Raw genomic sequence first — 143,778 nt, 5'->3', positions numbered from 1 at the left:
TATCCTGTTTCAGCCTTCCAAGCGCGGGGATTACAGGTATGCACCGCCACACTCGGCTCAAATGCATGTTTTTCTAGAGAGAAGGTTTATAATTTTCTTAAGAATTTCATGGCCGGGCGTGGTGGCGCACGCTTGTAATCCCCGCGCTTGGGAGGCAGAGACAGGAGGATGGCGCAGGTTCGAAGCCAGCCGCGCGCGCTGGCTTAGGAGACCCTGTTTCCAAATAAAAATGTAAAAATAGGTCTGGGAGTGTAGCCCGGAGGTAGAAGGGCTTCCAGGAACCCCAGTACCACCAAAAAAATAAAAAAAAAATTCAAAGGAACTCACAGCCCAAAAACTGCACGGGATAAGAACCAGTGGCTAAGGCTGTGGTGCCATGGAATGGCCTGGGAGTCTACCAATGGATGAAAGAAAAAAGAAAATGTGGTTTAAGTGGAGGTGTATGCCTATAATTCCAGTACTTGGGAGGCTGAGACAAGAGGATCACAGATTTGAGGACAGCCTCAGCAATTTGGTGAGACCCCATTTCAAAACAAAAATATAGAAAGATCTGGGGTTATAGCTCAAAGGTAGAATGCACCTGAGTTAAGTCCCCAGTATGGGGGAAAAACTGATATATATATATATATATATATATATATATACACAGAGTGAAATACTATTCACTCATAAAGAACAAAATCATGCCATTTGTAGAAAAATGGATGGAGCTGGAGGGCATTATGCCAAGCAAATAAGCCAGACCCAAACAATTATTGCATGCTTTCCTTTGTATGTGGAATCTAAGTAGGGTAAGGTGGAAACAACATGAAAGCAATAGGGAGACTATTAGAAAGAAAGAAGGGCCAGGGATCCCCTCACCCCTTTGGGAGGCTAAGGGGAGGAAAGGAGGGGTGCATGTAGTCAAAGCATGCTATTTAAATACGAGTACGCCACAATGAAACTTGTCATTCTGTATAATTAAAATGCACTGAAAATAAAGAGCTTGTTCTACCACTGTCTATTCCATTTTCTCATGGTTTACTTCAAGAAACGAGGTAAGGGGATCCTAATTTTTTTTTAGTGAGCAGAGCATTGGTCAGGGAACAGACTATAGTTCTGGTCAATGAGATAAAAGCAGCAACCCTGTATGACACTTCCAGGTAGATTTTGTTTGTTTTGTTTTCAGTGGTACTGGGGATGGAACCCTTCTACCTCCAGGCTACACTCCCAGACCTATTTTTATACTTTTTTATTTGGAAACAGGGTCTCTTAAGCCACCTGAGCAATCCTCCTGTCTCTGCCTCCCAAGCGCGGGGATTACAAGTATGCGCCACCACGCCCACCTGCGTTCTTCCTTCTTACTGCCTAGAATAAGAAAGTAGCTGGTGCTCCAGAAGCCATTTTGGAGCAGTAGATGATCTAGGGAAAGGAATCTATGCACAGCAAATTGACAGTACAGAGACTGTATCTTAAACACCACTGAGTCAATATATCAAATCAAAATTACTTGCCAGTGCACTTATTTTATATGTGAAGTAAACCCTCACATGTCAAAAGAAAATTTTTTGTGGTATTGGGGGTTGAACCCAGGGTCATTCTACTTCTGAGTTACACCCCCAGCCCTATTTTTTATTCTTTATTTTGATACGGGGTCTCACTAAGTTGCAGAGGGCCTTACCAAGTAGCTGAGGTTGGCTGCAAACCTGCAATACTGTCTTAGCCTCCCAGGTACACATATCAAAATTTAATATAGGCTTAAACTTCTGATTTGATGTCTTGGTAGTCGGAACAGTTTACAGTATGCAAATAGCCACAACAATAGAGTATAGCTGATTTTAATTAATTTATTCATCTTGGGGATCTATCCATATTGTTGTCTTATTTTTTATAAACATGGTATATTCTTTTATATATAGTTTGAGGAGTTTGAACTCATTTAGTCTAGCCTTCAACCAAGGCTAGATTCTCTTATTTGTCCCTTTCTGAGAAATGCACTAGCATATATATATATATATATATATATATATATATATATATATATATATGGAGAGAGGCCAGTCACAAGGTTGTTCACTGTTTATGATAGCTAGGCAGGCACTGGAAATAACCTTAAAATGGTTATCAGTAGGGGAAAGACTAAATAAATGGACAGTCATGTTTTACAGCAATTACAAGGAGTGATTTATTGTAAGGCAAGGTCACCAAAACAATCATTAACTATATAAAAGCAAGCTGCAGGACACTACGCACCCAGCATAAAACCATTACACAGAACACAAACAGAAGCAAAACGATGCACATGTTTATTTCTCTGTAAGGCCTCACCAAATGAACTGTAGTAGTTCCCTCTGAGGGGAGGACTGGGATTACGAAGAGAATGAGTATTAAAGAGGTGTCCCACCGGGGTGATGGCGCACGCTTGTAATCCCAGCATCCGGGAGGCTGAGACTGGAGGATCGCAGTTCACGGAAAGCCTCAGCTACTTAGTGAGGCCCTTTGTAACCCAGTGAGACCCTGTTTAAAAATAAAGAATAAAAAGTCGGGCTGGGGTGTGTAGCTCAGAGGTAGAATGCCCCTGGGTTCCATCCCAGTATTGTTAAAAAAAAAGGGGGGGGGTGTCCCTTTGTTGCACAGCTTGAATTTTCTTTTCTATTTTTTTTTTTTTTTTTTTTGCAGTACTGGAGATTGAACACATGGCCTCACACATGCTAGGCAAGCACTCTACCAATGAACTATAGTCCCAGTCCTTTTTTATTTTGAGACGGGGTTGTCTAAGTTGCCCAGGCTTGCCTGTAACTCATGATTCTCCTTTCTCAGTCTCCAAAGTAGCTGGAATTACAGGTGTGTGCCCCATACCCAGCTTGTTTTAACCTTTCATGATGAATATATTCGTGTCTTACTTATACAATTGAGATTATTTTTACAGGATTATAAATCTAAATAAGGGCAAGGAGAGGAAAGAAGTGAATTTGTTGGGAGGCAGAGGAGAGACTCAAAATAGTGCTTTTCTATGCTATATTCTGACAGGGTTATGACCCCTGGCAAAGGGGATTTTCCCAGACTATCTATTAACCCACATCTCTCTGCAAGTAACTCATTAATGTGTAATTTATTCTTTCTTGCCACCCATATTAATAGTTTTAAATGAAAGCACACACACATACACACATTGTTAAATAGGCAAAACATTTTCTAAATTAGAAACAAAATATACCCATGTCATATTTAGGGAGAGACCTTGTATGCTGTAGTCTGCTTGGGCTGCTATAACAGAAGACCACAACGTTTCTCCTAGTTCTGGAGGGGAGAAGTTGAAGACCAAGGCACCACCAGCCGACTTAATGTCTGGGAAAGGCCACTTCCTGGGTCACAGATGGCTGTCTTTCTCTGTGTGCTTACAAGTGGTAGAAAGGCAAAGGAATCTGGGTGTGCTGTTTTCCTAAGTTAATCACCCCTACCGAAGGCCCCACCTCAAATACCATCACATTGGGGATTAGTCCCCATGTGAACCTAGAGGGCACAGAAACATCACCTACAGCCTTCTGTTCAAATTTCTTCCCTCTGTGGAGGTGAGGATGAAAATATCTAGAACACTTTGGTGTAAATGCAGAGGCCAAAGTTTAATGGAACCTTAAGAAAATGGGGCTCATCTTTGGCTACAATGAACTGATCTAGAAATTTGAGAAATCCTAAAACATCTTTAGATACTTAAAAAATAAATCTTATTTTTATTTAAAAATAAATAAATTAAAAAATAAATATTATTTATTTATTTATTATTTTTGCAATACTGGGGACTGAAGCCAGGGGCATTCTACCTCCAACCTACATCCCCAGCCCTATTTTTCATTCTTTATTTTGAAACAGAGTCTCACTGATTGCAAAGGGCCTAAGTCGCTGAGGCTGTCTGCAAACTGTCATCCTCCTGTCTCAGCCTCCCAAATGCTGGGATTACAAGCACGTCCCACCATGCCCAAGTGCAAAACAAATGTTTATTAAACTACTACATTTATGAGGAGCTGGGCTAGTTCATATAAGATGCATCTTAAATATCCCTTGATCTCAAGCAACTTCCAGTCTAGTCTAGCAAATATACACAAACAACTATAGAGCTGCCTTAGTAGTAGGGGAAACCCATAGAAGCTCCATAAAATGTGGTCTGAGGACCAGAAATATTTGTATCTCCTGGAGCTATCTGAGACCCCATCCCTAAATTCCTGAATCTGTATTTTAACAAGATCCCTAAGTGATCTGGATGTTTATTACTAGAAAGATGAACTGTGGGGTTATAGAAGGGACTGCTAATGTGGGAAGTGGTCAGAGCCACGATTGTGGTAATAAGAAAGAAGGGCACTAGAATGAGAGTTTTAGTCCAAGAGCTATATGAACCCTTTGAAGAGGCAGGACACACAGTGGAGAGGTCTGTTGAGGCTAGAGGCAGAAGGGCCAGACTGACTGGCTGATGATTCTGGAGGAAGCCACAAAAATCCTAAGCAGGAAAGTCACAGATCAAATTCCTATGTTTGGACATAACTGGTGGCAGAGTGGGGGATGATTTGCAGAAGTGAGAGGCTGGAGCAGGCGGACATGTATCCTTAAATGAGCAGGATTCAATACCGGACTAGAAAGGAAGTCTTAAAGGAGGGCCATTGGATTCTTGGTTCACAGAAAAAGGGTCAGCAGCAGGAGCATCCTTAGCAAAGTGCAGGCCTGCAAATTCTCAGGTCTCATCCTCCGTGTCAGAAACTCACAAATATGACTTGGAACAAGCTCACCGGGTAATTCCAGTGCCACTGATCTAGGCTGCCAAAACTCCTGTAGCAAGTGGGAAAGGGTTAACATTGCCATAACTTGCTTATTGTCTTAAAAGCTAGGAGAAATGAACAGAATAAAAGCCACACACACATAGGTTTTATATAACACCCAGGGAGAAAAAAAAAATACTGCCCATTTTGTCCAAAAGCCTAGTATTTGGAAAATTAATATAGTTTTGATATAGACCATGCTGTTCTTGGTAGCCTACTTTAAGTAAAACTTTAATCATCCCGGTTGTAAATTCTTCCTGTTCTCTTTATTCCGCCACAAAACACCTTCAGTGGTGGTGGTGGTAGTGGTGGTGGGGTGAAAGCTGGGATTTCTTCTGTTTTTCTAAAAACTGTGTTTCTGATGCAACCACCCGTTAGCAAAACACAATCCCAAATTAAAAATACCCAAAACGAGGCAGTAGGCCCGGAGCCATCACCCCAAAGCAACGCTGCCTTTTCCCAGCCACACCCCTGCGGGCCGTCGGGCCTCCTTCCCTCGGCTGTTCTCAAAGTTAAATAAATCACTCCCTGTTTTCCAGACCTGAAATTAGCGGTGAGTCACACAGCACTCTGAACGGCCACCGTGGCCTCGGGAAGCAGGAAAAATGTGCAGATTTTCCTCTCACGCGAGCGCCCGACGTGCCGGGCTGGCCAATCAGAGGAGGGTGGCTGAGAACCACACCAAAGTAGGTAAAAAATGCTGGATCCCCCCCCCCCCCCGCCGCGCCGCCGGCCCCCTCCTCCCTCGTCCCCGCGGGCCCGCCCCTCCTGCGCCGCGCCCCGCCCCGCGCCCGCGCACACCTGGCCAGGTGGCTACTTCTATGTAAGGGCAAAGGCGGAGCGGTGGGCGGGGCGCCTCGAGGCCACGCCCCTGGCCCCAGGAGACCAGAGCCTCCCCACCCCGGTCCCCGGCGCCCGGCCCTCGCCGGCAGGTGTCAGGACGGACTCCTCGCCCCTCGCAGGGCAGGGGGGACCCGTCTACACCCCCGAAGGCCCACGCCCGCGAGGGCCCGCGGTCCGGCCCCCGGGCACAGGTGACTCGGGTCCGCCCGCGGTCTGAGCGCGGGGGCGGGGCGCGGTTGCCGGGCAACGGCGGGCGGCGCGTGACGTCGCAGGCGCGTTCCGCCGGGCGCGCGCCCGCCCCCTGCTAGACTCGGCGCCGCGTCGGCCGTGCGCTCGGTCTCTCCGCCTCGCAGTCGCTGAGAGGACGCTCCGCAGCCTCGGCGCCCGCCAGCTCCTCTCCGAGTCCCCGAGACCCCCGCCGCGGAGATGGTGAGCTGCGGGGGCGGGGCGGGGCCGAGGGGGAGCCGCGCGCTCCGGCGGAGGGAGGCCCGGCCCGGCTGCCGCCTCCCGGCCGAGGAGGGTCCCGCGCCCGCCGCCGGGCCCGGCCCTGCCGCCCCGGAGCGCCGCCTCCCGCCCTCCTGGGCGCCGCCGGCCGCCGCCTCGGCGCAGAGGCCCGCGGAGACCGGCTCGGACGGGCGGCGGTCCTCGAGAGCGCGGCCCCAGGCCCGCTCCCCGGCCGCGTGCGCACATCGGTCCTGCGGGCTCTCCAGCGATAAGGAAAATGAGCCCGTTATCGAACAAGCCCGGAGGGCAGGACGATCGCCGCGAGCGCGACCCTGGCGTGACTGGGAACGCGACCCTGGCGTGACTGGGAACGGCTGGCCTCACGGCCGCTTTGTCTGTCCTATCTGGCAATCAGCTTCCAGCAGCACTCTCGTTGTGCTTGTCGAGCTTGGCACTGTCCCTCTTAACCCTTCCCTGCCGGATCCGTCCGTGTGGGGGTTGAAATTTTATTTGTAAACACTTTAACTCTTCCATAACGCGGTGTGCAAGGTTTGGGCATGATGCTAAGGATGCTAAAAAAAGAAAATTTAAAAGCTTTTGACAAGTCTGTTAAAAGACTTTTAAACCATTAAAATGTAAACAGATGTTCTTAGATGATGGGAATTTTTACTTAATTTTCATATTATTTTTTTCCTCCAAACTGTCACTATAATCTGACTTTCAAACCGGACGATGAGGAAGAACATTTTTGTCATTTTCGGTAGTCTGCATACAGTTACCATTTTTGGTCAATGATTTGCAGGCAAAGTCTTAACCAGACTTAGCTAGAAATATTACACTGTTATTGCATCTATCTGCCTGGAAGCAGTTGGTACCAGTTTATCTGCATACAAATTGTTTTTGCTGAACAGTTTGGATTCTCTTAAGGTATCACAACTTCCATGACTGTTTTATTACTGGCCATTTCTTGATGACTGAGGATAGGGTTTTGATATTTAGCCTTTGGTGCTTGGTTTAATGCCATAAGTCACAGGATCACCATCCGAAATCATTTCAATCTCTAGGATTTTGCATGTATATGCTACTTTATATTCTGTACTAAAAGGCTTTTAAACTAAGGATGTTGCGCTGTGATAAATTTAAGACCATTTTGATGTAAGTGCTTTGGAGCTGCTCGAAGGTCCTTCGGTTTAACACTTTTATTTTTAGTTGCTCATACAGATTTTATTTTCCCAATTAAAAATAGGACAAAACATTTTTAACTTTGGTTAAGTGCATAACATTAAAGCTTAATTTCCACACATTCAAATAAAATGGAGGAAGAGTTTGTTTTGTATCCTGGTATTTATGGGGAGAAGAAGAAATACAAAATTAAATATGATTGGATTCTAAATAAGTTTCTTAATTGTTGGCCTAGAGGAGGAGGTTAAGAAGTCCTTACAAGCTGCTTTTGTGTGGATGCTTGCAAAGAATAAAAAGTTCAGAATACAGAATGACCAGTTTTAAACGTTTTAAAGATTACTCTTATTACTCTTATGTTTGGTCCTGTGAACACAAAGTATCTCCAATTCAGCTATTAGAGAATATTGTGAAGGTGGAGAGTTCCTTTATTGTTCTAGATTCTATTCTAGTACCTTCTGTATTTGGAACTGTTTAAATTTGTTAGTTAAGTTCTTAGTTCTAAAGTTTTTGTTTTTTGTTTTTTTTGTTTTTGTTTTAAGACTAAGTTTTAACTGCTGATGGATTTGTTCTAAATTAGCAGAATTGCTTCCTGGCACTTAACAACCTTCTAGAAGAAGCACTTGGAATAAAACAATTTGAAACCAACTTAAAAAATCATCTTGTACTCAGATATCTCACTTTATAGTGTCACCCCAACCCCTAAAAAAAACTTACCTCCAAACGATCCATATTTACACACCCCAAATAAAACTTTTAAAAATGTGAATACTAGATGTGCCAGCTTCCTTATATGTGCAGAGATTATCAGCCTAGGTCAAGTTCCTAGGACTATTTGCTTAGTAGTTCTATTGGATATGGATTGAAGTGTTGCAAGTAGATTTGCCTACCTGTAATCATTTGGCTGTGGCTGTCTGGGAAGTTGGAGTGTAGTCTTGCCCCTGAAATAGTTAAGGTCTACATGATAATTTAACCCTTAACTCTACCCTAACCAGAATTCTGCTCTGTATGGGCATGGTGACACACACCTGTAATCCAGATACTTGAGGCTGAGGCAGAAGGATGGTAAATTTGAGGCCAACCTGGGTGATTTATTAAGATCCTATCTCAATATAAAAAATAAAAAAAGCTGGGGATGTAGTTTAGTGGTAGAGCACCCCTAGGCCTAGGTTCAAATCCTACCTCCTCCCCAAAAACCTCCTGATCTAATTGGTTTAAACTGAATTAGAAATGCATTCTACTGCTTGTTGACTTTCACTTGTAATGACCCCAGAGGTTGGGCATATGTTCATGTGCCTATTTAACATATGAGAAACAGACTGTAAAGGATTAATTGACTTGTAACAAATTAATTTGTCTCCTCATGAAGCTTTAAAATGATTTAAGACTTAATTTTAAAACAAAACAAAGTACACAGAATAAAAATTCCTTTGTATGAAAAGGGATATTGGTCATATTTCAGGTTTTTTATGCTACCATTACAGCTAAATATGCATCTTCTTCCCATTCCCTTTCTTCCCCAGAGATAAACACTCCTGTGCCAAAGACATAATGTACTGGCCCATTAAGGAGATGATTTTATTCAGGCTATTGCAAATAAGGAGAACATTCATTAAGGAGAAACTTCTCAAAGAAAAAGAAAGGGCAGGTAAACCCAAGAGTCTTGAGGAAGGATGAGAATGGCTCTTATTTCAGAACATACCACAGGCCTGTTCTTTTCAGTTCCCTGTTTTCCAGAGTACAAGATGTTAGGGGTAAAATTCTTTACCATCACTGCTTTCCAGGAGTGTAGGGCTTAGTAAGTTTTAATACATTCACCTAAAATTGGTATGTTCAATTCATATTGATAATTCCGTGCTTTTAGATTATATATATATATATATATATATATGCATCTTTAATAATATGTATTATATTGATGTGTTTTTAAAATTTATGTAAATATTATGCTTTCTGTATTTCTGTAGCCTTTTGCCTCCCCCTTTAATTTATGGATTTTTTTTTGGTGGGGAGAGTTGTTGGTTTCAGCTCTAGCTCTGGTTCCTTTTTTTTGGGAACTGCTGAATAGTATTCTATTATATGACTGTATAAGGTTATCCATTTTCCTACTAAAGGACCTTTGGGAACTTCTCTCTTTTTTTTTGTCTATTTAAACTTTTTTTTTTTTCTTTTCTTTTCTTTTCTTTTTTTTTTTTTTTTTTTTTTTTGTAGTACTGGGATGGAACCCAGAGGTTTTCTACCTCCAGGCTATACTCCCAGACCCGTGGTATATTTTATTTGAAAACAGGGTCTCACTAAGTTGCTGAGAACCTCACTTAGTAGCTGAGGCTGGCGCAATCCTGTCTCAGCCTCCTTAAGTGCTGGGATTACAAGCATGTGCCACCATGCCCGGCTTATTTAAACTTTTTAAAGTAGGCATTTTCTACATAACATATTGCAATACATTACTCTCAAATCCCAGTGTGTATCTCTTCTTGGTATATCTGTAAATCGAAGCGCTGGGCTGGAGGGCATGCATATGTATTTTCAACTCTGCCAGTTTGCAATTTGTGTCATCCCATCATCTACAGCCTATTTCTTCATGTCTTGTTACCTGGCATTATGAGACTTAAAACATTTGCCATCTGATGGGTGTGAGATGGTTGATGCTTGCTGTGAACCTGACTTTATGAAGCTTATTCGTAGAACTATAAAGTAAATCCAGCATTTAAAAAATACTTAAAAACAGGATTGGCATATTTATTTCCTCTAGCACATGTTTCTTTCCAGGTCACTTAAGATGCTAAGTCATAGAAGTTTAATACTCTCTTGATTCTAGTCACCTGCTGTTCTCAGGCTCCTGGTGGTGGTAGACTGCAGAATGATTCAGGATAGAGTTCATTTTTAGCCAAGGGCCATGGGATTAACCCATTCTACTTTGTCCTTATGCCTCTCTTTTCCTAAGCAATTCATTATCAATCATCCGGTAACACCCTGGACACACTTATTCCATTCATCAGAATCAGCTGTGTCAGGACACCATTGAATTCAGTAGATTTTATTTAATTTTTTTTTTCCTGTGGAGGGATTGAACCCAGGGTCACTCTGCCTCCAAGCTACACCCGGAGCCCTTTTTACATTTTATTTTGAAACAGAGTCTTGCTAAGTTGCTGAGGCCGGCCTCAAGCCTATGATCCTCTTGTCTCAGTCTCCCAAGTACTGGGATTATAAGTGTGTTCCACCATGCCCAGCTCAATAAATATTTTTCAAAAAGTAATTGGTTTAAGTAAAAATGCAATTAAAACTTAAGAATTTAATTTCTAGCTGAGGCTGTGAAAAGTCCGAGAACTCGTTCTGTTGCACGTAGGTGTGAGCATTTGCAAGGTAGAAACCTTAGTGGATATTCAAGTGGGGTCATTTGTTACTGTATTTTGCTTCTTGGATCACATCAAAGGAAGATTTTGCAATGCCTTTCAGCATTTTAACATTACAAATTGTTACTGCTGCTTATCTTACCACAAAAAAGCTAGGATGAATTTTCTGTCCTTAATCCTATTTTAGATTGAGGATGTAAGTAGTGTTTATTTCAGAATGTTTCTCATATTTTTCTTGGTGTTAATTTCGTGTATTAGAGCTACAGCCAAATACAGGCAAGACTCTTCTAACTTGCTCTGGAGCAGTCTTTTAAGTTACTTACTAAGTTAAGGAGCTTTGAGGAATTTTCGAATTGCTGAAGCTTTGTTATGAGAGTGCTTATTATACCAGTGTTGTAAAATTGAAATAAAATGCAAGTTATGTATATACTTTTAAATATTTTAGGAGCCTCATGTAAAAAAGTAAAAAGAAAAGGTGAACTTTAAGTAAGCTATATCAGAACACTATATCAGCATTTAATCAATATAAAAATTAATGAGAAACTTTACATTTTCCTTCAAATTGTTTGAAATTATATATTTTACACTTAAAGCATATCTCAATTCAAACACTTAAATTTTCTTTCTTTTTTTTTTTTGGTGGTACTGGGGTTCCTGGAAGCCCTTCTACCTTCGGACTACACTCCCAGACCTATTTTATATTTTTGAAACAGGGTCTCTTATGCCAGCGCGGCTGGCTTCGAACCTGCGCGATCCTCCTGTCTCCGCCTCCCAAGTGCGGGGATTACAAGCGTGCGCCACCACGCCCGGCTTAAACACTTAAATTTTCATTTGACATATTTAGATATCATAAAATTTACAGTTAGAAAAGTAGATTCACATACTCCAAATATGTTACTCCAGGTTCACTTAGGTTTTCTAGTAATTTGAGAATTTTAAAATTTAAGTTATTTAAGTCACACTAGCCACATTTGAAGGACACTATATTACATATGGTTCGAGGCCGTGTTATACTTTGTGTATTTCCCTGTTTAATTTGTATTGGGAAGTTAGTGTGAGTACTAACACTTAACTCTGCAGTTTAGCACTTGTTTAAGAAACCGCCAAAAAAAAAAAAACAGTGCCAAGAGAGCATATGAACTACTTTCATAGCACTTACTAAGATATTTTGTGAAACCAGATTGTTTTAAGGTAGTCTGTACATGGCAATAGTGAGGTGCCGCTCTCAAAGTAGACCTGCAGAAATGTTAATGAACATGACAGAAGATTTTCGTGTCTGTGAGTGTGTGTGTATGGGTGGTTCTGGGGCATTTAGCTCAAAAGCATTCTACCTCTGAGCCATACCCCCAGCCCTATTTTAATTCTTATTTTGAAACAGTTTCACTAGGATGATGAGAGTCTCACTACTTACTGAGGAATCTGCAATCCTCCTGTCTCAGACTCCCAAGTACTGGAATTACAAGCATGTGCCACTATGCCCAGTTCAAAGATTATTTCAGTCATGATAAAGGATAGGTTCTCAAAGAGTTGGAATGACTTTTAATTTTCATACCTTCTTTTCTCACATAGTTTTTAAAAAAAACACAGCAGAAATTGAGGTTGAAGTACTCAACTAATTGAATAGGACCACCACTTTGTATATGCATAGATCCCCAAACATACAGGGTCTCACTAAGTTACAGAGGGCTGCTACCCTTAGGTGTGTGTGTGTGTGTGTGTGTGTGTGTGTGTGTGTGTATTCTGAAGTAATTTTAGGACAATCAAGCACAGTCTTACAGTGCCCTCAATATTTAGAATATACCTGGGAAGCTGAGACAGGAGGATTTCAGGTTCGAGGATAGCCTAAGCAACTTAGTGAGATCCTGTTTCAAATTTAAAATAAAATAAGGCCAAGAAGTAGATGCCTCTGGGTTCAGCCCCTAAAACCACAAACACACACAAAATTAGAATAGCAGTCATTCATCCAACAAATATTTGAGAGATTGTTTTATGCCAAGAAATAATTCAGGTACTAGGAACATAATACTAAAAACAAAGTTCTTTTTCCTCATTGAAGTTATTCTAAAAGTGGTTAAATGAAGCGAGGCGTGGTGGTGCATGCTTGTAATCCCAGCATTTGGGAGGCTGAGACAGGAGGATTGTGGTTTGCAGACAGCCTCAGCTACTTACTGAAGTCCTTTGCAACTCAGTGAGACCCTGTTTTCAAAATAAAAAATAAATAATAGGGCTGGGGGTATAGCTCAGAGGTAGAATGCCCCTTGGTTCCATCCCCAGTAGCTCAGGGGGGGAAAAAGTGGCTAAATGGTATGGAAAAAACAAGGTAGTCAACAGGGAATATTAGAGGAGTTGTCTTCTTCAGCTATGATTCTTACAGAAGGCCCCTTAGTAGTGGCATTTAAGGTAAAACTTGCATGGCAAGAAAGAGCTAGCCATCTGAAGAGCATTTGAGGCAGGAGGCATGCTTAAATAGAAAGAGGCCTTCAGAACAGAAGGAGCTTGACATGCCTGTGTGGCTAGAATTAAGTGAAGTCAGGAGAACAAGTAGGACGTCGGTTGTAGGCAGAAATTAGGCCAGGAAAGTTGCAAGGTCTAGGAATTTGAATTTTATTCTGATGGCATGAGGAAGCCATTGATATCTGGTAGTGGGGAAGAGTTAGTAATGGAGAGAGATAAGATTTATCTCCGTGGCAGCCCTGTGGATATCTATAAATGGGGACAAAGACAGTTAATTAGGAAGCTGTTCTTGATGTTCAGGCTGTAAATGGTGGTACCTTGGATTAGAATTTGTTAGTAGTGGAGTTAGAGATGATTGGGATGGACATATATATATTTTGGGGTAGACCTGACAGGACATAATTTTAATAACTTATGTGCTTCATAAGGGGAAAAATGTGGTTGGGGACATGTAAAAGAAGGGTGAACTAGTTTGGCAAAAATGGAGATTCTTAGAACTTTGAAGAAAAATAAATTAATCCAGATAAATCTTTACAAATCTTTAATACACAGTAATCTCATATCTCATTATAAAGTAATATATGTTCCCCGTAGAATATTAAGCAATTTGTAATGGCAATCCCAATGAAAGTGTTAACATTTGGCAGATTTTCTTCCAGGTCATTTCATATATATGCTTACTCTTTGAAGAATTCTTAGGTTTCTTCTCGAAATGTGATTTTGCAGGCTTTGTGGATTCAACAATATATAAAAACTGTCTTTGTGAAGTATATAGTCTAATAAGGAAAACAGTTAAGTATGTGAACACAAGCTGGGCGTGGTGGCACACAACTGGTATTCCCAGTACATGGGAGGCTGAGATAGGATCCTAGGTTCCAGGATAACCCCGGCAAGTAGCAAGACTCTCAGCAACCCAGCAAGATCCTGTTTCAAAATAGAAATAAGAAGGGCCAGGGTTCAATCCCCAGTACCACACCAAAAAGAAAAAAGCAAATGAATATGATAGAGATTTTAATGCAGCTCTAGAGGAGGTAAGGACATGAGAGTGATTGTGTGGAAACTGCCAGTAGAGATTGTTTTCCACCCAGTTGAATTCATCCATAACTGATACAACTTTATTTGATATCCCAGTGTGACAAGAGTGCTAAGGCAGTTCAGCAGACTGCTGGGACAACTGGATCTCTGCATGCATGAAGATGAATTTTGATGTTGGTTTCACACTAAATGCCAAATTTAACTCAAAATGGGTAATAGATCTAAATTTAAGAGCTAATGCTACAAAACTAGAGGTGAATATGGGCATAAATCTTTGTGAACTTGTATTAAGCAATTTTTGTTGGCAGTTTTCTTGGCAGGTCTAGGTGCCAGAATTAGAAAGCATAAATGACCAAAATAAACAAACAAAAAACTGAAAAAAAAATTTAGATTTCATTAGAATTGAAACCTTTTTGTGGATTGAGGGATACCATCAAGAAAATGAAAATACAACCCAGAGAATAAAGTATTTTCACATCATGCAAGTCTGATAAGGAACTTATATGTAGGAGTATATAAAGGGCTCTTAGAACTCGACAGTGAAAAGACAGTCTAATGTTATGTGCAAAAGTACTTGAGCTAATATTTCTAAAGATATACAAATGGCTGATAAGCACATGAAAAATGCTTGACATCATTAGCCATTAGGGAAATGCAAATGAAAACCACAGTGAGATATTGCTTCTTACCCTCTAGGATGGCTATAATAAAAGGACTAACAAAATGTTGGCAAGGCTCTGAAGTTGAAACCCTCATGCATTGCTGGTGGGGATGTAAAAGAATGCAGCCATTTGGGAAACAGTTGGGCAGTTGCTCAAAAAGTTAAACTTGGGAACTACCACATGACCCTGCAGATTTTACTCCTACTTATATATCCTAGTGAAATAAAAACTCATGTACACACAACAACGTGTTCACAACTGTTCACAGCAGCATTATTCATAATAATGCTAAAGTAGGAACAAACCAATGCTCATCAACTGATGGTTGGGTAAAATGAAATATATCTGTGTAATAGAGTGTTTTTTGGCAATAAAAAAAATTGAAGTACTTAGAAATGTTAGAACATGGATGAAACTTAAAAATATGCTGTGTTAACCGGGCGTGGTGGCGCACACTTGTAATTCTAGTACTTGGGAGCCCGAGGCAGGAGGATCGCAGGTTCACAGCCAGCCTCAGCTACTCAGTGAAGCCCTCCACAACTTAATGAGACCCTGTTTCAAAATAAAGAATAAAAAATAAAGCTGGGGTGTAGCTCGGAGGTAGAATGCCCCTGGGTTCCATCCCCAGTACTGGGGGGAAAAAAATGCTGCGTTAAAGAAGCCAGTCACAAAAGACTACATATTATATGGTTCCATTTATATGAAATGCCCAGAATAGAAAGATTCCTATGACAGAAAATAAATCAGTGGTTGGCTAGGGTTGGAGGGAGTGGGAGTGGGAAAGAGGGGCTGCTGCCTGGGTAAAAGATTTCTTTTTTTTTTTTTTTTTTTTTTTGTGGTACTGGGGAAGGAACCTTTGAGCTACATCCCCAGCCCTGTTTTTTAATTTAATTAATTTATATTATTATTATTATTATTATTATTATTATTATTATTAGTGGTACTGGGGATGGAACCCAGGGCCCTTCTACCTCTGGGTTATACTCCCAGACCTATTTTATATTTTATTTGGAAACAGGGTCTCTTAAGCCAGTTGAGGCTGGCTTCGAACCTGTGCGATCCTCCTGTCTCAGCCTACTAAGCCCAGGGATTTTCAGCGTGCGCCACCACGCCCAGCTCCCAGCCCTGTTTTTTAATTCTTTATTTTGAAACAGGGTCTCACTGAGTTGCAAAGGGCCTCACTAAATAGCTGAGGTTGTCTGCGAACCTGGATCCTCCTGTCTCACCCTCCCAAATGCTGGGATTACAAGTGTGCGCCACCATGCTCAGCTAAGAGGTTTCTTTTTATTTATTTATTTTTGTGGTACTGGGGATGGAACCCAGAGACTTTTCTACCTCTGGGCTATACTCCCAGACCTATTTTTATATTTTATTTGGAAACAGGGTCTCACTAATTTGCTGTGAGCCTCACTAAGTAGCTGAGGCTGGCTTCAAACTTGTGTGATCCTCCTGTCTCAGCCTCCCAGGCTCTGGGATTACAAGTGTGTACCACCATGCCTGGCTGAGGTTTCTTTTTAAGGGATAAAATATTCTAAAATTAGGTTGTGATAATGGATACACAATTTTGTGAGTATACTAAAACCTACTGAGCAGTTATACTTTAAATGGGTGGCTTTTATAGTGCATAAATATATCTGTAAAAACTATTTCAAGGTGAGCATTGTGTTATATGCCTGGACCCCAGGTACCTGGAAGGCTGAGACAGGAGGATTACAGATTTCAGGCCAGCCTCAGCTATTTAGCAAGACTCTCAACAACTTAGTGGGACCCAGTCTCAAAAAATAAAAGAGGTGGGGGTGTAGCTGGGAGGTAGAGTGTCCCTGGTTTCAATCTACAGTGCCAAAAACAAAAGGAAAAACTTAATTTCAATTGTATAATGATATCATGTATGTATTGTGATATTACATCATCCCAATATTAAGTTTGTCTAGTATAAGAAATACTGTGTCATCTTTCACAGAAATCTTTGTGTGCATTTGCACTGTTTCTTCAAAGTAGAGTTCTAGGTATGAAATCACTGAACAGCAGAAAGGAAAGTTGCATGTGTTCTGCACAAGCCAAAGCAGCAGCAGTGAAGACATAACCTGTAGAACAGGAGAAATTTTGCAATCTATTCATCCATCAAAGCTTTAATATCTAGAGCATATTGGGAATTCAAACAATAGCAAAGCACCAAGTTAGATGATTTAAAAATGAACAAATGAAACCGGGCGTGGTGGCGCATGCTTGTTATCCCAGCATTCGGGAGGCTGAGACCGGAGGATTGCAGTTTGCCGACAGCTTCAGCTACTTATTGAGGCCTTCTGCAACTTAGTGAGACCCTGTTTCAAAATAAAGAAAAAAAATAGGGCAGGGGGTATAGCTCTGAGGTTGAATGCCCCTGAGTTCCATCCCCAGACCTGCAAAATAAAAGAGAGAGAGAAAAAAAAAGAAACGATCTGAACAGACATTTCTCAAAAGAAGATTACCAATTATGTGAGAAAATGCTCATCATTACCAATCCTCAGGGAAATGTACATCAAAACCACAGTGAGATGTCATCTCACCCCCTGGAATGGATATGACCAAGAAGACAAGATAACAGGTACTGGTTAGGGTTTAAGGAAAGGAGACTAGAGAAGACAACTGCTCTACTTGTATTTCTACTCTGAGGGAGAACGGAAAAATTTCATTTTCTTGTACTGTTTTGTATAATTGAGATTACACTGTACTTCAGCTTTACAGCCTTGTTCACTTAAAATGAACCATAAATGCTTCCCCCGTGTCACTAAAAGTTTTCCATAAACATGATTTTAACAGCCATATCAAAAATCATCCTATGAATATACTAAAACTTACTTTGCAGTTCTCTTTTTTAAATTTATTTGTACTGTTTGCTTTTTAGTATTACTCAGATTATCCCATAGTAGATTCTTAAATGGATTTCTGCTAGAGGATCACAAGTTCCAGGCCAGCCCAAGCAACTTAGTGATTAAAAAAATTGGCTAGGGATATAGCCCAGTGGTAGAGTGCTTGCCTAGCACCATTTAATAAAAGTAAAAAAGGATTTCCTAAGTTAAAGGGTCAAAGAATATGAATTATTTCAACACTTTTCATAGAAATGGTCAGGTCATTTTCTAAAAGGTATTAGTGATAGGTACCTGTGGTGGGAGATGAATGTGAAAAAGTAGAGTTTGTTCAGAAAGTAAAGAGCTTTTTATACTGTTAATGAATATGGACTTTGTAGGTGCTTGGGAATTATTAACGGTTTTAGTGCTGGAGTAATCTGAGATCTTGAGAGTGGATGAGGGAATAGATCTGAAATACGCATTTAAGGAGGAATTGATAGGGCTTAGAAAGCAGATGTGGCCATGAAATAGAGGTAGGCCGGTTAACCAGCCTCAGATCTGTTTCCGGTCTTATATTCATTGAAAGCTAGCTAACCTCTCAGAAGCATTGAGACAAACTGTTAAACCAAGAGCGCCTCTTTTACCTTTAGCTTACTGTTTGTTCTATATGTTTTTTCTGAAAGAGAAGTAGAATATTTTCCATGTTGTTGCCTTTGAAGTAAGATTAGATATGTAATTTTTTTTCTTTTAGGATAATTTACATATAGTAAAGTTCACCCTTTTTAGTGTTTTGCAAGCTTTGGCAAATGTATATAGTTGTGTTAACTACTACTGTGATAAAAAATATAGAGTGGAAGCCGGGTGTGGTGGTACATGCTTGTAATCCCAGCATTTGGGAGGCTGAGACCAGAGGATTGAGGTTTGCGGACAGCCTCAGCTACTTAGTGAGTGAGGCCCACCACAACTTTGTGTGACCCTGTTTCAGAGAATAAAAAATAGGGCAGGGGATCAAATGCCTCTGGGCTCCATACACACACACACACACACACACACACACACACACACGCACACACTATATATATTTTTTAAATTTTTTAAATTTATTTTATTTTTTTTATTGGTGCACTGTATTCATACATCATAGTGGGATACAAACTTTTGTAGACATACATGCACACATCACCCAGTCAGCCCCCACCCGATCCCTACCCCATTCTCTCCCCATCCCTCCCTCCCATGCTTGGCTTAGTGGTTGACATCTAGTATTATAGCAATTTATCCAAAATTAAAAATGATAATCTCACATAACAGTTTCATTTGTCTGATACCAAGCTTTTGATGACTTAAAGATAACATTTCAATATTTCTTTTTTACTTTCTTTCTTACCAGAGAATATTTTTTTCTATTTTTTTTAGGTGACACTATCATATATTTATATACTTATTTTTCAGAAAAAAAATCTATCCTAATATGGAATATGGACTCTAGATACCCAAAACAGATCGATCTTGAAAAAGAACAAAGCTAGAAGATATATATTTTCTGATTTCAAACCATATAAAGCTACAATAATTGAAACAGTGTAGTATTGTTCTAAAGGCAGATATATAAACCATTGGAGTTAAATAAAAGCCTGGAGCTAAATTCTTCCCTATATTGTCAAGTTATTTTTGACAAGGTTTCCACGAACATTTGGTGGTAGAAATAATAATATTTTAACTAAATATTGTTGAAACATAATAATTACATGGAAAAGAATAAAGTTGGACCCTTACCTAATCCCATATACAAATATTAACTCAAAATAGATAAAAGACCTAAATATAAATCTTAAGACTATAAACTTTTAGAAGAAAATCTGGGTCATAAAACCTCACAACATTGAAATTGGCAGTGATTTCTTGGATATGATTTCAATGGCACAGGCAACAAAAGAGTATACAAACTCCCTTAAAAAAAAAAAAAAAAAATATATATATATATATATATATATATATATAAGTTGTATATCCAAAGACAATGTAAACAGAGTTAACAGTTACTAATAGAATTGGATAAAATATTTCCAAATGCTATATCTGAAGGTATATTAATATTCCAACTAGAAATCCTAAAAATTAACAACAATAAAGGCAAACAATACCATTTAGAGATAGGTAAAAGACTAACATAAATAATGAATCTCCAAAGATAACCAATCTTAGTTGTCTGTTGGATGGAAAATCTTGTTTCTCTGGTTCTGGTGAGTGTTACCTATTTCTTCTTTGTAGTTAATCTCTTTGAGTATTTTCTCTAGTGCTGGTTTTGAAGACATAAATTCCTTCAGTTTCTGTTTGTCATGGAAGCTTCTTATATCTCCATCTAATTTGATAGAAAGTTTTGCTGGGTAGGAAATTTTTGGCTGGAAGTTGTTTTCTTTCAGAGTTTGGAATATGTTACTCCAAGCCCTTCTGGCTCTCATGACTTGGTTTGGGAAGTCTGGAGTGATTCTAATTGGTTTGCCTCTGAATGTCAGTTGGCCCTTTGTTTTTGTTGCCTTTAAGATTCTCTGCTTGGCTTCCACATTGGTCATTTTGACAATTATGTGGCGTGAGGATCCTCTTCTCCGATCCTGTCTAAAGGGAGTTCTATAAGTTTCCTGGACCTGTGTATCAACCTCTTGCTCTATGTTTGGAAAATTTTCTGCTATTACTTCCTTGAAGAGATTGTTGATCCCTTTGGTTTCACTTTCTTTTCCCTCCTCTATTCCAAGTATTCTTAGGTTAGCTCTCTTAAAATGGGCCCATATTTCTTCAATATCAGATTCCTGCTGTCGGATATTTTTTCCTAGATTAGAAACTATGAGTTCATTTTTGGAATGATCATCTTCTAAGAGCGAGATTCTGTTCTCCATGTGTTCTAATCGGTTGTTTGTGCTTTGAATTGAGGCCTTTACTTCATTAATTGCATCCTTTATCTCTTTTTGGCTGTCTCTGAGTTCTTTTCGAAGCACCTCTATTATTTCTACAGTTATTTTCCTGATTTGATCTTCTAGAAATCTCTGATTTTCAGTTTTATCGGGTTCTGATGTGGAGTTGTGGGCATTCATTGCTCTAGTATTGTTCCTCTTTCCCATGATTTAGGAAGTTTGTGCCTCTCTGGGTTCTTCCCTTGGGTCACTATGACTTCACTTAAGGTGTTCTGGATCTCGAGTCAGTAGTATCTCAGACCCCGCTACTCCTTTACTGGGTTGTATCACAGAGTCTCCGACCCAGAGAGTCGATAGAGGCTGCTTTAGACTGTGGGGGGTGCCAGGTTGCACGTTCTCCTATGGTGTGATATCTCTGCCACTCCCCCACTGGGTCAAGTCCCAGGGATTACAGTACTGGGATTTCTCCTCTGTGGTCGCAATTTGACTCAGTGTTCTTGAGTACACAGATGTAGCTGTACTGGACTTGGTGAATTCGCTGCTGCTGCCGCCGGTGGCAATATGGCGCCACTGCTACGCCCTCGGCCGTGAGGCTGGTGTATTTCTTCTTGGTTTTGAGTTCCACTCTGAATCCCTGCAGCGTGTGCTGAGCTCAGCCACTGAGAGCTTTAGATGCTCCCTGCGCTGAGAAATCCTACCTGGTTGTTCCGCAGCGGCTCACCTCGGCTTGCTGTAGCCGTCCGGGGAAGTTGCTGCTGCTACCAGCAGTATGGCGCTGCTGCCGCGTCCTCGGGCGTGAAGCCGGTGTATCTCCTCTGTGGCTCTGAGCTCTGTTCTCAGTCCGCTTTCTCTCTGGAGCCTGGTGATTTTTTTGTTTCTCTGGTGATGGTGTTTTCTGGCTATGAAAGGCGCTGATTTTGTGGTAATGGAGATTGGTTGTTAGCGGGGCTCTTAAGCCCCGCTTTTCTCGGTCGCCATCTTCCCGGAAGTCCTCATATATATATATATTTTTTTTTCTTTCACTCCAAAACAATTTCCCATTAATCCTTTTACATATCCCTATATCTCTGGGGTTTTTTTCTTTTTTTTGTGTGTGTGTGTGCACATAGTTTAATCTTTGTAACAGTGTTATATAAGTGGAATCATATAGTCATTTGCCTTGGCTCTGGCATTTTTTTTACTGGCATAAAGCCTTTAATCTGTACTTTGTTACTTTTTGTTGCTAAACTGTATTCTCTTCCCTTTTTTTGTGTGTGTGTGGGTCTGGGGATGGAAACCAGGGGCATTTGACCTCCGAGCTACACCCCCTGCCCTATTTTTTATTCTTTATTTTGAAACCAGGTCTCACTGAGTTGCAGAGGGCCTCCTCACTAAGTAGCTGAGGCTGTCGGGGAACCGCGAACCTCCAGTCAGCCTCCCGTGATCTTCCAGTCAGCCTCCCGAATACTGGGATTACAAGTGTGCGCCACCATGCCTGGCCCCTAGTTTATGTTTTAATTTGTTGAAAAAATTGCGCTGGGTATGGTGGCGCACGTTTGTAATCTTCCCGCTTGGGAGTTGGAGATAGGCGCGCAGGTTCAAAGCCTGCTGCACTGGTTTAAGAGACCCTGTTTCCAAATAAAAATATAAAAAATAGGTCTGGGAGTGTAGCCCGAAGTTAGAAGGGTTTCCAGGAACCCCAGTACCACCAAAAAAAAAAAAAAAAAAAAAAAAAGAAAGACAGACAGACTTGAATTATTTATTGTGTGGTCTATAAACAGTATTTCTATGGATACACAGTAATAATTATTTGTTTTTAGGGTACAAAATATTAACTTGAAACATATATATAATCTAATGATCAAAATCAAGCTAATTAGCATTATTGTCTCCTGAAACATAATTTCTTCTTGTTGAGACCCTTCAGATTCTTCTCTTAAAGTTCTTCATAAAGTATATAATAATTTACTGTGAACTGTAATTGCAAATTTAATTATCCCTCCTCCTCGCTACCTGTTGGCCATTTGCATATCTTCTTTTGAGAAATATCTATTCAGATCTTTTGTTTCTTTTAAAAAGAGATTACTTTTTTCCTGTTGAGTTTTTTATATTTTTTTGAATTCTCTGTTGGATAAACAGACATTTTTTTCTCATTCTACAGGTTGTGTCTCACTGTTGTGCACACTTGGCTGTGCAGAGGTTTCTTAATTTGATACAGCTCTGTCTTATTTCTGCTTTAGTTGGTTTTGGGGTCTTATTCAGAAAAGTCACTGCCTATTTGATGTCTTGAAGTATTTCCTCTGCTATAATAGTTTCATAGTTTGGGTCTTACATAAAGGTCTTTGATCCATTCTGAGTTGCTTTTTGTATATAGTGAGAGATAGGGGTCTGGTTTTGTTCTTTTACAAAAGAATATTCAGTTTTCCTCATCACCATTTATTGAAGAAACCATCTTTGATGCATGTTTCTGGTGCCTTTACCAAAAATTAATTGGCTGTAGATTAATTTCTAGGTTCTCTATTCTGTTCCACTGGTCTGTGTGTCAGTTTGTTGTGTCAGTGCCATGCTGCTTTACTTGTTAAAGTTTTGTAGTATGTTTTGAGGTCAGTTATGGTGATGAATCCAACTTTGTTCTTTTTACTCAAGTTGCTCTGGCTACTCGGGATCCTTTTTGGCTCTGAATGAATTCTAGGATTTTCCCTGAATCTGTAAATTTCTTTTGGGTAGTGAGGACCTTTTAACAATATTCATTCTTCCAATCCATGAACCCGAGATGTCTTTCGTGTGTGTGTGTGTGTGTGTGTGTGTGTGTGTGCGTGCGTGTGTGTCCAGTTTCTTTCATCAATGTTTGTAATTCTTCCTGTAGTGATTGCTCACTTCCTTGACTAAATTTATTGCTAGGTTTATAAGTTCATTATTGGTATATAAGATGCAAGTGTTTTTTGTGTATTGATTTGCATCCTGCAAGTTACTGAATTCGTTTATCAGTTCTAAGAGTTGTTTGGTAGAGACTTGTAGAACCATGTTGTCTGCAAATAGAAATAGTGTTACCTCCTCCTTTCCTACTTGGATACCTGCTCCTCCTTTCTCTTGCTTACTTCCCTCGCTAAGACCTCCAATAAGATGTTGAGTAAGAGTACTGAAAGTACTATACTTCTTAATTTTAGAGGAAATAATTTCAGCTTTTCTCCATTCAGCATGTTAGCTCTGGGGTTTGTCATACATGGCCTTTATTGTGTTGAGGTATATTTCTCCTATACCTTATTTGTTGAGGGCAATTTATCACAAGGGAATGTTGAGTTTTTATTTTATTTTTTTTCCCCTGCATCTGTTAGGATGATCTTAAGGTTTTGGCCTTCATAATCTTTTTATGTGATATAGTTATTCATTTGCATTAAGTTGAAGCATCCTGCCATTCCTGGGAAAAATCCATGGTACCTAATCTTTTTGAAATGTTGTTAGATTCAGTTTGCTAGTATTCTGATGAGAGTTCTTGTATTTATGTTCACCAGGCAGGGATATGCTCCCATTTTTGTTGTTGTGTCCTTTTGTGTTTTTGGTATCAGAGTTATACCAGCCTCATAGAATGAGTCTGGAAGGTTTGGAGGGGCATATTTTAGTTGTTTCCTGCATTTGTGAAGGATATAAGGCTGACTGTTGTAAAAATGTTTTTTATTTAAAAAATATAAACAAATATTTGAAAAACTTATTCTCTATTTTGTATAAAACTACTAGTAGAGATACCTTTTTAATTAATTAATTAATCAATTTGTTTGTTTGTTTGTTTATTGCTGGTACTGGGTTCCTGGAAACCCTTCTACCTCCGGGCTACACTCCCAGACACCTATTTTTAATATAAAATTTATATTTATTTGGAAACAGGGTCTCTTAAGCCAGCAAGGCTGGCTTTGTGTGTGCCACCACGCCTGGCTTTAGAGACACCTTATTATTATTAAGTAGTGCCTTTTAAATTTTTTTCAATTGCAGAATCAAATGGCTATAACAAAAGGTTTTGAATTGCAGAAGTTTCTAAATGTGTCAATGTATTTTAGGAGATGCTGGTTTTTTTTTTTTTTTTTTTTTTTTTTTTATTGGTACTGGGGTTCCTGGAAGCCCTTCTACTTCCGGGCTACACTCCCAGACCTACCCACCCCCTCTGTGTGTGTGTGTGGGTGTGTGTGTGTGTGTGGGTGTAAATAATTTGGAAACAAGGTCTCTTAAGCCAGCACATCTGGCTTCGAACCTGCACGATCCTCCTGTCTCTACCTCCAAAGCGCAGGGATTACAAGTGTGCACCACCACGCCTGGCGAGATGTTGGTTTTTTAAAGGTCATGTCCTTTGCATATTGATTAATGTATTAATCAATTTCAATGTATTCATTGAAATTATGTAATATTTACACATTACATATTATTAGAAATAAAGCTGGGCGTGGTGGCGCACACTTGTAATCCCAGCATTCGGGAGGATGAAACCAGAGGATCACAGTTCGCCGCCAGCCTCAGCTACTTAATGAGGCCCTCTGCAACTCAGTGAGACCCTGTTTCAAAATAAAGAATAAAAATAGGGCAGGGGATGTGGCTCGGAAGTCAAATGCCTCTGGATTCCATCCCCAGACCCGCAAAAAAAAAGAAAGAAAGAAAGAAAGAAAGAGAAAAGAAAGAAAGAGAGAAAGAAAAAAGTACACACCCACAAGATTTAAGACAAGTAAGTTTTGAATTTTTATTGATTAAATGTTTAGTTGGCAGCTGTACAGTTCTGGGTGGTTGGAGGGTGGTATGTGTGTTGGGCAGAGAGATCGATGAAGACACTGGAGTTAGCTCTTGCTCCTCCTAAGGAGCATAATCAGGTGGGAGACACGGCCAGCACAGCACTAGGTAGTACCGCCATAGAAATAAGTGTGTTTTTGTTAGTACATGGGTCATGCAACTTAGATTAGAGATGGTGACTAGAGGGCCAAGTAAGAGTTGTCTTCACAGAATGGGTTATGTCTGAGTTGAACCCTGAAGGACCAATAAAGAGGACAAGTAAAGCATCACAAGACAGTGTGTGTGTTCAGGGAATCTCAGAGTTATACATGCCTGGAATTAAGGAGAACCTGCCCTAAAAAGGAAAAGGAGACTAGGAGGGTGGGGCAAAGGAGCTGGAACATTGTACGCTGAGGAGTCTAGATTTTATTCTGAAGGAAATCAGAAATCATTAAATGAAATAGTAATGACAGAGGACCGCTCTCCAGTGTGTTTAACACTCAGCACTGTCCCGTCCCGTCCCCTCCCAGTTTTCTGGTTTGTTCTTTATAGAGGAAGGGAGAAGTGGGGAATGCTCCTTATCAAGTTGGTAGTCCCTCCTTGTCCTTCTTACCCTTCCTTTGGTACTTCCTTCTTGTCACTTGGGGTAGGAAACCCAGGAACAAATTACATTAAGATTGCCCAAAATATAAGGTTGCATACAGTCTGAGTGAGATGTATGATGTTTTTTAGCACCTGGGCTTTATCATATCTAATCTACTATGCCTGATGAGATGATTGATGATTTTTCTGACTTGTTTTAAGTGTTTTTTTTTTTTTTTCTTTTCGGTGCTGGGGATTGAACCCAGGAGCATTCTACCTCCGAGCTACACCCCAGCCCTATTTTTTTTATTCTTAATTTTAAAACAGGGTCTCACTAAGTTGCAGAGGGCCTCATTATGTAGCTGAGGCTGGCTGCAAACCTGTAATCCTCCTGTCTCAGCCTCCCAGTTACTGGGATTACGAGTGTACACCACCAGTATGAAGAGTTTTATAATTGGAAATTGATGGTAAATTTAGCATGGTTCATGCTGGGTGTTTTGGAATGAACCAATGTATTAAGGCAGAGTTAACTTGGAACATTTTCTGGATCACTGATAGCTGATGTGGTGACTGCAGATTGGAGAGTAGAACTCCCTCTGGGTGGTGCAGCCGCAGGAGAGGAGCAGATGGCAGCTCTTAGGATAGCGGCAGCCCTGCCTGGGTATAGGACAACTGCTGGAGCGGGAGCTTGAGTTCCACTCTGGCTTGCTTACCCACTGACCAAGCGAGGAGTAATCTATAAAGCTGCACACAGTGCTCCTGGGCATCTTGAATATGTCAAGATTGAGGATTTATTGTGTGCTTGCTTGACTAATACATACCAGGGAGGGACAGAGTATAGGATAAAATGTATTGATTTATCCCATAAGCCCCAGCTCTCAGCATTGTAGGAGGTGCTGTCGGTAATCCAGTCTTACAACATTAAGAGAACTGTTGTTCTTCTTTTTGTAGTGTATGTCTTTGCCATTTAATCACTTAATAGTCATAGAAGAAAGAAGAGATATACATCAAATGTCACATGTTTATAGTTCATAGTTCTGGTAAACAGAGAACAAATAGATATTTCTGTTTCAAATGTCAGTTTTAAGGCATTTGGGTTTCTCTATCATAAAATCCTGTTACCCAAAGGCTTTAATAAAAATTGGCCACACTGACAACCAGAAAACGTTGAAGAAACTCACTAGATTTTCAGGTTAATAATAGTAATGAGTCTCTGCTTACTGAATGCTTCTGTTCCAGGTGCTGTGTTTGGGTGCTGTGTATTGTCTTTTCAGCCCTCTTGAATTAACAGTACTGTTAACAGTACTGTTGCTTTAGCAGTATTCGCATTTTATAGATTCTGAAGCTGAGATCAGAGAAGTCAGCTATAGCTTCCTTGAGTTATTAGATTTGAGTAAGTCTGCTTCAACCCCTGTAGTATGCTTTCTCTGGATAAAAAGGTCTTTTAAAATTACATATTCCAAATTATGTTTATGAGAAGGAGAATGTAGCTAGCTTTAAAAAAGCAGCATCTGATTATTTTAACATAGTAAAAAAAATATTTCCAGGTTAGCTGTTAAATTTATTTGAAATAGTCTTATAAATGATAGCACATAAAATGAAGTTGCCTTTGTTGCTATTATATTGTATTTTACATGTTAGTTTACTTTTTGCCTCATAACGAGTTTTTTTTTTCATGGAAAACAAAGTTGTTGTTATGCCATCTGTAACAATTTAAATTTTTGCATAAAGGTGAATCTCTTGTATAAAACTTTATACTCATTCTTTAGTTTGGTTGTTTGGACTCTTCCAAATTGACACTTAGAATATGTACTTAAAAAAAATAAAAGTTTATCTGAATTTTTCCCAAGGTTGCTTTCTCCTCTCCAGAAATGATCAACTTTATAATTATTATAGAAAACTAGAATTTAAAACCTTGCCGTTGGGGGTCATTCTTCTGTCATTTCATAGTGTAAAACTGAGGTTCCTAATAGTACAAGTCATCAATAAAGCTAAACAATATACTGTTTCCCATAGCAGAAAACTATGTAGCATGTTTTAGAATTTGTTACCACCAACATACTATTATAGTATTAAGAAAGTTAATTCTGTGTATGTTGCTTCTTGTTAATTATTTAAAATAAAATTTATAATTTAGCTCTTCAATTTATTAGCTACATTTCAAATTCTCATTAGTCATTTGTGGTTATGGCTACCATATTAGCTCAGAAGAGGAGCATCCATGCTATTGGAGTGTATGGCTCTCTAAAACTGTGAGGAAGGTCTCAGTAAGTAATGGTCAGGCTTCAAGGTGGTGGTCACTTTCCCCTTTTCAGTGTGATGAAGAGGACAGAAAGAACTACTGTTGACTCTTCAGGAGTGAGTTCCAGAGTTCCAGGGTCAGGGGGAGTGTGGCCGGTGAAGGTCAGAAGGTCACCTGGGGGTCTTAGTGCTTCCCAAGCTGATTTCACTTGTCTCCCATTTGGACTTTCATATTTCTTCTGTTCTTATCCTGATAGATCCCCCCACCCTTATTCTTAAAGTGGACTCTTGGTAAGTAGGGGCTGAATTAGATGTTAAGACATTACGTGTCTTAACATCGACCCTGTGAGGCCCTTGACATCGACCCTGTGAGGCCCTTGACACTTGAGTGTGGAAATGTTCCTCAAGTACTTGTTGCTCTCACTCGTAGTTGTCTCAACCTATGGCTCAGAGGCATTAGTAGTTGTAGCCCCAAACCCACATATTTTGTTGTTAGTCATTTTTCTGTTGGTTGGTCTTTGTGCAGGGCATAATAGAAATAAAAGGAATCATTAACGTAATTTTTTTTGTGTGTGTGGTACTGGGGTTCCTGGAAGCCCTTCTACCTCCGGGCTACACTCCCAGACCTATTTTATATTTTTGAAACAGTGTCTCTTACGCCAGCGTGGCTGGCTTCGATCCTGCGGGATCCTCCTGTCTCCGCCTCCCGAGCGCGAGGATTACAAGCGTGCGCCACCACGCCCGGCCTTAACGTAATTTTAAGAAATTGATTCGTTGAGAAAGGAGCCACTCACTGCTTTCTGCCAGTCATTTGAAAATTTGAAATTGTGTTTGTCTGCTGTACAGATTCCTACTTTCAAATATTTCAGATTCCCAAAGCTTAGAAAAATAGTTTTTCAAATATAATAATTTTCTTAAGTAGTTAAAATTACTTTTATTCTCATGTTTTACTTTTGGAGTTTGGTTTTAGTTAGGGAGCCAAGGTCAGATGTCCTACCTGAGTTTAGTAATGTGAGAAATAGTAATATAGAAATAGCCTACTATTTCTGATATTTTGGTCTGGAGTAAGTTGCTGTAAGTGACCAGTGCATTTAGTTTTTGGTCTGGTTCAATTATTTATAAAAATTGAACCTGAAAAACTTGAAGCTTTAGTTTCAAAGATTATTACTCTAATGCTAGAATGGAGAGAATTGATGCTTTAGGTTGTATTCTGTTATTTGCAACTTTAAAATACCCAGTGTTCCATATTCTGTGTAGTAGCCTTTTCCCTGTGTGAGTTACTAGTAAGGCCATTCAAAGAAGCATGCACTGAGTGAATCTTGAATATTGATTTAATCTCTAGATCAGTATTTTGTAAATGTTCTGCCAGAGGAATCTAAGTGTGAGATCCATTATACTTAATAAACAAGTTAAAGCTGGTAGTCAGGTGAGATAAAATGCAGAGAAATACTTAACAGCAACTATTTTGCGATGGGGGTGAGCTCCAAGAGCACTGTTTTTCTCCAGTGGTCACTGGTAGAGAACACAGGGAAAGCAGTTGTGAATAACATATCTTTTTAAGGTAATCACAAAGCTCTTGTGATAGCAATCTATTTTTGCTTTCAGATTTTCCTTCCCAACTGGTGCAGCAAATTGCAATGCTACTTCCAGAGTATTCTTTAATGGTTGTTATTGTTAAAACTATTTGGAGAAAAAAAAACTATTTGAAGAGCAGTAGCTTAGAAATAATACATTGAAAATCAAAATCAATCTTGCTTTTTAAAATAAAGTTTAGATTTCTTGACAGCTAATCAGTTAACTAACTTAAAACCTTACATTATACAGAAATACTGAAAATTGACACTGATGAGAGAGAACCTTCTCAATGAGGTAAAAGCACAGTGTAAAGACAAAAAGGATTCTGTTTGTCAGCATTCCAACCAATAGCACAGATACAAGATTTATCATGATGTTGCTTCGTGATAACAAATCCACCAGAATCGCTACAGGAATATCATCATAGATGAACTGTGTTTTATTGTAATTGCTTCTTTTGGAATCCTATGTATTTTGTTTTGTTTGAAGCATTATTTGAGAAGTGTTCTATATAGGCTTGGCCAGGAGACCATGTCACACAAAAACAAATGCTTGGACTTTGGGCCTACTAGTATTTGTGAAATGCTCCTAATCATTATAAGAAAACGACCTATAGGTAAAGTTAGTAGATAGAGCCATGATGTGAATGTTATTTTGTGAAATTTTAGAGCTAAATTGTAGTAATGACCACTTGGATCTTATTGTAAATGAAGACTCTTAGACTCTTCCCTGAGTATTGTGAATCAGAATCTACAAAATCTGCAAATGATTCCTGTGTGTGTTAACACTGTATTTGGCGCATGCCCCTAACTTAGAGTTGAAGCAACTCGTATATTCAGAGATGTCGAATACCAGCTGTAGGTAGTCGAAGACGTTGGATGGACCGTTGTTCCCATGCGTGTTGCTTTAATTTCACTTTGTCTTCTTTTGGTGTCCAAAATGTGAATAAACTAATGTGAGTAGTTAAATAAAGATCATTTTATCTTCTTTCCATCCCACTAGTAATATTTACCCCAGATCTCGAATCCACCCACCAGAATAAATGTAAATGCTCCCAGCTAGCTGAGCGTGTCACGGTGTGGGGTGGGGTGGGGTGGGAGGGAGTCAGCCGCCCTGGAGGCCAGGCCAGGCTGGAAGTGTGCAGTAAGCCTGCATAATTTTAGTTTTACTGTATAAAACATTGCAAAGAATCTAGGGACCAGTTGTTTAATCTTAATTTCTTGCATATATGAGTGCTGTTTCAAGGCTGCACTTGAAACAAGCTTTAACACTTTATTTATTGACTCTCACATTTTTATCTGGTGGTTATTTTATTATTTTCCCTGGCAAAATTTAGTATTATTATGTTAGGAGTCAAAAAGAACCATACTATTCTAAGATCAAAGCCTCTAGTCACCAGAGAGAAAGACTGGGGAAATTTGGCATTTCCAAATTTGGAAATAGCATTTGGCAGCGTTGAGCAGCATGACTCCTCCTTTCCATACCCTAAGTGTAGTGACTGCCAGGCATGCTTGGTCACTTCTGTGTAGTGTGGCACCTACCCCCTCCTGAATTCACACTGGTTAATAGCTGATTGGGTGCGTGCTCCTGAAGTACAGTTAAAGCAACTATAATATAATCCAGATGTGTTGAGTGCGGTGACCAAGGCAGCACACAGCCAAGTTAGTAGAGGAGTTAGAGGAACTGCTCCTTTCAGGCACTGCTTCCTCTGCTTAGGGACGCCTGTGCCAACTTCTTTGCTTGTGGAATTAGCTTTTAGCTGGTGTCCCTGCTACAGTTCTCTTCCCACTCCTAATTCTTTTATGCCTGGCTTCATATACTTTCCACAAGCATCACTCTGGTCATCTTACTTTTTTTTTTTTTTTTCTGGTATTGGGGATTGAACCAGGGGCATTCTACCTCCGAGTTACACCCCCAGCCCTATTTTTAATTTTTATTTTGAAATAGGATCTCACTAAGTTACAGAAGGCCTCACTAAGGAGCTGGTGCCGGTTGCAAATCTGAATCCTCCTGGCTTAGCCTCCCAAGTACTGGGATTGCAAGTGTGTGCTCCCATGCCTGGTTCTACTTTTTAACCATATTCAGTGTCTCCAGACTCCTGAGCCACTGTCGTAGGCCTCCATCCGAGTCTCATCTGAGCCCAGTTGCCGCCTCTCATGTTGCAGTCTCTGGTTCTCCTCGTCAGGAACTTCTTTTCATTTTTTGGTCAGGCCCCTAACTTTGGAACATTTTGTTAGCGTCCATGTTATCTTGTGAAAGCCCCCTTTGACCACCTGTGCCATGCTGTGTGTTCTTTAAGTTCAAGCTCTGACTTCTTTACACTCCCTTCCATTGGAGTTTATCAGTAGTAATGAATGTTTTAATAAGTATAGAAGCTTTTTAAATTTTGTGGTATTGAGGATTGAACCCAGGGGCATTTTACCTCTGAGGTACAACCCAGCCCTCTTTTTTCTGCTTTTTATTTGAAATGATCTCACTAAGTTGCAGAGAGCCTCACTAAGTAGCTGAGGCTGGCTGCAAACCTGCGATCCTCCTGTCTTAGCCTCCAAGTACTGGGATTAGAATTTAGAGTGTTGGAGATCTTAGATATGATACATGTATTGGTTGGTTAAATATTAGACTTCAGCCGGGTGTGGCGGCGCACACTTGTCATCCCCGCACTTGGGAGGCGGAGACAGAGGAGGATCGCGCAGGTTCGAAGCCAGCCTTGCTGGCTTAAGAGATCCTGTTTCCAAATAAAAAATATAAAATAGGTCTGGGAGTGTAGCCCAGAGTTAGAAGGGTTTCCAGGAACCCCAATACCATATATATATATATATATATATATATATATATATATATATATATATCCTCAGATGTCCCCTTTTAAACGTTGATTGTTGGTCAGATGAGATTTACAAATTAGCATTATGTACAGGAGTTGGAAGAATTGGAGTCTGTTTCTAGTTCTTCATTAAGTTTCATTTCATGAACATTCACTTTGCAAAATAAAAATTCTTAACTTGCTTTAACATTGTTAAATCTTAAAGATCAGAAAAATACTACTTATAAAGCAATAAAAGATTTGTGAAAATTCTTTTTAAAAATGTAACAAGAAGCCAGGCATGGTGGTGCACGCCTGTAATCCTAGCATTTGAGAGGCTGAGATAGGAGGGTTGCAGTTTGAGGCCAGCCTCAGCTATTTAGTGAGGGAGGCCCTTTGCACCTCGGGCTCTTTGAGACTCTGTTTCAAGGAAAAGAATAAAATATGGGGCTAGGGGTGTACCTCTGAGGTAGAATGCTCCCGGGTTCCATCCCCAGTACGGGAAAAAAAAAAAAAGTAACAAGAATGTACATGTAATAAGAATTTAATAGAAATGTAATGAGAGTGTATACTTTTTCTTAGTTTTCTAGTCTTAATTTTCTGAGCCCACCACTTCATTAAAATATAATGCTGCTGGGCTTAGTAGTGCATGCTTATAATCCTAGTACTTGGGAGGCAGAGACAGGATCATAGGTTCAAGACTGGCCTCAGCAATTTCTACTCTCAGCAGCCTAGTGAGAGACCCTGTTTCAATACAAAAAGTAAAAGGGATTGGGAGTATAGCTCAGAGATAGAATGCCTCTGGGTTCAATCTCCAGTACCACACATAAAAAAATGTAATGTTTATTTATAAACAATTTACGGATTCAGTTAGGTAGATTTGAAGTAGATTATGATTATATTTAAATTAGATTAGATGGAATTAAAGTATATTATATTTAGAGCTCCTTTAATGAATGATTAACTGGCCTAATAACCTTTATATTACGTAAATGCTAAGATCTCAGTGTATCATGCCCTCTTGCCAGAATCCTTAGTGCGTGTGCACACACGTGCAGGACTGGGGATTCCCTCCAGCCTCTCCTATATTGGGAAAGTGCTATGCCACTGGCTGCCCCCATATTTTTGTGATGCTGGGGATTGAACCCAAGGACATTCTGCCTATGAGCTAAACCCCCAGAGTGGTTGTATTATTTATTTGGAAATGGTCTTTCATTAAGTTAATAAGAGGCTTGCTAAGTGCGCAAGACTGGCTTCAAACCTGTGATCCTCTTGTCTCAGCCTCCCAAGCACTGAGATTACAGTCCTGTAACACCATATCCCGCTCTTGCCCCCCCCTCCCCTTTATTTTTAGACAGGGTTTCACTAAGTTGTCCAGGCTGGCTTTGAACTTGTAACAAACTTTTATCCTAAAATAAAAGTGTATTTAAGAGTGTATGTGTCCTTTATCCTAGCCAAACTCTAGAACTTGGACCCCAAACTTACTGTTTACTGCTCCTTTTTCAAAAAATATTCAGTGTCCCTCCCTCCTTCTCTTCTCTCTTCTTTTTCTCCTTCTTTCTTTCCTTCCTTCCTTCCTTCCTTCCTTCCTTCCTTCCTTCCTTCCTTCCTTACTTATTGGTCCTAGGGATAGTGAACCCAGGGACATCTGCCTTGGAGCTCTACCCCCAGCCTTCTGATTTTTCATTTGAAGTAAGTCTCACTAAGTTGCTGAGGCTGGCCTTGAATCTTGCGATCCTCCAGTCTCAGCTTCCCAAGTGCTGGGGTTGTAGGTGTTCACCACCACATTGGCTCCCCCCTGCTTTTTGTTCAGTGGGTTTGTACCACAGGCTACTACCACCTCCAGCATCTCCTGGGTGGGTGGGCAGTACCACTGCTTTTGGGACTCTATGCTCTAGAACATTTTCATCAATCTAAAAGCCCCTATCTGTTAGCAGTCATGGAAACACTAACCTTTCTATGTATTTCCTTTTGGAAGTGTTTTATGTAAATAGAGTCATGCTGTAGGCAGCCTTTTCTATTAGGCATATTTTACTTAGCATGTTTTCAAGTTGCATTTATATTGTGGCATGTATTGCTTCCTCATTTTTATTCCATTTTAGGGACATACTACTTTGTTTTTTGATTTTTGTTTTTTCTCAGTACTAGCAGTTGAACCCAGGGGCATTCTACCTCCGAGAGACACTTCAAGCCCTATTTTTTTCTTCTTTATTTTGAAACAGGGTCTCATTAAGTTGCTGAGGGCCTCATGAAGTAGCTGAAGCTGGCTGCAAATCTGCGATCCTCCTGTCTCAGCCTCCCAAGTACTGAGATTACAAGCGTGCACCACCATGTGTGGCTAGACGTACTACATTTTAAAATCTCTTCAGCCGGGTGTGGTGGTACATGCTTGTAAGAGAAATGAAAGCATGTCCACACAATTGTACACAAATCTTCACAGCAACATTATTCTCAACAGACCAAAAATGGAAACCCTAATGTCCATCAAGGGATGAAGAGGTTTTATTTATTTGTTTATTTGCTTATTTATTTATTTTTTGGAGGTACTAGGGATTAAACCCAAGGGCGTTCTACTTTCGAGCTATACCCCAGCCCTCTTTTTTATTCTTTATTTTGAAACAAGGTCTCACTGAATCGCAGAGGGCCTCACTAGGTAGCTGAGGTTGGACACCAACCTGCAATCCTCCTGTCCCAGTTTTCGAAGTACTGGGATTACAAGAGCGCATCACCACACCCGGCTAGCTATCTCTTTATTGTCAGCAGTGAACATTTTATTTATTCTAATCTTACTTTAAAACTCAGAGATTTTATAAGTGAACTTTTATTTTGTGGGGATCACAGTCTTTGGGAAAGCTTAGAAACCTTTTAACCTGTATATGTACGGTATAGTGGATTGAATCCAGGAACATTCTATGTCTGATCTATACCCCCAGCTTTATTTTTTATTATTTATTGTTTTATTTTTTTATTTTTTGCGAGTCTGGGGATGAAACCCAGGGGTATTCGACCTTAGAGCTACACCCCCAGCCTTATTTTTTATTCTTTATTTTGAAACAGGGTCTCACTAAGTTGCGGAGGGCCTCACTAAATAGCTGAGGCTGTATGTGAACCGCGATCCTCCTGTCTCAGCTTCTCGAATGCTGGGATTACAAGTGTGTGCCACCACGCCCAGCTTATTCTTTATCTTTTGAAACAGAGTCTCACAAAGTTGTGGAAAGTCTCACTAATTAGCTGAGGCTGGCTATGAACCTGTGATCCTCCTGCCTCAGCTTCCCAAGTACTGGGATTATAGGTGTGTGCTACCACATCCAGCTGCTGTAACAAAATGTTAGTAGCTGTCTTCTAAAAATTTTAGTCACAAAAAAATTAAGAGTTGTGTAGTTGTGAAGACAGCTTCAAGTGAAATTTTAATAGCAAGTGACTAATACATTTTTTAAATATTGATCACTTATTTTGAAATGTAAATAGAAAAAAACCCTTTATATATATATTTTTTTAAGAAAGCTACTGTAGAAATGGATTTTTTTCAGCCCAGCAGCTCTAACCATCTGCTCTGCATTATGAAAGGATTAAGTATGACTAATACACAAGCTAGAAAGGTGATCTACCTCCGGCCAAGGCTCTAAGGCACCTGCATAGAAGACATGACCCAGCAGGGTTTTTTTGGTGGTACTGGAGTTCCTGGAAGCCCTTCTACCTTCGGGCTACACTCCCACACCTATTTTTATATCTTTATTTGGAAACAAGGTCTCTGAAGCCAGTGTGACTGATTTCAAACCTGCGTGATCCTCCTGTCTCCGCCTCCCAAGCGCAGGGATTACAAGCGCGAGCCACCATGTCCGGCTACCCAGCAGTTTAGAAAGTACTTCTTCCTAGGTTTTAGGATAGCAGAGGCTGCTATGGTCCAAACTCCTCTTTCCTTACATAATGGTGATGAATGGCTTATGCAGAGTGTGTGTGTGTGTGTGTGTGTGTGTGTGTGTGTGTGTGTGTGTGCATTAAATAGTTTGATGTCCGAAGTCAATTGGATAAATACTTTAAAATTTTAAGTATATGACAATCTGTAGCACAAAAGTAGCATTTTGTTTTGATAGGATTAAGATGGTGAATCTCTTTTCTCGTTTTTTTTCTCCATATAGGCTTCAGGAGTGCAAGTCGCTGATGAAGTGTGTCGCATTTTTTATGACATGAAAGTTCGGAAATGCTCCACGCCAGAAGAAATCAAGAAAAGAAAGAAGGCTGTCATTTTTTGTCTCAGTGCAGACAAAAAGTGCATCATTGTTGAAGAAGGCAAAGAGATCTTGGTTGGAGATGTTGGTGTGACCATAACCGATCCTTTCAAGCATTTTGTGGGAATGCTTCCTGAAAAAGATTGTCGCTATGCTTTGTATGATGCAAGCTTTGAAACCAAGGAGTCCAGAAAAGAAGAGTTGATGTTTTTCTTGTGGTAAGCATGTTAAAAATATTGAGCCTTTGTAAATCTCAGTTAATTTCTTATTATCAACACTTGGAGAGTCTAATTCTGGGACAAAGTAACTTTTATTCAGGCTATTTGTAGTCATCATTTAATTTTTGTGTACAAGGTTTCATAAGGTCTTAGCTGGATTGTTGTTTATGGAACCCAAACTGAATTTTTTATTTTTTCTTTCTTTCTTTCATTTTTTTTTTCTTTCCTCTAGTACTGGGGATGGAACCCAGGGGCATTCTACTTCTGAGCTACATCCCCAGCCTTATTTTTTCTTCCTTATTTTGAAACAGGGTCTCACTGAGTTGCAAAGGGCCTCACTAAGTAGCTGAGGCTGTCCGCGAACCACGATCCTTCTGTCTCAGCCTCCCAAAAGCTGGGATTACAATCATGCACCACCACACCCGACTACAAAACTGAATTTTATCTGTTCTTTGTCTACTTGGGAAAAAAAAACTTTCAGTAATTGGTAATTTTTAGTAGGGAAGGGGAGGAGGCAAGTTTTCTGTGGGTCCTCTGAATTTACTCTTATAAGCTAATTTTCTACTTCTGAATTTCCTACCTATGACCCAGAACCCCACTCCACTAATTGCCATGGCAGGCACCAGCTCCCACTCTTAGATACACATCCTTTACTTGAGCTTCTGTAGTTTGCTACTTTTGATTAAGTTGGTGTCATTCCCTCCCCACTGTAATTTGCTATATGTTTATACAATCTAGTAGGGTAGCTTCTAGCCACATGTGGCTATTTAAATAAATTAAAAATAAAATCCATTTCCTTAGTTGAATGAATTGTCACATTTTAAATGGTTGGCAGTCACATATGACTAGGGCCACCTTATTGAAACAACCTCAAGACTGGCAGATGTTTAAGCTACAAAGTGGCCATGTTTCTAATGCGAAGAGGTCAGGGACATGAGAAACTTAGCTGTTCTGATTTTACTCTTACTGTATTGTTAAAATACTGAAGAGCTGTTCCCTATACTCTTGTTATGGAAAATAAAGAGGATTTATTTGAGATAGACCATTTCTGTCACTGCAGAAAGCTCTGTTGAAGAATGTTGCTTTAGATAGTGAAAGAGTGCTAGAGTGAAGCCAGACATGGTGGAGCACGCTTGTAATCCCAGAATTTGGGAGGCCGAGACAGGAGGATCTGGGTTCGTGGGCCAGCCTCAGCTACTTAGTGAGGCCCTCTGCAACTTAGACCCTGTTTCAAAATATAAAAAAATAAAAAATAGGGAAGCCTTTGGATTTCATCCTCAGTACTGCAAAAAAAAAAAAAAAAAAGTGCTATAGTGATTTACATGGCCTTTCTCTTGAAATGTATTTATATTATCTGGTCTTTTCAAGTAAATCGATTAAGCTTTAGATAAAAGTCACATGTGAGCCAGGTTTGGTGCTGTGTGCTAGTAACCCAACTACTCAGGAGGCTGAGGCAAGAGGATCCCATCTGCCACCAAGGCCAGTCTGGATAATATAATGAGATCCTGTCTCTTATTTTAAAAATAACATGTATATTCCTTATTATATTATACTACATTCCTTGATACATTCAAGTTTCCACATAAAATACTCTCTAGCTTCTAAGGGGAAGAGAAGTGGTAACACCTTCTCATTCAGGGAGTGTGAGAGTCCTTTTGGTACTTTGACCTGAGCTGGGCCGAGGTAGGAGGTAAATAACTGTGAGTCACTAACAGCCAGGGTACAAGGGATGTGAGGCTACAACAGCAAACACATTGAGATTCAAAGGAGGTAACTCTAGGTCACTCCTCAGTTCCATTTCAGCAAGCCTGCCTTGCGCTTGATTAGCCCAAGGTGCTGTCGGAATACAAACATGAGGTGAGGGTGTGTGTTTAGGGCAGCCTACTGTCTGTTGCCTCTGTCTCTCAGATGCTCGTGAAACCATTGGGGTTTCATGAGCATCTGAGAGACAGAGACCACTACTCTCTTCCTGGCTTCTGAGGATGAGATCCTGCTGGTGCTGGAGGAGTAGAATAGGTGAGGACATGCCTCTGTGCTAACGAGCCCGTGTCCTGGAAACGCAACTATTAATCATAAATTGATAGTTGGTAAGACTTAAAATTAGCACAATGTTATTTGAATGAAAGTGTATTCAAAACAGCTATGAATAAAACAGGTAAATCCTTTGGGATTTACAGCTGAGTGGCAGATATGTCAGGTAAATGCGTAGGATTTTAAATTGACTATTTACTTTATTGGCACTTTTTTCTGGTTTTTATGTATTTTGCTCACTATGAGAATTATACATTCCTTTTTTTTCTTATAGTGAAAAAATGGTGATTGAACCCAGGGGCATTCTACTTCTTAGCTATATTCCCAGCCATATTTTATTTTGAAATAGTGTCTTACTGAGTTGCTGATACTGGCCTCAAACCTGTGATCTTTCTGTCTCAGCCTCCCAAATACTGGGATTACACGTGTGTGCCACTACCTGGCAGAATTATACATTTTTATTAAATAACATTTAGAAAAGAAAATTTAGAGTAGGGTGTGGTGTTGAATGCCTATAATTTCAGTACTTGGGAGGCTGAGAAAGGAGGATCGTAGATTCGAGGCCAGCCTTAGCAAGTAGTAAGACTCTATTTCTATATAAAAAATAAAAAGGAGCCGAGCGTGGTGGCACACACTTGTAATCCCAGCATTTGGGAGGCTGAGACCAGAGGATCACGGTTCATGGACAGCCTCAGCTACTTAGTGAGGCCCTCTGTAACTTAGTGAGACCTGGTTTCAAAATAAAGAATAAAAAATAGGGCAGGGGGTGTAGCTCGGAGGTCGAATGCCCCTGGGTCCTATCCCCAGACCCGCAAAAAAAAAAAAGAATAAATAAATAAATAGGGCTGGGGTGTAGCTTGAAGGTAGAATGCTTCTGGATTTCATCCTCAGTACCAAAAAAGAAGAAAAAAAAAACTTAGTGAAGAAAACATAAAATTCTCCTATAGATGTTTCCATAACAAGCTCTCTCGGGTATAGGGAGCAGCTCTTCATTATTTTAATAGTCTGGTAAGAGTAAAATCAGAGCAGCCAATGCTTCTCATGTCCCTGACCTCTTTGCATAAGAAATATGCCCACTTTGTAGCTCAAACACCTGCCAGCCTTGATGTTTTCTGGCTTTGGTTTCCATTGAACCTTGGCTTTGGGAGGAATGAGCATCTGAGAGCCAGAGACCACTACTCTCTTCCTGGCTCTTGAGGAGGAGATCCTGCTGGTGCTGGAGGCGTAGACTAGCGAGGACACGCCTCTGTGCTAAGGAGCCCGCGTCCTGGAAACACAGCGGCGAAACAGGGCCTTTAAGCGAGTGCTTAAGCATTTCCCTGTGCTGTCATACTCTGGTGGTGTGGTGTGGTCCAGGCCTTAGGGTTGGTGGCTGAGAGGAAAGAGGCATTCATGCATAAGCAGTCTGATAAGATGAAGTTTGCACTACTAATATTTCTATTATTTTTCAATATTGCTGGTGAAGAAAATGCTGTGAACCATATGATGTGCTTCCAGCACATGCTTCCATCATGAGGAGGAGGCACTAAAACTGTAGATGAGAGAATAATTAATAATCGTATTGACAAGTAAGATCTAGTTACTGTCGAGTTGCCATTTACCCTAGAGATCTTTGTGAAGCTGATATATAGTTTTAATTTTTTTTTTCTTTTCTAGTACTGGGAACTGAACAAAGGAGTGCTTTACCACTGAGCTACATCCCCAGCCCGTATTATTTTATTCTTTGTTTTGAGGCAAGGGCTCACTAAGTTGTCCGGGTTGGCCTTAAATTTGCCGTCCTCCTGCTTTAGCCTGCCAAGTAGCTGGGTTACGGCGTGTATCCAGCTGCCAGACTTGGCACTTAGGAGTTCTTGTTGTTGTCCGTTTATTTTTAGGAGAATTATTGAAACTCAGGTTTTGACTCCCAGTTTGGTAATTGACATGTATTATAGTAAACTAAGCGGGGAAACAAGTACTTGTGTGGTCAGAATCTGCTGTTGGAATGGATATAAATGAAAGGACTGGGGGGTGGGTTAAGGGGACTTCTGCTTATTTGTAATTTGTTTATTTTTAGAAAACAATCTGAAGCAAAAATATGAAAATATTTGGGTTTTAAAATTCTGGGTAAGCCAGGTGTGGTGGAACATACTTGTAATCCCAGCATTTGGGAGACTGAGACAGAAGGATCACGGTAGGAAGACAGTCTCAGCTACTTAGTGAGGCCCTATGCAACTCAGTGAGACCATTTCAAAATAAAGAATAAAAAATAGGGTTGGTGGTATAGCTTGGAGGTAGAATGTCCCTGGGTTTCATCCCTAGTACCACAAAATAAATGGATAAGTAAATAGTAAAAAATAAATAATTTTGGGTGGCAGCCAGGCATGGTGGTTCATGCCTGTAATCCCAGCACCTGGGAGGTTGAGACAGGAGGATTGCAGGTTTGAGGACAGTCTCAGCAACTTAGTGAGGCACACTTTCAAGATAAAAAATAGGACTGAGAGTGTAGCTCAGTGGTAAAACATCCCTGGGTTCAATCCTCAGTAACAGAAAAATCTAAACTAAAATTCTGGATGGTATAGACTTGATTCTCTATACTCTTTTGTATTGAAAATTTTTTTCTGTTAGAAAAGCTGACAAGACCCTTTCAGAACATTACTATCCTGAATTTAAGCCTTTATTAATATAAAATTTAATGAGTACTCTATTTTTGGTACTGGGGATTGACCAGCAGTATTCTACCTTTGAGCTACACCTCCAGCCATTTTTATTTTTTATTTTGAAGCAGGGTCTCACTAAGTTGCTGAGGCTGGGCCCAAACCTGCTTATTCTCCTGTCTCAGCTTCCCAACTATGGGGATCATGGGCATTTACCACTGTACCTAGCTAAAGAAAACTTTATACATCAACGCATATGTTTGTTCTTTTCTTATAGCCACGTTATCTGATTTTTTTTTTTTTTTTTTTTTTTTTGGTGGTATTGGGGTTCCTGGAAGCCCTTCTACCTCCGGGCTACACTCCCAGACCTATTTTATATATATTTTTTATTTGGAAACAGGATCTCTTAAGCCAGCGTGCTGCCTCTGAACCAGCGGGATCCTCCTGTCTCCATCTCCCAAGCGTGGGGATTGCGTGCACCACCACGCCCGGCACGTTATCTGATTTTTTTTTTCATTTTTTTTTGGTGGTACTGGGAGTGGAACTCAGAGGCTTTCTACCTACGGGCTATACTCCCAGACCTTTTTTTTTTTTTATTATTTGGAAACAGGGTCTCAGTAAGTTGCTGAAAGCCTCACTAAGTAGCTGAGGCTGGCTTCGAACCTGTGCGATCCTCCTGTCTCAGCCTCCCAAGCGCGGGGATTACAAGCGTGCGCCACCACGCCTGGCACGTCATCTGATTTTTAATCAGTGGTCCTCCCCTATTTTCTACCAGTGGGTCTTTTTTTTTTTTTTTTTTTTAACCTTAGTTATTAACCTGAGTGATTCTGCATATGCCCAGTTACCCTCCAAAGAGTAGATAAATAGGAAAAGTCTCTCAAGAGATTCTGAGACCCTTTCTCCCATGACTGATGCAAATTGTTTAATAATATGTAAGTTGTACTCCCTCTAAACCAGATTTTTCTTTCTTGGCATCCTTCCATCTAGGGCACCAGAACTAGCACCTCTGAAAAGTAAAATGATCTATGCGAGCTCCAAGGATGCGATCAAAAAGAAATTCCAAGGTATGGCCTCGATTCACCTCCAGATAGTTAAGAGGTATAGCAGCCCCCAGCACAAGCTGCCAGTTCTCTAAAAAGCGCCTCACTTTCCTTAGAGAGCTTTGGTACAAAGATGGGAGGAGCCGTCCTTGTTTTGAGGGAAGCAGCCCACAGTGGGCCTGCTATCAGCGAGACATCACCTCAGGCTGAGCACACCAAGTCTGCAGGGCCCATGTTAAGCCTTTTCTTCAGTATTGTCCATACAGCACTTGTTCAGGCTGGTTTTAAAGCCCCCCCCCCAACCCCTTTATGTAGTGCTAGAATTAAACCCCTGACCTCATGCAAACAAGGCAAGAACTCTACCACTGAGCTACATCCCCGGTTCTACAGGCTGTTTTTAAACTAGTTTTTATGTAATAAGTGGGCACCAATTGATTTACACTGGTGAAACTTGCTGATTTGCTATTAACTTTGAATGTAGTTGATATAGCACAGTTACAAAAAGGAAATGTTTGTTAATGGGAAGAATGTCCTTATCTCCAGCTTTACTGTCAACTGTATGATTTTAGGTAATTGATTCATCTGTGTCCAAAGGAAGGTGCGCTCACTCACTGAGCTGGCCGGTTATATTTTACTTGCCGTGGGTGCTGAGGTCTGGATGGGATGGCCTGGCCAGACTCCAGCCAGGAGGAGTGTTGGTATGGTGCAGAGAGCATGGGGTACCTGCGTGCCCGGGGCCTGCGCTGAGGGCTGGCTGGTCTAACTGCTGTGATAACCCCGTGGCCTCGATCCTCCGCTCTGGCACCAGAGGCTTGGTGTGTGTCTGCCGCCGCCTCCCGCCAGTGCCGCCCTCAAACGGCCCAGTGAGCCAAGGTCACGGGGCTTGCCCGGCTGGCTTTGTTTTTCGGTGACTGGTTCTTACAGTCTTGTGGTAGAATAGGTCTGCCCTAGCTTGTTTTACTTACTTATAAAAATAATTTTTGCTTCCTTCCTGAGTCCTGCTGCTGCATAGTTCAGCGCTTTGTCAGGTTCTTCATGCACTTGGGTGGATGTTGGGCGTCCCCAGGAATGTGTCAGTAATCTGTAATCTTTTTAGACGTCTCCTTAGCACAACACTTTCACAAGAGTAGATCCCTCCATCATCTTTCTGCGTTGCCTTTTAGTAAAAAAAATATTGCTCTATACACACAATTCGGTGATATTAAATGGCAGTCACCTTGTCGTTCTTTTCCTAGTGAAAGTGTCACTTAGATCACTCCTCTGTAGCCCAAATGCTGACCTGCTGTGCCTTCAGTAGAGTTTGAAAATGCTCTTAAAATGATGGGCTAACAATGCAGCTCTTTAAAATAGAGCAGCTCGGTACAGAGAAATTATTGTGTGCGGTTCCATAATTGAGTGTGGTCTGCAGTGTGGTGATGTAATCTTTCTGAGAACGCTATCAGTATCCTATTTTACATAGTTTTCATTGTGGTGATTTTAAAAAAATGCCCCTGGAGAGCTAGCTGTATTTTATAGCCAAAGTGATACCATTGATAGTTCTCACTTTTCAGGACTGTTGACTAAATCAGCTGTGCAGTCAAAATAATCTAATTCATATTTTCACTTGTATTTTTAAAACCAAGGAAAAAATGGTTACTAGCCCTGCTTGTTTTTTTTTTACTGAAGTACAATACATCTTTAGAAGTACATACATCCTAAATTATTGGAAAACTGAATTTTCACAGACTGAACATACTACTGGTGCTTCTTGCTCCAGTGGCCACGCCTCAGAGCCTCCCTCACGGCCCCTTTCATGAGTGCCCCTTCCCCACCCTTCTCCACGGAGCCCTTCTCTAGCCTAAGTTAGCTTGGGCTGTTTTGTGTGCTCTACAAAATGGAATTCGACAGAATGTACATTTGCTTTTCTGGCTTTTTCAGTAAACACGTTTGTGAGGATCATCCATTTAGATGCATGTGATTAAAGAGTAGTTCTTCTCATGACTGTAGTGTTCTGTGGTTTGTAACTGCCAGTTTACCCATTTTAGAAGTGGTCTTCCATAATCTAAGTGGAATTGTTTTTATTCTCTAGGCATAAAACATGAATGCCAAGCAAATGGACCAGAAGACCTCAACCGGGCCTGCATCGCTGAGAAGCTCGGCGGGTCCTTGATCGTCGCTTTCGAAGGCTGCCCTGTGTAGATCATCATTCAGTGCCACAGACTGAAAGCTTCCATGTTCAGTGTCACTCTCTTGCTATATAAGTAAAGCAATTTATTTAGGTCAGGGTCTCACCAAGGGGAACTGTCTCGTCATCGTTTTAAAAGTAAACTAAATATTCTATAAATATGCGCAAACACGGCCCTAAATAAATCTAGAATATAAAGGTGTATTGGTGTGAAATTAAATTATTGGCCAAATGCCTGTTTTGATGAGTTGACTTAAAAACATTTTTGTTAAGCTCAGGAATTTTAATAATGTAATTCACAAAACAGTACGAGGCCGTGTAAAGAGAATGATTGCATCTTTGTTAACTCCAGCAGCTACTTTGCTCCTTTAGATTAGAGAATTGGTTATAATCTAGTTATAATTTTGGCCCCCAAATTATTGATTTTTTTGTTATTTGATCTAAACCAAATAATGAGGTCTAATTCTCCTTTGTAACATGTAACAGCACTAATACACTAACAACAGTAAAACTAAGGTAGTCTTTTAATTCTACCGAATGTGCGATGGAGACCGCCTCGAGTCATTGAAGCCTGATGTTGGAATAGGAAGCAGCCTCTGCGCTGCTGTGAGCTTGCACGCTGTTAGTTGAGACTGTTTTGGAAATGATCTTGCGTCTTAGAAATCATGGTGTATCCTCAGGAGAATGTGCTATATCTGGTAACAAGCAATTAGAGTGCAAAATAGGGCTCCATTATAATCTGCTTTGTTAATGAAAGTGATAAAACAGCATATTGATAAGCTAGGACACTTGCAATATCTCTGTCTTTTTCAGAATTCTGCAGCATCGGATACAGTAAGATGTGGAAACAGAGTACGTGTTCCCTCCGGGGCCTGTGAGACTTAGTTTCCTAGAGCAGTTTACTGACTCTGCGATGGTGAGCAGGTAGAGATGTGCTCGCAGGGAGCCACCGCCCGATGGCACTGGGAAGTGATTGCTACTGTTAGCATCCTAGGCAGGGCACTTTGAACAGTATAGAGATGCACAAACAGTTGAACTTAGAAGTAGCAGTTACTGGCTTTATGTAATAAAGGAAGCATTTTTAACTTACCTCTGTGTGCTGACTCGTGTGTGAAGGGAGGACTTTGCCTTTCAGATGGGATAAGTCATCAGAGTTTTGGTATTAAGGTCACAACTCCTTTCTCTTGAGTGAGAAAGTTGATGCAAAAGTTGGGAGCCTTTTTCCTATTACAGTCTTTATCCAAAGGCCAGGCTTTGGGGAAGCAAAAAAGGTTACACTTTTGTCAGAATATTTCTTTTAAATTCTTCTAGAAGCCGGGCGTGGTGGCGCACGCTTGTAATCCCAGCATTCAGGAGGCTGAGACTGGAGGATCGTAGTTTGCGGACAGCCTCAGCTGCTTAGTGGGGCCCCCCGCAACTTAGTGAGACGTGGTTTCAGAATAAAAAGAATAAAAATAGGGTGGGGGGTGTGGTTCGGAGGTCAAATGCTGCTGGGTTCCATCCCAGACCCGCAAAAAAAAAAAAATTTTTTTTTTCTAGAAAATAGTGCTCGTTACTTTTTTTTTTTTTTTTTATCCCAGATTTCTCTATTGCATTACATTTAGTGACTAGTAACAGACTCTCAAGGAAGTGTCACCAGCCCGTGGAAGCCCTAATCAAGAATTAGCCCCTGTGGATGGAGCCAGGACATTGGTCAGGGCATTTTAAAAGGAGTGGTGCCACATTGGTCACACCACTGCTGCGGGAGCGTGTGTGTGCATGAGGGAGTGACACGTGTGCTGCACACGTCTCCCCAGAACTCCACTTTCATTTCAGAAATGGAGAAAAGGCTAATAGTTACATCTGTCTCTAGAGCCTGTTGTATTTCAGGAGACATTTGGGGGGATACCTGAGGTGGGCACAAGAGTCATGCTAACAAGTTCTCTGCTTCGGATGTTTCTGTGCACCTGAACATAAGCTGCAAATGTACTGTTTCTAGAACACACATTCACATCTTCACAGGGGTCTACACAGTATAAAACTGTGCTTATGAAAGGCTGACTTAAGATTCATCTAGTGGTTATTATGTGCCCTGAGAAAGAAGCAAATAAAGCGAGTGCCACACAACCCAACTAGAGTTTGACTGTGGTTTTATTATTTCAGAGTATTTCTGTCTGAGCAAGCAGTGAACAGTGACTTGGATAATGGGATTTTGTTTAGCCCCGTGGTCTCCTTTCTTTAGAACAACTGCCCTAGTCCTGACACTGAAAGTACACCTTCTATTTCTTAGCCAGCTCATTGCCCTTTGGGCCACTGGAGACTGGATATGCCCAAGGATACACTTGTTTCTCGTGCCTAGACGTATTTCTGAAATATAACAGGCTCTAGGCGGGGAAGTGACGTGGCTTGCGCTGTTTCTGGGGAGGGGAAGGGCAGTCTGGGAGCCAGGGTGGAAGGCAGGCTCAGGTGTGAGTAGCTGTGTTTGGTTGGCCAGGCTCCCCCAAAGGATGTCTAGAGGGTCTTACGGAGCCCCTGGCCAGCGCCTTGGTAGCCAGTCCAGAGGCAAAGTAACTTGCCTAATTAGGCCACGCGACCCCTAAGTGGTAGAACTGGGGCAGAAATTTTATTCTGGTTTCTGGGCCCGAGCTATTCCCACTACTTTGGAAATTCATTTGATCCCAATGTTGTAATTTAAAGGCTAGATCTTGTTTGGTGCCATGGACGAGACTCGAAAGGGGTAAGAAAACATTTCTAGCCAGGCATGGTGGTGCACGCTTGTAATCCCAGCATTTGGGAGGCTGAGACAGGAGGATCGCGGTTCACAGACAGCCTCAGCTACTTAGTGAGGCCCTCCACAATTTAGTGAGACCTGTTTCAAAATAAAGAATAAAAAATAGGACAGGGGGTGTAGCTTGGAGGTCGAATGCCCCTGGGTTCCATCCCTAGACCCGCCAAAAAAAAAAAAAAAAAAAAATTCTTTTGGTCCCTGAGCACTGTCCCTCCCACCTGAAGGAGCCTAGAGGCGTTCATGGAGGGTGGAAGTTGAGTGGCTGCCAAAGCCCGTCTCTGCGCTCCTCACCAGCACCTGCCGGGTGCTGTCTCCCCCACTCTGCTGCTTTCTCCAGATGCAGGAGCAGCTGCCTCAGGCCAGAGCACATCAGTGGGCGTCACAGGTGACCAGTGAACGCGTCAAGGAGCTGAGCTCACTGATGGCCCTCATGGGTCTGGTGGCCCCTTTGGGCTGTGGCTGGAGGTCAGGGCACCTCTGGGGACCTTGGCCATCCTCTGAAGGGAAAGGTTTGGGCTGGGTGCTCTCAGCACCCTGCCAACTCCGGTGCCGCAGCAAGATGCAGCCAGCCTGCGGAGCACAGTGCTGTCTACTAGAAGCCAACTGTGATTCCTGCCTCTACAGTGGATGCCATCCCAGTGACTGCAAAAGCCAGTCCTCTAGGACTGCCCAAACTCTGCTACTTTTTCAGTTGTGCGGGACATAGAGCTTTTCAAAAAGCCAGACCAGTGAGCCAGGCCCCCAGGTATGTGTTTCATTGTTGAAGGACGTGGTGCCAGGAGGGCTGGTGGCCGAGGCATGGTGGCCTCGTGCTGGAGGTTTAAGGGTGCCCATCTCAGGTGTCTATCTCCCAAGTCGCCTTCCTCCACCTCTGGCTGGAGAGGGAACTTTGCCCCGGAGCGGGGGGGGGGGGGGTACTGATATGGAACTCTGGGGCTTTTCTACCTCCGGGCTACACTCCCAGACCTATTTTATATTTTATTTGGAAACGGTCTAAGTTGCTGAGAGCCTCACTAAGTAGCTGAGGCTGGCCTTGAACCTGTGCAATCCTCCTGTCTCAGCCTCCCAAGCGCTGGGATTACTCTGGCCTGGCCCTCTTGAAGCAGGGCAGGGCAAGCAAACTGCCTTGCAAATTTGGGCTCCCTCTGCTGGCCTGGAAGATGCCACTGCTGGGCCTCAGGGCCGCTGGGAGGTCAGCCTCTGGGCCCTTGGAGCTTGCTCAGTTCCTGCTGAAGGAGGAAGGCCCTTCGTGGCATCTTTCCGAATTCCCAGGCCAGGCCCCAGGGCTCACGTGCTGCAGAGCTCACCTTCACCTTACCTCCTAACCTACCAGCAGACACAGTGCTCCCACTGGTGGTCTGAGAGAGTGGGCTGTAATCAGCCCCAAAGCAGCATAAGCCCAGCAACCCCTTACCCAGTCTTCCCTTCTGCTAAAAAAAGTAGTTCTCTCCATTTCTATTCCTTCAGAGGGCATCTGCCAGTTGTGAAGCCCTCACTTCTGCAGTGTGTGTGTGTGTGTGTGTGTGTGTGTGTGTGTGTGTACACACGCGCGCACATGCGATGGGGCTCATTGAAGTGCAGGCTCTCAGGCCTACGGTGGCGATTTGGGAGTCCTGACGCAGGACACACGTCTGGCCTCCTGCCAGGGCCCCAAACTACTGAGCTTGCATAAGGCCACCTGTGTGTGGGAGCATTTCTGCATGGCAGAACAGACTCCATCTGGTTCCCACTTCTTTGTTGAAATCGTTTGATTCTAACACTGGAATCCAAAGGTTAGGTCTTGTTTGGTGCCTGGAGTTTAGGAAGAGGCAAGAGATCGTACGTTTCCTTCAATCTCTGAGCACTGACCCGCCTGTGGGGCAGGTGGCAGTTGAGTGGTTCCTAAAGCCTTGTCTTGGCCCCTCCGCCACTCCCTCAGTGGCTTGCTAGGGGCCCTGCCCTCCCCCCCAGAACATGTTCCCTGGCCCTGAGCCCCAGGCCCCGATGCACAAGGCACGTGGCCAGACTCATTGACAGGATCCCACACCCTAGACAGCAAGCCCTTCCCAACACCCACCCAGCCCTGCTGCCAGGCACAGGGCACTGGAGGTAGGTGTGGAGCCAGGCCTGCAGCTGGCCGGTTGAGGACCTTCCTTCTCAAGGCCAGTTCACCTTGTGTGAGGGCAAGTGCTCCAAGGAGCCAAGCACTCAAAGGAGCTGGGCATGTGCAGGCATTGGATGTCCTGTGGGTCACTTCTCCTGCTCACTCTCCTGGCCAGAAGCCACGGCTCAGCACAAGACCTGGGGGGTCCCACCTCAGCCTCCTCCAGAGGGCTCTGGAAGGTCTGATCGTCACCCTCTTGCTTAAAAATGGAGTGGCCACTGCCTTGCCTGGCCCAGCCTCCTTGGCTTCTTACTGCCTTTCTGGCCTTACTTGCCCCAGCTCTGCACCCCATCTCCCGAGACACCTGGTGAACTCAAGCCCACTCCAGGAGCCTTCCCAGGATCCCTAGCACCTTGCTCCCACACAGCTGGCAACATCTGGGTGCTGCAGTATGGCTGGTGGCCTCCACCAAGGGTGCCCTGAGCTACATCCCAGGTTTGGCCATGTGGTTCCAGGTCAGCAGGCGCAGGCCCTGGCAGGTGTCGAGGAGGGGCTGAAAGGCAGGAAGGAATACCTCACTCCCCACAACACTCCCCAAGGCTCCCACAACAGCTGCCCTAGAGCGGTCACACACACCGTCCAAGAGGCCGAGATACAGACCCCAGAAGGGCTGTGGAGACCGCACGGTGCCACAGGCTTCCCCCCACAGCACCGTCTGCAAGATCTGCCGTCCCAGTGCCCAGCTGCCCCCAGCCAAGTTCTGCCAGTCAAACTCCCAGGATTTGGAGGGCTGGCAGGGAGACGAAGGTGGAGCAGGGTTTGCTCGGTCAGCCCCAGGGCTCCAGAGCTGGGTCTGAGAGCCGGTCTGTGCTGGCTTGGCCCAGGCCCTAAGGACTGAGATCTTCTCCTTACTTCTCATGTGAGCTCCAGGGTCCTGCTGCTCGCTCACGTGCCCACGCCTCTGGAGCCGAGGTTCCCATGGGGCCGGCGCAGAAACGGGTTGAGGACTCCGTTTCTCAGGAGTCTAAGCTGACTTCTGCCAGTGAAAGCTACAGTACAGGGGTGAGGTGTCTGTCCAAGCCAGGATGCTTTCTCATTTAGAAATCACTTCAAACAGCCCTGGCCACGTGCGGCCCAGGCTCACGCACGCACTGGGTCCTCCAGAGGAACAGCCTGCCCAGTGAGCTCTGAGAAGCAGAAGCTCTGGGGCACCAGGAAGCAGTGGGTCTCACCTGCACTGTACAGAGAGCTGCTGGTCCCCTGCTTCCAGAGGAACCAACACCAGGCTTGCGCCCTGCTTCGGGACAGCCCCTCTCGGTTCTTCACCCTGAGCCCAGCAGCCAGGTAGGGGAGCCCCAGCAGAAAACCAGACAAGACCAGTGCCGGGCAACACGCTGGTTTTAATGGCATTCACATCCAGGAGGCCACACGTCAGTTCGGCTTGGCAACTTCCAGGGGTGAGGGCTGCAGCCTGGTCGGGCTGGGCTGTGACCCTCCAGGCTGCTCTGAAGCCTTTGAGAGCTCACCACCTGGGCTGGCCGCTTCCTGACCCCTGCCCCACTGAAAAAAGACACAACAATTGCACCGATTGACATAGATCCCCAGTGTCCCGGCCTCCCAGCACACCCGTCTGTCAGAGTCAACAAGGGCTTTGGCGTCTGCTCCAGGAGATCCAGGACCGCTCCAGGGAATAGTGTTATCAAATGTGACAAAGGTTCTTTTACAGACTGGGGGTCTGGAAGATTTATTTCTGTGGTTCTAAGAGACTCGTCTCTCATGGCTTCTCTTGGAGCTACTGAAAATTGGGCCTGGATAACGCTGTGTTGGTTGGTTTATTTATAAGGAATGTGTAAGGCATTTTGGTAAGTTGAACAGTAACTTCTTTTTTCGCATGAGACTCAGACGGAGGTGCCCTCCTTTGAACTGCTGCCATCCTGCAAAAGAAGGCGGGCACGTGAGGGAGAGGCTGGGCAAGCCAGGGCACAAGCACTGAGCCCACAGGGTGCCAGGCCTACAGCACCCTTCACCCCGTCAACACCCAAAGAAAGTGAGCTCAGTCCAGCAGGAGACCCCTAGAGCCGACTCCAGGAGCTGGAGAAGGTTGAGTCTGGTGAAAAACGTCCTGCCGGCAGGGGGCAGGGAGACTTGGCTACAGGGGCCCACAGACCTGCTTCCTGCTGGGGAGCCGCACTTCCCTGGGCGCTGCCCATGTTAAACATCTCCATCCCTCCCACCTCACCCCAGTTCTGTTTCTCCCTCTTGCCCTGCTTCCCTGGGGGATGCCAGCACCATGCCCACCTCTTCCTAGCAGGTGAGACTCCACCCCCTCTAGAGGAACAGGGCCTAGCTCCAGAGCAGCTAAGCCCCGGGATCTGGGAGTCAGCCCAGCCTGGCGTGAACAAACACTCACTGTTTTTTCTAGCTGTTCTTGCAACTTCTTCACTGTGTCCCTCTCCTTTGCCAGCTGCTCCTGGGTTGTCTTCAAAAGTTCCTGCAGCTTGGTGGCAGCATGCCCCAGGTCACTCGTTAACTTCTTCTCTTTTTCTAGTCGCTCCTGCAGGTTAGGGGGTTGGAGAGGGTCCGCTGTCATATTTTGCCACCGGAGGCCCCTAGATGTGCCCACGAGCCCCAGGACCCCAGGGGCAGGTTACTCCTGGACACTCAGAGGCAGGACTGCTCTCCGTCCTGCCATCTGCCAGGGCTATTTCCTGGCCCAGGCCTGGGCTGCTCTGTGCCATCTGACATGGCAGCCACTAGACATGTCACTACCACGTACCTGAAACAGGACTTCAAGGTTTAGAGAAATTAAATAGCGATACTATGAGCTGCCACGGGACAAGGCTCCTTCCCACCGGGTGAGACAAGGGAAGCCAGTGTCTGGGCTGGGGTGCACTCTGCCCTTCCTGCCCTTCAGAGCCGAGAGTGGCCCACGTGGGAGCTGACCCCCCAGGCCTGGATCCCAGCAGCCCCAGCCTCTACCTTGAGCTGCACGGCCTCCTCTGCCCCCAGTGGCTCCAGGGGGCCGGTAGCACGGAGCTTCTCCAGCTCTTCTTGCAGCCGACATGCTGTGCTCTGAGCCTGTCAGAGTAGCGGGTTTGGGTGAACGTCCTAGGAATGACCCTGCAGATGGACCCCACCAAGCCTGCCTGGGAGGAGCCCAGCCTGATGGTGCAGCGACTTGATGGCCAGGGAGCAGATGACCAGGGCAGCCTACTCAACTCCCAAGCCAGCCTCGCACCTGTGCTTGCCTGCTGGGGCCCCAATGCCCCCAACCCTTGGGGCACTAAAGGTCCCACCCGAGTCCAGGCGCTGGAGTCAGTGAGGGGCAGGATGACCAGCCTGAAGGCTGACAGGGGCACCAGACAGGGTCTGACCTCCTCAAACTCGGCTCTGAGCTTCTGCCGCCGGGTCTGCTCGTCCTCCAGGGTGGCTTCTGTCTGCTCCAGCTGTGTCTTCAGCTAGGTAGAAACACCACAAAGTTCACTGGAGAGCCTAGCGAAGGGCCCTCCTGGAGGCTCAGGGGTCTGGGGCAGACTGAGGCTATCGGCCCTGCCAGCTCCTAGGGCTTTCCCCAAGCAAGTCATCCCCAGTGCTCCCCCTTGGGAGATGGTGGCTCAGCCCCAGTACAGAAGCTGGCAGGTTAAAAAGAGATGCTCGGAGGATCTCTGTGACCTCAGGAGCCTTCAGTGAAACCCAGGGGGCAAGAAAGATGCCTCAGAGCCGCCAGGCAAGCCCCAGCCCCGCAGCGACAGCCCCCAAACATGCCCCTGCCTCCTGACGAGGGTTCTCAGCAGCTGTTCCTTGGGTCAGAACACCGAAGAGGGCCAGGGGTAGAATGCTTGTTTAGCATGTGTGAAAGGGCCAGCACCACAAAACACACCAATCTCCCTAGAGAACAGACATCCTGCTAGTAAGGGCCAGGGAAGGAGGTAAGTCCTCTTCTGGGCTGCAGGCCCAACCCAAGCTGTTCCCTGAGCCTGGTAGGCGAGAGCCCAAAGGGAAGGCCCTCGGCACTCTCCCCAGCCCCAGCCCTTTGCTCTCTTTTGTGTCGTTTTTGGGTCCCAGCTCCCTCGTGCAAGTGAAGGGGAAGGGGCAAAAGGGTGCCGGTGGGGGCTGGGAGCAGCCACAGCAGCTGCAAGGCTCCTCCTAGCGTGGTCGGTAACATATCTGAGGACCCGTTCACCACCCTAACCTTTGTGGGGTTCTGCTCGGCTGGGGGCACTCCTGGAGAGACAGCCGGGGACCCAGCTATGTCACCATCCTTTACGTGGCTCTTCATCTCACTCAACTGCTGCCTGACCTGGAACAGGGAGGGGCGGGTTTGGGCAAACACACAGTCGGTCACACAGTCCCCTCGCGTGCGTGTACACACACAGACCCCTCGGAGGAACGCAGCTGCTCTCAAGAGCCAGGGCGCTTCCACGTTTGCAATCTGTGGCCTGTATTTAGGCCACAACCCCTGCAGGTTCACCGGCGCGGGGGTCTGGACCATGGCTCCCAGTCTGGGCCAAACAGTGGCCTTGAGGCCAATGAGCCTCTGGGGTCAATGAGGCCCATGTGTTCTGCTTCAAGGCAAACTGGCAGGCCACCCTCGCCGGGAGGTGGCCTGTGATGGACTAAGACCACGGAAAGTGAGACCAGATGGACAGAGAGGCAAGTGACAACTCTACCTACACCCCTGGTTCTTCCAGAACAGTGTCACTAGCCAGGTGTGGTGGCACACGCTTGTAATCCCAGTATTTGAGAGACTGAGACAGGAGGATCACACTGGTTTGAAGCCAGCCTCAGCTACTTATTGAGGCTCTCAGCAACTTAGTGAGACCCTGTTTCCAAATAAAGTATAAAATAGGTCTGGGAGTATAGCCCTAAGGTAGAAGGCCCCTGGGTTCTACCCTCAGTACTAGGGGAAAAAAAAGTATAAAAAATAGGGCTGGTGGTGTAGCTCAGAGGGAGAAGAATGCCCCTGGGTTCCATTACTGGTACTACAAAAACAAAAAGCAAAACAAAAACAAAAACAAAAACAAGTGTCACTGCTCAGAACCCTTTCTGGGGTCTAGCTTAAAAGATGACCTTGCTACTAAGGCCCTCGCATTCCTGAGGCCCATTGCTGGGGACAAGTAACATATCCCCTGGCCCCTGAGATCCCAAGCTTTCATCTGAAAGGTGGCCGCTTCCCCAGGAGCTCTGGGAAAGGTCCTGGGCAAGCACTGTGGGAGACAAGATGGTCTCAGGCTCTATTCCAGGCCCAGTTTTGAGGGGCAACCCCACAGCCCTCCACCTCCATGGCCCCAAAGGCAAAAGCCACACTGCACAGCTCCAAGCGGGCAGGAGCCCCGAGGACATTCTCATCACAGCCCCTAGCCAGTCGCCCAGCCCTAGCTCAGCCACGGCTGAGATGAGCAGCCTTAAACTCAGAAAGATACTCGGCCTGGGACCCTCACCCTCTGGGGTGGTGGTCCTGGGTAAGGAAAAGAGGGGGACGAGGGAGCTGGGCACACATGCTGGGCTAGACAGAGGCTTCAGGGGGTGCCAACCCATGTCCCAATCCTGTATCTTCTCAGAAGCCAGTGCTGCACGTTTGAATCCCAAATCTCAGTTTCTAAATGCTGATGACTACTACTTCAAGATTTTTTAAAAGACCATGCAGAGCTGACAGAGGGCTGGTGGCCACACAGGCTGCTGCTTACTGCCCTGCCCTGAGGCCTCTGGACACCTGGGATGTGAGACTGGACATGGCGGCTGAAAACCAGACATGCTGAGCAGGATTCAGAGGCCACCTACCTGCCCGGCAAAGCTCATCGTGGAGGCTGCAGGCCAGGTGTGAAGTGGGCCCTCCCAGGCCTGTGGGCTGGCCTGGGTCTGAGCCACTGGTAAGGGTGGCCCACAGGACTTGCTGTGAGACAGGGTGGTGGGTGGCCAGGCCACTCCACACCTCCTGGTCCTGTGATGTCAGGGTCACTACGTCTCCAGTGTTCAATGCCCATAGGTGACAAGTCGGGCCCACAGGAATGTGAAGACCCCCAAAGCACCCACTGCCCAAACAAGGGCCCAGGCTGCCAGGGAGTAGGAAATAGTACCCTGGTCCTGACAGCCACAGGGCCAGCTCAGTTTTGGGCAAACATTCCAGAAGGCCCCGTGAAACCTGCCCCTCATGGCTGCTGGGTGACAATGCCCCCCTCCGCCAAGATATGGAATCAAAATACGATCAGCAAATTCATCTTTCATAGACACAGGCCCCACGTGCCACACTCCCCGCCCAGGGCACCAGGTCCACGCACCAGAGAAAGCTCGTCACTCTGCTTCTGGGCTTCACTCTTGGCGGCATCCAGCTGAGACTGAGATTCTAATAAAAGTTGTCTCAACTTGGGGAGAAAAGCCAGGTGATGGGGAATAGGAGAGAAGAAGAAATACCAGTTCAGTGAGTTTGCAGTGAAAGGAAACCTAACATATCCATTTACCCCAAACACCACTACGACCACAGAGCAGAGCGGGCAGGGCTTCCTGCAGCTACGAGCTTCTTTCTGAAGACTAAGGAAGGTGGTGTTCACTGTGCACCCGTCTTAGGCCTTCCCAAGCATCTGCGCATCATCTCTTGTAAGAAAAGAAGAAAGAAGGCCCAAATTTTGAGATTAAGCCAGAATTCAAGATGTCATTTTCCTGCTTTCTGCTTCTGAACAGTCAGAAGTTAGGAGATTTGAATCTACACTCTACCTGAAATAACACTTCAAGCCAGGCAGAGTTCCCTTGCTGAGGGGCTCTCCTACGGCACTGCTGGCCAGCTCTGCTCTGCCCTGCCCTGCCCGTGGGGCTGCAGGCGCTCCCGGGGAGCTGCTCCCAGAGGGATGAGAAGCCGCCGCTCTGGAAGGACCCAGGTGCTGCGGGCAGGGCCGGTCCTGGGGCGGTGGACTCACCCCTGCCACCTCCTTGGCATAGCTCTGGCACTCAGCGCTGGCGGCTGCCATGTGCTTCTCCAGCTCCGCCTCCAGATGGGAGGTGTGTTCCCTCACCTGCACAACAAGTATGCACGTCAGAGCCTTTAGGCAGCCAACAGGGGGCACGAACCGCAGGGGTAGGGTGACAGGGCACCAAGTAAGGACCTCTGAGGCCCCAAAGCTACCAGGTAAACTGAGGCCCACAAGAGAACCCCTTACTGAAAGTAGTACCTAGACTCAGTACTCCCAGGTTTTCAGATCTTAGGAGCCGGCAGAGGGTAGCTCTCATCATACTTGCAACCGCCAAGGCTCCCAATGGTGTCTTAAAAAGTAACAGGGCCCCTCACGCACACCCTCGATTCTGGAGGCCGTGACCAAAGCCCCACTGGCCAGGGCTGGGCAGCCTCGCTCAGGTGGCGCCATCTTGGGCCACTCAGAGGCAGACAGGGCGACAGACAAAGCAAGTCTCAGAACAGAGCCCCACGTACCTGATCTGAGCTTTCAATTTCTCCTTTTAGCTTTTCTATGATGTCTTCGAGATGCTTCACTGTGACCCGGGACTACAAGGCAAGGGAAAGGCCCCATCACACACATACTGGGCAAGCCTCCTGGCACCAGCCCAGCTCAGCAGCTCAGGGCCAGCGGTGTCCACCCTGCCCGGCCTCCTCTGGGGATGGGGTGGGTTCCCATGACTGAGAGCAGCCATCCTGCAGGTGTGCTACAGGGTGTCCAGAAACACCAAACTGGACCCACAAATCTCCTAAGTGACAAAGATGATACGACTGGATATTTCTGGACTCTGGAATTACAACCCAGCCGTGTATTACAGTGTCTGGCTTCTCTGTGCCACACACCAGGCCCCGGGCAGGTGCACAGGCCGTACCTTCTGGAGCTCCGCCTCCGCAGCACCCACTTTGGCTTTCCACACCTGCTCCTCTTCCTCCACGCTCTTCTGCAGGTCTTTGAGCATGCCCTCCTGCAGGGGGAGGGCAGGACACTAAGGCAGGCCCTCCCTGCGCCGCCCACACTGACGTGCACTGCCTCTTCCCATCCCTCTGCCCCCTGCAATGGCCAGCCAGCACCTGCTCTTCTAAGACTTGGTGTTCTGTGGGGAGGGCAGGTGCCCACTGTCCTAGGAGCAAGGCCTCTGGCCAGTGTGCAAATGCCGGCCACGGGCTGTGCTGGATAATAAGGTCTGTGACTCAAATGAGGCCATCAGGACTGTCATCACTGCTGAGCGCTGCCACCAGCAGTGACCCTTCGGTGGCCCAGGACAAGAAGCACAGGGGGTCAGCAGAATGGGGAAAGGCTGGGACAGCCTGGAACAGGGCCAGGGAAGTTCAGCCCAAGGCTCACCTCGTCTTTCTGTGTCTAATCATTTCTTGTTATGAGCATGCCTCTCCTGCCCCTCAGAGACCAGCCCACCCTTCAGCCCTCACCTTGGCTTACAAACAGCAGGGACCTGAAAGCATTCCCTGTCCTGTCTATCATCCAGCCAAAACAATGGGTCCACCAGGTTCCCACAAAGACCATGTCATCCCCCACACGACAGGCCCCAGAGCTTCTTCCCGGAAGCCCCTCAGGACGCCAGGCACTGTCCCCAGATGCTCACCGTCTCCGCCAGGATGGCGCGGTACTGGTCACATTCGGCCTGCAGGGTGCTCTGGGTCTCCTCAGCCTCCTTCAACTTGGAGGCCAGGTCCTGAAGTCAGAGGGACCAAGAGATGTCTGTTAGCCAAACACAGCTCCCTGCTCCTGCTGAGATGACTGGGCACAGTCTTCCTGGGTGCGGGAGAGCTTGGGGGGCAGTGCCGGCCCTGCTTACCGAGGAGGGCTCTGCAGGGGCTGATGGCTTCCTCAGCAGCTCGGAGCCCTTCTGTTTGAGTTCCTGCAGCCACTCGGCATAACTCTGCAAAGAGACGTGCAACGTGGGGCCCAGGATCACCCCTGGGCCACGGCTTCCCTGGGCCGCCCTCCCTACCTGGTGCGTCGAGATGGAAAGCTCTGGGAGCAGGGCCAGCAAGGCCTCCTTAGTCTGGGCCTCGGCCAGGCGGAGCTGCTTCTCTGATTCCTCCTGAGGGGACAGAGTGGGGGCGGCGTTCAGCCTCCCAACCCAGGGAGGGCTGTTGACTCTTCAGAGTGGAAGCCAGGCTGAGGGCACCGCTCGCCCCCAGCCAATGCCAGGCTCCACTCTGCAATCAATGTTGTTTTGTTCACCTGTGCTGGGCCTGACCGGCCCCTGGGTCCTCCTCAAGGAAGAGTCAGTAGCCCCAATCACAGCGCAAAAGGGGAAAGGGCAGGGCGGAGGCCAGGAGGCCGAGAAGCCTGGGACTCCAGGTCCCTCCCCACACCCTATGGGAAGGCTGCAGGAAACTCCACCTCAAACCAAGTGTCATCTAGCGACCTGTTCCCGGCAAGCTGAAGCCCGGCCACCCTGTCACCACCTGAGAATGGTCCAAGACCAGGAAGGCGTCAGGAACTCCAAGTGGGGTGCAGTGTGGAGCACACACACAGCGCGTGGCTGACGGTGGGTGCCAGCCTAACCGCAGCAGCCTGGCTTTGGACCTGGGCCTGGGAAGCAAACACTGTGGCTCGCCCAGTCCGCTGCAGACCATGCTGTGGCCTGCCTTGCCTCGTGACCACCACTCCCACTCAGGCCCTGTAGTTGAGAGCATCGCAAGGCAAGCCACACAAGACCTAGGGGCCACCGCTCGTCATCTGCTCGTGTGACCACAAGTAAGCCAAGTGACATCTCTGGCCCGTTTCTGCACTTGCCACATGGTGGCCAGAGTCTCTGAGGTCATTTCTGGTCTTAAAAAGTCCAAGATTCAAGGAATCTAACTACAGCTTCCCTCCTGCCCTGTGTCTGGGTCTTTCAGCTTCCCAGGAGGATCATGGGTGTCAAGACAAAGCTCACGCTACTGAGATAAACCTGGGCTCACTCAGAGCAGCCCAGCACAATTTCCAAGGCCTCTCGGCCTCCGCCCTAGCAGCCACACTCAGCTCTCAAGTCAAGCCAAGCTGAGGAAAACCAACCATGGCCACACAATTCCTGCACCTCAAGGAACAGTGAAAGGGAGGGAGGAAAGAGGACACTGAGCTGAGCCCTGGCCCTACTGTAGGTGTACAGAGATGCTGAGGCCAAGGGTGTCCTGTGTGCAACATGTACGTCTTCTAAGCAAGGCCTGTGCTGCTAGCCGAGTCTTGGCCTGACTAGCAGGCCAGTGTGAGGACTGGCCAAGGCTCTGACCTTGGCCTGGGTCAGGGAGCGCAGCTTCTCCTCGCAGGCCCGCTCAGCCGAGGCCAGCGCCTCCATGGCCTTCCAGTTCTTCTCTCGGAGGTCCTGAGGGAGAGACGAGGGGAGGTCAGTGGCCCCCATGGGCTGCCTCAAGCTGCTCTTGGCCTCCAGACCCTACACAGGAACTGCCAAGGGACCAAATCTCTTGGTCCATGGGTGTGGCCTCTCCTGGTGCACACAACAAAAGGTTGTTGCTGTGGCCAGAACAGTTGAGGCACAGGGGCATAAAGAGGAGAGGGAGGGTCAGCCTGCTTCCTCAGGGAGAAGTGGTCCCTGCCACCACAAGTGCTGACAACCTCGGCGGCTCTGTGGGGGAACATCCCAGACAGCCAACAATCAGGACAGGAGGGTTGGTGTATAGGTGCGCCACCCCCCACTTCTCCTTCCCCTTCTCCTCTCACTAGCCCCCACCCCCACCTGCTTAGGACAATGTGCGCCCCAGGCCAGCCAATGGGCACACTGTCACCATCACAGAGACGATTCCATGCCTAGGCACCTGGCAGAAGCTGATCCAAGGGTGGGCAGCCCTGGGACATGTGGGGAGAGGGCACCAGGGAGGGGAGAGGGCACCGGGGAGGGGAGAGGAGAGGAGGAGGGACCCCCCTGACATGCACAGCGGGAAGAGGGGCGGAAGCGGAGCCATGCCCGTGGGGGTCTGGGCCGGCGCTTCCCCCAGAGCCTCTCTAGCCTTGGCTGCTCCTCCCACCGGGGCCTCGGGCCTCTGCACTCACGTTGTTCTTCCCTTTCTGCTGCTCGACAGCATCCTTGAGCTCAGTGGCCTCCTTCTGCAGACATGACACCTGCGACTCTAACTCCTTGAGGCTGAGGGGACACAGAAGGACCACTGTCTCAACTCCAAGGGCTCCTCCTCTGCCAATGCATTCTACAGCACCCTGGCAAGGAGCGCCCCACCCACCCCACAGGGCACACGCTCTCGGGGAAAGCTGAGCAGCCATCTAGCACATGGTGCTCATGCGGTGGCCAGAGGCCAGATGCAGCCACAGGGGCGGCCAGGGTCCAGGATATCCTTCTTCCACTGAATTGAGCCTGGTATATGACTCCCACTAGTCCAGGCCCTGCTGGGTAACCAAAGGACATGTTGGCTGGGCTGGCCCGTCCCACGGCCACACCTGACCCTTAGAAGACCCAGGCAGGGCCCCCCAAGGAAGATGCCTGAGCTGAACTCACAGCAATGCTGTCACCTCACCAGCCAGGACCCTAGGGACCCTGGCCAACACTGCTCTCTGCAGCAATAGCCCTTTGACTTCTAACTCTTCGGAGAATGAAAGCTTTCCCCGCTCAATTCTATGTCCTGAAATTTGAGGAAACGGTCCTAAGACAACCAAGCCCCGATGCTTTGGGATTGGTTAGGATGCTGGTCCTGTCTGCCCTGTGCTTCTTTCCGATAAAGACCCCATGGGCTCTGTCTACTCTCACCATCCAGAAGGTAGGGGCCGACGCTGCTAGAGAACTGTACTCTAGGCCCGCAGGAACCAGCTCTGAGGACACGTGACTTGCCCCGTCTGCACTAAGATTTACAACAGATGGGGAGGCCACAGCCAAGAGAATCCAGTCTAGAAGTGGCCAGTGTTGCCTGCTCAGCCACTGGAGCCACTCTGAGATGCGGGCAGAGCCCACAGAGGAGCTGCGGCCAGCCTGAGGAAGGAGGGCTCTGGTCAATACTGCCAGCCAGAGAGGGATGTACATATTTGTGCTTCTCCTTGGAGGCCATGGTCAAAGACTTGGAAAACCACCACTCTAATGCACACCAACACTGAGCATGCTATTTTATCCTGAACACACTCTGCATCAGCCTGGAAGATCCTCTTGTGGGTTTCAGACACAGAACCTTGGCCACACCCTCAAAGTCCCACTGGAACCCTTAGACTCTCCCTCAAGCCATGCATTAGGAAAAAGGCTCCTCCAGCAAGCTCCACCAGGGCACCCCCAGAAGGAGAGGTCTCTGAAGGGGCATCTGCAGGCCAAAATTTTAAAATGATCTGAGTTGAAGTGTGACTTAATTATCCAAGTAATATGCTGTGTGGTCCAAGAATCTCATCTTAAGAAACAAGAGCAAAAACTTAATAAATATGACTAATCTACCCCAATAAATACCACCATGAGAAATAAAGTTTGCCTCTGCTTTCTGGAAAAGGAAGATGGGGAGGGTTGGTTCTGGGTCTTCCAGGAGGACTGATTTCCTTCCCTAGTCCCTACACCACAGAGCCCGAGGGGAGCCGGGGACTTGGCTGGGCCTGGGACGCTGTGCCCGCTAAGAAGCGTGCAGCGAGGGAACACCGCAGGGCCAGAACGGGATCTTGCTGGCCAACAGCCTGGCTCCGCCTCTCCTGGCTGCCTGGGGATCCCTGCTGGGGCAGCCAGGACCCACCACTCAGGCATCTGCCCCAGAGATGGTCACTAGGACTCTGGCTCTGACTTAGGTTTTCTCACCCTGTTGTTGGCTCTGGCCTTAGCAACACCAAGGGAACAGTCCCCAAGCACAGTGTGGCGCTGGAGCTGCCGACACTAAGGGAAACGCGGTCTGGCCAGTGCTGAAGTCACCTCGCAAACAACGGAACAACTCTGACCGTCAGCTCTGAATTGCTCCAGCATCTCAAACCCATGGTCCAGCAGGAAGCCTGGGCCACAGGTGTTTGCTTGCCTGGTAGACACGAAAAGATGCTTCTGACTGGCCAGTCCTCCCCATCGGGAGACAGTGGCTGATGGCCGCAGTGGGCTGGAGCTCTGCCCCTGCACAGGCCCTTGCCACCTCCATGGAGATGAGCACTGTTCCCTGAGGGCACAGAGCTGGCTATGTTCAGAGGTGGTTCGTCCTCCAGAGTTCATGTGTTGGAAGCTAGCCTCAATGTGGTAACATTAAGAGATAGTGGGCCTTTAAGAGGTGGGGTCTAGTTGGGAGAGGGGGCTTTGGGGGTGCTGCCTTCTGAAGGGATTGATGCTGGTTTCCCAGAGTGAGCTGTTATAAAAATGTAAGCCTGGCCGGGCATGGTGGAGCACGCTTGTAATCCCCGCGCTTGGGAGGCAGAGACAGGAGGATCGTGCAGGTTCGAAGCCAGCCGTCCGCGCTGGCTTAGGAGACCCTGTTTCCAAATAAAAAAAAATGTAAAAATAGGTCTGGGAGTGTAGCCCAGAGGTAGATGGGCTTCCAGGAACCCCAGTACCACCAAAAAAAAAAAAAAAAAAAAAAAAAAAGTAAGCCTGGCCCTCGGCTCCTACCTCATCTCTGGCTTCTTGTCTTACCACGTGACCTCTCTCTCCTTAGGTACTCCCACCATGATGCCATCCACCTGATATCACACAGCCCCCACCAGAGGCAAACACAAGGAGGCAAACACAAGGAGCTGCCTGACCTTGGACTTTCTGCCCCCAAACTGTAAGTTAACTAAACCTCTTCATCATGAAGTATCCAGCCTCAGGTTTTCTTATAGCAACAGAAAACAGACTAATAGAGTTCTTTGCAAGGCTGACTTCTAGAGTCCTATTCTCTCAGGCACTGGAGGGACAAACAGAGGTAGGCAGGGGACCTCTGCTCCCCTAGGAAACCCCAGCTCCGTGAGAGCCCTCAGCCCTGTGCTGGGGCTGAAGTGAGAGTGCAGGAGACCCCAGGGCCAGCTTACCGGGTCTGCTGCTGCTCAACTTCTGTCCGGTTGGCCTGGAACGAGACACAGAAAGCCCCTTGGTCTCCACAATCGTGCAGCAACCAGTTAGGACGTAACCCCTCCACCCGGTGGTCCTCCCTGCCCTCCTGTCGGCCTGGGAAGGGGCTGACCTGGGCATCCCGGGCTTGGCCTGCCTCTAGCAAGGCCTCAATGGAGCGGATCCTCTCCATGAGCTGTGCGTTCTCTGCCCTGGCCTCCTTGAGCTGCCCATGGAGCCCACTCAGCTCTGCACACTTGTTCTTCATTTCTACCTCAGATGATTGTAATTTGCTGTGCAGCTCTGTTGCAGGAGAAGAGAAATGAGAGCGTGGTACAGGAAATGCTGGAGAGGGAGACCTGACTGCTGCCTCCTCCCCGACCCCTAAACACACTCTAACCACTGGGGATTCTTATTAGCTGTTAGAAAGCCACACACTTAGTAGTTTTTGAGAACTACTAGGCTAAAATGAAATGCCTGCAGATCATTAGTGACAAAATGATAGAGATCTAAAATGGAGTTCATTTGAAATCTTTAAAGATTCATTCTTTAGAAGACTCTGGCTCCTGTCAACTGGGACCAAGGAAGGGGTAGTGTGGCCAGATTCTTCTGAAAGTAGACCTCCCTAATCTGTGCCCTCCCAGGCTTGCCCTGGCCCTTCTCCTCCGGGGTGTCCTCCTCCCCAGCTGATCTCAGAAGTCCCATAGTTCTGAGCGTGGTCCCAGGGCTGACCTCATGCCTAACCCCAAGCAGGCTCTGCTGCCTGATCCTTCTGAAGGGAGCTCTAACTCAGCAACTCACACCCAGTACTCAACCTCCCAGGCTCCCTGACCTGACTGCTGTTTTGTCTTTACCCGGCTTCTCTCTTCCCAGCTGCTCAGACATGGGGATTCCACGTCCACCCTCTGCAGATCTGTCCCTCCCAGGCCTGTGGCTGCCTGGGCCAAGCCCTGTGTGTGGGCCTAAATAACTGTAGCCGTGTCCTGGTGCTACAGCATGCAGAGATTGTGCCAGTCTCCTGCCCCAAACCTTCCTGTCACTTTACAGAGCAGACTCCTTACAGGGAAAGTAACCAGGTCACAGCCCAGCTGACCCACAACAGCCACCAGCCTTCCTTTTCCAAGGCCAGCAAGCTATGTCGACAGGCTCCCTCTCCCCATCACTGTTCTTATAACTGAAGCTTTATCTTAAAAAGCCAAACCTGCCAGGTGTGGTGGTGCCTGCCTGTAACCCCAGCTACTCAGGAGACTAAGGCAGGAGGGTCATACGTTTGAGGCCTGCCTGGGAAAATGAGCAAGATCCTGTCTCAATATGAAAAAATTAAAAGGAATGGCTGTAGCTCAGGGGTAGAAACCTCTGGGTTTACTCCCCAATACCATGTGTGCACACATACATGCACGCACACACATGGCCAAGCCTGTTTGTACATGTGCTGTCTGTGGCTGCTTCTGCCCACAGCAGCAGAGCTGAGTAGTTGTAACAGAGACTGTTTGGCTCAGGAAACCAAATGCATTCACCATCTGTCGCTTCACAGATTAAGTCTTTGTGTAGAGGGCACTGCTATGTGACCCCGTTCTTGCAAGGTGGCACAGCTGCTGCTAGCCCAGTGCCTAACGGCAGCGGCCCAAGAAGTAGAGTGACCATCAAGCTCTCACAGCACCACACGTCTGGTGGCCTGGCCCCAGGTAGAGCCCACGCAGGCTCACGCCCTGCACCCAGTGGACAATTACTCCCAGCCTGACCCAGCCCTGGCAGGAGGGCCACCAGGACACCACCCTCACCTGCCATCCGCTGCTGCTGCTCCTGGGCCTTCTCTGCATCTGCCCGGAGGCTGGCATGGCTGCTCTGCGTACGGCACAGCTCCCGGCTGACCTCGTCCAGGCGCTTCTGCAGAGCCTCCTCACTCTCCTTGTGAGACACCTGGGCAGGGCAGGGCAGGGCAGGGCAGGGGAGGAGGGCCATGAGCAGGGGGTGACCTGGCCCTCACTGGCTCACACAGCCATCCCGTCCTTTCCAAAGCCCCGTGTGGTCTCTGACCTGTCCATCAAGAAAGGACTTCACTCCCCAGAGTGCTAGAATCTGCAAAAATGTCATTCCAGCTAAAAAAACCTTTCAATGAGAGAAGAGCTACCAGAGATCTATACTCATTCCTCACTTCTTTTTTTCTGGGTTTCAATATTTTCACGTTCTCAAGTGATTCTCAAATATATGTTTATTGCAAGAGTCTGAAGATAATGATTCAAAGCAACTACAGTTTTCCCACTGGGGTCCTTGACTCCTTTCCCAGGGGCAGAGAGTTAGGTGGGCTTCCTGCCTGCAGCAATGTGCATTTACACACATGTGGGCATGACACATGATCAGGATCATTTGTATAGCAATTCCCTTGGTTCTTTTACTTAACATTAGATTGAACTGTATGAGACTGTTGTTCAGTTTTCAGGGCTCCATAAAAGAAGCTGTATCATACGGTTCAACCCACTATCTCCTAGATTCTCACAGCAGTACCGACAGGTCCATCCTGTCTAGGAGCTGCACACAGCTTTGATGTGCCAGGGATCTGCCCCAGTGGCAGGCAGGCTGCTTCCAATCTCCGCTGGTCCTAATCCATCCTCCAGCAGCATCCCAGTCAATATGCCAAGGGGCACCCACACGCTGAGTTCCTAGGCACAGTGCTGGTCTACACCTCCCACTTATTCAGGCCTTCAAAGAGCCCACTTCTTCAAAGGGCCAGGTTACTGCAGCATTAACACGCTCATCTGGAGCAGAAGAGGGGCCAGTCAACAAACACCTCTCAGCAACCAAAGTGAGGCTCCCAGTCACGCTTCCACCCTTTTAATAAACCCCAGTTGCGTTCTCTTCAAGGCAATGGCTGCACAATTCTGCTGCTAGGTTTAACTGCTCTGAAGTGAGCCATCGAGACAGAGGTGGGCTGGAGCCAGTGGAATCATTGTCAAGAAGGTGCCCACCAGGCTGCAGGTAAGTGTGCATCGTGCAAGGGGAAATCAGGCAGCTTAGGGATGGGTGACATCTTCCGCATTGGGCTACGGCAAGGGCTCAGCCCATCTCAGCTGGAGTAACTGTCAGCCACTTGGTCTGCAGACCCTCAGGGATGCGAAATCTACACAGCTCTGTGCCACCACCGAGACAGACGGAGCGCACACACTTTACAACAGGAAAAACCACCAACAGCTTCTTTCCCTCTCTCTTTTTCTTCTTTAAGAAAAGGGGATCCAGCCCAGGCTGCAGGGAGACTGACTGCACTTATTTTTCCATTCACGAATGCCATTCATTAAAACACTGGTTCTAACAACAGGCAAACGGGAACACTCTCGCCTTTGGGAATAAAAAACTTAGAATCTTCAATGGAAACCACATGCACATATCTTAGGATGCGAAATGACTATTATTTTTCCCAGGAAGGAGAAAGTAGTTAGCACAGCCAATCACACTGAGCTATTTCAAAAGCTGGTCCCATGCTGGGAAGTCTGGCTAGGGGTCTGCATAAAATGCTCCTGGGTTTCTAAAATTCCACTCATTCACTGGAACCAGGAGGCAGGACAAGTCCATCGGCACCCTCAGAGGGCACTTTGCACTTGCTTCCCCACGGGTCTTGCCACGCTACCTAAGGGGAGACACGCCCTGGGAGCCGGGTGGGGTCTGCGTCCAGAGGCCCAAGCTCTGCAGAGCAGGTTCACAGTGACAGGGCCTGAGGCGAGGAAGGGGCAGAATGGAAAGAAAGAGCCCCTTTTCACACAGCATGGCAGGGAGAGTCTCTGTCTACAATCTGACCTTCTGGTCTAACCGGAAGACTTCCTGATGGGACTCTGAGGGTCACGTTTACTAAGCTTGGTTTTCTGTGCTAGGCCCTCTGTATCAGCACTGCATGTCCCCACAGCCACCCCATAGGTCAGGTATGTGCCCCAGCACAGACAGGAAAACAGAGGCTCTGAAATAACTTGCTAGGAGGGGCAGAGCTGGGATCTGAACCCGGCACCCAGCGACAAAAACCTCTCTGTCCACGCCATGAGGAACACCGGGCAGCGTACACCCCAGCTTCCCAGAGCACCCTGCCACAAGATCTTGGTGTCAGATGACAAGGGACAAGCTGCCGTCAGGCCTGGCTGAGGATGAGGGCCAGGAGAGAAACAGGCCAGACGTCCCCCTGGCTGAGGTCCTTCTTAGGAATGGTGCGTGGAGGTGGCTACCGAGTGCAGAGGGCCCAGTCGCATGCGCCAGAACATCTGGAGCCTCCAGAGCAACCGCACCAGGCAGGCCCGCTGACCTCACGGGTCTAACTTACCTAACACCAGAAAGCAGCCAGTCACCCACCTCCATTCCACCCAGACCCAATTGTGTTCATTTGTCATGTTCTCTTTTGGTCCCTCTATACTCTCAAACATAGGTCCTACAACTTCATGCCTGGTTGTTCTAGATTATTCCAAAAGACAGCCCAAAGCCCTCATAAGCCACAGCTTTGCTTCAATGATAGAACCAATAAAAAGGCCCAAAGTCGTCATTTTCTAGCAAAGTTAGCTCCATGAGGGTGTGACATCAAAGCTCCTCATGCCTGAGGAAGAAGTACCCTATGCCTGGTCAACCTGCCCTGACACAGGCCAGTGGAGACAGTGACAGTCACCAGGCAGTGGGTGGCCAGGCCCTGGGCTAAAGAAACACTGGATGTTCCTCAGTGCATTAGGGACAATCTTCCTCTCTTTGAAGGAAAAAGCGCATCCTCCTGGGTAAACAGCGACTAGGCTACATCCAAAGACTAAGAAAGAAAAAATCCCTGCAACTAGCCTTGAAGATGGAGGATGCAGTTGTGGCCAGTTAGCTCCCTGGCTACTCCAGAGCTGCAGGACCACAGTGGTACCAAGTCTGAGAGGAAAAACACAGGTCTAGAGCTGGACTTGGGTCCAAACCCTGCTTCTACCACATTCTGAACTTCAGGCAGCTGCTTAACTTCTCTGGCCCTCCAGCTTCCTCATGGGTTAGCCAGGCTTAGTGGCGCATGCCTGTAACTCCAGTACTTGGGAGGCTGAGACAGGAGGATCACAGGTTCGAGGACAGCGTCAGCAAGTAGCGAGACTCGCATCAACTTAGCGAGACCCTGTTTCAGATAAAAATTAAAATAGGGCTGGGGGTAAAGCTCAGAGGTAGAATGCCCCCGAGTTCAATCCCTAGTACCAACAAAACACAATAAAACAAGACATTAACAGTATTACTTTAAAGGGCTACAATAAAAATTAGCTGAGTTAATGATTGTATAATGTTCAGAACAAGGAAGCATCCACTTGGTGCTCTCACTATTATTAACGAGACTAGGGTCAAGGGTTTGAGCACCAGGCCCTGCCTGTCATCTCTCAGTCATTGCCGGAAGGCATGGCTCAAAGTGGCTGCTAAGTCCTAGCCCAGCCCCACTACAAACGGTGAACAGGGACACTGGGGTGCTCACTCCCCCACTCACCTGGAGCTGAAGGACCTGCTTCTCGAAGGTGGCTGCTTTTGCTTCCAGAGCCTTCCGCTGCTGCTCCTCCTGCCGCGAGGCCTCTGCCCTCTCTACCAGTTCCTTGCTGGCCTTGCTGAGCTCTTGCCGGAGCTTCGCCAGCTCTGCGTTCTGCCTGCAAGACAATCACCACCTGACTGAGATAGAAGGGCACTCCACCTCCCAGCTACACCCCAGCCCTATTTTATTTTTCATTTGGAAACAAGGTCTCACTAAGTTGTTAAAGGGCTCAAGGTTGCTGAGGCTGTCTCAGCCTCCCAAGTACTGGAATTACGAGTGTGCTCCACCATGCCTGGCAAAGATGTTGCTTTACTGGCAGAGTATGTGGAAAAGAAATCAAAGGGCAAAGTGTGTGCTAAAACAGCCCACAAGAGCCCCTTCAAGAGACTGCTGGGAATCCAGACAGAAAAAAGGCAAGACACTGTTCTCATTGCTGACCTGGGACAAACAAGCTGCAGGTCAGTGGAGGTGCCTTGCCAGCGCAGTAACCTACAGAGTCTACGTGTCCCACTTCACTGGCCAATGGGACCATGGCCAGGCAGGAAGGCCATCTCCAACGGGGCCCAAGGCACTGAGACCCTTCACAATAGCACTTTTACAGGATTCTCAGGACCCAAGAGGAACGCTGGAGTCATAGAAGGAAAGGAGAGCGGCTGGAGGCCTGTCTGTCCAGGGTGAGAAGTGTAATCAGGAAGCCAGCCCTTCATGGATGCTACCTCTTGAGGGAAGAGGACTGACCAAGAGACACCACCACACACGGGACAGCAGAGGTCCCACCTGTCTGGCTTGGGTTCCCTCCTCTGCACGGGGGAGGCAGATCAGGCCCTTGGCTGGATGCCAGCTCACAGGCTTTCCAATGCAAGGCTCTGGCAACCTGAGGAGGTGGAAGGCGACGAACGGGGCCTGGGGACACCCAAGCTGCTGCTGAGCATCCCACACAGGCAGGGCTTCTTGGCTGCAAGGAAAGGCAGCAGCCACCACTTCTAGATAACAAGTGCCTGGGCTTTAAAGCTCTGCCAGTAAGGAGGCCACAGCAGCATCTACATGACAGAGGTGGCCATATTTGTCATCTTCTGCTGTGGCCTTTGAGGAAATGGCAGCCTAGACCTCAGGCACTAATGAATCAGTAGGATATAAAGACTTGGGACACACATACCCAGATAGGACCTCGATAGAGGGGCTGCCGGGGGCGTGGTCATGAGACACATTCCACACCAGGAAGCCACCAGATGGTGTGAGGCCAGACTCCCTCCCTGCGCCATTCCTGGGCGAAGGCTCCCGGCACAGGCTCTTGGCCACAGGACTAGGCAACAACACTATCTGCCTTTCCTGCTTCCTCTTGGTGGAAGTAGATGTTCTGGGGATAATGGAACTTCAGAAAGTTCCTGCAGGGTGTTTCTGGCCAAGAGAATGCAAAGGCACCTACACTGAAACAATGCAGAGCCCCCCCAGAGTGGGCCTGCTGAGACCACGAGGCTGGAATTAGGGAGCAGAGTGCGTGGCTGCATCCAACACCAGAGGCCAGGAGCTGCCACCTGGAGCCAGCCAACCATGTGGACGCCAGGGTGCTTTAGCTACTCAGAGACACACCAGCAGGGATGGCACTGAGCAGGAGGGTCAGTGTGCTAGGAAGCAGTTCTTGCCACCAATGCACCAGAATGGGAAGCAGTGCTCCCAGTGGAGGACCGAGATCCCCACGCCACCAGGGGACTCATCCTGCTCAGACTACTTGGCCTTAATAGCATGGGCCACAACCAGAGTTCTAAAAAGCCCTCCATGGGGGACACTGTGAAAAGGGGCAAGGGGCAAGTATCACTCTTGCAGAAAAAAGGGATTCTGGCACTAGCCAGACCTGATCCCATAGGCACCTCACAAGTTGGCAAGGGTGGGCCATAGGCCCCCTGCCAAAACACTCAGCTGCTCAGAATGGATGGTCAGGACAGGGCCCCACAGGGCCAGGGAGTGAAGACACATAGGTGGCCCCATGCACAGCTGCCAGGCCAGTCACACATCCAGCAGGAAACTGTGTAGGCCTGGCCTCAGCTTACTTGCTCTCCACCTGGCTTGTGGCCTGGTTCAAAGCATCCCTCAGGATGGAGTTCTCCTGCTGCAGGCGGGCCAGCTGGGTGTTGGGGCCATTCTCCAGCTGTTCCTGGAGAGTCCGGATCTGCAAAGTCATTGACGAGGGCATCAGAATGTCACTTGACTGTATACAGATAAGCAATTCCTGAAGTCACAGCCCAGAGAGAAAAAACCTCCAGGAAGCTCCACTGGCTCCATATGGAGGTTAGGAAGGTGCTACACAACACCTGAAAACCATACAGCTCCAGCATCAGGAACTGATCTTTAGTGTGACCCCAGTGACACGCCTCTTCTCCCTCCTCATTGCTCTCGGCCTGCCCTGGGCCTAGCACTCAGCCGACCTCAGCATGTCTGCCCTCAAGGTCACACAGCTGACTGCTCTCAGATAACGTGCAAGCTGCAGGAAGACTCCCATCCCGCCTCTGCCGCCCACTGCACTCCTGCAGCATACAGCAGGGAAGCAGCCGGCTGATGCAGGGCACAGGATCTAGAAGACAAGGATCTGGCTCTGACAATGCAGGCAGCCTGGACCAGCAGACACCCAGCACTAGACTGTGCTGTGCTGGAGCTGTGTGCACTTCAGGCCTACTGCTTCATGGATCCTACCAACCACATGTGTGGTGCAGCCAGAACTGTTCCAGGTTCACCTGGAGGCTAACACCTTGACCCACGAGCCTGGCAGCGGCTGGGCATAGTTCTGACCACCCAAGGCTAGGCTCTTTTGAAAAAGTGATCTTTAAAAGGCATTTACATTCAATGCACATGCAATGGGCCACCCAACACCCTCAACCAAGTGCCTGGCCTGGCCCCTCCTGTGACCTGTGGCCTCTGCGCACCTTGCCCTGCAGCTGATGCACCTCCTTCTTGTGTTTCTCGTAGCTGGCCTCCATGCACACCCGCATTGTGGCAATCTCTTGGTCCTGGGCTACCAGCTGCTTCTTCACCTTGGCTTCCCCAGCCGCAGCCTTGGCCTTCTCCGCAGCCATCTCCTGGGAAGAAACAGCAGAGAGAGGAGCTGCTGAGAGCGGCAGGGACAGGATCAGATTTGCGCTCTTGAAAAGCATTCCTGGTGGCAGTGGAAGCTCCATGTGGAGCCCAGTTTTCTGTGGCTCTGCTAGGAGATGAGGCTCAGCCCCAGCACCAGTGGCCAATGCAGAAACAACTCTGTTGGAACCTTCTTTCTGCATTGTTTTCCAGGGCACTGGGTATCACATCCAAGGCCCTCTGCAGGCTGGGCAAGCACTCTACCATCGAGCCACACCTCAGCCCTGTTGGCACTCTCTGGGCCCTATTCACACTTTCTTTCTGGCATGCTTCCCAGGATTAGTGGGGCCCCACATGGTGTAAGCTTCTGAGGCAATGGGTAGTACCCTTTGACTGGTAACTGCCATTTCTCCCATGTCACCCCAGGAGCGCACCGTCTTACCTCCCAGAAGGCCTCGGGCCTCATAGTCACACACTGACTCAGAGGCCCATCTCCTCCCAAACCCTAAAGTTAGAATCCAGAGTTGATACAGGGATTCTGGAGCAATTAGATACAGTCTAATCTGGAGCATGTCTCAGGACAAGGCCCTGGTGAAAGGACCTATGAGGCAGGGAGACAACAGCTGGGAAGGTTTTCCAGAAGGCTGTGCTGTCCTGGCTACATGCCTGGAGCCCTGGATTCCTCAAACCCACACCAAGCCCTTGACACTCAGAAGTCTGGCACCCACTGGCTCTCACAGATGATATCTGGGCTAGCCCTTGGGCCCAGCTCCGCCGGGACTTCTCACTTATGGGAGAAATGGATCTGGCAGGGGATCCAAACCTCAGTGCATCCAGATCAGGCCTCGAGCATTAGAACCCACAAAAGAGAATTAACCAAAACCTCTGCAAAGACAAATCATTCATCTTACAGCTCCTGAGGGGGACTGACGCAGGGTAACTTCACATCCGTAATTACTTTTTTCACATAATTCCCTCATAGTTCTGGTTTAAAGACATAAGAACAAGGTAAGCCCCGCAGCTCTGCTCAGGACTCGGAGCTCCTGAGACCCAATGGCCACAAGCCCAGGAGAACAGGAAATAAAGGTGGCCAAATGTATAATTATTTTTAAGAGGAAGATGTAAAATGCCAATAAAGGCTTTCCCTCAGACGCATCAGGCCTTGGGCCTCAGTGGCCAGGCTTTGCTCTCCAAGCTAGCTGCCTGACAGGAGGCAGATAGAGGCTCATGACACCTAACTCAACAACCACCTTGAGGCACGGACACAGGAAGCTGCCAAAGAAGGGAGGCCAAAATAAGTGGCTTTTTTTCTTCTATTTTGGTTGTGGTGGTAGTGTGGGCACTACTGGTATTTTAACCTAGGGCCTCAGGCATGCTAGGCAAACATCCTATGAGCTACATCCCTGGCCCCAAAATGAATTTTAGAGAATTAGGGGAGAAAAAGGTCCAGACAACCAAGCAGAGAAGGGCACCTGAGGCACAGGGGAGGCAAGGAAGGATAGGGCACGTCTGAGAGCAGGAAGGCCAGAGCCAGGGTGGGTAGAGAGGTGGAACTTGGGGTGCAGAGTTGGGGCTGAAAACTGGGAGTCACTGAGAGAGACTGAAGGAGGTCCCCGCCAAATGTATAACTATTTATTTATAATACATAAATATTATTTATTTGTAGTTAGGACCAGATTAGCATTTGTGAGCCCCAGAAGATACTCAGGGTGCAGGGAGCAGGACGTGGTCAGCAGGCAGAAGGCCATGGCTTGCAGGTGGGAAGGGAAATGAAAATCAAAGGCTGTACCTCTGCAGCTCACAACCAAGGACATGTTCTGCTGCCCAAACCGGGAGGGCAGGACACACATCTGGACCAGGTGAGGGTGTCGGGGGCTAGCTGCCATTTGCAGTTTTAGAAGTCATGTCACAAAGCCCCCTCTGAGGGGGCTTGGCGCCGCGTGACAGCACAGGGACCACGTCTCAGGGGCCTCCCACAAGGGCACTCCCTCCCTCAGCTGCCAGCTTGCCCTTTGTGAACAAGACCCAGTGATGGGAAAGAGAGGGTCACCAGCCACCAGCAGTGACTCACCCTCACAACTCAGGCCCCTTTAAAGAGGGCGGGCATATAGCCCTAGCTGTGGGAACTCCTGCTCCTCTCACTTGAACTTGATTTTGAGGGTCAATACATTTTCACAGGCATTGCTCTGTTTGTTTAGAAAGAGGGTATAAAAGAATGGCTCTCTAAAACAAAAGACTCTTGACTGGGGGATGCACTAGTCAGCTGGATCTGGAGTGGTGTGAAGACTCTGATTCACAGCACTGGCCAAATGCTAGTTGAACGCTCTGAGCAGGATATAGACCTATCTCCCCAGGGTCTAACTGTATGGTCAGGAGACACACAGCTCTACAGAGCCTAGGCATGCAGCTCTAATCGTGCTGTGTTTAACCAGGCCTGCTCAGTGGAAGGCCACCTGTGGAGACATCTCAGGCAATAAGACAGGCCCATGGGGACAGAAGATGACTGAGCACAGGCAAGGCCTGAGCATGACACTTTCTTCTTCTGTGCTGCTTCTGGGTGTAACCCTCACAAAGAGTAACCACCAGAGGTTGTCTCTCAGCCAGGCATGGTGGTGTAAGCCTGTAATCCTAGTACTGAGATAGTCAGGTTGCAGGTTCATGGCCAGCTTCAAGACTCTCAGCAACCTCGTAAGACCCTGTTTTAAAGCAAAAAATAAAGAGTGTGGCTTGGAAGTGGAATGTCCCTAAGTTCAATCCCTAGTATTAAAAAAAAAAAAAAAAAAAAAAAGTCGGGCATGGTGATGCACGCTTGTAATCCCTGCGGTTGGGAGGCGGAGACAGGAGGATCACACAGGTTTGAAGCCAGCCTCAGCTACTTATTGAGGCTCTCAGCAACTTAGTGAGACCCTGTTTCCAAATAAAAAAAAATATATAAAATAGGTCTGGGAGTGTAGCCCGGAGGTAGAAGGGCTTCCAGGAACCCCAGTACCAAAAACAAAAAACAAACAAAACAAAACAAAAAAACAGAAAGAAAACTAAAGAAAAGAAACAGCCATCTGCTTTCTGTCTTCTTCCTCACCAGTGAGCTTTCCTGTCTGGCTTAGAGGTGCCTCTCCTGAATTTAGGACAGAAAGTCAAATAATTTCACTTTCAATTCCCCTCAAGTGAGCAGATGGAGGTATCCAGAGCAAGGACTGTAGCCTGTAGCCAGGCGTTCCTCAGTCCAAGCCATCTCCCTGCATCTGCTGCCTGGATGAGGCAGTAGGCGGGGACCTCACCCTAAGAGAGCAAGCCCAAGCACTCTGCAGGGAAAGGATGGCTCTCCAATGAGGTGAGACCACCTCTTTGGGGGTTCCCTTCTTCCTGTTTCATATTCCCTCCAGGAAGGCTGGGGCACCTCCAGGAAGGACTCATGCCTCAGAAACGCACAGACAAGGGAAAGACCCCAGTGAACCTGGCAGGGGAAGAGCAACCCCTTTATCTCAGGGCTTATCTTGAATGATGCCCCCAACCTGTCCCAGGCAATACTGACCCATCACCCATCACCAATCACCACTATGATCTTCCCTTAGCCCACACTAAGGGGCCAGGTGCTTCTCTGCATTTTATTCCACCAACAATGAAAAAGGAAGAAAGTATTCCTTGTGGTTCCCTGTCCCAACGCCGGAAAATAACCTGAAGTCAACTGTGCCCATCCTTTCTTGAGAGTATGCCCCCCAAAGTTGGCCTATCACCATGAGAACAGCCAGTGAAAGTCAGTCCTGTTCCATTCCCATCACGAACTGAGGTGCCTAAGGGTTGTCTAACTTCCTCAAGCCAAAGGGAGGGAAGACCCCTCACCCCTGCGCTCTTCTGACCACAGACATATTCAATTCCATGGCTGCAGTGTAATAACAGCTACATGCTTGGCAGGGTGGGGATACTGCCTGTCTCAAAGCTGACCCATGAGCATGATCCACACATCGCTGTGACTCCCAGGTGAGAAGCTCCTCAGAACAGGAGGATGCCTCCTTCCTTGGGCCGTACCTTGTTGAGTTCCCTCAGTTTACTCTTGACAACAGCTGCATCTTCCTGCTCTGTGGCCAGCAGCTTCTCCTTCTCTTCCAGCTGGCGTTTCAGAATTGCCACGGGGTCGCCCTTCTGAGTGGCCTAGAAATGCCCACAAGCCATGTTAACAGACTTGGCTTATCTCCTCTCATGGGGCACTTGGACGAGAGCAGAGCCCAAGTGCTGCTGAAGCAGGGGCTTCACAGCTCCCGACACAATGGGGTAGGGGTCCTCTCAGCCACTCAGCCTTTGGGGTCCCTGGGCCCCTCTGCATGGAGATCCCTGGGGTAGATTTCAGGACGATAGTACTTCCAACCCCTCTGAGCCAGTGTGTGTACACTGGAGGCCACTGCCTGTGGTGTGGGGGGCTGGGGTAGGGGGTGGACTCTGGGAATGGTGGCCTGAGCTGAGTTGGGTCTCCTGTGTGATCGTCTTGACCTGGTTCAGCATTCATGTCCAGGAGACCCTCGATGCACACCGAGTGAGGGGCTCTCAACATCACTGAGACTCTGCACGATGTGTCTCACTCCAGCAATGGCCAAAAGGGAATGAACTTCCAGGGGCCCCAGGGAAGGGGCCCAGCCTGGCTCTCAGGACACTCGCCAACCCCTCGAGCCACTGAATTCTCCAGAAATGTTAACCCTGAGTCCTGACTCTGGTTAAGGAATGAACATATATGCACATGGCACTTCCTGGGGCAGCTCACTGCCCAGAGGCACTGAAGAGTGGAGCTGACCTCTGACCTAGCGCCAAGAGCTGTCACAGGCACTCCAGGGCTGGCTGCCAGGCCCCGCACACTCTGTATCCCTGTGCCTTCCCCTTCCTCTTACCACAAACCAGCTGGCCCAGCTCCCATGCTCCAGCCCAGGACTCCGTAACAGACGCCCATCTCTGTCCCTTAACAGCCTTCCAGTTTGGGTGGCCAGGCTATAGTAGAAGCCAAGCATTTTCAGGGTGATTCGTGCAGTTTAAGCATGGTGAGGAGTGGCAGAATTCTGCCAGGGAAAAGTGGAGGCCATTTTAGGAACATTCCCTCTGCAGCTCAGCAAGCTGGGTGTGGCCTGATCTGGGGGAATGGGGGTGTCCAGGACCAGACAGCCACTATAGCTCTAGTCCCTGAGAGGGAGAAGGGGACAAGTAAGCCCACCTTATGCCAGGTGTCCTGAATGACTCCAGCCTTCTCAGACAGGATCTCGATGAGCAGCTGGGCCTCACCCTCGCTGAACACCATGTTCCCCACTGTGGAGACCAGCGTCTTGTAGGGCAGGCAGAGAGGACTGTCGGAATCCGGGGGCGCTGGAAAGGGAAGGAGCAGGGGATTACACTCATACTCCAAAAGGACAGATGCAGGAACAAAGCCCATCAGGGAAAGTCTTCAAGGAGAACTCCATCCCACTGCCCAAGGCCAGCAGGCGGGTGCATGGGCCTGTTCTCGGTGTCCCGGCTCTTTCAGACCACTAAGAATGGCTAACCCATGGGCCCAATGCCACCCTTCTAACATGCCTGAGGGAAGTGTCAGCCAGGACCAGAGGCAAAGTCCTCCTTTTCTATCATCACGGTTGCCCTAAGCAGAATTAAGCAAGATATATTTCCCCAAAAACAGTTTTGGTTTCTAGCAAATACCTTTCTAGCAAATACCATAGTCTAGTTCTTACCCTGTATGGCTCAGCAAGATTTTCCCACTTGGCTATGACCTAGTCCTATGTCCCTGTGGGCCCTCACTGACCAGGGACTCCATCACTCACCACACACAAAGCCCGGAACCAACACCAACTCATGGGGCAGATGGAGGCAGCGGAGGTCCTTCCCACACACACACAGTTTCTAACTCTCGCTGGATCAAGTGTGATCAGCAACAGGTTTGGAGAGGAGGAAAACTGGGTTGGGTTCTTCCAGGAGGACACAGAGCCATTTGCTAATAACCGTCACTTTGGACAGGACCAAAGACACACACACACACACACACGCATGCATGCACGCACGTGCACATACACACTCACATGCACGGTCGGTCGCTCTTAGCACAGTTCACAGTTCTCACACTACCCACCTTGCCTGAAATGCCCAGGCAATTCCTTTTGAGGCCCAAATCTGCCCCACAAAAAGGAGGGCCAAAAATGAGCCAAAAGCCAAGCAAACAGAAAGCAGACCGGTGTACAGACACACCATCAGCCAAGCCCACCTCACAGGGTTACCAAGCAGGGAAGTTTCCATAGCAACCTTGAATTCTCTGACTTGTCACAATATTTTTACTCACCAGTCACAATATTTTCATTACAAGCTGAAGCACTTAGCATGATACCTTAATAAGGGGAATGTGGGACGTGGGCAAGCTGGTTGCTACGAACACCTTCATTTTATAACTTCCTACCTTAGTGAGGCTCAGGAGATTAAAATAACCACATTGACATTACAGACCCAGGAGCTTGTGGACACCACAAAAGTGAGTCTGGAGAGGGCATGTCCCTTTCTTTTTCATATCGGAATATGTATGTATATCTGACATAAGATAAGTTTAACAGTAAACCTATGTATGAGAGATGTTTCTGAAACAAAAAGAAAACAAAAACACCTCATGAACTCACTCCAAGAAGAAGCCTCCACAGGTGCAATCTTGGTGCCTGGCTTTGTCAGCCTCTAGACACACCATCGACATTGTCCAGGAGAAGGAGGCTACCTATCCAGACACAGGGAGATGCAGAAGGGCAGGACTGCCTCTTAAGCCCAGATCCAGCTGATGGCTAGAGATATTTCCTTTCTTGATTCAGAAAGGTCCAGCCATATAGGCCCTCTGGGCACCTGTAATGGGGCTCATGAGACTTGAGATGTGCTACAAGCAGAAAGTACAAATGGCATTTCAAAGACTTGGTGCACACTCACAAAAACAATGTATGCTATCCGTAATAATTTTACACACTGGGTATTGAAATTGTATTTTAGCCAGGCGTGATGGCGCACACTTGTAATCCCAACATTTGGAAGGCTGAGACAGGAGGATCGTGCAGGTTTGAAGCCAGCCTCAGCTAATTAGTGAGGCCTTTTGCAACTCAGTGAGACCCTGCTTCAAATAATAACGAATAAAAAATAGGGCTGGGGGTGTTGCTCGGAGATTGAATGCCTGAGGGTTCCACCCCCAGTACCTAAGTAAATAAATAAGCCGCACATGTGGATGGCCCACATCCTATTTCTCCTGGATGGCAGGTCTACTCTACTCCTTTCCAGCCCTGGGGGCCCCCCACAGAGCTCCCTGCCCAAGTCCTGGCAATCTCTATCCCTGCAGAGCCCTGGAAGTGAATGAGGACTTTGGCTTCTCTTTTGCTTTTGGTACTGGGGATTCAATCCAGAGGCATTCTACTTCTGAGTTCTCTCTCTCAGCCCTTTTTTATTTTCAAACAAGTTTTCACTAAGTTAACAAGTTTGATCGTGCCTCCTGTCTCAGCCTCCTCAGTACAGTGGTTACAGGTGTGCCACAGCTCCCAGCAGACTCTGGCCTCTCTTGGGCTCCACTTGAAGACTTTCTTTCAGGCCCCACATTCGCCAGGAGGCAGACATCTGGGCAAGGCCACTGGAGGGACCTTGCTCCTGAGCCTGCAGGGCTGACAGCATGTGCACTCCCTCCTGCATGCTCTGTCCAGAGTGTTGCCCTTTGAGAGTGGCGTCTAATGAATCTTTATTAAAACATCCTAGTGTAATTGTTAAACTTGTTGGACATTTTAGTAAATATAAAAAATGTGTACCAAGTGAAGGGATCCAAAGCAAAATTTAACCCTACTCTGCCCTCGCCCAAAACTTCCATGGCCTTTTTCATCCTCACAGAAATACTCATCTAAGTTATCCTTAGAGAGCCATTTGCCTCACAAAACAGTTTTCATTACAAGTTTTCGGTAAGAACTACACCATCTCTAGTCTCCCTAAATCGAGCTGTGAAACTGAAAAAAGAAAGCATTTAGAAGCTTGAACGGTAACTTCTAGGCCTCTGGGGGAGCCCTATCTAAACAGTACACCAACAGAGCCTAACATGTGCCCAGCACCTCACTCACATCTCCAAAAAACACTTGAAAACTTGCACAGTCCTTGGAATTGTGAATTAAAGGCACTAAAACAAATCTAAACAAATCTGTCAAAGGCTCTAATTTGCTTCAGAAAGATCAGGCTATGGGGCCTGCAGGAGATGGAGAGGGCAGGAGGAAACCCTAGAGGAGCAGGCTGTGTCTTGCTATTATGGCACCACCCAGACCCCTGCCTGGTGGGAGACACAGCAACAGCCCCAGGGTCGGGCCCTTCAGAAACAAGACAGATGCTATGGCAAATGACCACAGACTGGCCTCGAGGACAAGCCTCTCCTCAGAGTTGGGGTCCTGTGCATGTTACTTCACCTTGGAGTGGCAGCTCTGATGAAAGAACCTGGACCAGAATCCTCAAAGCTATGGACATGTCCAAGAAACTAGAAATTAGATTCCATGTACATCTCTTGTCCTTTTGTGTGGGCAACTAACTCCACTAAATAATAAAAAAAAAAGAGCTGAATAAATAAAACCACTGTGGGGGCTGAACACTGGGGCTGTGGGCTAACTCTGGGCTGCAGGTCACCCTAGCCAGACACAGTCTCTGGAGACAGCTGGCCTGGACTCGAATTTCAGCTCAGCTACTTCCCACCTGTGTCCTTGGGCAAGTGGCTCAACTAACCCTTTGCCTGGGTTTGTCTGTGAAGTGGGTATGACAACCCTTCTCATTTCTTCCTAACAGCCTGGCTGCAAAGATTAAATTGTGACTTGTTTGGGACAATGTCTGGTGGTAAAGTGCCAGCTCTTTGAGGGTCTGCCATGAGGGAATCCTAGACCGTGACTCCTTCCAGACAGAGCAGCCCTGCCCTCTCCCTGCTCTCAGTAAAGGATGGGAAAAGTCACACAAGAGCAGGGCTCAGGAGCCATCCCCTCCAAGGCCAAGCCTGGCCAAGGAGCTGTTTGGGTCAGGACACAGAGCCTGGGGCCTCTTGCTCCCGCTTTATGTCACTGACTTTCCTCTTAATATTAAATGGCCAGTACTTTAAGTCAGAGGGGCCTAGTGCCTCCAGGACTCTGTCAAGAAGCACGAAGTGGCTCAGATAATATGCAAACAGGCCCCAGTCTTCAAAACTATGCTGCCTTTTGCAACCACACTGGAAGGCTTTATCACCAATATTAAAGTTGTCTTGCAAAGAGGTATTTAGGTCCCTCCCTCCCTCTCTCTCTCTCTCTCTGCCAACTGTGGGGTCCTTTGGGGAAATCTTTCTCTACCTGCATAATCACCAGGTCCCCAGCGGCCAGGTCTCAGCTTTAAGAGGGAGGTGTGAGCAATAAAAGGCCTCCTGAGACTTAGCAGCTGGGTACCTGACCACAGCTGCCCCTCCAGTGTCCAGCTACTGGAAGGCTCCTGCACTGCTCACAGCTGCTTCCGCTACAGATAGGGAGGGTCTGGGAGGGCTCCGGGAAAGGCCTCTGCGTGCCTGACATCAGCTGGTGGCCAACAGGAGGGGATTATCGCCTTGGCCCCAGTTTGGGCCAATCAAAGGGTTCCGGCTCAACTCTAGCTGTCACTGCAGGTGCCCAGCAGGCCGGCCCAGAAAAGACAAGTCCAGCTAGTCTCCATAAACAAAGATTGCACCTGCTGTATATCCAGTAGTATTCAAAATGCTAGGCCTGAAAAGGGCAGTTGTGTGGGGCTAGAGTTAGGAGAGGCAGAGGATGCAGGGCAGCCGTGCAATATAGCAATACCAAGAGGACCTGGCAGCAGCCCCAGGGAAGACTCTAGGCTGGTTGAGCCAGCGGCAAGGGTGCTTGGGAAGGGGAGCGGTCCTGCAAAGGCCCAGGTCTGCAGGGGCTGGCTGGCTGGGTTCCCAGGGCAGGTGGAGGGAGCTGAGGCCACAGCAGGTCTAAGGCAAGATCTAGAAGGGAGCAAAGTTTTCAGTTTGGGGAAATGGTTTCAAGATGCCTAAAGGACCAGTCTGGAGGCAGAGAGTCCAGATAAGAGTCCAAGACGAGTCCAAGCCTGAGAGTATTGGGTAGCCAAGTTGGTGAGAGAAAGGCCAGGTATCAAACCAGAGACCCTGACATGAAACATGGTCTTGGGATCTGGGTTAGAATGCGATGGCAAAGAAACTTAATTTCTCTGGGACTGTGCAGACCCATTCTGAAGGCCCTTCCTTAGACACACCATCACAGGCCCAACAGCCACTGCGTCTGGCCCTGACAGGGACCAGGGCTTCTATGAAAGTGCAGGCCCCTAGCAGAGTGTCCCCTACGGGAATAAACTCAGACCTGAGGCTTGAACAGATTCTGTGCCAAGACATTTCCCATCACCTTGGCCAAACACAGACCTGGTAGAAGAGGACAAAGCCTGAGGAGGGGTTTCCTATGCCTTCTCAGAGCCAGCTGAGCCTAAGTGATCATCTCTACTGACAAGAGAAGACTCAGGGGCTGAAGACGAAGACCTGCAGTCCAGAGGCATCCTCTTAATCACAGGAGCCAGCTCGATCCTGCCTTGAACTCACATATGACACCATCTCTAGGAAGCACTGCTGGTTCCCCCCGAGCTACACACTTGTGGACTGTGACCATGAATAGGGGAAGTGATGCTTACAAGGTCCTAACAGAAATACACAACTCCCACACATCAGGAGACAAACTCTACTCCTTCGGTCCTCACCCACTGCCCACCCACCTGCCGCTGAGGCAGGCCCTGGGCAGTGTACAATGGTGACCACCGAACCCCAACCTTGCCCAGCCCTCCTAACAGGATGCAGGCCACAAAGGTGCTTGACCCCAACCTGCCACTGACAACCACACCTGGCGTTTCAAGTGCACAGGAACCAAGTACAAATAATGTCAAGAGTGACCTATCTGGAGCTGTTTTTTATTTTTGGTGATACTGAGGATTGAACCCTGGAGCATTCTACCTCTGAGATACACATCCAGCACTATTTTATTTTTATTTGGAAACAGGATCTCACTAAGTTGCTGAGGTTGTTATCCTCCTGTCTCAGCCTCCCAAGTAGTGGGATTACAGGCACGTGTTACCACACTTGGTCCTATCTGGAGACATTTCATGAGACCTTCCTTGTCATTCGGCTAAAAGAAAAAGTAATCTGTTACTAAACTGAAAGGATATGTATTAAAACCCAAAATAGCCAAAGTAGTTCTCAGCAACAAAAACCATGCAGGAGGAATCACAATACCTGACTTTAAACTCTACTACAAAACCATAGTAATAAAAACAGGATGGTACTGGCATAAAAACAGATACATAGACCAATGGAGCAGAATAGAAGACCCAGAAACAAATCCACACACTTACAGCCAATTGATTTTTGAAAAAGGGGCCAAAATACACACTGGAAAAAAGAGAGCCTCTTCAACAAATGGTGCTGGCAAAACTGGTTGACCATATGCAGAAAAATGGAAATAAACTCCCCTTTCTCACCCTATACAAAAGTCAATTCAAGATGAATAAAAGACTCGGAAATTAGACCAGAGACCTTGAAGCTCCTTAAAGAGGGCATAGGTCCAACACTGCAACACATAGGCACAGATAAACACTTTCTCAACAAGAACCCAAAGGCACAAGAAACTAAAAGGTGAATCAATACGTGGGACTGCATGAAAACTGAAGAGCTTCTGTAAAGCAAAGAAAACTATCAAGTGCCTCAACAATTAGAAAAAAGAATCCATGCGTTTTGTTTGATTAGCCAGTGTTTTCTCCTCATTCCATGCCAGAGTTTATAATGCTCCCCCTGAACTTAGTCATTTCCACAGTGCTATGGCAGCGAAGGTGAGTGAAGGCGAAACCACGTAAGCTGTGATTAACTCTGAAAACAATCGTTCAGCTTATCATAAATCCTAAAATGTTTTGGAGAGCAATGCAGCACTGTCTTCCTAAATAAAAAGTGTTCCTACCTTGACTTCGCAATTATACTTCTAGGAATTTACTTTATAGAAACACAGAGCAATAAATGTACACCACTGTAGTATTAGCTTTAGCAGCCAAAAGAGCCTTCACACTACTTAAGTATTATTTAAATAAATTAGGACACATGTATGCTATGGAATGTTATGGCACATGCAGTGTGGGGAGATGTCACCAGTGCGCCGCAAGGCAGAGAGAGGCTGCTCCACTGAGCACAGCACTGTCTGCATGCAAGCAGTGTCTCCAGGGACCCCAGGAAGTGGGTGACGATGGAGAAAGAGTGGGAAGAAGGATTTTCCATCTTAACCTTCCAGGCTTCAAATCTGTTTGAATTCTGTTGGCTGGAAACACCTACTTATGTAATAATAAATTTTAAAAAGCAAGGATTAGGAAGGCAGGTGTTCCCCATCAAATTATAGCCATGGACAAGCAATAAAAACCTGTCACGTGGCTCCAACCTACTCTTGTCAGAAAAATCAAAGCCAAAAGTCTGGAAGATTTCCACCTCCGGCCTGCAAAAGCATGCCCTGTGTCTGCCTCTACACCTGCCAGGTCTCCTCTGGGGCACCTGTCAGCAAGGGCTCTGCGCCAACCAGATGCGGGGTAAGGCTGAGGAAGCCAGTCCAGTTCCCAGGGACCCCAGCAGCTCCAGAGCTGATTCTACACTGCGACCTCAGTCACAGCATCCCTCAGTAATATGGAGGATGAGAGCCAGCCAGTGCCATGCAGGGGAGGAGCTATCAGAAATGCCAACCAGGTTCATCTTCCAGGGCCACCTGCAAGGTGACTCAAGAAGCCACCTCTCTCCAGCGGCTGCATTCAGAGCAGTGCTGTCCAGCAGGACTGTCTGCCTGATGAAGATCTTCTTTCTCTGTAGTATAGGGGCAGCCACTGGCCACATGTGACATGTGAGCACTTAGGGTATGGCTGGCACAACTGAAGAATTCAATCTTTTATTTTGTTTACTTTGATTTTTTTCCCTTTTTTGTGTGGTACTGGGTTTTGAACCCAGGAGCATTCTACCACTGAACTATATCCCAACCTTATTTTTATTTTCTTCTTTATTCTGAAAAAGGGTCTCACTAGTTGCAGAAAGCCTCACTAAATAGCTAAGCCTGGCCACAAACCTGTGATCCTCCTGACTCAGCCTCCCAAGTACTGAGATTACAAGTGTGTGCCACCCTGCCTGGCTTGGATTGATTCCAGTGACCATATAAATGGCCCATACAGAGCCAAGTGTGGTGCCACATACTTGTAATCCCAGTACTTGGTAGGCTCAGTCAGGAGGATCACAGCCTCAGCTACTTAGTGAGGCCATCTGCAACTTAGTGAGACCCCGTTTTGTTTTGTTTTTGTTTTGTTTTATTGGTGGTACTGGGGATGAAACCCTTCTACCTCCGGGCTACACTCCCAGACCTATTTTATATTTTATTTGGAAACAGGGTCTCTTAAGCCAGCATGGCTGGCTTAGAACCTGTGCAATCCTCCCGTCCCCACCTCCCAAGCACAGGGATTACAAGCGTGCGCCACCACGCCCGACATGAGACCCTGTTTAAAATAATGAATAAACCGGGCGTGGTGGCGCACGCTTGTAATCCCGGCATTCGGGAGGCTGAGACCTGGAGGATCGCGGTTCACGGACAGCCTCAGCTACTTAGTGAGGCCCTCTGCAACTCGGTGAGACCTGGTTTCAAAATAAAGAATAAAAAATAGGGCAGGGGGTGTAGCTTGGAGGTCAAATGCCCCTGGGTTCCATCCCCAGACCCGAAAAAAAAAAGAATAAAAAATAGGGCTAGAGGTATAGCTCAAAGGTAGAATGCCCCTGGGTTCAATCCCCAGTACTGCTAAAGACTATATATACACACACACACACATATACATACATATACATACACACACACACACACACACACACACACACACACACACACACACATATATGGCACATACCACCAGTGGCGCTCACAGTGGATAGAACAGCCCCAGCCCCTTGCTCTCTGCTGCCCACTATTAAAACCCACAGCCCTGGAGCCCCTCCCTGCCCAAGTCAAGGTCTCTTAGACTCGTAGGAGATGCTCCCTTCCCAGCTTGCTCTACGCCAGCAATCCAGACCCACCATCCAGTCATCTCCCTGATCCCTGAACCACAGTCCTCAGGTCACCTTGCCCTGTCCTGCCTGACATTTCTGGATGCCCAGGCCCAGTCAGCCACGAGGAGTTCTGCCCAGTTGCCTTGGGTTGGGCACATGTAGCCCAGGGTGCAGACAAGCTCTGGAGAGACAGAAGCTCAGTCCTGGCTGAGGTAAGTGAGGAAGCCCTGGCAAGCAGGCTGGTGCTAACCACAGCTTTGCAAAACAAAAGGAAGCACAAGATCCAACTGTATGGAAACCTTCAGGCCTGCTTCTCACTTACACCTGCTCACTGGGCAACAGGTCATGGCTGCAAATGACCCACACAAATCAGTCTGATTCTGGTACACTAAACTCCATGTACAAGATATAATCGCTAGGAAGTGTGAACGCGATTCCACAAGCCCCTGGCAAAAATCCACACCATTAATACATACTTGTTCCTTGAACCCTCAGTTATAACCACAGTGCTGCCGAATGATGTTGAAAATGAAGAATGAAGTCTAAGGGCACATCAGTGAATGACTGGGGAAGGGCCTTCGTGATGCAGAATACTGCAAAGCAAGGGACTGCAGATACTGGCCCTGGATGGCTCTGCACAGGGCAGGCCTGAACTGGAGTGCTCAGTCACCCACACCAGGAGCCCGACCTGTCCGAGGTTTCGCTGGAGCTTCTTCCACATTCACACACTGGCAGGTGGGAACACCCACACTGACAGGGAGGGAAGGGCTGCACACCTCACTGGATGACCCTGGGCCTCTGCCCTGAGCACTGCTGCAAAGCAGCAGGCTGTACAGTCAGCCTCACCCCGCGGGCCCATGCCACCTAGCAGGGGCTGGGGTTGGGTCCCGTTCCCATCTGGGCTATCAGCAGTAAGATGGTGGCCATTTAGGAAAAGCCCTAGAACCTTTCGCCTAAAAGAAGCAGAACATGCATTCGTGCTGTGAGTTTATGAGGCAAATTCAAATGGTTGCCTGGCCCAGGACAGCCTGGCCGACGGAGCAACACACACACACACACACACACACACACACACACACACACACACACCCTCATCACTCACAGCCATCAAGGATCTACAGTGAACTGATCTGGACCCTTGGCACAGACTAGAGAAAGCACACTACGCAACTGAAAACAGTAACTCCTCCTTACATCCTCGCCTGCTTCGACTTGATGAGGGCCTCATGGGTCCGCTCACTGCACTGAAGGACCAATCAAAGGGCAGGATCCTGTACCCGCACTGCTGTCCACACAGGCTGACTCTAGACACTTCCACGTAACACACTCCTCACCTCCCAGCAGCAGCTCCCGCACCCCTGCCCTCTATCTAGGAGGTACTCAGCCTCTGTCATCCAAGGACTCAATGTCCCCTCACAAACTGGGTGCAAGCCAAGAAACAGGGGAGTCTTGCCACGGCAGGGAGGTGAGGCTGCCCCTCCCACAGTGGCAGGAGCTGAGTTCTGAGCATCCAAAGCAAGAGTTCTGTCTGCCTGAGGCAGGAATATAGAAAGTTTGAGACTGATCTAAGAAACTCAGTAAGACCTGTATCAAAATAAAATAATAAAATAAGATGCTGGGGTGTAGTTCCGAGGTAGAACACTTCCCAAGTATGTATGAGGCCCAGGGATCAGTCACCAATACCACCAAAAAAAAGCTCACCTTGGAGTCTCACTAATACACTGCATTGGTTTTATGGAAAAAGAGTCGGCTGAAGACATGCACTTGTCAACTGGGTAGTATCCAGAACTTCGGGTCCTACCACCTAACCACGTGTGTTGGTTAGTGACTCTTCTGTGCTCATAAGTGCTTTCAACCATCTGGCCTGAGCTTCTGCTGCTTGAAAATCAGTGTGTCTCCTTACTCTGGCTGGAGCTCTGAACCCAGGCACCAAGGCTATGCCCCTAATGAGTCCTGAGTGACCCCTTCCAGCCTGTGCTGCTGTAAATGCCCCGCCCTCTTAGGTCCGTCCCCTGTGGCTCCCACTTGAGTGTCCTGCTCTGCATGTTACTGCAGTACTGAGATGAATCCGCAGCAGTGGCCTGGCCTGTCGAACTGCATCCAGAGTTTACCAAATGTGGGAAAAGGAGTTCCACCTGTCTCTGCCCTCCAGGTATCTTTCTGGATTGCTTTAACATCTGGAAATAGCATTATTGCTTTACTTTTTAAAAATGTTGAACAGAGAAAGATAATATATCAATACCCAATTCTATGTCTCTAAAATAATTTAGAAAGATCATTAAGAAGAGTTTTAATAGAAAATTATCTACTATAATGGCTCATTTAAATTCCTGTCTCACATGGCCCTGCACAGAGGGGAACTATAGAAGTCCTTCCACACAGGTTATTTCCAACTCTAGGAGTTCTTTAGGGTTGCTAAATATTACCACACTGCAGAACAGTCAGTATTCTGTATGCATAAGCTACCCATCTATGGAGTCAAACAATTGCACTTTAAAATTATTAATTAAAAAACCTGTATCCTAGCTGGTCATGGTGGCATACGCTTGTAATCCCAGTATTTGGGAGGCTGAGACAGGAGGATCGCAGGTTCACAGCCAGCTTCAGCTACTTAGTGAGGCCTTCTGCAACTTAGTGAGACCCTGTTTCAAAATAAAGAATAAAAAATGGGGGCATAGCTCAGAGGCAAAATGCCCCTGGGTTTACTCCCCAGTAGAGCAAAAACAAAAACAAAACAAAACAAAAAAATACCTGCATTTTAGCCAAGTGTGGCAGTGCATGCTTGTAATCCCAGTATTTGGGAGGCTAAATTGGGAGATCACAGGTCCTCAGCAATTTAGAAAGACTGTTTCAAAATAAAAAGAGCTGGGGGTATAGCTCAGAGGTATACTATGCTCAATTCACAGTACCAAAAAAATTTTTTTAATGCAAACACCTGCATCTCTATTGAATATGTGCAAACTTTTTCCTTATCATTATTTCCTAAACAATAAAGTATCACAATTACTTATATTATATAGCATTTACATTGTATTAACTATTTAAAGTAATCCAGAAATTATTTAAAGTACTTGGGACAGTCAGCTGAGGGTGTAAGCTCAGTGGTAGAGCACTCGCCTAGCATGTGTGAGGCTGTGTATGAGGCCCTAGGGTTTGATCCCCAGCACTGCAAAAGTAATATAAAATACATGAAGTATACAGGATAATATGAGTGGGTTATACACAAAACACCAAGTCATTTTATATTATGGTCTTGCGTATACACCGATTGTGGAATAGATGGGCAGTTATCTTGGAATCAAATCCCCCTAAATACAGAAATAACCACCCAATACACTGAAATACTTCAGTGCATTTCCTGAAGTTATTTTCTATATTGTATCATTTATCTAATGTCTTTGTCTTCCATTGTTACATTGTTAAAAAATTTGGTAGCCACCCTTGTGGTAGTGCCAGTTTTTCATCTCAATACTTGGGAGGCTAAGACTGAAGGCAGGTTTGAGGCCAGCCTCAGCTACTTGGTGAGGCACTCCCAACTTAGTGAGATCCTGTCTCAAAATAAAGAATAAAAAAAAAATAGGGTTAGGGGTGTATTTCAGAGGAAGAATGCCCTTGGGTTCAATCCTCAGTTCTGCCCCCCCCCCCAAAAAAGAATTCTGTATCCTACTTTTTCAGCTGAAAACTCTGCTGCGTCTTCATGGGCCATCACACAGACTCTTCACACCCATGGTGGCTGGTGGCTACAGTGGGTGGGCAGAGTCTCCCGGGGGTTGAGCTGCTAACAACTAACCTGCCAGCCACGGCTGGAACGTTTTGCTAGAGGAGAACCTCGGGAGCAGTAGAAGAAAAACTCCCGGCCCCTTCAAGGATCTCCATATATTTTGCTAAACTGTATTTCAAAAGAATCAGATAATTAATAATGCCCCCTTTTGTCACACAGTTTTTGCTTACTCGTTTTAAATAAAGTTTATTTTATTTTAATAAAGTGAGTTTTTAAAACTGTTTGCTAGTTATAAGCTAGCTAAAGGAATAGAAGTGCCCTTATGCCTCTGCTACAGCCTTCAGAGGGCCTCAGCCTGGCCGGAAAATGAATGCATGTGGACCGGAGCTGAACGCACTGAGCAAGCAGCCTACCCAGTTAAACCACAGCCTGAAGCAGAGCCTCCCCACTGAGGCAACCCAGATCAGCTAAACCCCAGCCAACTAACAGAAGCGTACACAAGAAAAAAATGGCTGCTGTTGCAAGCCACTAAGTTTCTGGGATGCTTGTTATACAGCCTTATTGTGCCAACAGTTGTTGGACACAGATAGCTCCCCTAAAGGGAATCCACAAGCAAAATAAAGTTCACAAGGAAACCAGGGTCCCTTATCAGGCTCACCTTTTTTCTTTGACCCAGACTTCTTCTTTGCAGGAGCCTCTTGCTTGGGTGCCTCCTGGCTCTGGACCAAGTCTGCATTTTTGCTCTGGACAGGGGCTAACTCTGCCTTTTTGCCTTGGGTGGAGGTCCCCTCTCCCTTTCTGCCTTGATTAGGGGCTCCCTCTGCTTTTTTCCCCTGGTTCATGGCACCCTCTACCTTTGTGCCCTGATTAGCAACTGGATCTGCTTTCTTGCCCTGGTTGGGGCTCCCCTCTGCCTTCTTGCCCTGGTTGGGAGCTCCTTCCCCCTTTTTGCCTTGGCTAGTTGTTCCCTCCCCCTTCTTGCCCTGATTCTGAGCCACCTCCCCTTTTTTGCCCTGATTCTGGGCCACCTCCCCTTTTTTGCCCTGGCTCAGGGCCCCCTCTGCCTTCTTGCCCTGGTTTGGAGTTCCTTCTGCTTTTTTGCCCTGGCCCTGGGTCCCCTCCCCCTTTTTACCCTGGTTCTGAGCTCCTTCTCCCCTCTTGCCCTGGCTCTGAGTCTCTTCCACTTTTTTGCCTTGGTTCTGGGCTCCTTCTAGCTTTCTGCCCTGGTTGGGAGACCCTTCTCCTTTCTTCCCCTGGTTCTGGTCCCCCTCCCCCTTCTTTCCCTGTTTCTGGGGTCCCTCTCCTTTCTTCCCCTGGTTCTGATCCCCTTCCCCCTTCTTGCCCTGATTCAGGGTTCCCTCTGCCTTCTTAGCCTGGTTCTGAGCCCCCTCCCCCTTCTTAGCCTGGTTCTGAGCCCCCTCCCCCTTCTTGCCCTGGTTCTGAGCCCCCTCCCCCTTCTTACTCTGGTTCTGAGCCCCCTCCCCCTTCTTGCCCTGGTTCGGGGTTCCCTCTGCCTTCTTACCCTGGTTTGGGGCTCCGTCCCCCTTTTTCCCTTGGTTTGGGGTTCCTTCTACCTTCTTGCCCTGGTTTGGGGTCCCCTCCCCCTTTTTACCTTGGTTTGGGGCCCCCTCCCCCTTTTTTCCTTGGCTTGGGGTCCCTTCCCCCTTTTTCCCCTGGTTTGGGGTTCCTTCTGCCTTCTTGCCCTGGCTTGGGGTTCCCTCACCCATTTTGCCCTGGTTTGGGGTTCCTTCTGCCTTCTTGCCCTGGTTTGGGGTCCCCTCACCCCTTTTTCCCTGGTTTGGGGTCCCTTCTGCCTTCTTACCCTGGTTTGGGGTCCCCTCACCCTTTTTTCCTTGGTTTGGGGTTCCTTCAACCTTCTTACCCTGGTTTAGGGTCCCCTCCCCCTTTTTTCCTTGGTTCTGGGTCCCTTCCCCCTTTTTTCCTTGGTTCTGGGTCCCCTCACCCTTTTTCCCTTGGTTTGGGGTCCCCTCCCCCTTTTTCCCTTGGTTTGGGGTCCCCTCCCCCTTTTTTCCTTGGTTTGGGGTCCCCTCCCCCCTTTTCCCTTGGTTCGGGGTCCCCTCCCCCCTTTTCCCTTGGTTCGGGGTCCCCTCCCCCTTTTTCCCCTGGTTTGGAGTTCCTTCTACCTTCTTGCCCTGGTTTGGGGTCCCCTCCCCCTTCTTCCCCTGGTTGGGGGTTCCTTCTGCCTTCTTGCCCTGGTTTGGGGTCCCCTCCCCCTTCTTCCCCTGGTTGGGGGTTCCTTCTGCCTTCTTGCCCTGGTTTGGGGTCCCCTCCCCCTTTTTCCCCTGGCTTGGGGTTCCCTCCCCCTTTCTTCCTTGGCTCTGGGCCCCCTCTGCCTTCTTGCCCTGAGCAATGTTGGTGGCAGGGGCCCTGGCCTTGGCACCCACGGGGGGTACAGCCAGCACAGGCACCTCCTTGGGGGCAGCTTCCAGGATGGCCGACTTTGAAGCAAGGACCTGGACGGAATTCACCACAGAGCTGATGGCTGGCTCCACCTTGGCCACTTTTTTCTCCTTCTTCTTTTTGTCCTTAGGGGAGACCGGCTTTTCTTGGGGAATGGCTGGTACCGGGGCTACCGGGGCAACGATCACAGAGGACTGGGCTGGGGTTGGGGCCACAGCCGCTGCAGGTGTGCGCACTGGTTCCTTGAGGAGGATGGTCACACCGGGGGTCAGGTCGTGGTCAGGTATTTTCCCGTTAGGTTTCTCTTCCTTTTTCTTGGTTTTTCCTTTCTTCTCCACAGTTTTCTCCTTCCTTTTCTTCTCTACTTTCTGATGGTGAGTCTTCGCCATCTCCTTGCGCTGGTTGGCAAGGGCTTCTTCATACGATGTCTCCTTCATGGAGAAGGTCGACACTAGGAAGATGCCGATGGCAGAAACAACCATGAACCCGCCGAAGACCACAACTCCCAAGGTCTGAGTGTCATAAATATCCATCGTGGCTGGCTTTCCTTTCACCTGCCAAACATACACACAGATTACTTTTTGGAGAAACTGAAGCAGTTGACTATTTCCATCTCTAACCCATCACCAAACTTACAGATTTTAATAATTCTTTCTTCAGACTAAGTTCATAGTAGTAACAAATCTAGGCAATCATTGGCATCATACATTCTTACCTGGCCCTCTTTAGAAAAGAGCAACTTTTGTACAAGATCTGAGCAGTGTCTTTTAGTGCTGGGAGAATCAAACAAACAGCAGATGATCTTGTGCAGCCTATAACCTCTACAACTGAATCTTAAATGCCTAGGTGATTCAGAACCCATGACCGTACGCCAATTCAAGATGTTCACTGAGCACAGGTGCAAAGCAGGTGTGGCACAATGGGAAGTGTGGGGGCCATGACAAAAACATCCCACCTAAACTAGCAGCAGGTACAGCCACAGTGACTGCCAGAGGAATGTGGGCAGAGTTGAGAGACCTTGTGATTTGTCACACTGGGCAGAAATCGGGTTTTTTTCTCCTCTCAATATGAAATCGACTGATTTAGAAAACACTATGTGAGCCGGGCATGGTGGCACACGCTTGTAATCCCAGCATTCGGGAAGCTGCGATAGGAGGATTTTGGTTCGTGGACAGCCTCAGCTACTTAGTGAGCTCTACAACTCAGTGAGACCTGGTTTCAAAATAAATAATAAAAAATAAGGCTGGGAGTGTAGCTTGGAGGTAGAATGCCCCTGGGTTCCATGTTCCATCCCCAATACTGAAAAAAAAAAAAAAGAAAAAGAAAAAAGAAAGAAAGAAAGAAAGAAAAGAAAACACGATGTGAGTAAACCACACACACCAGCAGGCCTGCTCCTTGTTGAGGCCTCTCTTCTCCAGTGCTCCCTAGAGTCAGAGGTAAACACCTCCGCATTACAATCCTGAAAACGGATCATGAACTTGGTGAGGGAAAATGGCCTCTGCCAGCAACAGCTTCTGCAGTCAAGGAGCTAATGATTTGCATGTTGGAAAACAAAAAAGTAAACCCTAGGAATCCCACCAGACTCTAGGCTTGGAACCTCACATCTGCATGCTGCACAGGGTGAAGGGACTGTCGGCAGACTCTGTCAGAGGACGCACCCCAGACCACAGTCCAAAGGGCCAGGGGCAAACAGGTGCACAAGTTTCCAGAAACTTCACCCAGGAACTCCAAGACTTTTCACTCATGTTGATGCTATCAATTCCTAGTCCCCAAGCTAGAGAGATGTAAAAAACAGTGGAACCAAGCCATTTTAAAGAGAATGAAAAGTGATGGGGGTATGTAAGGAACAGGAAGGGGAAGAAGCGGGCAGGCCTCCCCCGCACTGCCCTTCAGGATCCCTGGGCGAGCTGGGTCCATCCAGGCTAGCTGGCGGCTCAGACACACAGACTCCTCTTCTAATAGCCTGAGATTCCTGTTCCTCTTGAGTGAGTGTGGGGAGGAAAATCAAGTGGGAATTTCTAAATGGCAATCAGAAATGTCTTCAGTTGTGACATGAAGACATTTTAAAAGAAGAGACTGAGAAAGGAAGAGTGTTGTAAACCACACATCATATTCTACGACAAATCACTACTGTTGCAGTTCCTGTCTTTCTGGCACTCTCCTGACCAAAGCTTTCCAGTGTACCTCCACCACAGGGACTGCTCCCTCAGCAGTTACTGCAACACCCTTTCCCAGCAGGCTGTCACCCAAAGGTCCGACGTGAGCTTGCAGAGGCTTCCAAGCCTAGCCCAGCAGCATTTGTTTCTAAGTAGACCCTGCCCTGATTGTGGGTTGTGACAGCACAAGCCACAGCCAGGCCCTCACAGGGGCACTGAGACAGTCAGGTAGACTTTTACAATGAGCCTTTCCAGGAACATACTCCAAGGTGAAGCAAAAGAACTTGCTTCCTGCTCAGCCATGGATGGGCTCAGTGAGGGCCAAGAAGGTCTGTAATTCTCCCCCCATTTCTTGGTAGACATCCACTAACTACAACTCCACTGGAGCCGGGCGTGGTGGCGCACGCTTATAATCCCTGCACTTGGGAGGCAGAGACAGGAGGATCACGCAGGTTCGAAGCCAGCCTTGCTGGCTTAAGAGACCCTGTTTCCAAATAAAAATATAAAAAATAGGTGTCTGGGAGTGTAGCCTGGAGGTAGAAGGGTTTCCAGGAACCCCAGTACCACCAAAAAAAAAAAAAGAAAGAAAGAAAGAAAAAGAGAAAAATAAAACTCCACTGGGTCCTCACAAGGACATCTCAGAACTCTGCCAACCAGGACGTGTTCAGGTACAAAAACTATAATCACTGTATTCAGGCTATTGAAATGACAAAAGTCCTCTATACCCCTCTCTGGAGGCAGACCAACGTTGGAGCCTGTGATCCTAAACAAGGCTCCATAACCCCAAGTGAATTCCCAGCTACTATTTGCTTTTAAGCAGCTGGAGTTGGCACCTGGACCCTGCTGCAGCAAGCAGCCACCAACAAAGCAGGCCTGTCCACAGCCAGGTTGGTGCAGTCTCTGGGCAGCCCTGTGCTCTCCAACTTCTCAACTCCAGCAGAAAAGCCACAGTTGAAAAATTAGCGTTCAATCTGACTCCACGTAGGCAAACATGAGATACAAAAATACATTCTGTGAGGAGCTCAGAATTGAGAAAAGCAAACTTAGGAGTGTATTTTTCCCCTATAGCACACACACAAATATACGCGTAAGAAAAGCAGCACAAATGTGTCTTCCCAACTCGTGCAGAATGAGTTGCTTTAAAAAGAAATTACAGACTTCCGGGAAGATGGCGACCAAGAAAAGCGGGGCTTAAGAGCCCCGCTAATAACAAATCTCCATTACCACAAAATCAGCGCCTTTCATAGCCAGAAAATACCATCACCAGAGAAACAAAAAAATCACCAGGCTCCAGAGAGAAAGTGGACTGAGAACAGAGCTCAGAGCCACAGAGGAGATACACCGGCCTCACGCCCGAGGACATGGCAGCAGCGCCATACTGCCGGCAGCAGAGGTGAGTTCACCGGACGGCTACAGCAAGCAGAGGTGAGCCGCTGCGGAACAGCCAGGCGGGATTTCTCGCCACAGGTAAAATCTAAAGCTCCCAGTGGCTGAGCTCAGTACACGCTGCAGGGATTCAGAGTGGAAATCAAAACCAAGAAGAAATACACCAGCCTCACGGCCGAGGGCGTAGCAGCGGCGCCATATTGCCACCGGCGGCAGCAGCAGAGAATTCACCGAATCCAGTACAGCTACATCTGCGTACTCAAGAACAGTGAGTCAAATTGCGGGCCACAGAGGAGAAATCCCAGTACTGTACTCCCTGGGACTTGACCCAGTGGGGGAGTGGCGGTGGCAGAGATATCACACCATAGGAGAACGTGCAACCTGGCACCCCCCACAGTCTAAAGCAGCCTCTATTGACTCTCTGGGTCGGAGACTCTGTGATACAACCCAGTAAAGGAGTAGTGGGGTCTGAGATACTACTGACTCGAGATCCAGAATACCTTAGGTGAAGTCATAGTGACCCAAGGGAAGAACCCAGAGAAGGCACAAACTTCCAAAATCATGGGAAAGAGGAATAATACTAGAGCAATGAATGCCCACAAACCCACAACATCAGAACCCGATAAAACAGAAAATCAGAGATTTCTAGAAGATCAAATCAGGAAAATAACTGTAGAAATAATAGAGGTGCTTCGAAAAGAACTCAGAGACAGCCAAAAAGAGATAAAGGATGCAATTAATGAAGTAAAGTCCTCAATTCAAAGCACAAACAACCGATTAGACCACATGGAGAACAGAATCTCGCTCTTAGAAGATGATCATTCCAAAAATGAACTCATAGTTTCTAATCTAGAAAAAATTATCCGACAGCAGGAATCTGATATTGAAGAAATATGGGCCCATTTTAAGAGAGCTAACCTAAGAATAATTGGAATAGAGGAGGGAAAAGAAAGTGAAACCAAAGGGATCAACAATCTCTTCAAGGAAGTAATAGCAGAAAATTTTCCAAACATAGAGCAAGAGGTTGATACACAGGTCCAGGAAACTTATAGAACTCCCTTTAGACAGGATCGGAGAAGAGGATCCCCACGCCACATAATTGTCAAAATGACCAATGTGGAAGCCAAGCAGAGAATCTTAAAGGCAACAAAAACAAAGGGCCAAATGACATTCAGAGGCAAACCAATTAGAATCACTCCAGACTTCCCAAACCAAGTCATGAGAGCCAGAAGGGCTTGGAGTAACATATTCCAAACTCTGAAAGAAAACAACTTCCAGCCAAAAATTTCCTACCCAGCAAAACTTTCTGTCAAATTAGATGGAGAAATAAGAAGCTTCCATGACAAACAGAAACTGAAGTAATTTATGTCTTCAAAACCAGCGCTAGAGAAAATACTCAAAGAGAATAACTACAAAGAAGAAATAGGTAACACACACCAGAACCAGAGAAACAAGAGTTTCCATCAAACAGTCAACTAAGATTGGTTATCTGTGGAGATTCATTATGTTAGTCTTTTACCTATCTCTAAATGGTATAGTTTGCCTTTATTGTTGTTAATTTTTAGGATTTCTAGTTGGAATATTAATATACCTTCAGATATAGCATTTGGAAATATTTTATCCCATTCTATTAGTAACTGTTAACTCTGTTTACATTGTCTTTGGATATACAATTTTTTTTTATTTTTTTAGGGAATTTGTATACTCTTTTGTTGCCTGTGCCATTGAAATCATATCCAAGAAATCACTGCCAATTTCAATGTTGTGAGGTTTTATGACCCAGATTTTCTCCTTAAAGTTTATAGTCTTAAGATTTATATTTAGGTCTTTTATCTATTTTGAGTTAATATTTGTATATGGGATTAGGTAAGGGTCCAACTTTATTCTTTTCCATGTAATTATTATGTTTCAACAATATTTAGTTAAAAGATTATTATTTCTACCACCAAATGTTCGTGGAAACCTTGTCAAAAATAACTTGACAATATAGGGAAGAATTTAGCTCTAGGCTTTTATTTAACTCCAATGGTTTATATATCTGCCTTTAGAACAGTACTACACTGTTTCAATTATTGTAGCTTTATATGGTTTGAAATCAGAAAATATATATCTTCTAGCTTTGTTCTTTTTCAAGATCGTTTTGGGTATCTAGAGTCCATATTCCATATTAGGATAGATTTTTTTTCTGAAAAATAAGTATATAAATATATGATAGTTTCACCTAAAAAAATAGAAAAAAAATATTCTCTGGTAAGAAAGAAAGTAAAAAGAAATATTGAAATGTTATCTTTAAGTCATCAAAAGCTTGGTATCAGACAAATGAAACTGTTATGTGAGATTATCATTTTTAATTTTGGATAAATTGCTATAATACTAGATGTCAACCATTAAGCCAAGCATGGGAGGGAGGGATGGGGAGAGAATGGGGTGGGGATCGGGTGGGGGCTGACTGGGCAATGTGTGCATGTATGTCTACAAAAGTTTGTATCCCAATATGATGTATAAATACAGTGCACCAATAAAAAATAAATAAAAAATAAAAAATAAAAATAAATAAATAAATAAAAAGAAATTACATTCCCATCACTAATTCCTGAGTTAAAATTTTTTGAAAGAAAGCTTTCACAGGAAAATGAAAAGCCCTAATCTTTAGTAATACACTGCAACCTTTAAGGCTAAGGTAGTACCACCAGGGGCAGCACAGAAATGGAAACAGAAAACCACCTTTCTGTTGCTTTGCCAAGCTGGCTGGGGTGGAGGCATAAACACATCTGGGAGGCTTCTGACCCACAGAAATAGTGCAGCCAATAGGAGGCTTCTCAAACAGACTCTCAGGATCATCCAGCTACTTTTTTCTGAAATCTGCACTGTGGTGGGAGGCCTCTGGTAGGAACTCTTCTATATAGGGTTTTCTCCAGCACCGTAGCTATGTGAGCAAAGATTTAGGCCGTAAGTGTGCCTCCCATATACACAAGGAATCTCTCCTATTTAATAGGCACTCTACTGCTCACTATTGCTAGTACCTGGAAAGTAAAGCAAACAAATGAGGCCCAAGAGGGAAGGAGGCAGGAGACCACCAAGAAGCTGGGGGCCACTGCCAGGCTCAGCTGACTCAAATTCATTTACCATCTCTAGGGTCCCCAGATTCCTTAGACATGGATTATATTTTCTAACTCAACATGGTCTGAGCAGGCCAGTTCAGTCAAATGTGGCAATTGGGGTTTGGATGTGTTTTATGAAGACATAAACAGCATTGCTCAGGCCTGTCTTATCACTACCCACCTGTTCTGTGGCAGACCACATGTGGATGCTGGAAAAAGATCTGGGGTAGGGGAGGCCAAAGAAGACATGCCTCTAGATCTGTTTTCTAGGCAGAAAGTGATTTAACAGGAGGGTACAGACTAAAACAGGATAGCAAGAAAATAGAGGCCCTAAGCCAGGCGTGGTGGCGCATGCCTGTACTCCCTGAGCTTGGGAGGCTGAGACAGGAGGATCCTGGCACAGGTTTGAAGCCAACCTCAGCTACTTAGTAAGGCTCTCAGCAACTTATTGAGACTCTGTTTCCAAATAAAATATAAAATAGGAGCTGGGCGTGGTGGTGCACACTTGTAATCCCAGCATTCAGGAGGCTGAGACCAGAGGATCACAGTTCGCTCTCAGCTACTTTGTGAGGCCCTCAGCCACTCGGTGAGACCTTGTTTCTAAGTAAAGAATAAAAAATAGGGCAGGGGCTATAGCTCGGAGGTCGAATGCCCCTGGGTTCCATCCCCAGACCCGCAAAAAATAAAATAAAATAAAATAAAATAAAATAAAATAAAATAAAATAGGTCTGGGAGTATAGCCTGGAGGGAGTATAGCTTCTGGGTTCCATCCCCAGTGCGAAAGAAAGGAAAGAAAGGAAAGAAAGAGAAAATAGAGGCCCTAAAAGATAGGTCTACACATGGCGAGGCCGGGTCTGGAGCCAGCAGGTCGGACCCGGAGCACAGTAACAATAAAATAGAACAATTACAATTCTGGTATTACAACTGACAGAATCACTACTCTTGTGCTTTAGGCCATCATTAAATAAGGGGCCGTCCATGGTGGTGCACACTTGTAATCCTAGCATTTGGGAGGCTGAGACAGGAGGATCACAGTTTGTAGCCAGCCTCAGTTACTTAGTTAGGCCCTTTGCAACTCAGACTGCTTCAAAATAAAGAATAAAAAATAGGGCTGGGGTATAGCTCAGAGGTAGAATGCCCCTGGGTTCCATCCTCAGTACTGCAAAAATAAATAAATAAATATATAATTATATAAATAATAAATAAATAAAATAAGAGTTACTTGTGTGATACCAGGACCATCTAATAACCCAGGCTAATGAACAGGTAGTGTATACAGTGTGGAGACACTGAATAAAGTGACAATACATGTCCTCGGCAGCATGAGACTTAAGCACAATACTCAGAAAGGCACACAATTTAAAATTTATGAACTATTTTTGAAATTTTCCATTTAATATTTTCAACCACAGCTAACTGTAGATAGCTGAAACAGCAGAATGTGAAACTACAGTTAAGAGGGCACTGTTATAATACATAATCTGTAAACTCACCAATGATTTCTATGGCATAAACAACCCTCCATGGTTCTTTTCTTTTTGCATGTTACCACTAGATTCAGTTTGTTCACATTCTCATGTGGGATTTCTGTGTGTCTTAAAGCAAAAATTCAGAGGTCATTCTCAGCATGAGCTGGTAGTTATCCCCTCTCTCCCTCCCTGGGAAAGTTGTGTATGAAATCCTGGTTATCTCTTCTTTGTAGGTTTGGAAGACTACAGGTTTTAGTGAGACTGTCAGGCTGGGTGTGCGGAGACCTTTTCTTGGACGGGTAAAGAGGGTAGACGGAGCTGATTTGTAGCTGCTCACTCGGTTCCAGTGACGGCTCCAGAACCAGCGTTTGGGTTTGGGACTTCACCCTTCCTTGGTCTTCCACTGCCTTAATCTGTTCTCGCCAATTTCTTGGCATAGACATTTATTAATTTTCATTCCTCCCTCTTCTTATAGCAAATATTTGAGGTAATAAAATTTTCTCCTAAGTATTGTTATAAATTCACCCTACAAGCTTCAATAAACAGTATTTTCATAATTATTCAGTTTTATTTCCTAGATCCCATGTTTCTTTTAACTTGTGACTCAGAAGTGTTTAACTTTCCTAACATATTGGGGGAGTTGAAGTACAGTTGATAAATTCTAATTTAACTGTAATCCAAATAAAATAAATACATGGATATACACACATACCAGTACACACATTATGTATGTAGACACACAAGTAAATAAAATTCTCATCTATTGTGATTTCCTATATATTTGGAGTAATTTATGCTCTCATTTTACACTTCCTATTTAGAACACTGGTTTTTACTTATTTTCCTGTTCTCTTTTGCTCTCTACTGAATTATTCAAGATTTATCCCTTTTTCCTTTATAGTTTGAAAATTAAACATTCTATTTGTACTTTTCCAGTCAGTATCCTTTTTTAAAAAAAATGAGTTAACCGGGTGTGGTAGTGCACACTTGTAATCCCAGGATTTGGGAGGCAGGAGGATTTCAGTATAAGGACAGCCTCAGCTACCACTTAATGAGGCCCTTTGCAACTCAGTGAGACCCTGTTTCAAAATAAAGAATAAAAAAATAGGGCTGGGGGTGTAGCTCGGAGGTAGAATGCCCCTGGGTTCCATCCCCAGTAAACCATGTGCAGTGGCACATCTGTAATCTCAGCTACTTGAGAGGCTGAGACAAGAGGACTGCAAGTTCTAGGTCAGCCTAGACAACCTAGTGAGATGCTGCAAGATGAAATTAAAAGAGCTAAGGATGTAGTTCAGTGGAAGAGCACTTGCTTAGTGCTGGGTTCCATCCCTAGTACCATGCCAAAAAAAAAAAAAGTATGTATGTGTATCAGGAGAGTTTGCTCTCTGCCTAAGGACAAATCAGGTAAACACTCACCTGCCATCTCTCTTGCTACTTGAAAAGTATCTGCCCTTTAAAGGGTTCAGGTCTTACATGTAAGAGAAGGCTCAGTTCCCACTTCCCACCTCTCAAGACAAATCCCCACTCCACCTGGACACTGAAGCTAAAGATGAGTTGGGGGTAGCGGCACATGCTCGGGAGGCTGAGACAGAAGGATCGCCAGGTTCCTTGCCAGCCTCAGCAACTTGGCCAGAAACATAGTGAGACCCCGTTTCAAAATAAAAGAGGAGCTGGGGGTGGAGCTCAGAGCAAGAATACTCCTGAGTTCAATTCTCAGAAACACACACACACACACACACACACACACACACACACACACATGCGCGCGCTCAAGTTAACTGCAGTTGCCACACTCCATTATTCAAGGGCAGCTCAGGCTCCGTCACTACTCACTCAGCTCGTGTCTGGCAGCCTCTTTGCTACCTCCTAAGCTCAGCTAAGCTGGAGGAATCAGCATATCTGATCTAAAATCATAAATGTAACCTCTGAATTTTTTTAATACAGTGAAAGTAGGAGAAAATGCAGCAACTAAAAGAAAGGTTCTGAAATCATTATTCTACGTGTTATGAGGATGGAAATAACTGACTTCCTACTTGAAAAAAACAATTACTACTCATTTTAAAGAACAGTTGAAACACTAAAAATAGAAATGTACTCTATTATAAGCCTTTGCTTATTCATCAGTCATTTCAGATTCAATTTCTATTCCTAAAGAATAAAGAATCGACATGTTTTTGCTACTAAAATAACAAAAATGTTTAAAAAAGATATTTATCTAGACAAATCTTCTGAGAACTTACAAGAAGCTGAAAAGCTTCAGCTTACTCTTTTATTGTACTGGGGATTGAACCCAGGGGAATTCTACCTCTGAGTTATACCCCCAGGCCTATTTTACTTTTATTTTGAAACAGGGTTGCACTAGGTTGAGGAGACGCTCATTACTTGCTGAAGCTGTCCTTGAACCTGCAATCCTCCAGTCTCTGCCTCTCATGTACTGTGATTACAAGTGTGTGCCACCACGCCCAGCTAAGCTCTACCTTATTAATGAAGACAACATAAAAAATCAAGAATCCTGATTTCCCAAAATAGACATTAAGAATGAAGATATGCTGGCCTATTTGGGGTTCTTACTACAGTAGATGTTCCTCTTCCAGAAAGCAATGAGCAAGTGAATCTATACTATATCTAACCAAACCTAAGCACAGCAGCACTTAGTGTCTGCTAAATGAATCATCTACTAAATATCACTATCAGGATAGTACATACTAGTTTATACAGTTATAAGGACCAAATCTAGACAGGAAAAACAAAGATGTCCTGATGCAGAAAAATAATGCATGCCATGGTGTTATCCTGGTTTTTAGGGGTTTTTCCCCCTTGGGGCATTCTACCTCCAAGCTAAATCCCCAGCCCTATTTTTTATTCTTTATTATGAAACCGGGTCTCACTGAGCTGCAAGGGACCTCACTAAGTAGCTGAGGCTGCCCATGAACCGTGATCCTCCTGCCTGTTATAAATTTTTTAGTTGTTTTTTTTGGTTTTGGTTTTGTTTTTTGTTTTGTTTTTGTTTTGTTTTGTGTGTGTGTGTGTGTGTGTGTGTGTGTGTGTGTGTGTGTGTGTGTTGTTGTTGTTTTGGTATTGTGGAGCTAGAGATTGATCCCAGGACTGCACCAATACTAGGCAAGCACTCTATACCTCTAGCCTTGGAAAGAGTTATTTCTTGGTTCTTCATAGTTTTAACATAGTTTAAAAATGGTCTCTTATGTTTTGTTTCCTGTTTGTTGCTGGAATATAGAAATAAAATTGATTCAGGTGGGGTGAGTTTTTGCCTCAGAACCCTTGCTTAATTATAATAATATGTTGACTTTTAAAGTCTGCTACATATATGATAAAGACATGTTCCCCAATTTTGGTATGTTCTGCTTCACTTTTCTTGAATTTCTGAATAGGGTAGGAATTCTAACCTAGTACTAATGAGAAAGGGTGCCAGTAGGCAGCTGTTCTCCCTCAGGAGGGGCAGGGGTAGCTCAATGCTCAGTACAACATCTGCTATAGGCTTTTTGTAGAAAGCCTTTATAAAAAGGTTAATGAAGTTGCTTTTTATCCCTAGTTTGTGTGAATACATGGTAAATTTTATCAGATACTTTTATACTCCTATAATCTGCTAGTATGGCAAGTGAATGTAATCTTATTTTTAAACATTAAACCAAGTTTTAAACATTAAACCATTCCTAGAATAAATATGATTTGTCATTATACATACTGCTGGATTTAGTCTGTCTATTTAGGAAAGAGACTTGAGTGATAATTTTCTTCCCTCCATACCTCTGTCAGCTTTTGTAGCAAGGCTGGCTAACATCACAATGAGTATATAATATAGCGTTCCTTTCTCTCCCTCCTTTTTATGTTCTTTTTAAGTTTCAGAAAAACAGAAATGCTTATTTTTTTAAATGCTGGCAGAGCTAGTCAGTGAAGCCATCTGCGGCTGGTATTTTCTTCATAAGAAAATTTGATGCATCCAATTTCTTTAATAATATAGGACTATGCATGTTTTCTATCTTCTCTTATTTCAGAAGAGAATAACCTATTGGTAGGTTATATTCTTCAGAAATTTATTAATGTCAGAAATGCAAACATTTTGTCATGTTGAGATGTAAAAGGGAAGCTTTCTATGTGGTATAACTCCTTCTCTTATCTATTGGATTTTTTTTTTCCCTTGTGGGTCTGGGGATGGAACCCAGGGACATTCAACCTCTGAGCTACACCTCCTGCCCTATTATTATTAGTAGTAGTATTTTTTGAAACAGGGTTTCACTAAGTTGCAGAGGGCCTCATTAAGTAGCTGAGGTTGTCTGCGAGCCACGATCCTCTGGTCTCAGCCTCCCAAATGCTGGGATTACAAGCGTGTGTTACCATGCCCAGCTCTATTGGATACTTTTAATAAACCCAATGGTATTATTATTATTATTATTATTATTATTTGGTGGTGGTACTGGGGTTCCTGGAAGTCCTCCTCCAATGGTATTAATTTTAAAATTTAATTTATTTAGTGCAAGTTCCTTATAATAATCACTTACCCTTTTTTTTTTTTTTTTTTTTTTTGCAGTACTAGGGATGAATCCAGGAGCATTCTACCTCCAAGCTACACCCAGCCCTATTTTTTATACTTTATTTTGAAACAAGGTCTCACTGAGCTGCCAAGGGCCTCACTAAGTAGCTGAGGCTGTGTGTGAACTGTGATCCTCCTGTCTCAGCCTCCGAATGCTGGGATTACAAGCGTGCGCCACCATGCCCGGCTCACCACTTACCTTTTTGACGTCTATGTCATCTGTAGTGAAGTCCCACTATACACATTTGGTATTAGTTGTCTGTGCATTTCTCGGGATCAGTTTTGCATTGGATTTGTAGATATTATTCATCTCTTCTAAAGACGGAGTTAAAGGTCTTGACTATGTATGTATTTCTGTTTCATTAATTCCTTTGTGTTACTTCTTGATTAACTTGGGTTTACTTGCCTTTTATAACATCTCAACATAGATGTTTAGCTCATTAACTTTCATCTTTCTGAATGCACTTAAAATTATAAATCTCCCTATAAATATTATTTTAGCCACACACTATAAGTTTTAATCTGTAGTATTGCATTGTTCATTCCAAAACTCTTTTTCCCATTATTTTTTACCTAAAAATAAATGCATGGAGATGTTCTATTTATCATTTTACTCATATTTCTAGTTTAACTGAATTCTCATCTGACTGTCTGCTCCATATAATTTTAATTCTCTCAGTTTTTTGTTTTTTGGGTAGTAGGGAGATGGAACCCAGGGTCATTCTACCTCCAAGCTACATCCCAGCCCTTTTTGATTTTTATTTTTGAAACAGGGTTTAAGTTGCTGAGGCTGGCCTCAAACCTGCAACACTCTGTCTCAGCTTCCCTGGTACTAGGATTATAAGCATGTGCCACCATGCCTGGTAAATTTTAGTTCTTCATTATTTATTGAGACTCGCTTTAGGGCCATGAGCATGGCCAATCTGAATATGTTGAAAGTAGTTGCTGGGGAGAAGGCCTGGAGCCAGGCTGGGGGCAGGTGGCCTGGGCGCTCCCTGGAAGGCCCGGTTCTGGGCTGGATGCGGGCGGCTCGGCCCATTCCTGGGAAGGCCAGGTTCTGGGCTGGGGGCGGGCAGCCCTACCAGCTCCCGGGAATGCGTGGAGCAGGGCTGGGGGCAGTTGGCCTGGACCGCTCCTGGGAAGGACCGGTTCTGGGCTGGGGGAGGGTGGCCTGTCCAGCTCCCAGGAAGGCCCGGTTCCGGGCTGGATGCAGGCGGCCCAGCCTGCTCCTGGGAAGGCCCGGTTCAGGGCTGGGGACTGGCGGCCCAGCCAGGCCCACTCCGGGGAAGGCCTGGTTCCAGGCTGGGGGCGGGCAGCCTGGCCCTCTTCCTGAAAGGCCCAGTGCCGGGTGGGAGGCCAAGCTGCGGGTACCAAGGAACTCAGCGCTGCTGTGCTGTGCCGAGCTGCACTTAGAACAGCAGATCCTGCTCTGCGCAGTAAGGCTGTGGGACTCTGCTCTTGGAAGGGAGAAAAAATTCATTGCTACCGAGATCCCACAACCTCTTCAAACCACAAATACTGTCTTCTCTTATTTAAAAAAAAAAAAATGAAAAAAAGAAAAAATATTGGAGATGGGTCAAGATGGCCATGGCGGCAGCCAGGATTCTGCAGATGCAGACAAAACATATCCAACTGATCTGGAACTTTTGGAAAAATTCCCAAGAAGGGGGACTGCTTCTTCCTTACATGCTTAAGAATCCTGGACATCATCTGTAAGGAGGGAGCTCAGCTGAGACCTAGGAGGAAGGCGGTGTTGTCAGCAGCAGCTGTGGTGGCAGTGGAGGCTTGTATATGGAAGAGGCAGAGATTTGATCCAACCCAACCTGATATTCTGAAGAAATTGCCCAAAGGTGGAATGCTACCGCCATGCATGCTCGGAAATACTGGACAACAGTGTGGGAAAAGAGTTTGGGAAAGAATTGAGATGGTGGAGGCAGCAGCAACGGCAGTGGCCAGTACTTAGGAGAGGCAGAGATCTGATGCAACACACCTGGATCTTTTGAAGAAATAACCCCAGAGGCAGAACGCTACCACCGCACACACTTGGGAACTTGGGACAACATGCTATGTGAAGAGGGTGCTCGGATTGAAGCCTGCTGAGGGGTAATGCCAGTGCCGGGGCCAGCAGGGATGGGATCGGAGCCTGCCGTGAGGCAAGGCCAGTGCAGGGGCCTCTGAGGACGGGATCAGAGCCTGCCAAGGGGTTAGGCTGGGATTGGGGCCTACTGTGAGGCAAGGCTGGAGCTGAGGCCTCCGAGGCCGGGATTAGAGCCTAGCAAGGGGTGAGGCTGCTTGCTGGGGCCACAGAGGCTAGGATTGGAGCCTTCTGTGAGGCAAGGCTGTTTCTGGGGCCTCCAAGGCCGGGACCGGAGCCTGCCAAGGGGTGAGGCTGGTGCCGGGGCCACTGAGGCCGGGATTAGAGCCTGCCATGAGGCAAGGCCGGTGCTGGGGCCTCCGAGGCCGGGACTGGAGCTTGCTGAGGGGTTAGGCCTGTGCCGGGATCAGCGAGGCCAGGATCGGGGTCTACCGTGAGGCTAGGCCGGTGCTGGGGCCTCCAAGGCTTGGACTGGAGCCTGTTGAGGGGTCAGGCCAGTGCTGGGACCACCGAGGCCAGGATTGAAGCCTGCCGTGGGGCAAGGCTGATGCTGGGGCCTCCAAGGCCCAGATCAGAGCCTGCCGAGGGGTAAGGTCAGTGCTGGGGCCAGTGAGGCCGGGATCAGAGCCTGCCATGAGGCAAGGCCAGTGCTGGGGCTTCCGAGGCTGGGATCAGAGCCTGCCGAGGGGTTAGGCCGGTGCTGGGGCCTCCAAGGCTTGGACTGGAGCCTGTTGAGGGGTCAGGCCAGTGCTGGGACCACCGAGGCCAGGATTGAAGCCTGCCGTGGGGCAAGGCCGATGCTGGGGCCTCCAAGGCCCAGATCAGAGCCTGCCGAGGGGTAAGGTCAGTGCTGGGGCCAGTGAGGCCGGGATCAGAGCCTGCCATGAGGCAAGGCCAGTGCTGGGGCTTCCGAGGCTGGGATCAGAGCCTGCCGAGGGGTTAGGCCGGTGCTGGGGCCAGTGAGGCCAGGATCAGAGCCTGCCATGAGGCAAGGCCGGTGCTGGGGCCCCTGAGGCCGGGATTGGAGCTTACTGAGGGGTTAGGCCTGTGCCGGGACCAGTGAGGCCGGGACCAGGGCCTGCTACAAGGCTAGGCCGGTGCTGCGTCCTCCGAGGCTGGGATCAGAGTCTGTTGGGTGGCCAGGCCAGTGCTGGGGCTGTCAAGAGTGGGATCGGAACTTGCAATGCGGCATACACAGAGAAATATTACGGAAAATAAAAAACCAGATGCTTTCCCTAATATGCAAAAACTAGGAAGAAATGGGTAATAGGAGGAGATCTAGCTGAAGAAGGGGCCCTATAGAGGAGCAATTAAGGTGACCAATCAGAGGGGATGGGATGGGGGAGGATGGAATCTCTTTAAAACTCATCATGTATGTAAACAAATGTATCAGAGTTAATCACCAATCAAGCATGGGATTGAGGGAGGGGGAGGGAATGGAATGGGGACTGGGTGAGGGCTAATTGGATGATGTGTGCTTGTATATCCTCACAAGTCTTGTATTCCATTGTGCTTTATAACAATGCACCAATAAAAATATATATTTTTTTTAATTTTTAAAATAAACTAAAAAAAAAAGAAAGTAGTCACTGGTTTGCTACAGTTTTTTTTATATATAGTCATATACAGACTACATTCCTATTTTTTTAAGAGGTCTAATTCTTATTTTTGTCTGTTTAGCTGTCAATTACTAACAGGACTACTAAAATTCTGCATTTATAGATTTGATCATTTCTTGTTAACTTTGTTGTTACCTTATATATTCAGACTGTTAATCCTAATTGCTAAATCTTCAAACTGAACGTTTATCATTACAAAATGACTATCTCTCTATATAATGTTTTTTTCGTCTGCCTGAAAGTCTATACCAGTTTTCTTTTAATAGTATTTCTATCGCATATCTTCTTTCCTCTTCTTCTTCTTTTTTTTTTTTTTGTGGTACTGAGGGTAGAACATAGGGGCATTCTACCTCTGAGCTACACCCCAAGCCCTATTTTATTCTTTTACTTTGAAGCAAAGTCTCTCATTAAATTTAGAGGGCCTCACAGCATTGCTGAAGCTGGCCCTGAACCTGTGAGCCTCCTGGCTCAGCATCCCAAGTACTGGATTACAAGTGTGTGCTATCATATCTGGTAGCATATCTTCTTTTATTTTCATTTTATTTTTCATAAGCAGTGCAAGAGTTGGATTTTAACCAAGAGTTCGATTTTTAAAATCCAGTATCAACAATATGTTTTAGCTGCAGTATTCAGTATTTAAATTCAACCTGAAAGGTGATATATTTAAGATTAAATCTGTTTTTACTTTGTGCTACTTTCCTACCTGTTCTTGGTTTCTTTTTGTCTCCTTATCTTTTTCTGGATTAAAATGTTTCATCCCCCCCCCTTTCTACTATTACAGAAATAATCTATTCTTTAGTAATCACTTTTTTTTTTGGTGGTGTTACTGGGGATGGAACCCAGGGGGCCCCTGACCTCCGCGATACACTCCCAGACCTATTTTTATATCTTATTTGGAAACAGGGTCTCGCTAAGTAGCTAAGGCTGGCTTCAAACCTGTGCGCTCCTCCTGTCTCAGCCTCCCAAGTACTGGGATTACAAGCATGTGCCACCACACCCAGCTAGTAATCACTTTTTTTTTTTTTTTGGTGGTACTGGGGGTGGAACCCAGAGGCGTTCTACCTCCGGGCTATACTCCCAGACCCATTTTTTATATTTTATTTGGAAACAGGGTCTCACTAAGTTGCTGAGAGCCTCACTAAGTAGCTAAGGCTGGCTTCGAACCTGCGCCATCCTCCTGTCTCAGCCTCCCAAGCGCGGGGATTACAAGCGTGTGCCACCACGCCCAGCTTTAGTAATCACTTTTAAAACCCAACACTCAAAGTTCACCAAGTTTGTTAAAACTCCTCACTAGTTCCTTTACCTTTACCAACTTAGACGTTACTACCTGATGTTAACCGTTTCCATGGACTTAATGCTTTTTCAAGTCTTCCCACCATTACTTTTCTTTCACACCTTCTCTGCTCTGCACTGCTGATCACTTGTTACTTCTTTTCCATTGGCCTCACCGTCCTTCCAGGGCTATCCCTGAGGAGTCCCCCAGTGATGATGTCAGAAAGTGTCTCGGTTTCCAACTTAAAATGATCTCCTTTTCACCCTCACTGCCAACTTTTCCCTCTAGTTAGTATACCGCTAAACTCTCAACATGTGGATTTATTTTTATTTGGGATTATTCGGGAGCTTTTTGTTTTGTTAATTTGTTTTTGATGGGTGTCTAGTCCATTTTTATAAAATTCTGAGACATTATCTTCAAATACCGGGTGGGTCTGTTCTGTCTCAGCTCTTGGACCCCCAGTCGGACATACTTCTCAGTCCATTCTCCCTGATTCTTAGTCTACTAAAGTATTCATCTATTTGGTTCTCTAAGATGAACTCTGCATGTTTGCTCCTGTCTTTCAGTCCATTTCTTCTCTTTGGTTCTGTCTAATCTGCTGATAAAAACCATTTGTTGAAATTCCACTACAATTATTCATCTTTTCATATCTCCAAGTTTTACCTAGTTCCTTTTTCAAATGTGCTAAGTCTTTTTACATTTCCTGTTCCTTGTAGGTATTTTCAATCTTGACTATTACTTTCAGTATGCGGTGGTGTTTAAAATCTTTTATTTTCTCAGATCTGTTCCTTCAGTTCTTTGTTCAGAGTACTTTGCATTCTTCGTGTGTAGTTCTTTGTACTTTTTAACTATGAACTGTTCATTTTCCTGTGATAAGTACACCTGGACATTCTTGGAGCCTAGATAAAGATACAGCCCTTCAAAGACCTGCTTGCTCAAGGACTGTCTGGTCCAGTTCAACTTTAAAGAATCCTAGGGCTCTGGAGTTTCCAGCACAAGTCATGTGATCCACATGAAGACAACTTGTGACACCCACTTTTGAGGCTGCCCTCACACCTATGCTGCCTCTTAGGTAGTGAGATACTAAAGTACTTACTTTTTTGGGGCAGTGCTGGGTACTGAACCAGCAGGGTTTCATGGATTCTAAGCAGATACTCCACCACCAGGCTACAACTTCAGCCCCAGAAGTACTGAGACTTCGCCTCAGGTGAAGCCCTTGTCTCTCAGGGGTGGATCTCCTATATTTGCTGCCCATGTTGACCTCTGCCCCTTGTGGCCAGAGATGGATGCCATCAAAACTTAAGAATTTGCCCAATTCGCAGAAGGCCCCGAGAGTTATGTTTATCCTTCTAGGATAAGTACTCTGTTGAGCATTCAGAAGGTTTACTTTATCTGTTATCTAGTACTTGCCCCAGCCCATTCTGAGTCAGAAAGCTGGCTACACAACCCAGTCTCCTCTATTGCCAGAAACCTAGCACCTTCTGTCCTGAAGCAGAATGACATTTGGCATCGTTGCCACTCACAACCAAACCCTTGGAAGGGAGAATACCGCTGCTCTGTGCCAGGAAAGCTGGAGGTGCTAGGGAAGCGCTTCCTGATCCTCAGTTTCTGTTGGAGGTTCTGGCTACCTGCCATCAGCTGATCTGGAATTCGCACTCTCGGGTCACCAGTGGCCTACACCTTGACACAGGCCTGCGCCATGCACTTCTCACCTCCCCAGGTCACCACCGCAAGAATGAGTACAATACAGTGCGATGACGCTGAGCCCATTCACTTAACTTTATTATGATATCATTACAACTATTCTACTTCATTATGTTAATCTCCTACTATGCCTAATTTGTAGATACAATTTTATCATATCTGTATGGGGAAAACATTGTCTATACGGAGTGCAGTACTATCTGCAGTTTTAAGCATCCACTGGGGGTCTAGGAATATATCCCCCATAGACAGGGGACTACTGTGCCACAGGGCACAGAGATGGGAACAGGAGAACCCAAAGGGGTATCACCACACCACCAGCCCCTGGGTACGGGTAGGGGTCCTAATCAGAAATGTGTGCCAGGGCTGAATAAGGTCTAGTATCCAATTGTTATCTCTTCTGATTTTAAGAATCCACTGCAGGAAGGGGTTAGCTTATGACAAAAAACTCAGATCAAAGCTCAAATCAATTCCCTCCCTGAACTCTTATGTGGAGCTGCTTTTCCACGCAGGTTTGTGGTGAATGATATTTTTTTCAAAAGCAATAAAATCTGACCCTCTTTCCCAGCCCAACTTTTTTTTGTGTGTATGTGTGATACTAGGGATGGAACCCAGAGGTGTTCTATCTCCAAGCTACACCCCCAGCCCTATTTTTTATTCTTTATTTTGAAACAGGGTCTCACTGAGTTACAAAAAGTCTCACTAAGTAGCTAAGGCTTTCCGAGAACCACGATCCTCCTGTCTCAGCTTCCCAAAGGCTGGGATTACAAGCGTGCACCACCATGCCTGGCTCTACAAAAGCCCACTTTTGATTAACAAATTCTGATGGCTGGGCATTTCCATCTCTGTGACTGAGAACTCTGAGGAAGTTAATTTTTATTTATTATCAATGGTAACTCAAACCACTTTGGTTCCTTTTAAAAGTCAGCCATCTTATAATCTACTCTGGGCTCTCATACGCTGCTGGTGGTAGTATAGTATAAATCAGTAGGAAAAAAGTCTGGCACTGTCTTCTAAAGCTGAGCATATGCCTCCTTTAGTCCTCACAATTGCACTCCTAGATTAAGAGAGCCAATTGAAACGTATAAACATGCACACCAAAAGTCAGGCCGAGACGATTTATGCCAGTGTCATCAATAATGGCCCCAAACTGGAAACTACCCAAATACCTGCCTAGAGTAAAATGGATAAAGTATCATATGTTCATACACAGGAGAATGTTAAACAACCAGAAAGAATGCATGAACTACAGCTATCCCAAACACATGGATGAATCTCACACATATGCTCAGGGAAAGACAGATGAGCATCTGCCAAGTGATTCCATTTTCACCAAGTTCAAACACAGAACAAACCTATGGTGTTAGGAATTGTAGAACGGGTGTCCTTGGAGATGGGTGGCAACTGGAGGGAGACACAGGGACACAAGAAGAGCTGTAGGGAAGAATAATATATTTATCTGCTAGCTTAAAATGGGTATGTAGGTGAGCTGGGCATGGTGATGCATCTTGTAATCCCAGTACTTGGAAGGATAAGACAGGAGGATTGCAGTGGCTGTAGCCAGCCTCTGGTACTTAGGTCCTCTACAACTTAATGAGACTCTGTTTCAATATAAAGAATAAAAAATAGGGCTGGGGGTGGATCTCTGGGGTAGAATGCCCCTGAGTTCAATCCCCAGTCCCGCAAAAAAAAAAAAAAAAGATAGATTAAAAATAAATAAAAAGGCTAAATGTAAAAATGCAGAAATGCACTGAGCTGTGCATTTAAATACATATTTGACTTCAGTAAAGAGTTCAAAAAATATATGCATCTATGCCAGAAAAATGCATCCCAGGGATCCCAAAGGAGGGGGCACCTTTATGACTTAAGAATATCACATAGAGCCGAGCGTGGTGGCGCACACATGTAATCTCCATGCTTGGGAGGCTGAGACAGGAGGATCGTGCAGGTTCAAAGCCAGCCTCAGCTGCTTAGTGAGGCTCTCAGGAACTTAGTGAGACCCTGTTTCCAAATAAAAAAATATAAAATAGGTCTAGGAGTATAGCTTGGAGGTAAAAAGCCTCTGGGTTTCACCCCCAGTACCACAAGAAAAAAAAAAAAAAACCAGAATATCACAGCTGGGCATGGTGGCGCACGCTTGTAATCTCCGCACTTGGGAGGAGGAGACAGGAGGATGGCACAGGTTCGAAGCCAGCCATGCTGGCTTAAGAGACCCTATTTAAAAAAAAAAAAGTATAAAAAATAGGTCTGGGAGTATAGCCCGGAGGTAGAGGGGTTTCCAGGAACCCCAGTACCACCAAAAAAAAAAAAAAAAAAAAAAAAGGAAAAGAAAAGAAGGTCACAGAGTACTGTTACTACTGCCAGCACCTGGCTCTTTCCAAAGAGAGAAATTAAGGAGACCAGGGCCAATGCAGATGTTAGCTTCTGATGTGTGAGGGGCAGTGACTCATGCCCACCATGCTGTTTTCCAGTCTTTTAAAAATCCAAACTGAGCCGGGCGTGATGGCACACACTTGTAATTCCCACACTTGGGAGGCTGAGACAGGAGGATGACACAGGTTCGAAGCCAGCCTCAGCTACTTAGTGAGGCTCTCCGCAACTCAGTGAGACCCTGTATCCAAATAAAATATAAAATAGGTCTGGGAGTATAGCCCAGAGGTAGAAAGCCCCTGAGTTCCACCCCCAGTACCACCAAAAAAAAAAAAAAAAATCATCATCATCATCATCATCATCATCATCATCATAATCCATACTGTACAATGTAAGGCTCAGGATCTTCCAACTAAAGAGAGAAGCTACTTCTGACAATAGAGTGGGGCTGGGTTTCAGAGTCATGGCTCAAATGGCCTTTTAGAAGTCCCTTAACATAACACTATTAAGACTCTTCATTGGGGTTTCAATAATTCATTTACATATCAGCTCCTTCCTTCTCTCAATCACTAAGTTCTGAAACTTAAGATTTTCTTTCTAATTACTACAATACAAACATCAAGAACAGGAAATATATTAACAGAAATAGTGACATCAAATTCAATTCAGGACCAAGCTTCATGGAAAACAATTGTTCTCAATACAGTGGAGTTGAACATTTGAAACACTGAATAACATAATCCAGAAAACATACCACCTGGGCATGGACTAAATCACAAATTGTCATTACAGAGGGCTGGGAATATAGGAACCCTTTCCATTTATTTGCCTAAGAGAAGAAGGGGAAGAGAAATAAAAGATGGGGCCAAGGCCTGGGGGCCTCTCCTACCAAAGAGAGCAGTGTGCCATGACCAGGTTTCCTCCACACCAATGCCCTTTATGCCACTAGGAAGCCACTGGGAAGGGAGGCAGCAAGGTAAGCTTTGCTCCACAGTCTAACCAAGAGAAGAGCAAATGTAATGCCAACTCCAAGAAAAAAAATTCTACTTACCACTAAGGAATCCTTGTGCTCTCAGAACACAAAATCTACCTCTATTCAGAGCAAGCCAGCACACTGTTCAAACCAAAAATAACATTTTGTTTCCCGGTGAGTGTCGTCACTGATATGCTCAGTTACTCCTAAGCCCTCCCTCGTGCTCATCAGCTACACAGGGAAATCCAGGATGCTCATGGCCAGTGCTCTTCCTCAGAACCAGGGCAAGCACCTGGGAGGGTGCCTGGCTATAACCCACACACATCACATAAAGGAGGGTAGGATGCTCCACGCACATCACGTAAAGGAGGGTAGGATGCTAGTGATTGAGGGTAATGGCCCTGCCCAAAGAGGGTGACCATAGCTCATGGTTGCCACACAAGAAAAGCAAGCTGGTGTGCAGAATGTCTCACTTTTCCCGAGAACCCTAAAAATATAGATTTTAACTTAAATTTTTTTTCCCTTTGGTGGTACTGGGGTTCCTGGAAGCCCTTCTCCCTCCGGGCTACACTCCCAGACCTATTTTATATTTTTTTATTTGGAAACAGGGTCTCTTAAGCCAGCGAGGCTGGCTCCGAACCAGAGCGATCCTCCTGTCTCCGCCTCCCAAGCGCGGGGATTACAAGCGTGTGCCACCACGCCCGGCTTAACTTAAAAATTTAAAAGACTTCCATTTTTAAAAGGTAGCAGAATTGTTTAATAACATAAAGTTAGCCAAACACAAGTCGTGTGTAAGCCAAGTTCAGTCCACACTGGGTACCAGCTTGGCAGCTGTGTCCAACAGACCTTTTCTGATTCTAGCTTGCCCAGGGTATGGGTACAGAATTAAAGGTTTAGGATCAAGATGGTCTTTAGTCCAACTTTTGAGTCAACAGATGATATTCATTATCCCTATAAATAGCTGATAACTTCCGGCACAATCTCAGTGGGCCTCCTCTCTGCCCAACAAGAGATTAACTGCCTGTCACTGGAGGTTCTTTGTTTAAACTTGGTCTTATGTCATCCTTCAGAGTTCTAAGATGAGTCCACTGGTACAACAAACAGTTCTTCCCAAATACTGATATTCTCAAATCCCACCCATCCTTTTAAAATCAAAGTGTAACAGAGCCTGCAAATAGTCACTGGCCTAGGAATTTATTTATGCCAACCAGACAGGAAAACTCCAGGGTGTTGGAATGTGTAATGTTTGGTGACCAGGCAAGTATTCCAGTCTGGCCAAAATCATCTAGAAATTTATAAATTAAAAAATATTCTTTGCCAGGCGCGGTGGTACATGCTTGTAATCCCAATACTTGGGACGCTGAGACAGGAAGGATCCCAGGTTCGAGGTCTACTTCAGCTACTTAGTGAGGCCCTCCGCAACTCAGTGAGACTGTGTTTCAAAATAAAGAATAAAAAATAGGGCTGGGGATGTAGCTCAGAGGTAGAATGCCCTGGTTTCGATCCCCAGTACCACATACACACACACACACACACACACACACACACACACACACACACAAAGATATTCTTCATCAATTTAAGTTTCTGCCCACTGCTAGACAGATTGGACTTTCATGTTACTTACAACTGAATAATTTTAAACTTGGGTGTCTGCTTGCCTGTTTCAGGAATCGCATCCAGAATTCGTCTGCCCAATGTACATTTAGGACTCACAACAGCCCCCATTTTCTGCGTTTGGTATCCTTGTTCATTTTGATGTTGTTGCTATTAGGTAAAAATAGATGCCTCTTTGTGCCCCTTCCCCCAGTTTTCTTGGTTATATAGTTTATGATGCACAGAGTTAGGACTAATGCTTTCAAGAGGTGAAGTTTTATTAAACTAAAATGAACTGCTATTTGTCAATTGTTTTGATATACAGAACAGGCAATTTCACCTGGTTTGACATCAATATTTCTATACCATCAAGAGGAAGAGAAACCTGAATGTTTAAAAAATATCAGCTATCAGCCAGGCGTGGTGGCACACGCTTGTAATCCCTGTGCTTGGGAGGCGGAGACAGGAGGATTGTGCAGGTTCGAAGCCAGCTGTGCTGGCTTAAGAGACCCTGTTTCCAAAAAAAAAAAAAAAAAGTACAAAATAGGTCTGGGAGTGTAGCCCGGAGGTAGAAGGGCTTCCAGGAATCCCAGTACCACCAAAATAAATAAATAAATAAATAAGAAGAAGACTATCAGCTATCCTAGACCAACAGCTGCCTAACAGAATTTTTGGAGGTGATGGAAATATAAATCTACACCGACCAATATATAACTACTGAACATTTGAAATGAAGTTTAAGAACCCAAATTTTTATTTCATTTCACTTAGATTGTTTGAAAGTTAAATACCTACCTGTGGCCATGACACTGTACAATGCCAGTTCGGACAGGGGCTTCTTCAGACAAGACTAGGTGTAGTATGTATGTAGTGTTTGAAGATCTGATGCAGAGGCTTCATAAATAAAAGTATCACCTTGCACTGCCACACTGCTACATTTTCAATTGACTCTCCACCTTTCTGCCACTGAAGCTTAATTTTGATGTGTCTTCCCTGGAGTTATTACTGTCCCAAGAAGGCAGAATTTTATAGCCCCACAGAAGGCAGACACCAGGAACAGGAAAAAGGTGACAACCTCTGCTCTGCTGGGCCTCCAGGTTCTCAAACACTGAATGAATGATGACCATACGTACCCTTAAATGGGGGCTGTTGTAAGTCCTAAATGTACATCAAAGTCATGGAATCTGATCTTAAATAGTTAACCTTAAGAATCAAGTTGGAAGCTGGGCGTGGTGGTACACACTTGTAATTCCCACGCTTGGGAGGCTGAGACAGGAGGATCGCACAGGTTCGAAGCCAACCTCAGCTACTTAGTGAGACCCTGTTTCCAAATAAAATATGAAATAGGTCTGGGAGTATAGGCCGGAGGTAGAAAGCCTCTGGGTTCCACCCTCAGGACCACCCAAAAAAAAAAAAAAAAAATCAAGTTGGGCTCTTCATTTACCCTTTAAGACAGCTGAGTTGGATAACTACTGAGAGTATTTTAAGAGATAGCTGTCTGCTTCATTTAATCAATATTAACTTGGAAACCCTCTATTCCCAACTCAAGATCTCTTTCTTGCCTCCCTCCAATGGTGGCCTCTTCCAGGCCTCAAATGACCCAGGAGCCCTGTAGTCCAAGTCTGTCCTGCTCTATGTGTAGAGAAACTTAACTTAGTAGACCTTAAACACTGAAGGTTCAGGTACCCGCATAATTCTGACTGATCACCCCCCCATAGAAACAAGATTTTAGCAAGAAAAAAAGGTCTGGTGTCTCAAAAGAACTGCTGTCTCTGCCTCGTGTCATTTATCTGTTAAAGCTCCCAGGATTAAAAGAACAAGTAAGAAGAATCTGGGATCTTATACTTTTAAAAGGTATCCATCCCTACTATACAGTAAGCCAATTATTACAATTAAATCATTTGTATCCAACCATTTAAACTGATTTTGGTGCTATATAATTACCGAAGCCTGTAGAGTTAGGGCTCATTTCAGCAAAGAATGTAATTGCTCAAATCACTTGATTCAGGACTTATTTAAAACTCTTCCATCAACAAAAAAATATTCATAGGCCATGGTATTGCTCTACGATCTTAATGTCCTTGTAGATGGTCAGAGGCCAACTCCTATGTATGAAGGAATTGTTATAACACCTATACCCACTGAAAAGCCTCTGCTTCTAAACCCCAAGATTTCTTTCTAGCTCTCCTCCCCCAGTCTTGGCCTACTCCAGGCCTGGACTGCTCCATAGCCCTGACAATCAAAGGGAACTTACTAGGTCTGTCCTGACCTCTTCTCCTCTGCCTAAATAGAGGGAAGTGGTATTTTCAGGACCTCAGAACTGGAAGGTGCTTCTGGAAGGGAAACAAGTTGGCAGCCCACAGCCGGGTGACCTTTGGAAAGTTCACAAAGGCATTGAGACATCACCATACGTTGCAGGATCATGGAGATTTCTTGAGGTGTCAGATTAATGAAAAGACAAACAAGGGCAGCTAAAAAAAAAAAAAATGTAAGGAGGTGGCAGGAATGATGGTAGAATGGTTTCTAACTGTACAAGGCTAGCGTAAAATGTGCAGTTGTCCAGCCTGGGATGTAAGATCCTACTGTGCCATTTCCCCAGACTTCAGAAAACTCCATCCAGTCAACCCCCTACCGGGAAGGTCTCGATGCACTGTGAATAGCTGAGCAAATACTGACAGTGGGAGGCTCCCAAGAGCCTCCAAGTTTCATTTCCTTGGTGCTTCCCGGTCTCTCCTGACCTCTGACCTCCAGTTATTGCCAAACTGCCTCCTGTTTGCACAAGCTCCCAGCACTTCCCTGCACAGCTCCCCTGACCCTGAGTGGGTGGTACTATCTCCAGGCTACAGATAAGGAAACTAGGTTCAAAGAGGTTAAAGGACCAGAGCCAGTGGTGGTGTAGGGCCTGGAATCCAGATTTGTGATTTCCACAGCCATGCCTTGGTCCCCAGCCGGGGAGGCAGGCCCTAGCTTGCTCCTGTGTCCAGCACGTCCCTAAAAAGGCATCCCAACAGGAAAGGTCAATACTTGTTGACTACTCCCCACTTGTGCTGGGCCTCCACAGCTTTCTCTCACTTTGAGAGGATCAGAAGCCCCGTTTTTCAGACGGGAAAATGCGATCCCCAGAGAAACAACTCTCCACAGTGCCAGAACACCATGAGGAACTACGACTTGTGATTTACAATCTGGAGAAGAGTCCCTGAAGCATCCCCGCAGCCCCAGTGGCAGCCCAGGCCCAGGTCACTTCTCCCCCGGGCGCACCAGGGGAGCCTGGAGGGTTGGGGCTGGCGGCGGGCCCAGTGCCAGCGTGCTTGGCCGGCCGGGCTAGCGGTACCCGCTTCCGCCCGGGACGCCAGGCGGCCCATTCATCCTGGCCCAAGGCGGGGTAGGCCAGGCAGGGCTCGGGGTGCCCCGACCCCCGCCGGGCGCCCTCGCGCCTGGCTCGCGCGGCCCCTCCTGGAAAACGGCGCCCCGGCCCCACCACCAGGGGGAGCAAGGAGCCTGGTCCCACACTCCGGGAAGTTGCCACCGCGGCCGCCCCGGCGTCCTCGCCCGGACAGCGCGCCCGCGGCCCCGGCCCGCCCCGTCCGGGCTCTCCAGACCCGCCGAGACGCCGCCGGGCCGCGGTCCGAAGACGGGTGGGCCCGGGCCGCGGGTCGCCCATTCAATCCCGCCCTCGCCCCCCGGCCGGCCTCCGCCGTCTTCCGCCCCCCCCCCCCAGGCCCGGGCTCCAGCCGGGCAACGTCATCCGGCGGCTTCCCGAAACTTAACCCCTTCCTCCGCCAGCTGTGCGCCGCCCCGCCCCGCCGCCAACTTTCTTCGCCCAACTTCAGAGCGTGCGGGCCGGACCGACGGCCCGGCCGGGAGGGAGGAGCCGCCACGTCGCGCTGCCGGGCCGCCGCGGCTCCTCGACGGCGGGGGGCGCGGGGTCCGCACGGCGGGCGCGCTCGGCCGCCGCCCTGCACGGGACGCGGCCCGGCACACGCCCCCCCACCGAGTCCCACCCCGAGGGGCCGCGGCGACCGCGGGCGGCGGGAGGGCCGGCGCCGCCGGGGGAGGGGCCGCCTAGGAGACGTGTCACTCGCGGCGCGGCGCGGCCGGCCCAGACGCCCCGACGGCCCGGCCCGCGCGCCGCCGCCGCCGCCGCCGCCGCCGCTGCAGGGCCCGGCCAAGTTTCTTACCTGCAGCCGGAGACGCGAGAGCGAGAGGGCGGGAGCCGCCGCCGCCGCGGAACCGGGAAAGAGGAGCCGGACGAACCTCTGCCGAGAAGCCGCCCCCGAGCTGCTGCAGGCGCCGCGACCCCGACGCCGTCCGCCCCGTCCGCCGTCCGCTCCGGCCGCTGGCTGGCTGCGTGCGCGCGTGTGGAGTCGTGGCACTTTCTGCCTCGGAGCTGGCGAACGGCCCCCTCCGCCGGGATCGCCGCCTCCTGCCTTCCCCACCCGGGCCAGCCATTCATCGAGTCGCCTCTCCCCATTGGTCCTCTTCCCGCCACTCTGTCGGCCGCTGGCCAGTCAGGACGCTGATGGCTGAGCCGCAGCGGCCGCCATTGGACAAGGAGGAGGGTCTCGGTCTCGGCCAATGGGAGAGGGGAGGAGCTGCGGGGAGCCGGGGGGCGGGGCCGCGCAACGCTGGGCTCTGCGCGGGGGCGGGGCAGTCCCCGAGCGCCCCGCCCATCTAGGGGAGATAGCAGTCCCCGCCCACTCCGGGCCGCGGAATGGCCTGTCATCTTAGACTTGGGAAGGGCTCCGCCTAGGCGGGCAGCAGAAGGTTCGAATCCCAGCAGCCCCGGGCCTGCGCCTCGGTCGCCGCCGAACGTGGCAGTGCGTGTCTGCCTGTAAAAGGCTGCGCAACCAGTGAACAGTCAGGGAAAATGCTTTTTAAAAACCCAACTGAACTTTTCCTGAATCCCCAGGTGAGTGAGCAAAGTTCTGCTGGGAGTCAGCCTAGAAAGGGTAAGTCATTATCTTCAAAGATTGCAATCAGCACCAAAAAGAATTATCCCGAATAAATGGAAGACTTGGGGTGGAAGAGCCAGAACATGTACAAGGGATTCTGGGTGTCATTGCACCCTTTGCCAGGGAGGGTGCCCTTGAGGCACAGTCTCTCCCAAAGGATAGCCTACAGGACGGTAATTACCTCACCATAAGACCTTTTATTCCAGGTAATGGAGAAGGTGAGGTTCTGACCCAAGGAGACTCAGGCCTGTGTGTGAGAACGCTGAACAACTGATGACTTCTCGTTACGTGAGTTTCTCTCAAACATTAGCCAACACTCTTTATAACCAAATTCAATTAAATTAACTAAGCTTGGATTTTAACCATGAATACGGTGTCTCTTAAAATTAATCTTTCAGCCAGGAGCGGTAGTGCTCTACTGTAATCCCAGCCACTCAGGAAGCTGAGGTAGGAGGATTACAAGTTCAAGGTCAGCCTGGGCAACTTAGTAGCACCTTGTCTCAAATTAAATGAAAAGGGCTGGAGGTATAAATCAATGCCATGCATGAGACCCTGGGCTCATTCCCAGTACTAGTGCTGGGAAAGACCCCAAAACAAATAGCTAACCTTTTGAACTTGAGTCAAAGCCAGCTTCAGAATTTAGATTTCTTTCTTTCTTTATCTCTCTCTTTTTTTTTTTTTTTTTTTTTTGGTGTCAGGGAGTTGAACCCACAGGGGATTCTACCTCCAAGATATTCCTCCAGCCCAATTTTATTTTATTGTCTGTGTTTTTTTAAAACAGGGTCTCACTAAATCACAGAGGGCCCCACTAAATAGCTGAGGCTAGCCAGGAACCTGTGATCCTTCTGTCTTAACCTCCCAAGTACTGGAATTACAAGCATGTGCCACCACGCCTGGCTTGAAATTTAGATTTCTAAGAGGCTAAAAGGGCTAGGGCTACTCGTTTACCCCTATCATTTCTCTGACCTCTGTGGCTTCAGAATCCCCTGCCTAATATCTTTTTCTGAGATAGTTTCTCCACCTTTCCCTGTTTGCCATTGGTACTATTACTAGTTATTGTTACAAAGATGTTGACAATTGAAAAAAAAAACCTTTGTGAGAGAATAAAGAGGGGTTAGGTTGAAATTAAGCCATTCATTACTATTTTCAATCTCAGCAGTTTCTTAGCACATTAATGATTAAGCAACAGAGATTCACCTGGATTAGCTTTTCTTTTTTTCTTTTTTTTTTTTCTTTTTTTTTGCGGGTCTGGGGATGAAACCCAGAGGTATTCGACCTCCAAGCTACACCCCCTGCCCTATTTTTTATTCTTTATTTTGAAACCGGGTCTCACTGAGTTGCAGAGGGCCTTACTAAGTAGCTGAGGCTGTTCGCGAACTGCGATCCTCTGGTTCCAGCCTCCCGAATGCTGGGATTACAAGCGTGCGCCACCACGCCCGGCTTGGATTAGCTTTTCATACATAGTCATCTTCCAGCAATGAGCCTCAGTTTGAAGTAAAATTCAGGAGTCCCAGCTTCTGACTGGCAGTGCTTCCAAGCTTTCCTACTGCCCTTGTAAGCCATTTAACATCTCTGAGCGTGGATGTACTCCTCTAGGACAATTACTTTCTCCTCTGGGTTTTAGGGAGGAAATTAATTCATGCATGCATTCACTGGTGTTTGTTGAGTGTCTGAAATATACTATGAGAATAATACATATATCCAGTAAAGACCCAGCTGCCCAGGGGCCGCTTTTATCTTGTTCAGTGTCTAAGTTTTCCCAGAAGAAGATCCTGGCAGAAGGATTTGGTTCAAATATAGTCATCCTTCAGTATTACAGGGAGATCGGTTCCAGGGCCCCCCTCCCCAACAGCATATACCAAATTACAAGGATGTTCAAGTCTCATATAAAATAGCATATTATTTGCATATTGCCTACACACATCCTTCTGTGTACTTTAAATCATCTCTAGATTACTTATATTACCAGAAACAATGTAAGTAGGTGTTATACTATATTGTTTAGAGAATAAGGACCAGGGAGAAAAGTCTGTTCGTGTTCAGTAGTTTAGTACAGATGCAAATTTTCCCCCCGAATATTTCTGGACCTTTGTTGGTTCAATCTATAGCAGCAGAACCTGTGGCTATGGAGGTCAATTGTAATTAGGAAGCTATGGTGAGATTCCAGGCCAGATGTAGCTGATGTTGCCCCCGTACATATTTAGCAGCTGGCATTCAGAGGTGGGGGAAAGGTGGGGGCGCTCTCTTAGCATTCGCCAATTTCTGTGGGGTAAGTACTCCTGTCGGAGCCCACTGGTTTCGGCAGTTGAGTTACTGAAGGCATAGGTGGCAGGAAGTTTGCAGACATACACCACTGTATACCATCTATACCACGGTACACAGTAGATACCACCTCAATACCATAGATGAGAGTAAGATGGAGTAAATGAGAGTAACAGAGTGAGGGTTTTGAGTATATGTATGTACATATATAAATGATAACTAAGCATATATATGTATATATGCTCAATATAATGAGTATGTATATAGAAAGATACATATATAATATATATACATTTATTGTGTGTGTGTGTGTGTGTGTGTGTGTGTGTGTGCGTGTGCGCGCGCATACATGCATGTGTTATACTGGGGATTGAACCAGGGATATTCTACCTCTGAGCTATACACCCAGCTCTTTTTTTTTTTTTTATTTTGAGACAAGTTCTTGCTAAGTTGCCGAGTGTCTCACTAAGTTGCTAAGGCAGACCCTGAGTCTGCAGTTCTCCTGTCTCAGCCACCCAAGTACTGGGATTATAGGCGTGCACCACAGCGCCTGGCTGATTTTGAAGATACTTTTGTTTTTAATATAATCTATTTCATTATATGATTTAATTTTAATAGTGGCTATGTTTAATGTATTGCTCAAAGAAATTCCTTAAAAAATGGGATAATCAGCTGGCTCCACAACACCACCAAGTAAGGTTGTCATCTGGACCAGAGTGGGGTGTGTGTGTTTGTGTCTGTGTGCACGCACATGATAGAGAGAATAAAGAGAGAATAAAGAGAGAAAGAGATGATAGGAAGAAAGGGGAAGGAGGCTCAGCAGGACTTTAAACTATTAGAAAAATGAAATCTTGTGTATGTTTTTGGGCATTTCTATACACATCTCACCTCCCTATATGAACTATGGACTTGCTGGGGTCAGTGGCTTTGTCCAATACATCATGATGATTAACTTTGATTTTGTTAAGCCTGGCTTAACCTGGCTGGATAGTGCACACCTGTGATTCCAGTTACACAGGAGACTGAGGCAGGAGGATTGCAGATGTGAGGCCAGCCTGGGCAACTCAGTGAAACACTGTCTCGACATTAAGAGTAAAAAGGACTGGGGATGTCGCTCAGTGGTGTAATCCCTAATACCAAAACAAAACCTCACTGTAAATTGGATCTCCCCAGAAAGAGACCCTGAGAAAAAGATTTGAGTGAAAGCAGTTTCCATGGAAGATGATCCCAGGAATTACCAGCAAGGGAACGGGGACGCGAGATGGAGAAGAGGAGAAGGCCAGGGCACAGTGACTGGTTGGCAAGTTATGGGGAACTCTGGGAAATAGTGGGAAATATGCCTCGGAGTTATCCAAGCTGTAGGGCAAGGATGCCAAAGCACTTATTCACCAATTTCTATCCATCACTGCTAAGGCTACTCCTGAAGATGTTAACTTATTGGCACTTCACCCCAGGCCCCCAAGAAAGCACGAAGGAAGGAGGTTGCTGGCATCCGTAACCACCGGCTCTTGATATGCACTGGAATGGCAGCAGGACGGTGGGCAGGGTACTAATGGTGGCTACTTCAAAACTCATAAATATTTCTTGAATGAATTAACAAATGAATGGATGAATGTAGAGCCCTTTAAACATAGACTTAGAGTTTAAAAGTTTTAAAACAGACTGGACATTCTTCCATTCCCAGTCACATGTCTTTGCAAGATCTAGAGCAGAGAACCTGTGTAATATCCAGATTTTAAATCATGTATTGATGTTCCTCAAAAACAGTAATATTGCTATCCACATTAGGAGGGAAATTGTTAGACTGTAGTAACTGTCCACAAAGTAAATAAAAAGCCGGGCGTGGTGGCGCACGCTTGTAATCCCAGCATTCGGGAGGCTGAGACCAGAGGATCGCGGTTCGCGGACAGCCTCAGCTACTTAGTGAGGCCCTCTGCAACTCAGCGAGACCCGGTTTCAAACTAAAGAATAAAAAATAGGGCAGGGGCTGTAGCTCGGAGGTCAAATGCCCCTGGGTTCCATCCCCAGACCCGAAAAAAAAAAAAAAGTAAGTAAAATAAATAAGTGTGAGCCCAAGTTACCAGTACTTACGGTAAATGCTCCCAGGTAAATTCACAGGGCAAAGTAGTATATAGGAATGATGGAAGCCCACCTATCTATCCTCTCCTGCCTCTTGTTGCATCTATGCTTCAGCAAACTTTACAACCACTAACTCTATCTTGTTTCATAACTACCCCCATCTGGCAGCCTAAAATGGTCCCCAGCATGTGAAGTTGCTGTTTCTCTACCTTCCAGTGCCTGCTCCACCCACCAGGCTTTTCTCTGCCCATCTCTACCCACCTGGGGCCCTGTACCAGGAGTATGGCCCCGCCCCCAGCGCCATCCGCACCCTCCCACCTTTTCAGTGCCCTGGTCACTTATTCTGCAAGTGGCGCAAGGTGTGCAGCGCACCTTCTTGGTATGGGTGCAGAGTTGAATAGAATTCGGTTATGCTCTGCCTGTAGAGAGCCCACAGAACTTCCTCCCAGCAGCCTCTAAAGAGTTTTCCCCTGCTGCTACTGGTTCCCTTTGGAGACCAGGCCAGCACTGCTGGGCACTTGAGTTTGCTGATAGAGGCTGTGTCCAGGAATCATAGCTCTTGAGCAATAATAAAAGTTCATAGAAGGCCCGAGTCATGCTGGCTTCCTCCTGAAAGCCCTGTGACGTGCTGCTTTTAGCTTCAGGAAGTCCTTTCTTATGTCTATTTTAAATCACTCTCACCTCACTGCGTACTTATCTCTCAAAGTCTTATTCTTGGTAGCTTTAGAGCAGAGACGAAGCACCCTACTCACCGCTAGCTTTCAGCTCAATGTTGAAATAGTGGTGCCAGTTAAGTAGTAAGTACCTGGCACTTTAAGATCATTATTCGAGGGCCAGGTGTGGTGGCGCACGTTTGTAATCCCCGTGCTTGGGAGGCAGAGACAGGAGGATTGAGCTGGTTCGAAGTCAGCCTCGCTGGTTTAAGAGACCCTATTTCCAAATAAAAAAAATATATAAAAAAATAGGTCTGGGAGTGTAACCCGGAGGTAGAAGGGTTTCCAGGAACCCCAGTACCACCAAAAAAAAAAAAAAGAGAGAGAGATCATTATTCGATTTCCTGGGTGTGATGGCTCAAGCTCATAATCCCAGTATCCCAGCATCTAGAGGCGGAGAAGGGAGGATTGCCCAAACAGCCTCAGCTGCTTAGCAAGGCCCTTCACAGCTCAGTGAGACCCTGTTTCAAAAAAAAAACAAAAGACTAAAAATATAGACTGGAGCTATAGCTCGGAGGGAGAGTAGCCCGGAGGTAGAAAAGCCCTTGGGTTCTACCCCCAGTACCACAAAATAAATAAATAAATAAACAAACAAACAAACAAACAAACAAACATTTCTTCCCCAACCACTTAATCACCATATGGATCTTCTCTAACTGTTCATCAGCTTTACCCCCTTTATTTTTTTACTCCTTACTGAGAGTTTTAAAGATGGTCCTTAAACCAAAAGCAATAAGTAAATCAAAAGGGGAGAGGAACAATCAAACTCAGATGGGCTTGCCAGAGTAGTTGCACTCTTTGCCTTGGGCCCAGAGCACCCTCGGCCAGCTCGTTGTCCAGAACAGTGTCTCTGCAGCACCACCCTCCCACCCTCCGACCTAAAGTGCACCGTAGGAAAACTGGCTTTGGAGGGATGAGAAAGCTGGCAGCCCTGGCAGCTCTCACTGAGGCCTGAGAACTCCAGGTCAGGGCAGAATTTAGTTATGATGCTTTAATCCAAGCAACTTTGATTCTTCCAGTGTCCTTCTCTTATGAGTTCACTGAAGCTCTGGGTGCCATCTGTGGGCGTTGTATACGTGAGAGAGGGATGAAAGGCTAATTCATACTAACGCTCTGCTGACCTCAGGCAGCGCCTTTCAGGCGCTCTTGCCAAACCACCTGTGAAGGTGAGTCCTAAGGATGGGGGCTCTGGCCCCTAAGCCATCTGTCTCAAGAAGAGATCAAGATGTTAAATTTAATGTTAAACAGTTTAAATAAGATTGTGTATATGCAAGTATATCACTATGAATCTCATTATCATGTACACCAATGTGTGCATGACACATTTATATGACACCAATAAAATTTTTATAAATATATCTATTCTAGCCGGGTGTGGTGGCACACGCTTGTAATAACAGTGCTTGGGAGGCCAAGACAGGAAGACCATAGGTTTGAAGCCAGCCTCAGCAGCTTAGTGAGGCTATCAGCAAGGTAGTGAGATCCTGTTTCCAAATAAAATATAAAAATCGGTATAGCTTGGAGGTAGAAGGCCCCTGGGTTCCATCCCCAATAACACACACACACACACACACACACACACACACGTACATATATATATTTAGGGGGAAATTATGTGTGTATATATATATATATACATATATATATTATATTTAGCAAAGTTTATGGTGGCATACACCTGTAATCCTAGTACTTGGGAAGCCCCTATATTCAATTTCCAGTAACGCACGCGCACACACACACACACACACACACACACACACACACAATGATATTGAACATCCATGTGATCTTTACATTTTAGGGGGGTGCTGGGGATGGAACCCAGGGGCATTCCACCTTCGAATTATACCCCCAGCCCTATTTTTTATTCTTTATTTCAAAACAGGGTTTCACTGAGTTGCAGAGGGCCTCATTAAGTAGCTGAGGCTGTCCTCGAACCGTGATCCTCCTATCTCAGCCTCCCAAGTACTGGGAATATAAGCATGTGCCACCATGCCTGACTGATTTTTACATTATTCTACAAAGTATATCCACACAGGCAGGTTTTCTCCAAATTTAAGTTTTTTTAATTTTTATGGCAAAGAGTTATATACATAATGTGGATAGTACAAGAGAAAGTATCAAGGAAAATATAAAATGATCATGTGAAATTCTAACCTTCCAATGACATTTTGAATGCTTTTTTTTCTATACTACCTGTAAGCACACACTGTATAAATATAAAGTGTTTTAAATTACCACCCTGCAAAAACATCCTGGCTATTTATCTGGTGGCATCAAGTCCAGGTACTGAGGAATTGACCCAAACTATCTTCCAGTTTCAAAAGCAGGTGCTTGGGTGCAACCCCTCCAGGAACCACTGGCATTTGGAAGGGGAGAGAGGAGGCAGGACAGAGAACATTCTGGAAGCGTCCTGGGTGGTAACTCTGATGGGGGTGTCCTGCCTCTGTTCAAGCCACCAAGGACAGTGGCAGCGCTCAGCGTGGACAGAGCTCTTTGCAGTGGGCTGAGCCCCCAAGAGGCCCACCTTCCTCACAGGAAGGCTTCCTCAGCCTCGGCAGAGCAAACAAGCCAAACCCTAAAGAAGTGTTTTCTTTCTTTCCAGCATGAAAATGAACGAGCTCCGTCTTTGGCATAGGCTAGAAAATTCCACTGTGGTGCCGATAGGACGTAAGCACCAGGACCGTGAAGCCTCTCCACACGGAGTTAAGAGGAGCAGGGTAAGGCAGATTGGCCCGGCGGCCTCACTCCAGGCGGAAAAGAGCAAACGCGTGGCCAGGGGAGGTGTGCCCAGTGGTGGCGGGACTTCCCCGAGCTGTTCTCAGGATATGCCCATCTCTGAGGGCAGCACAATGCCCTCCTTATGCTCCCCGGGCCCTCACGACAGCGGATGACGTGGCGCCTTACCAGGGTGGCAGAGATCCAGACCCGGGCCCGAGGGGCACATCTTGTGCAGAGTCCTTCACCTGCCAGGGTGGGAGCAAACAGGGTTTTTTTGCCGAACAGTTGGAAAATTGAATGGAGCACCGTGCTTGCCCTGCTTGTTTGTTTAATCCGTACGTGATTTTGGAGTGCGTACTGTGCTCTAGGGCAGCAGCAATAGCAGGAGACACAAAGGACGTAACCCCTCCACGGGGGAGATTGAAAGGGAGTGGATGGTCTGCATCAAACCAACAAGATTATTTACATATACATTTTTTTTTTTTCTTGCGGCACTGGGATGGAACCCAGGGGCATTCTACCTTTGAGCTACACCCCAGGTTCTATTTTTAATTTTTTATTTTGAAACAGGGTCTCACTGAATTGCAAAGGGCCTCACTAAGTAGTAGCTGAGGCCATTCTCAAACCTCCTGTTTCAGCCTCCCAAATGCTGGGATTACAAGCGTGTGCCACTATGCCCAGCTCAAACAAGATATTTATTTATTTTATTTATTTATTTTTTTGCAGGTCTGGTGATGGAACCCAGAGGCATTCAACCTCTGAGCTATACCCTCTGCCCAATTTTTTATTCTTTATTTTGAAACAGGGTCTAAGTTGCAGAGGGCCTCACTAAGTAGCTGAAGCTGTCTGTGAACCACGATCATCTGGTCTCAGCCTCCCAAATGCTGGGATTACAAGTGTGCGCCACCACACCTGGCTTCAAACAAGATAATTTAAAGTATAGTAAGTCTTCCCTTCTCGGTGGTTTCACTTTAATCATCAACTGTGGTCCAAATGTACTAGATGGAAAATTCCAGAAATAAACAAGTTTTAAGTTTTCATTTGCTTGCTGTTCTGGGTAGCATGGTGAAATCTCAGGAGCTACCCACCCGCTCAGTAACTGTCTCTGTTATCAGCTGCATGGACATGGTGTCACAACGCTTGTGTTCAAGCAAGCTTATTTTACTAAATAGTTGTTTGAAAGTACAGGAATAGTGATCCAAAGCTGGGTGTGGTGGTGCATACCTATAATCTCAGTACCTGGGAGGCTGAACAGGAGGATCACAGGTTCAAGGCCAGCCTCAGCAATGCCACAAAGCCCTCTGCAATTTGATACCCTGTTTCAAAATAAAATGTGCTTTGGAGTGTAGGTCAGAGATAAAATGCCCCTGGGCTCTGGGTTCTGTCCCCAGTGTCATGCAAATACACACACACACACACACACACACACACACACACACACACAAGGTGATATAAGCTGGGTGTGGTGGTACATGCCTATGGTTACACCTACAAAATCACTTGAGTCCAGGAGTTCAAAACCAGCTTGGGCAACTTAGCAAAACTCCATCTGTAAAAATCTAATAATAATAAAGGGCGGGGAAAGAGTGATATGTTAGAAAGGGAGAGTGGAAAGGGAAGGAGGCTGCCCTAGGACTCCCAGGTAAAGCCTCAGGTGCATTGGCACTGAAATCTAAAGCATCCTAGGAACGAGCTGTGGAAAGATGCAGGAGCAGAAGTCCTTGAGGTCAGGCCACCTTGAGGTGGGAACACAGTGGTCTCAGGGAACCATGTGGAAGCTGGTGAGGATGTCATAGTAAAGAACAGGGAGAAGAGCTTAGAAAGGTCAGCCTCAGAGATTTATTACAGGAACTCCTTATCTACCATCTTAGCATGCTTAATAGTTTGCAGAGAGCTGGGCATGGTGGTATGTGTCTGTATTCCCAGTACTTGGAAGGCTGAGACAGGAGGGTCACATGTTCTAGACCAGCCTCAGTAACCTAGTGAGACCCTGTTTAAAAAGGGAGGGGCAGCTGGGGACATAGCTCAGAGGTAGGATATCCCTGGCTTCTATCATCAGCGCTTAAAAATAATTTGAAGAAGCCAGGTGTGGTGGCACACGCCTATAATCCCAGCACTTGGGAGGCTGAGACAGGAGGATCACAGGTTATCTGAAGAGAGGTTTGAACACACATCTCAGTATAATCATCCCAACAACCCAGTTAGAAAGATAAGAAAACAGGCTTAGAAGATAATTTCCTCACAGTCACAAAGCCAGGAAGAACTCTGCACTACTCTAGTGGGCACCATGCGTGCAGCAGGGGAACTGTTTACGCCAGTGCTTGGGAGTCATGCGGTGAACAGCCTGTCCCACTGTACAAAGGGCCAGCTTGGGTTTACTTGCTCTAAATTTCTGTGCTTTTTCTGTGATAAGGGCTGTTGAGAATATAAAAAAAAAATAAAGATTTATCCCTTGCAGATTTATCCCCACATCACCACTGAGCTACATCCCCAGCCGAGCATGGCTGAGGCCCCGGGGTTGATTTCCATTATACATGGATGGATGGAAAAAAGGAAGGAAGGGAAGGAAGGAGGAAAGGAGAGGGGAAGGAAGGAAAGAAAAGCTGGGCATTTATCTTCGCCCTTGGTAAGTATATGGTGTAGTTAGAACAATTTAGCCAGGCATGGCGGCATACGTCCACAGTCCAGTACATGGGAGGCTGAGACAGGAGAATCACAGGTTTGGAGCCAGTCTCAGCATCTTAGAAAGACCCTCAATAATTTAGTGAGACTTTATTTCAAATAATAAATAAATAAAATAGGGCTGAGGTTATCGCTCACAGGTAGAACACTTCTAGGTTCAATCCCCCCAGTACCACCAAAAAAAAAAAAAAAAGAAAAAAAGAAAGGAAGGAAGGCCCTATGAAAAGATGGTGAAGGATATAAAGAAGGAAGTACTTGCTTTTGTCAGGGTCATGGATGAGTTAGAAGGGGATACAAGATTTGTGCCCGGCTTGAAACCATAGATTGGCAGATATGCAGAGGAAAATACCATCAGTGCTTGCCTCTAACAGCTTGCCATAATTTGTTTAAAATTAACATTTATCAGCCGGGCGTGGTGGCGCACGCTTGTAATCTCAGCATTTGGGAGGCAGAGGCAGGAGGATCGCAGTTCGTGGCCAGCCTCAGCTACATAGTGAGGCCCTTTGAAACTCAATGAGACCCTGTTTCAAACTATAGAATAAAAAATAGGGCTGGGGGTGTCGCTCGGAGGTAGAATACCCCTGGGTTCCATCCCCAGTACTGCAAAAAAAAAAAAAAGAACATTTATCATTCTATTATATGAAAAATAAAATCATATAGGTAAAATTTGGGTAAATACAAGAAGGAAAAAGAAGCATGTAATCTCATCCATGAAACACAGCCCTGTTTGTGTTTTAGTTGTATTTCCTAGATTTCAGCCCTAGGCAATATGTGTGCGAGAGTGCAATGCGTGAATGAGGTGAACAACGACCCCTGATCTTGGAAGCACTAGCTAAGCTCCCCCTTTGTCCCTGGCTCCACCCTCAGGTCGCCAAGTCCCTTTCGTGAATAAGATCCTTGGGAATCTTTATCTTTTGTACAATTGTTAGGTGTTGGGGACCGAATCCAGGGACATTCCACCACTGAACTGTACCCCTCGCCCTTTTTATTTTCATTTTTGAAACAGGGTCTGACTAAGTTGCTGAGGGTCGTGCTAAATTGCTGAGGCTGGCCTCGAACCTGTGACCCTCCTGTCTGGGATTACAGGCAGGTGCCCAGCTATTTTACATGGATGTATCCTGACATCTACCACTGGGCTACGTCCAGAGGCAGAACTCAAGGTTGTTGGTGACCTGTTCCTTTTTGAGTCCTATGTAGGGCTGGGAAGGTTAATAGGATTACTGACACAATGGCCTAGAAGCAATGGGCTCTGCTCTCCCTTTAACCAAGTCAGTGTGGAGAAAGAACTCTGGGCTCCTAGTCCCCTCCGATGACCTGGGAAGCCACAATTGGACCCATGCTGTGGCAATTCCGGAGTCTCAGTCCGTACAGCAGAGTCTGGCTGCAAGGAGCTGGGCTTGCAGCATAATTTTTGCCCTGCACATTGGTGCTAGATGGCATGTTGTCTGGGGCTAATGATAGGGAGGAGAGTGTGGCAGGAAGGAGAATTGGGAAGGAAGCTCAGCCCCACTGAAAGAGCCCGGCAGGAGTTGGCTTGACCCTGCCACAGCACAGGTGTGAGGCTGGCTTCGCCATGGCATGGTGCCAAGCATCCAGAAACACGGTAATCCCATCAGGCCCCAGAGGCCCTTATCAGTGTCCTCCAAGCACCCCACACTCCCCAAAAGTGTGGGCAGGCGCCATATTGTACATGGTGCAAGCCGCAGCAGCTCCTTCTTATTTCTGGCGGAATTGCCCAGAGGAGGTGGGAAGCCAGAAGAATTTGCAAGGCAAATCGGTCCCCTGCGGTGTGGCGATGGGGTATTCAAGCCTCCCTGTGTGGAAGAAAAAGCCTCTGGGAGCAGGTTGCCAGGCCTGAGCACACAGGCAGGTGCATCGCCTCGAGGCGACCTTGATGACAGCAGGGGTACCAGCAGAGAGCCTCAGCTGCCCTGGGACCTGCCCCTGCAGAAGGGCCTGAGCACTAATCAGTTTGTGCCTTTCCTCTTCTAAGTGTGACCTTATCAAGGATAAGGAATCCCGGCTTTGTGATGTTTCAGTTTGGATCTCCCAGAAGGAGAGCCTGAGACAGGAGCAGGGTGGGAGCTTGTCCCCAAGGGGCACTGATGGGGCAGTGGGAGGTGGGGGAAGAGGAAGACAGCCAGAGGTGGTTGCCATGCCAGGCTCCACTGCAGGCTCCCTGTGGCGCAGGCCTGCGGGACCTCTGGGAAAGGCGCAGAACACTCCCCAAGCCTTCGCACCTGAGCGGGAGGGAGCTAGGCATGTGGCTTCTCGCTGAGGACACCCTGGCACCTGAGGCTGTGCTGCTTGGTAGGGGCCAGCAGCTAGAGAAGGTCCTCATGCAGAGACACAGGTGCCAGCAGCTGGAAGCCAGGGTGCCCTTCTATTCAAAAGTGGTACAGCCAAGAGGCGATGTTTCAGTCCTAGCAATAAAAAGATCCCCAGTAAAGCATGTCGGTCAAACCCAGAGAGCTCAGCTAGCTTTGGCCTCAAAGACACAGCTCCCATTTGTTCTTCAGCAACCTCAAATACTGCCGTCCACTAGCTGTACTATTTTGGGATCAAACTCAGGAGACCAGCACCACCTTAAATGCTCTGACAGTGTAGTCCCTGGACCACAGTGTCGGTAGCATTGCCTGGGAATTTGTTAGAAACATGAGTTTGTGGTCAGGTACATGCCTGTAATCCCGGTGCCTCAGGAGGCTGAGGCAGGAAGATCACAAATTCAAGGTTGCCTGGGCAACTGAGCAAGACCCTGACTCTAAAATAATAAGGCCAGGTGTGATGGCACACGCTTGTTATCCCTGTGCTTGGGAGGCTGAGACAGGAGGATCGCTCAGGTTCGAAGCCAGCCTCAGCTACTTAGTGAGGCTATCCACAACTTAGTGAGACATGAGAGCCTGTTTCAAAATAAAGAATAAAAAATAAATAGGAGGCCTGGTGTGGTGGCTCACGCTTGTAATCCCAACATTTGGGAGGTGGAGACAGGAGGATCACAGTTTATAGACAGCCTCAGCTACTTAATGAGGCCCTTTGCAACTCAGTGAGACCCTGTTTCAAAATAAAGAATAAGCCAGGCGTGGTGGTTGCACGCTTGTAATTCCAGAGCTTGGGAGGCTGAGACGGGAGGATTGCACAGGTTTGAAGCCAGCCTCAGCTACTTAGTGAGACCCTGTCTCCAAATAAAGTATTAAAACAGGTCTGGGAGTATAACCCGGAGGTAGAAAGCCCCTGGGTTCCACCCCCAGTACCACACACAAAAAATAATAATAAAATAAATAAATAAATAAAAATAAATAAATAGAAAGGGCTAGGAGCCTAGCTCAGTGGTAGAATGCCCCTGGTTCAATCAATCCTCAGTGGAAGGAAGGAAGGAAGGAAGGAAGGAAGGAAGGAAGGAAGGAAATTTCTGAATCCTACCGGAGACCAACTGAATCAGGCACTCAGGAGATGGAATCTGTATTTTATGATCCCCTCCCTCAGGAGATTCTAATGCACCCAAAGTTTTGAGATTCCATGTTTAGACTGTAAATTTTAGGAAAACCCAACAGTTTCTAAAGTGAAGCCATTTGCTCTTAGGTTGGAATGCTCCCCACCTCAACCCCAAGCTCCAGAGGGAAAAAAAAAGGAGATGGAGCCTCTAGAAATGTGTGATACTCTGCCCCCTTTGGTGAGGTTTTCTTTTCATATTTTCATATTAAACATAAACTGTACCTAATTATCAAATGCCAACAATGGAAAGTATCCAGGCATACATACTATAGAAGAGGACCTGAAAGACATCTGTGTCGGATTTAACTGGGGTGGGGTGGGGTGGATTTATGTTCCTGTTTGTTTTCTTGAGCTAATATTTAAATTCCTTTGCTTGCCTTGAGGCCACACCAGGTGGGCAGTAGGGGAAAAGTCAGGGATATACCAGTAGTTTTTAAAAAAAAAAAAATCTGCCTGCAATTTTAAATGAATCCCAGAAAATATGCCAAGAGTTGGGGGTGCCCTCAGATACCAGTCTGCATTGGGAAACTTTTTAGAAGATGGGCTTGGTTTGGTAGAGGGGACCCAGGCCAGGGCGGGGAGGAAGTTTGCAGTGAATGGCAGGGTGGTTCCATAAGCCTTCTTCCAGGCGGACAGTCTACACAGTGAAAATGTCTTCTCACTTCTAGTGCTGGCCGAGAACAGCACACAGAGTGTACACTTCTCTGCAGGGACAACCACTCCGGCCCCACCCTGTGCCCGGACACCAGAAGGCCTTCCTGTGGGGCAACCTCAGTGGTGTGACATCACAATGTAGTCCATTCAGGATCTTGGAACTGATTAACCCTATGGCCCCAGGACATTTGCTTGACCTCCTAGGGCTAAGCCTGGAGTTACAGAGCCTCTGCAACTGAGACCAGCCACCTGCTGCCTCTGCTCCCTTATCAGGTGCACCTGGTGAGTATTCAGAATTTCTCCCAGCCCTGTGGCAACTGCTGGCTTAGCACCTTGGAGTATCTTACTCCAACAGGGTTGGGTGGGTACTGTGGCCAGCAGTGCCCTGCGACAAGCTTCGACTGTTCGTAGGAAAGAGCCCACCACCCCGTCTGATGCTGCATCCCCTGCTCCGGCCTCCTCCTGCAGGGTCACCTCAGCCTAGATACTGGGCTTATCACCTGCACCAGCTCTTGGGCAAAGGTCCTGCTCCCGGTGGACACGCTGCGGCAGAGGCCCGGCTCTCCAAGGGCAAATCCCCTAGAGCCTCGCTCTTAGCCCTAAGCGAGGTCAGAGGCGCTGCTGGCCGAGGCGCAGCTCGCAGCACCCTGAGGGATGCAGGCTCCCCCTCCCCCCATCTGACCCAGGGTGCTTGCGGTGACCCTTTCTGCAGGTGGACCTCTGACGTGTCCAGCTCCCCATGACCCTCACAGCTCTTCCTTTCATTTGGGGACAGTAGAGAGGTTTGGAACAATGGCAGAAGTGGGTAGACGGATTAGTACAGCAGAAAGGAGGCAAAATTGAAGGTGGGCAGGGAGCGCACAGCCACCTTGCCCCAGGACGCAGGCTCTTCCGGCTAGGCACAAAGAGCTGGGTGCGGGCACCTGGAGGCCAGCACTGGGGTGGGCCCAGGGACTCCAAGGGACAGAGCCAGCCTTCCTGTGTGGCCGTGGCTCATTTCCACAGCCTCTCGGCACGGTCCTGAGGCTCTGCGTCCAGATTGGCCGCCTGCTATTCCCTGGTCTACCCAGCAGCTCCACAGTCCACACTGCAGACCTGGCATCCCCAAGACACCTTAATCTGAGGGTGTAGAACAGGAGAGGAGGTGGGGGGAGAGATCTTGCCCCTGGGGACCCTCCTCTGAACATGCCACAGGCGAGGCTGGCACCCTCTGAGCCTGAGTCTACCGCGGTGGTTTTCTGAGCACACTGATCATGGTTTAGCCTCATCTCAAGCCCCACTGAAAGGAAAGAACACGAAGAGGCCACAACTAGAGGGCACTGGTCTGCAGCCCACGTTTGGAGAGGAGGGATACTGTACCTACTGTGTGCCAGAACCGTTAGCCATGGTGCTGCTTTCAGCACCACCTCCGCTCTGTGACGTCGGTTATTCCCACACTCGTCACAGACATGAAGACCGTCAGCTGTGTTCTATGCTGGTGCCGCCTTTAAAGAGGGACGTGGACCTGGAGTGGGCAGAGGCTGTGCATTAACTGGGCCCCAGCAGAGCTCTCTGGAAGTAGAAAGGGCTGCTCTGCCAGGCAGAGGGAGTGTCCAGGCAAGCCCGGACCCTCTCTTGGCTTAGCTAGGGATGGGATACTCACCATCATTTGAGAACTTGACCAAAAGGTGGTTGTGTGTGTGTGTGTGTGTGTGTGTGTGTGTGTGTGTGTGTGTGTTACTGGGGTTGAACCTAAAGGCAATCTACCTCTGAGCCATACCCCTAGCCCTTTTTATTATAGTTTTTTTAAACAGGGTCTTGCTAGCTGAGAGTCCTACTACATCGCTGAGGCTGTCCTCAAACCTGAAATCCTCCTGTCCTCAGCCTCATAAATATTGGGATTAAAGACACGTGCTGCCGGGAGTGGTGGCACACGCTTATAATCCCCGCGTTTGGGAAGCAGAGACAGGAGGATCGCGCAGGTTCGAAGCCAGCCGCGCACGCTGGCTTAGGAGACCCTGTTTCCAAATAAAAATGTAAAAATAGGTCTGGGAGTGTAGCCCGGAGGTAGAAGGGCTTCCAGGAACCCCAGTACCACAAAAAAAAAAAAAAAAAAAGACACGTGCTACCATGCTTGGCATTTGTTTGTTTTGTACTAGTGATCGAACCCAGGGGCCTTTTGACACTGAGCTACCCCCCTCCCCTTATTTTTCTGTTTTGAAACAGGGTGTTCTTGCGGGGTTGCTGGGAGTCTCACTCAATTGCTAAGTCTGGCCTTCAACCTGTGATTCTCCTGTCTCAGCTTCCCAAGTCCTGGGATATGCATTACCTAGCCCAACCCAAAAGACTTTAAAGGCCATTTCCACACGCAGGATTGCAGGGTGCCGGGTCTCAGTCACTTCTTCACTTTTCTGTCATCTTTGTACCCAGATGGGTCAGACCTTCGGCACAGGTGTGGGTATGAACTTTATGTTGGGCGGGGAGGGCAGGAAGGCACAGTGGACACCCCAGGCTGGCCCACTGGGCCCCAGCTGGGCAGCATCTGCCTCGGGTGGTTATGGGAGTTGTCTAAGGCCATCAGACCAATTCAGAATTAACACCTGCTGAGCCGGGCGTGGTGGCGCACGCTGGTAATCCCAGCATTCAGGAGGCTGAGACAGGAGGGTCACGGTTCACAGACAGCCTCAGCTACTTAGGCCCTTTGCAACTCAGTGAGACCCTGTTTCAAAATAAAGAATAAAAATTAGGGCAGGGGGTGTAGCTTGGAGGTAGAATGCCCCTGGGTTCCATCCCCAGTATAAAAAAAAATGAATTAACACCTGTTAAAAGAATGAGTGGGGGAAGCAGGACTGGACACCAATTGGATATCCCTGCGCCCATCCATCGTTCCCACTGTCTGGTGGGAGGCGACGCAGTTGAAAAGGTGCTCTACAACAGTGGAGCTGCGGACAGATTTATTTAGGAAAGCAATAAGCACACATTCTGGGGAGTATGCGGCATCTCCAGAGTGAGAGGCGCATTTTGGAGTCGTGGCTTCTCTTTTAGCTTTTGGTCCTGGAGATTGAGCCCAGGGGCATTCTACTTCTGAGCCACACCCTCAGCCTTATTTTATTTTGTATCTTGAAACACGGTTTTGCTAGGTTGCTGAGGGCCTCACTAAGTTGCTGAGGTTGTCCTCGAACCTGTAATCCTCCTGTCTGAGGCTCCCATTTACCGGGGTTATAGGCATGCGTCACCACACCCAGCCCTGTCTCCTCTTTCACGGGAGACTTTCGGGAGGGGTGGGCAGGCGGAGGTGTGTGAGAATGACATTGGTTTAATAGTCACAAGATGATTGCGCATGTGTTGGTCTTCTCTTGGGGTCTGATGCGGTCTTCAAGGACATGTCAGACTCTTATTTTATTGTTTGAAAAAAAAAAACAAAAACAATGGGTTTGTGACTGGGACACGTCGTTGGGGTTGCCCTGCCAGGTGGGACGTATTGAGGTCTGCAATGAGAATGCTCATTTTCAGAGCTTCCTGAAACCTCTCCTGGTTAAGCCATTTACCTGGCTCTTTCCCATCAGCCACCATCGACGGAGCGCCTACTGGGTACCAAGTATGGTTCCAGAGGTTGTTTTATGTGTGCCTTGCCCAGCGCTCTCAGGTGGCTGTCGATGTCCCCATTTCTCAGATGACAATGGTGATTTAACCACCCCAAGTTTAGGGTACTTGTGGCGACGTCACACATACTGCATGACAAAACAGAGGTCACTAGCCCCAAGGAGACTGCCTCTCCATCCACCCCTCCCAGCTCTCAGGAGTAGGCTTGCTGCTTCCTGGTCCTTTGTTAAGACAAAGTGCGCCCAGGTGGCCAGCTCCACTGGACTATCTCCTATCCCTCCTGGACTTTTGCCTTGGCTGATGCCAGATCCCCATGGGCTGGCCTGGTCCATTCCATTTGGATGGGACAAGTCAGGGTCTCTCTTTCCACACCAACAGATGTTATGCACTGAGTATAACAAACAAACAAACAAACAAACAAACAAACAAACAAAAAACCCATGCTAATAGAAACCGTGGCAATTTCCCTTCTGCATGGCGCCCTGAAATAGTAGCCATGCTCCTTTCTTTCTTCACGTTAGAGAGCCCCACACTGGCACCTTAAATAAGGCTGCCCAGCAGTCAGACACAGATCTCGTTGCCATTCTTCTGCAGGGATGAAGCCTTGATCCTGCTCTCAGGGTAAGACTGGGGTTCAGCTGTGTGTGAATAATTTGGACCCACTCTTGGGCTGGAAGAGCCATTCAATCCCAGAACCCCAAGAAATTCAATGAAGTGTCAAGCTCAAGGGCATGTGGTTAAATAGGGTCATGATACCCGCCTGATAGCGCTAGGCGAGGCAGACAGGAGCCTTGGACTCTGATCCAGATCTGATCCAGGTCTGCCCTGTTGCCAGCGCTGGCCAATAGAAAGTACTGCAACGATGGAATGTAATATAGCTGCCCCATCTAATACGGCAGCCACTGGCCACTTGTGGGTGCCGAGCATTGGAAATGTGGCTAGTGGGCCCAGGGAACTGTGTTTTTATTGCTTTGTGGTACCAGGGATTAAACCCAGGAGTATTCTACCTCTGAGCTAAGTCCTCAACCCTATTTTATTGTTTTTATTTTGAAACAGGACCTCACTAAGTTACCAAATGTGCCACCACACCCAGCTCTGTGTCTCATTTTGTGTGTGTGTGTGTGTGTGTGTGTGTGTGTGATTCTGGGGATGGAATTCAGAAGTATTCTACACCCCCAGCCTTATTTTTTACTCTTCATTTTGAAACAGGATCTCACTGAGTTGCAAAAAGTCTCACTAAGTAGCTGAGGCTGTCCGCGAACCATGATTCCTCCATCTCAGCCTCCCAAATGCTGGGATTACAAAGTGTGCACCACCACGCCTGGCTCGTCTGTGTCAATTTTAACTTAGACGACATAGCCATGTGTGTCTAGGGCTGCTGGGCCAGGGCCTCTGTGGCTTCTGTGACTTCTGTGATTTCCTGTCCCGTCCTATCCTCCCTATCCTCTTCCCCTCTCTTTGCACTTTGCGGTCCCCTCTGCATTGCTTTTCCCGCTAAACATTTTAGGCTTGCCCTGTTCAGCAGGAGGACCTCATCAACTGTGTTTCCTTGTAGGGACCTTTCCTGTTTTATCTAATATCATCTCTCTTCCTACTTCAGATTGTTCCTTATCTCTCTCAATTCTTGTCTGTGCCACCAGAGTGGGGCCGCCCTCCGCTCCTGTGCCTGGAGCAGTGTGCGGCGGGCAAGTGCTGGATGCTGTACTGGAGCAGGGGACACTTTGCAGGTGGCATCCACCACCTCCAGTGAGGAGCAGAGAGCCAGGGTCCATAGCCTTGCTGGGTAACAAGGGAACCCACCTCAGTGGCTTAAAACTGCAAAACATGGTTATTTCTCCTGATTCTCTGGCTCAGAAAAGTGGACAAAGATCACCTCCATATGTCACTTGGCTGCATTCAGCTGTGGGTGGAGCTGGACTAGGAGGCCCATGAAGGCTTTGCTCACAAGCTGGAGACCCCAGGCCCTACAGTAACGTCCCCGTGAAGCTGACATGGGTTTCCTTATAGCATGGAGGTCTTGGTAGTGTGGCCTTTTAAATAACTACTGGCTCTGCAAGAAGCAGCAGAAGCTGCCAGGCTCAGAACTGGCTGTGCCATTCCCATCTCACAGCTATGGTCTAACCAAATCTGGAGGAGCCCAGATGAACGAGGGTCCGCCTCTGGGAGGGCGGGGCGCACATGCTTACACGTTGGGAGGAATCCACTGTGGCACCACCGCGGTCTCGGTAAATGACCCTGTAATGGTGCTTCTCAAACTCAACCATGCACACAGACCTCCTGGGGCCTGGTTAAATGCAGATACGCTAGATCTGGGGCACCACCTGAGGTTCTGCATTCCTAACCAACTCCTAGGAGAGGCCAGGCCTGCAGGGTCTGTGGACCACACTTGGAGCAGCAAGGGTGTATCCGTGCACAGCCTGTCAGGGTGACCCTGGGCTTAGGTTTGGCATCGCAGGGTCCCCAGCTCCACCACTGGGCCATCATTGGTAGGGAAGCATTGCTCACCCCTGCCAGGATCTGCATCACCTCTTGCTTCTCCCCAGCAACAGTGCTTGTGCTACGCCACAGTCTAACTCTCCCATCTCACCTCCCATGCCACCCTTCACCAAGCTTTGAAACCCTTCCTTCTTTTCTCCTTCCTTCCTTCCATTTTTTTTTGTACTAGGGGTTGATTTTTAATTTGAAACAGGGTCTCGCTAGGTTGATGAGAGTCTCACTACTTGCTAAGGCCATCCTCAAACCTGTGATCTTCCTGCCTCAGCCTCCCAAGTTCTGGAATCACAGCCATGCGCCACCAAACCCAGCTCTTCTTTAATTGTTTGATTGTTAAATTGGATGGGGATGTGGGCTTTCAGTTATAGGATTAGAAACCAAACTCAGCCCTCACCTTACCATGGTTCCACTTAATGATTCTGAACCATAATGACGACATGACAGTGACAGGCATTCAGCAGAAATACAAAATTGGAATTTTAAATTTTAATCTTTTCCCAGGCTAGTGATGACAGTGTGCAGGGAATCCCCATTTGTGCTGCTGGGCTGCAGCAGGTGGCCGCCCACCCACAGGCCCGAAAGAGCGAACATAGATACTCCACTCTGCATGCGCTGTGTTCAGTACACTATTGTTAAATAGCCTTTGTTTTAACTTTTCCCAATTCTAGGCTCGTGTGTTGTAAGCGTGTTTAAGGTAGGCTGGACCAAGCTCTGATGTCCAGGGTTCAGGGGTAGTAAATGTGTTTTTGACCGAACATACCAACTTACGATGGGTTTGAGGATGCAGGCCCATCCCAAGATGAGGAAGATCTGTAGTCCCCAAGAAATCAAATGGGTTGGAGCGTGTTCCAGCTTCAGGACTGGCTGCATCCAGGCCCTCAAGAGATGGTGTCAGGAATCAGTTCTCCTTTCCCCCAGGCTCGCTCTGGCAGGATCTCCTCCAGGTGGGGAAGAGATGACCCCTCTCCCAACTTAGCAAACCCACCAGGAAGGAAGAGACACTATTTCCCTGTTTTTCCAGGGAAAGTGCAGAGCTTGCTCTGATTGGCCCAGCTGGAGTGGCGCATCCACAATGAAGCAGGCAGTGGGGTGGAGGGTGCTCCTCCACGGCCAGGCCCGGGGTGGTGTGCCCTGGGGGTCACCCCAGCCCAGGCCACATGGGATCGAAACAGGAAAGGGTGACTCTTTCCTCAGAAAGCAGGAAGAGTTGTTGGGGAGCCAAAGGATCACCCCAGTTGGCCATGAGAGCAGATGTTGATGTTTTGTTGGGTTGGATGAGGAAGGAGAAGGCAGGGCCCTTACATGTTCCTGAAGACCCACAGCTAACCAGGCCTCCTGACCCCTGCTTCATACTCGGGAACCACTGAATTAAAGAACCTTAGCCAAGTCCAAACAGAGCTCAGCAGATGCTCATTGCTGCTACTTAAAAGACCCCATGGAAGGTTACGGCAATGCAGTAGACCCACCAACCGAACCAGTAGCCCCTTTGCTATGCAGGACTTGTCAGAGCCTTCAATAAGCTGCAGTAGTCTGTGAGACAAGAGTTGGGGGAAGATAATGGAATAATTCTTGGAAAGTATTAATCCAACTA

The 143,778-nt window shown here is 46.8% G+C and overlaps 2 protein-coding genes across 2 annotated transcripts; one reads left to right on the top strand and one right to left on the bottom strand.

The window, feature by feature from the left end:
* Nucleotides 1–36,595: 36,595 nt before the first annotated feature.
* DSTN (destrin, actin depolymerizing factor) lies at nucleotides 36,596–44,811 on the top strand. The gene is made up of 3 exons (XM_080716833.1): nucleotides 36,596–36,870; nucleotides 42,522–42,598; nucleotides 44,643–44,811. The coding sequence occupies exons 1-3, from the start codon at nucleotides 36,611–36,613 to the stop codon at nucleotides 44,750–44,752; spliced, it is 447 nt and encodes a 148-aa protein (XP_080572959.1). The 5' UTR covers nucleotides 36,596–36,610; the 3' UTR covers nucleotides 44,753–44,811.
* A 6,675-nt stretch (nucleotides 44,812–51,486) lies between these two features.
* RRBP1 (ribosome binding protein 1) lies at nucleotides 51,487–92,796 on the bottom strand (the record flags this gene model as incomplete). The annotated part of the gene is given in 23 exon segments (XM_080716662.1): nucleotides 51,487–51,522; nucleotides 51,999–52,142; nucleotides 52,568–52,666; nucleotides 52,963–53,046; nucleotides 53,781–53,888; nucleotides 55,867–55,950; nucleotides 56,500–56,595; nucleotides 57,009–57,080; nucleotides 57,404–57,496; nucleotides 58,133–58,222; nucleotides 58,346–58,429; nucleotides 58,502–58,594; nucleotides 59,771–59,863; nucleotides 60,550–60,640; nucleotides 63,564–63,608; nucleotides 63,610–63,778; nucleotides 65,257–65,395; nucleotides 68,940–69,093; nucleotides 71,027–71,145; nucleotides 71,897–72,049; nucleotides 76,071–76,193; nucleotides 77,239–77,387; nucleotides 90,471–92,796. Coding segments are annotated over 23 exon segments (4,644 nt in total).
* Nucleotides 92,797–143,778: the final 50,982 nt, after the last annotated feature.

The sequence above is a fragment of the Muscardinus avellanarius genome (genome assembly GCF_963383645.1).
Source record: "Muscardinus avellanarius genome assembly, chromosome: 19".
Classification (NCBI taxonomy): domain Eukaryota; kingdom Metazoa; phylum Chordata; class Mammalia; order Rodentia; family Gliridae; genus Muscardinus; species Muscardinus avellanarius.
Note: the sequence above shows the minus strand (reverse complement) of the source record. Positions and strands in the feature narration are given on the sequence as shown.

Bases quoted from the DNA above. Each gene is read 5' to 3' on its own strand.
- DSTN (XM_080716833.1), top strand. From the start codon at position 36,611: ATGAAAGTTCGGAAATGCTCCACGCCAGAAGAAATCAAGAAAAGAAAG. The intron at 36,871-42,521 runs GTAAGCATGTTA...CCTTCCATCTAG, and splicing joins GAGTTGATGTTTTTCTTGTG to GGCACCAGAACTAGCACCTC. The intron at 42,599-44,642 runs GTATGGCCTCGA...TTTATTCTCTAG, and splicing joins GATCAAAAAGAAATTCCAAG to GCATAAAACATGAATGCCAA.